Genomic DNA, 140010 nt, shown 5'->3' with positions numbered 1-140010 from the left:
ATCATACTAAGTAGCATTGGCTTTTTACCCGACTGCCAAGGAAGGGTTATGTTTTTCGCGCGTATCTTGTATGTATGTATGATTGTATGTAATATTCTTTACTACCTCATATTTCCAGAACCACTGAACGGATTTACATAATTGAGGTATCGTTAGGTTCGTCTTAGCTGCCCAAGTGTTCTTAGATAGGTGACATTAAAAAAAATCAAATATGGCGGCTGCGCGAAGCCATTTTAGTTAAGGAAAAAAAAAATTTTTTTTCTCGAATACTACAATATGGGTATCAAATTGAAGGGCACAATACAAGAATTTTTAAAAAGGTATATCATGATTATTATTACCGTAATACTAATAAAGAAATACAATATTAAAGTTTAAAAAATGTGGACTTTGCTCTTTCCCACGCCTATGCCATGCCAAACTCGCCTCCTAGGCGACGATCAACTTCGGGGTGTAGCCTTTCTAATAAAATACAGTGGTTAAAAAAAACATACAATTAAAATTACAAATAAAAATTAATAAATGTCACACCAATTTACAATTACATTAATAAAATCAATAACAAATACATAATACCAAATACAAACAAATAATTTTAATAATAATTTCATTATATTAAAACTAATAGTTGTTGACTTAAGCAGTCACCTATTTGCTAAAGGTCAGGCTTACGTTGCTTTGAGCAGAGTGAGATCTTTCTTCGGGCTTGCTATCAGTTCTCTTGACCCTAAAAAATTACTTAATCAACCACATGATGTAAACTGTTTTAATGAATTGAACCGATTACGTAATTTGTCTGACTAAAAAGACACAGAGAGTATGATTTGACTTATCCTTCAATTTCATGCCTCCGACTGCATATTATCTACGACGTTGCATAAAGTTTCTAAGGATTATCGTATTAATATAATTATTTTAAATGTACAGCACAAAATGTTTGATATTGTTTCTATTTATTTCGCTGACTTTGTGTGCATATTAAATTTTTATCTTGTTCCAGCTTTTTCAGTTGATTTTCTATTAGTTGTTCTTCACGGAGGCGAGTTTTTTTTTTTTTTTTAATTATTATTTTATTATAATAAAGTAATTAAGATTTTCGTAACAAGTAAAATATTATTTGTGCTGTGTGGCTACGGCACTAAAGAATTTAGCCACCCCCTCTCTTCCCGTGGGTGTCGTAAGAGGCGACTAAGGGATAACAAGGTTCCACAACCACCTTGGAACTTAAGAAGCCGACCGATGGCGGGATAACCATCCAACTGCTGGCTTTGAAATACACAGGCCGAAGACGGGCAGCAGCGTCTTCGGTGCGACAAAGCCAGTACTGCGGTCACCAACCCGCCTGCCCAGCGTGGTGACTATGGGCAAAACACATGAGTTCACGTTATTTTTGGCGTAAACTTGTGGAGGCCTATGTCCAGTAGTGGACTGTATAGGCTGTAATGATGAAAATATTATTTAATATTATATTCTATATCATTTTTATACCTTATTTTTTCTGTTACTTTTTTGTAATACACATGAGTCACATAACTTAACAAAGATAGTTGTATGTTTTAATTTTAAGTGTGTCTATTTACGCTTCAGTCTGTTATATCCTATTGCTGGGCATAGGCTTCTTTCCCCATGTAGAAGAAGGATCAGAGCTTGATCCACCACGCTGCTCCAATTCAATAATATTTTAATTGGACCTCAACGCTGTTACGACAAATAGAAATAAATGGTCTACAGTTACACCGTAGTTACAATGTTGTCATTAGTCGCCAACAACTCACAGTCGTACCATGAATTCCATTGAATCGTTCGTTTTATGAGATCATAAAGTACGGGACGGACTGTCGTGTCGTGTCCGCTCGGGGCGTGTGTAACGTTTCCCTTTAAAACCTATTCGACTAACTATAGGTCAACTTTTGATTCAATATAAATGAAAGCGAATTGTATTAGTTTCTTTTTACGTCTAAATTATTTTTTAATTTTAGTTCTTATGGCATAGTTTTATTTATTTTATATTATAACCCAAGTATATCCTTTTTCAAAAAAAAAGGCAAATTCAACCATGAAAGTTGAAGAAAAATGCTAGATTTTATTTAGCTTATTTACTGTTTGAGTTAGTAGGGATACTATGAGTAACGATCGCTATAAAGTGTACATGATAACAACAGGGACCGACGGCTTAATGTGTTCTCCAGTTCAGACCACGGAAATTTATGGCCAAAATTAATGTTTGTTATGTGCGGGGATAGAACCCGCAACCGCCAGCACAACAGTCACAAACCAGTGCTGTGACCGTTGCGCCAACGTGGCGCACTGTCGTAATCTATTTATTACTTTAAAGTTATTGTCACAGGTTCATAACATTTAATAAAGTGCTTAATAATACGTGAATACTAATGGCAGTGTGGTTACGGCAGTAAATAATATAGCCACCCCCCTCTCTTCCCGTGGGTGTCGTAAGAGGCGACTAAGGGATAACACAGTTCCACTACCACCTTTTTACTTAAAAAAAGCCGACCGATTGCGAGATAACTATCCAAATGCGGCTTTGAAACACACAGGCCGAAGACGGGCAGCAGCGTCTTCGGTGCGACAAAGACAGCCCTGCTGTCATCAACCCGCCTGCCCAGCTTGGTGACTATGGGCAAAACACACGAGCTCACGCCATTTTTGGCGGTGGGAGTAAAACACACAAACAAACAGAAAAAAAATCTTTAAACAAATGCTTTGTCAAAGTCAAAATCCAAATGATAAAATATTTTATTCTAGTAGACTTTAAAACCACTTTTAATCCTCGATTTACGAATTAAAATGATTTTCCAGCGAAAAATCGGAAAGCCGAAATTACCCTTATTACATTACAATTTTATTCAATGTATAGAATATTATATATTATACTTCTCCTTAATACAGATAGCTCAGCTACCTAGCTAGGAGAAGAAGAGATCATACTTAGTAATTACTTTCAAATTACACCTAGAAACTAATTGTTCCATTTTTGTTACTTCTTACTTGAATATGTTGTATAAATACGGAAATAAATAATTAAATGATTAAATAAATAAATTATAATTTATGCATGTTAAGTTTTTCCAAGAACATCTCGAGAAAAGAAGGATAATATCATGTATAAATGGCCGTACACCGCTCTTGACCATGGCGACCTTGCGGCCATGACCGGAATTGACAAGGTGGAACTAGGCGTTTACTTTCATGAATAATTTGCTTACTTTGTTGGTGACTTTTGTACATTCTTTGAAAAACATCATTAACCCTAAAATATCTAGAAAAATTAAATATATTATTTTTTATTTATTTACTCTTTATTGTACACCACAATATGCAAATACAAAATAATAATAATACAGACAACTTAAGAATGTATAGTACAAGAGGCGGTCTTGTGGCGAGTTAGCCATTTCTTCCAGACAACCCGAAATAGGATTGAGTATTATTTATTTGAGAGATCGGGTAGGGGGTGCAGTTATATTATAATAAACTTACATACAAATAGCCACACATTAATACTTACAAGCAATACATATATACATTTGAATAGTATCATATGATATAAGAAACTAATAAATAATAAATATATTAGCAAACGAAAAAAAAACATTACCAGCAATAACTTAAAAGGTACTTGTCAGATCTTAATTAAATTTAAATGGGACCCCATGTCACGCACCACCTACCAGTTAAAAATATCATCGAAATCAGTCCACTCAGTCAAAAGTTCTGAGGTAACATACCACCAGGTAACAACCACGTTTTTTCGAAGTCGCTTAAAAAAGGAAAAGGTTCTCAATTCGACTGTATTTTTTTTTAATGTGTACTTCATAATTTTTTACGACTAGCCCGTTGGCGCAGTTTGTAGTGACCCTGTTTTCTGTTCCGCGGTTAGCGTGTTCCATTCCCGCCTGAGTCTAGGTGTAATTATTGTATTTATATATGTATTTGTATATTTATCAAAAAAATATGGTTATAACAGTCGGCTGTTACCTGTAATAAAAGCATTAAGTTGCTTACCATAGGAACGGACGACTGTGTATGTTATATGATATGATATAATTACGACGATATTACTGAGTCCACTTATTTTGGACTTTTCTTTTTTAATTGAATGCTGGTACTTGTTGTTATGTAGTCCAATTTAGTTTAATCGATATCTGCCGAGTACCTTTTGAGTTATTTCTAATATTGCATTTTGAAGTGACTATTTTGTTGACTACCTTCATTGTATAAGTAATATACAATACAGGTCGATGTCAAGTTTTTTTTTTGTTTGCGAGTTAATGCAATTTTTCTATATATTTTAGGTTAAAGGCTTTAGGTAAGGGTCGAATTGAGAACTTTTCTTTATTTGGTTATTTATAGCCTATTTTTCCATGTCTTCTCGACATTTTTTTTTCAAAAATGGCGATTTTAAAATTACATATACTGAGCTGTGCTTATTACTCCTTTTTTTCCATATACTATTTTATGCCTCCATGTATTTTCTATATGGCCATAAACGGAGGACACAGTATAATAACTTCGATTAAATGTGTATATAACACGTTTTATGAATATATTATTCGTAATAAATTAATATATAATATAATAATAAATTTAGAGGTCATCCACTAATCACGTCTGACTCAAAGGTGGAAGGTGATCGAAAAAAATCACGTTATCATGACAAAAGGGGGAAAGGGGAGTATCACGTTTATTTATATTTATTTTTTCCTTGAACCCGCAACTTTGAAACTAAACGCACAACCACAAACAAACCTCGTTATCTGGGCGTTTTATCACGATGATTGATTTCAAAAATTTAATTAGATATAATAATAATAATAATAATAATAATAATAAGATTATACCTGTTTTAAAAATTAAATGAAAATGAAAAAAAAAAAAATGAAAAAAACATTTATTTCAGTACCATCGAGTTATTTTACACATTGTGATTGACTTCCTCAATTAGGTGCAGAAAGCACCTGAGCCAGATGGAATCGCTCTCCTATTATAAACTAAATACAAGAAAAAACAGTCATCATCATCATCATCATTTCAGTCTATCACAACCCACTGCTGGACACAGGCCTCCATAAGTTCACGCCAAAGATGGCGTAAACTCATATGTTTTGCCCATAGTCACCACGCTGGGCATGCGGGTTGATGACCGAAAAAACAGTACTTAGCGCTAATTCATACTAAAAAAATAATAATAAATAAATAAAAAGTAGTGTGTGTGTATGCGTGTGTGCATAATTGAACGTATGCATGGGCGTGTACATGGTTCAGCCTAATTTTTGGTCATAATCTAAGGTTTTAAGCCAAGTCGATAACTTTGATATCTAATATATAAAAGTGATGACATAAATCCGAACTGACACTGGGCGAATTGTGAGTGAGTACGTTTAGTGCCAAAACATTATCCTTTCTTCTCTTCTTAAAAAATTTACTATATTGAAATCTGAGGAGGTATGCTTTCTTAAAACTGTCTGCTGAATGTAAAGTTTTCTGACTGATAATACCTCCGATGTTGTGTAAAGGCTAGTGGTCGAATTATGGCGTTTTTTTTAAATAAATAACCATCAAAAGTGCTCGCTGTGCTCTCTCCAACACAATTAAATGAGTTTTCGAGGCAGCACCCCATACTAACGTAATACAATATGTAATTACTGTCTATGCAAAGGCGTAGTAGATCTGTTTCAACAGCCTTTGGCAAGCCACATGCCTGAGAGTTTTAAAAATCCACATAAGTTTTTTAAGTCTACCAGACACTAATTTTGCATGTGGTTAAGCCAAGACAATCTATGATCCACCATAATAACTAGGTATTTAGTGGCGAATACTCTTTTAATTGAGGGGCAAGTGCACGAAATAATAATAATAATATTCTTTATTGCACACCATTAAAAGATACAAACAAAAGTAGTACAATTAGAGGAAGATGTACAAAGGCGGTCTTATCGCTAAAAGAGCGATTTCTTCCAGACAACCTTTGGGTATAGGACAGCGCATAGAAAAGCGGTTAGGAAGTGTACAAATAATTGTTATAGAAATTAGAATACATCACAATAGATTATAAAATTATACATACATATACATATCTTTAAGACGATGGTTTTTAAAGCTTATATTTAAAAAAAAATCAGTATAATTTGTACTAAATAATATACACGCGATTTATATATTTAGGGCATGTAAAAATTGTGCTAAACTAAAACCCTATCCCTCTTTGGTGCCTAAACCCTAAGGTAGGTAAGGTAGATTATACACATATATTTTATACTAGCTGACCCGGCGAACTAAACGAAACTTTATCGTATGGTATTAAAGTTCAAATTGACTTTTAAGTATTATCACAAATCTTTTGTATGGGAGTATAGAAAAGTGTTGTTTAGAGACTTTTTCAGGAAATTTAAATTTTTTGTTTTTAGAATTTTTCTCTCCGTAAGAACCATCCTCGTACTTCAAGGAATATTTTAAAAAAAGAATTAGCGAAATCGGTCCAACCGTTCTCGAGTTTTGCGCTTAGCAACACATTCAGCGACTCATTTTTATATTATAGAAGAAGATTACACTTGAGTCGCCATATATATGAAACTGAATCTATCGCCGCTTTTAAATATGAATCGTGTTGTAAATGATAAGAATAAATTGAAATTATTTTCTTTATATTTAAAACTCTATAAATGTATAAATTATAAACTAGATTGGATAACCGGTACAACATTAAACGTATACTGAACCCACGTACCTTTATGATTTAAATGTCTTGTAGAATTTATAGTAACAATATTCTAAATATAGATAAAGAAACGCTGAACAACGCTAGCTGACGTTGTCTTGCTGCTAAACGCTATTTAAAAATAAGAGTTGATCGTAGAGGATTGAAAATTTAGGGTTGTATGTATTTTTTAATGTTGTATCATAAAAAAAATTCTCTAAAAATAAAAAAAAATTAGGGATGGACTACCCTTAAAATTTAGGGGGATGAAAAATAGATGTTGTTCGATTCTCAGAACACAAAATTTCATGAGAATCGATCAAGCCGTTTCGGAGGAGTTTAACTACAAACACAGCGACACGAGAATTTTATATATTAGATATATCCACTTCAAGCGAACTCGCGACTGTCGCTTTTTAGGCGCCGCCGACACGGCACAGACACCATTACACCAGAGTGGTCGTCACATATTTATTAATAACTAGCTGACCCGGCGAACTTCGTATCGCCTAACACAAACTTTATCGTATGGTATTAAAGTTCAAATTGACTTTTAAGTATTATCACAAATCTTTTGTATGGGAGTATAGAAAAGTGTTGTTTTTAGACTTTTTCAGGAAATTTAAATTTTTTTTTTTAGAATTTTTCTCTCCGTAAGAACCATCCTCGTACTTCAAGGAATATTTAAAAAAAGAATTAGCGAAATCGGTCCAACCGTTCTCGAGTTTTGCGCTTAGCAACAATTTCAGCGACTCATTTTTATTTTATAGATATAATTATATTTATTATTTTGCGTACAACCCGTTCATTAAAAAAATCATTTATGCATTATTTTTTTATTCTTTTCTATATTAATTTCATTGTCGTATTTGGCGTAACTTCTCAACAGAATCAACATTGTGTATCGGGTAGGTTAACAATGATTATAATTAATTAAAAAAAAAATGTTTTCTTCTTAAAATGCTAAATTAAAATTGCCTTGAATCGTCATTGAACACTGGATTCAAAGAGCGCAGGATCGAACAGAGTGGTGCATATTAGGGGAGGCCTATGTTCTGCAGAGGACTTGCAAAGGCTGATGGATATATATGCTAAAAACTGACACCTTTATAGAACATTGTATGAAAATATCATTTATTATAAAGTCAGCTTAAATGGACAAATCAGTATGCTGCTTGCATTTGAGCTCCAGGAGGGATTGGGGATTGGGTCGGTAACGCGCTTGCGATGCTTCTGGTGTTGCAGGCGTCTATAAGCTACGGTAATCGCTTACCATCAGGTGAGCCGTACGCTTGTTTGCCGACCTAGTGACATTAAAAAAAAAAGTATTGCTTTCCTTCTACCTAGTTTTACAAATTTCATTCTGTCTAACTAAAAACTTGTTATTCCGGAAAAAGCAAATATTTTTGACATTTAAGACCTATATATACCTCGGGAGCTCTGTGCCACTGGTAACGGTTACATCCAGCGAGAGTCGTGTCCAGAAGGCGATTACTTTTGTTTTAATTGATTTGGTTTGCTAATTGCTTTTTTATTGTTATTCACTAAAACTAGATATACATAATATTGCTTTATAATCATTACATACTAGAAAACAAAGACACTTCCCGCTGTCTGTATGCTTAGATCTTTAAAACTACGCAACGGATTTTGATGCGTTTTTCTTAAGTAAACAGAGTGATTCCAGAGGAAGATTTATATGTATAATACATTATATAATACATATTATTATTAGATTTCGATGAAAATGATCAAGATTGCGTGATTCAATAAGGCCTATTTGGTGTTGTAAGTCTATTACGTAACATTCTATCAACCCCATGGAACATTACTGTAATCAATGACTGCCTCGCTTCACCTTTCACTTTTGATTTCTATAAATCATATTTTATACCTATCTTTACCCATGACTCCGTTCGTACATTTTGACTGTCAGCCCTTTTCCTACCCTATTGTTCGGAACCCTATTGTTGACTGCCAACGTTTCTCTTAAAGGGATCCTACTAAGTTTTGGAATAATATAGTATATATTATTCGATAAATTATAGGTTCGGGCTAAGGAATCGGTGGAGAATCCTAGCCGTAAGCCGTGGTCAAGTAATACCGCCTTCTGCATCCCGGCTGCGAGCGAACGGTCACGCCTCAGATGGTAAGCGATGGTAACCGGGATCAAAACGTTGGCTTATTATTATTGTTATAAATGCTTCACCATAGGCTAAGACGACCTGTGGCTAAAACCGTAATCAAAGTGTGTTGGATGTGCAGCAACCACCGACCCGGAACAAATTCGTAAGCATTACCGCTATATCATTTTGTCCATTATTACGACGCTATTCTACCAACAAGTGATCTGCTCAGTAATTTCACATTTCCTTTCCGCCTGCGGTTTACTCCTTAAAAAAAGATATAAGGAAAAAAATGTGGGATTGAAATCGCGTGAAACTGACGCTGACGTTCAATGACGCTAACTTAGTAACTCTGACACTCAGTGACGCTAAGAGTAACGTTGTACGTTTTTATGTAATTTATACCAACTTTTACGGTTTTTTTTTTACATAACTAGGTCTGCAAACAAGCGTACGGCTCACCTGATAATAAGTGATTACCGTAGCTTACCGTAGGTTGTCTGGAAGACTACTCTAGCGATAAGACCGCCTTTGTACAGTTTTTTTTTTATTTGTAATATGTTATTGTGTTGATTGTTGTTGTGTACAATAAAGAGTATCTATCTATCTAGCTAGCTTATAGACGTCTGCGACACCAGAGGCATTGCCAGCGCGTTGCCAACCCTATTCTCGATTTCCCACACAACACTGCTTAAAAGCAGAATTATTTAGCTGTGATCTTCTGTAAATTCGATGTACTTCCCCGGTCGGCCTGCTCTATATTTGAGCAGGCTTCCTGTTGTGCCCTACCTCAGTTATAATTTACCTTAATTAATTTTAAGTTAATTACTGCACGGACTTGGAGACGCCTATGTCCAGCAGTGGACTGCGATAGACTGAAGGGTCGTTGTTATGTTTACGTTGACTGATGAACATAGGCCTCCACAAGTTCGCGCCAAAAATGGCGTGACCTCATGTGTGTTGCCCATAGTCACCACGCTGGGCAGGCGGTTTGGTGACCGCAGGGCTGGCTTTGTCGCACCGAAAACGCTGCTGCCCATCTTCGGCCTGTGTATTTCAAAGCCAGCAGTTGGATGGATATCCCGCCATCGGTCGGCTTTTTTAAGTTCCAAGGTGGTAGTGGAACTGTGTTATCTCTTAGTCGCCTCTTACGACATCCACGGGAAGAGAAGGGGTGGCTATATTATTTAATGCCGAAGCCACAGAGCAATTCTTTAACTATTGCATTATTTAATTATAGACTTTCATTATTTTAATTAATTATAATATAATTCGTTCAATAGAGTATATTTATATTACATGTACACTATCTGTACTATACACTTCTATACCATAATTATTTCAATAAATAAATACTCAGCAACCAATGACGGACACTTATTTTCCCCTCCCCAATTTTGAGCAATCTATTTTTAGCAAAACTAATAAATCGTGGAAATATAACTATAACATATAATCTTCTACTCGTATATAGATAAAAATGAATGTCGCTAAGCGCATAACTTGAGGATGGCTCGATCAATTCGCCTAATTTTTTTTTCCAATAGGCGCAATGTTCCAATAGGCGCACGGAGGTTTTAATAATAAAATATGAAATAATAATAATAATAATTTACTATTAACTTTTGACAGAACGAAGTCTGTCCGGGCACCTAGTGACAAATAAATAAACGAATAACCCTTTTTGTAACTTAAATGTTAAAGTCTGCTGTGTAATATTTACGCACAATACATATATTATTATTGAACACCTAACATACACGAGCGCTCACATACATATTAGGTACTACTCACAAATACATCGTAAACAAGTCACACATAATATTTACATTATGTGTTTATTGCCATACTTTATTGCAAGACCATTCAAAACAAATTAGTTTATAGGCAAAGATATATAAAACCTAAACCTTTTTAAATATATCACAATTTATTACTTTTCATTTTGTGAAAAAAAGCCTACGGATTATTTATTTTGCTATCGTTAAAATATTTTACACACTGCCACTGCTCTATGGGGCGTCTAACCACCGGCAGTTGCGGGTTCACACTTATAATGGTTATTTGTATTCTGTAGTGTAGTAAGCTGTCGATCCCGATTGTTATCATTATAAACATGATAGCGATCATTACTCATAATATCGGAGATATCTACCAATCCGCAGTGGAGCAGTGTGGTGGATTAAGCTCCTGATCCTTCTCCTATATGAAACCTTATGCCCAGCAGTGGGATATTACAGACTGATTCAATAATTTTCTGTAATACGTCTAAATCTAAATAGCAATCAATATCGTATAGTAGTTTTTTTTTTACATTCTCTGTTTATGAAAGCATTGTAACACAAATTAGATTAATCATCATTAAATTTTAATTGCAACAATGCATAAGTAGGTAAACAATAATTGTGTAAAAGTATTTTATATTTATATTTCGATAGTTCTCTTGATCTACATATGCGTAAATATGGTTTTTTATTTCGAAAACGATCATTATTTTGCACATTATTTAGGGATTAAAATATGTATCAAGAATATTCTGCAATTTTAAAATCCCTAAAAATTAAATTTAATCAAAGGCACAGATATCGTCAAACCAAAATCTTCTAAATGGGAAATGATGCCTATGTACTGCAGTGGATTGTTACTGGCTGAATCACAACACATACTTTTTATTTTCATTTTTGCTTCTTTGAGCTAGGACACAGCACTAAAGAATTTAGCCTCCCCTTCTCTTCCCGTGGTCGTAAGAGGCGACTAAAGGATAACAAGTTCCACAACCACCTTGGAACTTAAGAAGCCGACCGATGGCGGGATAACCATTCAACTGCTGGCTTTGAAATACACAGGCCGAAGACGGGTAGCAGCGTCTTCGGTGCGACAAAGCCAGTACTGCGGTCACCAACCCGCCTGCCCAGCGTGGTGACTATGGGCAAAACACATGAGTTCACGTTATTTTTGGCGTGGACTTGTGGAGGCCTGTGTCCAGCAGTAGACTGTATAGGCTGTAGTGGACTGTATTAGGCTGTAATGATACTGCTTCAAGGTAGTGTTATGTTCCTGTGATGAGTAAGGTTGGGTGCTAGAGAGGGTCAGGGCTAGGGTTGGCACTTGCTTGCATTACTTCTGGTGTTGAGGCGTTTATAGGCTACGGTAACCATTTACCATCAGATGGGCTGTATGCTTTTTAAACACCCTTGTATAAAAAAAATTATGCTCAGCATGTACATGAAACCGGCGAAACTCTAGTTATTACAAATTTTCATTACGACAGTCATTTCACAATAATATCTGTGTCATAAAGTTCGTATTACGTAATTTCTTTATTTTTATATATTTGATACAAAAAAATACGGTGAGTGAATTCGATACTGTAAACGTAATTTACGTATTGTACAAGGTATTTAATTTAATTGTTTATATTAATTTATTCTATAATTACTTACTTTTTTTATTTACTGGATGACTCGTGGGAACTTTGTACAGCCATTTTATTTCGCGGTTAAACCGTTTGCTTCTTAATTTTCTTTTATACAAATCATATGCTGATATTAACGACCACAAATGATCCTATTCCGTGCCGTCGGAATTTATGCGCATACGAGTACATATTACACACTTCTATGTTTGAAGGCGTATGTCCCGAAGCGAAATGCGATAGGCTACAAATAAGTTATTACCAGAATTACACATTGTTCGAGATTTCCGAATTTGGGCGTTAGGAATGTTTTGTATTTTCTTTATTTATAACGAATAAATCAAAAACTATTGGGCCGATTTTGAAAATTCCTTCAACAATAAAATGCTAAGTTACCGAGTGAATTGCGCTTTAATTTAAAGGAAAAAACGGGACAAAATCGTGTTTTGCACGCAAGTAAAGCGTCAGTCAGCTAGTACTAAAATAAAGTCTTACAATTGTTTGTGAATATACGATTTTCTTATTATTTTACACAAAATATTTATTTTAAATACTAGCTGCTGCCCGCGACGTCGTCTGCGTAAACGCTATACAGCACCAAAAATACCTACGATTATACCTTTTAAAATAACATTCATTTACCCGTTTCTTCTTTACATTTCATATCTACAGAAAAATCTCATAGATGGCGCTGCTTTAAAATTGTCTTGTCTACTTATATTCATTTAGTTATGTTTATCGGCTTAGTTACTTATATTGCGTGATTTTTAAAGTGTGAAGCTAGCTTATAAAGCATGGTTATTAACATAATAACAACAACATTCAAATATGCGTCGTTAGATTACACGTTTTTACAGAATGCGTTGAGGAAATAAAGGTTCACTGCTCGTTCCCCGTAGGCGTGATAATTTGTAGCCTATATGTTGACCCGACTTCTTAATAATATTCGTGCCAAATTTGAAGTAAATCCATGCAGTACTTTTTGAGTTTATCCCGGACATACATACAGACAAACAGACAAAAATTCTAAAAACTATATTTTTGGCTTCGGTATCGATTGTAGATCACACCGCAAGTATTCTTTTAAAAAAATATTCATTGTACAGTTTTGACTTTCTACCATTTTATTATATGTAAAATAGATTAACTTTTTACACTAAATATTTATTTCATATTATTTTTTCTTATTTAAACATAAAGTAAACAATTTTGTAGTCATTCACTTAATAATCATATGGACCGGGAAAACTACAACATAAAAAAATTCCCAGCAGTGTAATACAATTACTCTTCTTTTCAATATATTGCTTTATCATATAATTAGCTGACTCGGCAAACGTTGTCTTGCCGCGAAACGCTATTTAAAAATAGGGGTTGGTGGTAGAAGTGTGGAAATTTAGGGTTCTATATATTTTTTAAGGCCAAATCATAATAAATATAAATAAATAAATAATTTATCTAAAAATTAAAAAAATTAGGTGTGGACTACCCTTAACATTTAAGGGGATGAAAAATAGATGTTGTTCGATTCTCAGACCTACCCAATATGCACACAAAATTTCATGAGAATCGGTCAAGCCGTTTCGTAGGAGTTTAACTACAAACACCGTGACACGAGAATTTTATATATTAGAATTAACATAAATTAACGTTTTTTAATTGAAATTCGAATAAAAATAGATTGAACTAGCAATGTCTCACAATGACTTGCAACTTCGTACACGGTATCTGAACAAAACGACTTCAAAAAAAAGTCAAGACCAATGTCAGTTTTCATCGGGATAAATTTGGATTCAAGATTTCAATGGGATTCCCATTTATCATACTTGAATGGTAGACTCAGTTCCGCAGCATTCGCAGTTAGAAAATTCAACAACTGACCGACGTTTCTACTGCACGTTTGATATATTTTAGCTATTTCCATAGTGTTATATGTTGCGGTCTGTTACTGTGGGTAAGTAACCCACAGATATTGAGACTATATTTATTTTGCAAATAAGGCCTATCGCGGTATTTATCATATTGGAGATCGAGTATCGCCTGCGGTATGTTTTTCAAAAGGTAGAAATATTAACAATTGCATCGCAAACGCAATATATTTATAACGGTATTATGTATATTCACAAGAATATGCGTCACAAAGTCCATGATATAAAAATAAACGTGACATGTGAAACATATACAAAATTATATAATAATTTGCACAATTAATATTAAATGCTTTAAATTATTCCGTGATTTCTACAAAAAAAAAGAACCAATGATTGATTGTTTTAATATTAATAGAAATAAGCAGTTGACAGTGCTTGATATGTTAAATGTAACAATTACTCTACTTGCAACTATCTATGTGCGGAGAGTTATAAAAACATAGTAGAAAGCTATGAAAATATAGTAAAATGCACCCCACGCTTTTTACTCTGAATTGAATTATTCTCTTAATAACTTTAATTTTATTATAATTTTATTTTAAAGTAATTAATTATGATTGATTGTTCGATCTTCTACTACTGTAATATAAACTCTTTGTAATTAAAAATTATTTTCACTTTTTAGTTCGATAATCTATAAAAGCATGGATTTTTAGTTTTGTTTAAATTATAATTTTTAATTTTATCAAGATAAAATCTACACCAGATTTTAATCTCCAGGATTACAACAGTTAAAATTGTAACCAATATGTCGCAAAAATAAATCAAATTCATATAGTAGATTTGCGATGTAGTATAAAACTTAGCGATAAACAGACAGACAACAATTCTTAAGCCTTATTTATTTTCACTTCTACGAGTACAACTCTCATAAAGACCTATTTTATTTCGTAGTTATTGGCTTCTATTGCCACGGATCTTGAGCTCTGATTGTCAATTTTGCTTTCACATTTTACGGACATAGACATTGATTTTTATTAAACTAGCAACCCGCCCGGCTTCGCACGGGTGCAATGCTGATACTAAATACAAAATATAAAATAAATATTTGCAATGTAAGCGCAAAAAATCTTTTTATTTACGACATCACATTAGAAATTTGATGAAAAATAATGCGTACAGATTAATGCAACAGAAGTACACTCGCAGGCGTAGAGAAGATTATAAGGAGCTAAGAAGAAGAGAAAAACACCTACATAAGAAAAAGAAAAGATCGTACGAAGAACAAAAACTGCGGGAGATTGCATCTAGTTACACGCAAAAAGAAACTAGAAACTTCTACAACCAAGTGAATAGGGGACGGAAAGAATTCAAACCCAGAACCACAGCGTGTAGAAGTAAGACTGGACAGCTACTTAATGATAAAGATGAGATCGTTCAAAGATGGGCTGAATACTTTCGTGAACTCCTTAACAGCTCAGTGCAGACTGGTCCACTTTCTGTACCAGTACCTGAGGCTCTACTAAACGATCAACAGACAGATGAATCTTTGTACCCCACCATAGAAGATACTATACGAGCCATTCAATTCAGTAAAAATAACAAATCTCCGGGAATAGACGATATCCAAGGCGAGCTTATAAAGTATGCCGGAACTGGTTTCGAGAAGGAGTTTCACCACCTGGTTCTCCAGATTTGGAATGATGAAAAAATGCCTGATGATTGGAATACATCTGTTATCTGTCCCCTACATAAGAAAGGCGACATATTGGAGTGCAATAATTACCGAGGCATATCTCTCTTGAACACCAGTTATAAAGTTTTTGCCAATATGCTTTTCAATAAACTAAAGCCATATGTAGAATCCAGCTTGGGGGAGTATCAGTGTGGGTTCCGTCCAAACAGGTCCACAATAGACCAAATCTTCTCGCTTAGGCAGATCCTTGAGAAAACGTTTGAATACAACGTGAACACTCACCACCTTTTCGTAGACTTTAAGGCTGCCTATGACAATGTGCACAGAAGTTTCCTGTACCAGGCTATGATGGAGATCGGCATCCCAACAAAGCTCGTGCGCCTGACGGAGATGACTCTTAGAAACTCTCAGAGCGTTGTCAGAGTTCAAACAAGTGTATCAGAACCGTTCAGAACCAAGGACGGCTTAAGACAAGGGGATGTGCTCTCGTGCCTACTGTTCAACATCGCTCTCGACAAGTGTATTCCACTCAAAGATCGAGACCAAAGGCACTATCTACCACAAATCCGTTCAAATTCTAGGGTATGCGGATGACCTCGATGTGATAGGAAGTTCTCTACCTGCAATGGAGAGTGCATACCTTGCTCTTGAAAAATCAGCTGTGGAGGCCGGTCTTCAAATTAACATGGCTAAGACTAAGTACCTGAAAGCGTCAAAAGACCAGCAAACCCTACTACAAGGAGTTAATATTGGCAATAACACCTTCGCTAGCGTCAATCATTTCGTATACCTGGGATCTTTGGTAACCGATAACAACGATGTGTCTTCAGAAATAAGTAGAAGAATAATGGCGGCTAACAAGTGCTACTTCGGACTACTAAGATACTTACGTTCGAAACTCCTTTCAAGAAGCATAAAACTTCTCTTGTACAAAACCTTACTAAGGCCCATACTCACCTACGGTTCCGAATGTTGGGTGCTGAGCAAAAAAGACGAAAATTCCTTGTTGGTATTTGAGCGGAAATAACTAAGACGCATTTTCGGAGCTGTGATGGAAAATGAGAGATGGCGAACGCGTTATAACCACGAGCTATACCAAATGTACGATGAGCCAAATATAATTAAGACCATAAAGATTGGGCGCCTGCGTTGGGCAGGGCACGTATTGCGAATGGACGAGGCCAGAGTACCCAAGCGCCTTTTAGAAGGCCGACCGGAGGGCCGCAGAAGTCGAGGAAGGCCCAAGCTCAGATGGTTGGACGGCGTCGAACAGGACATCAAGACCTTGGGAATAACAAGTTGGAGAAGGAAAGCCTCTAACAGATCGGACTGGAGAGCTTTGCTGGACCAGGCTAAGGCCCACCCGCGGCTGTAATACCTCAGATGATGATGACATTAGAAATTTCTAAAACTATCAGTGTTCCTCTACTATATTATTCATTTATAAATACATATAAACCTTCCTTTCGAATCATTCTATTTAAGTACTATATAAAACTGCATCAAAATCCGTTGCGTAGTTTTAAAGATCTAAGTATACAGACAATGAGAAGCGACTTTGCTTTATACTATATAGTGATGAGTACTCAATATTAATAAGTTTAGGTTGTCTGGAAAACTTTATATTATTTTCAACCGACTTCAAAAAAAAGAGGAGGTTAGTCAATTCGACCGTATATAAATATAATTTTTATGTATGTTCGGGGATAACCGATTTCGATAATTCTTTTTTGTTGGAAAGGAGATATCCCTAGTTTGGTACCATGATAAGGAAATCAGCATAGTGTAGCAGCATCTGATGATGGAATCCCAAAGAAATCGAGGGAAACTCGAAAATCCGCATAATTTTTTACTCGGTGTACCGATTTTAATGATTTTTAATTTAATCGAAAGCCGATGTTTATGATGTGGTCACATTTAAATTTCATCGAGATCTGATTATAACTTTTAGAGTAATCTTTGATAATGCGTATTTACTTGACTATTTTTTCGTCTACCTACGTTATATTACTTGTCAATATAATTGAAGTCGGATGTTCTTCGTTTGCCTGCAAACACAATTATTTTATTTATATCCATAAAATGTTGATGTTAAGTTGAAGGTCAGCGCTTTAACCGGTGGCGATTATTATAAGTTCCAGTCAAGAAATTTGTCAGAAGTAACTAGTTTATTAAAACTTTACAAATCACTTTCAAGTAGCAAGGACGAAACCCGGAGATTGGAATATGCTTACAGAACCGTATCTAATGTATATTTCTTTCATTTATTATTTACTTTAGTGCTGTGTGGCTACGGCACTAAAGAATTTAGCCACCCCCTCTCTTCCCGTGGGTGTCGTAAGAGGCGACTAAGGGATAACAAGGTTCCACAACCACCTTGAGACTTAAGAAGCCGACCGATGGCGGGATAACCATCCAACTGCTGGCTTTGAAATACACAGGCCGAAGACGGGCAGCAGCGTCTTCGGTGCGACAAAGCCAGTACTGCGGTCACCAACCCGCCTGCCCAGCGTGGTGACTATGGGCAAAAACACATAAGTTCACGTTATTTTTGGCGTAGACTTGTGGAGGCCTATGTCCAGCAGTGGACTGTATAGGCTGTAATGTAATGATTATTTACTTTATACTTTATTGTACACCACAAATCTATTACGAACAAAGCATAAAGCTAGTTACAGACAGTGAAGTACAATGGGTGGACTTGTGGCTTATTAGCCATTTCTTCCACACAACCTATTTATCACAATGTGTTTGCTCTTAAATACTTAAAAAAAAGAAATGACTAAAATTTACATAGACAAGTATAATACAATTGATATTGTTAGGGATAAGGCAGCAACAGACAGCCCTCTTTGCAGGGGCTGTCTGGCCGCTGAAGAAACAGCCGCCCACGTAATCCTGGAATTCGAGGGAGTGGCCGCACACCGGGCTACCATCATTAAGGAAATAAGGACGCTCCGAGAAGCCTGTGAACGCCCCAGAAGGCTTTTGAGCTTCTGGAAGGAGCTGGGCTGGCTGAACTAGTCAGCCCTCTTTTCGCGCATAATGGACCACCTTTGCGTCTAAATGCGGAAAATCGAGCCCAATACAATACAATACAATAGGGCAAAAAGTACTCATCAGATGTAAGCTCAAATTGAAATGACCACATGGGAAGCGCCAGCTTTAAAATGAATGTTGTTAAGCGCATAACTAGAGAATGGCTCGACCAATTCGGCTAGATTATTTTTAGTATGTTCCTTTGAGTCCACAAAAGGTTTCGTCAGAAGTTCATTTATTTAACTACTAGCGACTCGCCCCGGCTTCGCACGGGTGCAAGTTTGATCATCACTTTAGCCCATCGCAGTCCACTGCTGGATATAGGCCTCAACAAGTTCGCACCAAAAATGGAAGGAACTAATTGTGTGTTACCCATAATCACCACGCTGGGCAGACGGGTCGGTGGCCGCAGGGTTGGCTTTGTCGCACCGAAGGTGCCGCTGCCCGTCTTCGGCCTGTGTATTTCAAAGCCAGCAGTTGGATGGTTAGCCCGCTATCGGACGGCTTCTTAAGTCTCAAGGTGGCAGTGGAACTGTGTTATACCTTAATCTCCTCTTACGACAACCACGGGAAGAGAGGGGTTAGCTATATTTTTTACTACCGTAACCACAGAACTAATGCAGCAATAGCAATCACTTCAGCCTATCGCAGTCCAGTGCTGGACATAGGCCTCTCCAAGTTCGCGCCAGACATCCCGGTCTTCCGCAATCCTCATCCAGCCGACACCGGCAATCTTACGTAGATCGTCGGTCCAACGGGCCGGAGGACGTCCCACACTGCGTTTGCCAAGACGCGGTCTCCACTCTAAGACCCGTCAACTCCAACGGCCATCGGTTCTGCGACACAGATGTCCCTGCCACTTCAACTTGCTAATTCTGTAGGCTATGTCGGTTACTTTCGTTCTCTCGCGGATAGTCTCATTTCTAATCCTATCTTTGAGAGAAACCCCAAGCATAGCCCGTTCCATTGCACGTTGAGCGACCCTAAACTTGTGGACCAGTCCCTTCGTCAATGTCCACGTCTCGGCTGCGTATGTTAACACAGACAGGACGCATTGTTCGAAGACTTTTGTCTTCAAGCATTGCGGAATCTTCGAAATGAAGACTCGACGAAGTCTGCCAATAGCAATGCTGATACTAAATCACTACATAGTATAAAACAAAGTCGCTTTCTCTGTCCCTGCACATGTATGTACGCTTAAATCTTTAAAACTACGCAACGGATTTTGATGCGGTTCTTTTTAATAGATAGATTGATTCAAGGGGAAGGTTTATATGTATAATAACATCCATTAAATAGTGGAGAAATACTGTTATTTTTGAGTTTTCTAATGTTATGTCGTAAATTATTATTATTTTTTTCGCTTAAATTGCAAACGGAGGCTGAACCCTACGAGATTTATCAAAATAATGTACTAAATATTATACACATTGAAAAGGTCTACAGAAAAGTCCGCAATAGTATATACCTATCTCTTATGGATATCCCACAATAACATTTTTTTGTCATTTACTTTTTACGACAAATAATGGCTAATTTTCGAAGCAATTTTAACCAATACACCATTAATCCTTATCCAATTAAATACCTTAAATATATTTTTTATTTAATATAGATCTATATGGCCCTTTACAGCATATGATTTAAATGAATATTTGCGAAGATATATCAGATTTAAAAATCGCGGTACGTAGCGTTTGCGGCGGTTCCGGCCGGCTTTTACTCTAAGTTAACGCGTGCCTGCCACGGGCAGTAATGAATAAACCAAAACTACTGGATCGATTTTAATCATTTTTTCAGTGAATGACATAGGCTATAATTATATTTTATATCCGTGCGAAGCCGGAGCGGGTCGCTAGTATAAAATAAATATTTTCAATTTAAGCGCAAAAAAAGTGTTTGTTTACGACATCACATTAGAAATCCCTAAAACTATCAGTGTTCATCTACTAGATTATGTATATCTATGTATGATAAATAAACCTTGCTCTGGAATCACTCTATTTACTTAAGAAAACCAGATCAAAATCCGTGGCGTCGTTTTAAAGATCTAAACATACAGACAGCAGGAAGCGACTTTGTTTTATACTATGTAGTGATTAACTATTGACAGAACGAAGTCTTTCCGGGCAGTTAATTACAAATATAAATTTAAAAAATAATTCTGTACACAACTGCAAAAAAATGAGAAACGTTAACAACTCAAATTTAATAATTTAATATGTATATGTATGTATATGCAGATTATACATGTAGAATGTATAGTGTATGATGTGTTTTTATGTATTTTATTGCTATCTGTTTTTTGTATGATCAATAAATAAAAGTAAAATATATATGAATATATTTTCCATAACAATCTGTATACTGCTAGCTAACGCTTCAGGCTGTAATATCCCACCACTGGGCATAGGCCTCTTTCCCCATGTAGGAGAAGGATCAGAGCTTAATCCACCACGCTGGGCGGATACTGCTAGCTAAACTGAGCAAATAAAAACGATCTCGCTTACACCCGTATGTTTTTTGTAATCGTCTTGTGAGCATACCGTCGATGATAGTATTATTTAATTATTAAAGGAGAAGTGATTTTTAATAAGTAGGGTAGACGCAAAACTTTGTTTAACAAAAAATTGTCTAAGCTGTAATATAGCAATGAATGTGTTTTCGTAGTATTGTACTTAGTTGTACCTAAATATAATAGCAATATGTATAAGTGTTATATATAATGTGTGAGACTGTTACTTGTGGACAAGCCTAAGGGCTTTTGCAAGTAAATGTAGTGTTATACATGTTTTTCGTAATGTTACAAATAAATAAAAAAAGCACCAGCTTTCGAATACAAACGGAATCATTAAAATCCTCCATTAGAATCTCATTTTTTTGAAGTCTGTTAAAAATGAAAGACAAATACGACAAAAACAATTATTTTAAAATAAATTCTTTCAAAATGTATTTATTTCACACAGAGTAGAAGGCCTTTTAAACCATATAAGCGTATCTATCATTAAATTGCATAAATTCAACCTTAAGCATTCTCTAACAGATGGCCTTTGGACGTACAAAAGCGGACTTTATAGGTGTGCAAATTTGGAAATTGGTCAAATTCCTTTTAAATGAAAAATCCAAAATAGATATTACTCATTATAGAAAGAAGTAAATCGTATGAAACAACTGACGCTGACGCTCAGTGACGCTGAGAGTGACCTTTTACAGCGCTTTGAACTGTTTATGTGAGATACAGGTATAATATTATACCAGCATTATCTGATAATAATTACTGTACATATGAATAACAAGCGTCATTTATTAGAATATTTTAATTTTTATAGATACAAAAAAAAGATTTGGTCCGGTATGGTGTGGGGGTATGAGAGGGTTTCGAGGGCGATAAATCGACCTAGCTAGGATTCATTTTTAGAAATGTCATTTTATCCATGTTTTTAGGCAATGAAAAACTAATACAATATCATTAGACTACGAAGTTAATTTCGCTACCCTATGAAGGTTATAATTGCTCAGATGGGAAATCAGGCGGTCCGGATTCCAGAAGAACCTGGATGGAATCCAGGTGTCTCCATTCAGATTTTTTCCTTTTCATTCAAGTTAATTCTTTTGTGAGAAAAACTTTTATTTAGAGCCCTTTATCAATGCATCTAATTTGTATAAATATTTTAAAAAAAGTTTGTTTTTTTTATTATTATGACGGTAAGGTAAAAATATTTACTTTTATAAATATTTTTTCAAATTTCATCAGTATGGAATTCGTATTTAAATATAATTTCCTAAAAACAAATTTTACATATAATTTGTATAAATATTTAAAAAAAAAGTTTGTTTTTTTTATTAATATGACGGTAAGGTAAAAATATTTACTTTTATAAATATTTTTTCATATTTAATCAGTATGTAATTCGTATTTAAATATAATTTCCTAAAAACAAATTTTACATATAATTTGTATAAATATTTAAAAAAAAGTTTGTTTTTTTTTTTATTATTATGACGGTAAGGTAAAAATATTTACTTTTATAAATATTTTTTCAAATTTCATCAGTATGTAATTCGTATTTAAATATAATTTCCTAAATACGTTTTACCAAAAAAAAAAAAAAAATAATTACGAGCGAAGCTCGGTCATCCAGGTACTTTATTTTTTATAAATAAATTATATGTTTAACTACTACGATAGACATATTTTTATTTATAAACATATAAAAAAAATTACCCTAAAGTTTGTCTTTGTAAAGTCTAAAAATTAAAAATAAGAAGTAAAAATTTGAAAAAAGAATAGAAAATAGAACAGGTAATATTTAAAGTTACACCTCGTCCAAAATACACCATTGATTTAAATATGATAATATTAATAAAAAAAAATAAGTATAACATTTCTTATTTACCACAAAATTTCAAATCAAAATTACATTTTACTAAAAAAAATTCACCTCACCCAAAAAATCACCAAAACCCCTTTTTAATTATATCACAACTCACCGACACAATATAACACACACAACGCGAGTTTTAAACTAAATTATATATTATTACTGATAATATATATTTAAAAAAAAACTGCGTATTATATATAAGGCACGTCTGCCTGTTACCGTCTACAGCCAGCGACTGAACGGAAGGGCTTGAATATGTCACTGTAGTTTTGAGCTGTCGTCTCTCCTTTCACAACAATACGTAGACAGTGTCTACTTGACACGGAGGTGGCGTCCAAGTAGAAAAATATACACTGATTTTTTAAATATTATTTATTTATGCAAGCTCTTTGACGCAGTTTACAGTGACCCTGCTTTCTGCGCTGGGCGTCAATGGGACGATTTTCAACCCGAGTCTAGGGTGTAATATTATTATTATTATGATTAAATTATATATTTATAACTGTATTGATAACTCAACCCCGATAAGAATTGCGGGTTGTTAACAATGAAAATTTTAAATGTATGTAACTCCGAAACTACTGAACCAATTTTTATCAAATTTTGTAAGCATGGTCTAACTTGGGAGATAGGGTAGTTTTTTAATTTCAATTGGACCCGGTAGGTGGCGCTGCTATCGGAATGTAAGCTATCAAATTTGGTACCGGTTTTCTGGGCTACGATGTGCTGTGTGGCAACGGCACCAAAGAATATAGCCACGCCCTCTCTTCCCGTGGGTGTCGTAAGAGGTGACTAAGGGATAACAAGGTTCCACTACCACCTTGGAACTTAAGAGGCCGACCGATGGCGGGATAGCCATGTAACCGCTGGCTTTGAAAGACACAGGCCGAAGAACAGAGAAGCAGAGTCTTCGGTGCGACAAAACCAGCCCTGCGGTAACCACACGCCTGCCCAGCATGGTCACTATGGGCAACACACATGTGTTCACGCATTTTTTGCGTGAACTTGAAGAGGCCTATGTCCAGCAGTGGACTGCAATAGGCTGAAATGATGATGATGATGAATGATTTCTGGGAAGGGTAACGTCTACCGGTTCGCTACTTTATTTATAAAATTATCAGTATGAGAGTATGTGTTGGGGATGCAGAGAAACAATACAAACGCCAAAGCCACGATAAAATTATCGAATATATAATTTAAAAAAAAAACAAGATCAGATGTTTCAGTGATAAAATACATCCTAAGGTCACTTGAAGGAAATGGTTTTAGCATAATGGATTTTCCCCACGTAAAAAAAATGGCTATTAAAGAATTCTTTAGGGTCGACCATTCGGGAAAACCAGCGAAGCCAAGAACTACTCATACCAGGGATGATTCATTTCATTACATTTGAAACTGTTACAGTTTTATTAAAAATCAAGATGTTCATTATTTTAGTAACAAAAAGTAATACAAAAACAGTTTTAATAGAGGAAAAATTATCCTTATCTTAAAACACATCTCCCATTGTAACAAGTATTAAATAAAGTGCCGCAAAAAAGTTATAATTGTAATAAATTTAATTTGACAAAAAAAAAAAAAAATAAGTAATATCTAATAGAAGAAATACTTAAATTTTTGTTGTTCGCTAAAAACAATTAAATTCTTTTACCAGTAGAATGCTACGCTGTCACTGAGAATTATATAGACTGTATTTAAATGTGAGAAAAGATAACAGTCAATCGACGTAATAGACGACAAGCCCAAGTTGGCACAATTTTTAGTGACCTTGCTTTCTGCTCCGGGAGTTGTGGGTTCGATTCTCACCCCAAGTCTAGGAGTAATATATATATATATATTTATACATGTATTATTTATATGTATGTTTATCGGAAAAAAATGTAGTTATAACAGTCGACTGTTACCTATAACACAAGCATTAAGTTGCTTACCATAGGAACATACGACCTATGTGATGATATGTGTGTATGTTGTAGATAAAAAAAAGAAAAGAAAAAAAGACGTCCACGCGGTCGAAGCCGCAGCCGAAAACTATTGCCAACCTGGTAATATATTAAGCAAAGCGGATCAAGTATCGCATAACACATAGTTTTAATAAATTGAAATATTACCGATTTAAATCCAACTGGTCAATAAATACAACTGGTCGGCTTTAAAAAATCTTCATTCTTTTTCGTCGGCTAAACACATTAGAAGTAATAAAACCGGATTTTATAAGTAAAAAACTTGTTAATTATTTTTTCGAGGTCATATGAATAGTTATTCTAATCTTTTTACTACGTAAGTAAGATTTAGCAATTCCTAATATTAATTTACTATCCATATAAATAATTATATACTGATGCCGCGTTGGCGCAACGGTCACAATACTGGTTTGTGGCTGTGGTTTGTGGATACAGATGTTTGCCGTGGTCTGGGTATTTGTGCAGTCCTTGTGGTTCACCCCACCGTGTCTCGGAGAGCACGTTAAGACGTCGGTCTTGGTTGTTATTATGGACACCTGATAGTGATCTCTACTCATAGTAAAGAATAATCCGCAATGGAGCATCGTGGTGGATTAAGCTCTGATTCTTCTCCTACATGGGAAAAGAGGCCTATGTTATATTATTACAGATAGATATATATTATATAACGCCAGCATTGGGATATTACAGGTTGAAGCGACACTAGTGGATCTGGTAGACGTTGCCGTGCTATCAGATTTGATTGCCGATATACACCTCCAGTTGTGTTTTCGAACCATCCATGAACCCATTACCTAACCTAACCCAGCTAAAAAAATATAAGATGACATACATTACCATGCAAACTTACACCGAAAATTAGTTTGAACGAGATCTAGTAAGTAGTTTTTTTTTAATCCGTTATAAATCGTAAACCGCAGTTTACCGTTCATTCAATCAACTCAAATAAAAAAAAAAAACATTTAATTTAATAAACATAAACCTCGTGAATATGTTATTTGCCGCTACGGAACCCTTCATAGGCCCGACTGGCACTTGGCCGATACTTAATAGTTTTTTAAATAAATTTAATTAATTAATTAATTTTATTTTAATAATATTGTATTAATTAATTAGAAATTTATACGTAAATTAACTCAGCTTATAATATAATATACTATATTAGTAAAGTCAAAAAATAAATAAAAACAAATTCTAACTTACATTAATATTTAAATAACTTTTGAGGAATCAAGCGCCCTTAGGAACAATTTTATATACAAACACGTAAATTGACCTATTCGTCGGTTCAGCCAATCAACTCATTCATTCATTTGGATTATGCGTTTCAATTTCATTCATTTGCCATTATCATAAACGCTAAAATGTAATCTCTAACGTATCATTTTCGTTCGTGTCTTTTACATTTTATACATCCATATCTACATTGGCAAAATCAACCAGTCATGTCACGTGACATTGGCACAATCATCCGCGTTATATTGGCACAATTGAATGCCATTATGCTTAATGAATGGAATAAAAATTCCAAAACTAGAATACACGTGCGTAATTCAAATGTTACTTTGATATGTATCAACGTAATTATACTATTAATACTTCGATAAAATGTGTATATAATACGTTTTGTGAATACATTATTCGTAATAAATTATTTAATTATTCGTAATAAATTATTTTAACTTTATAGCTACTATATCCTAGCCGTTACCCGCAGATTTGCTTCAAGGAAATTTCATTTACCTTATCAAAGTCAAAATTCAAAAATTATTTTATTCAAGTAGGCTTCAAAAGACCGACTTCACAAAAAAGGAGGAGGCTCTCAATTCGATTATATTTTTCATGTATAGTTACCTCAGAACATTTGATTGGGTTGACCAATTTCGATGATTTTATTTATTTGAAAGGTATTTCATGTCATGTAGTCAAATTTAATTTTAGTTGAGATCTAACAAGTACTTTTCGAGTTATAGCTAATAATGCGTATTTACTTGACTACTTTTTCGTCGACCTACGTTGTATTATACCGCATAACTTTTCACTGGATACAGAGATTTTGATAAGTTTTATTTTAATCAAAAGCTGATGCCTGTCCGGTGATCTGATCAAAATTTCATCGAAATCGTTTCGTACTTTTTGAGTAATCTTTGGTAACACGTATTTATTTGACTATTTTTTCGTCTATTGACGTTGATGTAATTGAAGTCGGTTTTTTTGACGTGACATGGTCATGTAATTGAAGTCGGTTTTTTTTGATGGTGGAATGGTTCTACCCTACAGCCTGGCGATGGTTCTATAGGCATCACACCAACAGTCCCGCTGTATCCCGCTGACTTTGCCCATCTTCAAGCATTGCCAAAATCTGGGTAAATTCTTCAAGGGTTAACGACATGATGACTCCAGATTAATAAAATTGATAAGGCAGAGACACCATATTTATAAATATTTCATTGCAAAAATAAAACAAAACGCGAAACAATTATATACGGCTATAATTTTACATTTCCGTTGATTCAACAATTATTATCAAAAGTAAATCAAAATGTTTTATATATTATTTTATGTGTAAATATATAATAATTAAGTCTTTATTTCATAAAGTTTAGTACTTTTAAAGATAATGAAAATTTTCTAACCGACACATTTTCTTTGCGGTCCAGTTAATTTGGCGTTTTTTGTTTTTTTTTTACCGACTTCCAAAAAAGGAGGAGGTTCTCAATTCGACTGTATTTTTTTTTAATGTATGTTACATCAGAACTTTTGACCGGGTAGACCGATTTCGACGAATTTTGTTTTAATCGAAAGGTGGTGTGTGCCAATTGGTCCCATTTAAATTTATTTGAGATCTAACAACTACTTTTTGAGTTATATCTAATAATGCGTTTTTACTTGACGCTTTTTTCGTCGACCTACGTTGTATTATACCGCATAACTTTCTACTGGATGTACCGATTTTGATAATTCTTTTTTTGTTGTAAAGGGGATATCCCTAGTTTAGTACCGTAATAAGGAAACCAGGATCTGATGATGGGATCCCAGAGAAATCGAGGGAAACTCTCGAAAATCCGTAATAACTTTTTACTGGGTGTACCGATTTTGATAATTTTTAATTTAATCGAAAGCTGATGTTTATCATGTGGTCACATATAAATTTTATCGAGATCTGATAACTACTTTTTGAGTAATTTTTGATAACGCGTAGTTGCTTGACTATTTTTTCGTCGATTACGTTGTATTACTTGTCGATGTAATTGAAGTCGGTTTTTTTTTCGTTTGCGAGCAAACACAATTTTTGTAAGTCTATAATCGTTATAACATTTTGACGTCATAATTGCCTGGGGTTTTACCTCCCAATGACGTAAGACGCATTTTTTATGAACCATAATTATACCTGAGTGAAATAACATATTAAGTCGGTCTTCATTCTTTGCTAGCAAAAACGTAATACAGTGTTTTATTGACCTAATACAATGTTATATTTACGCGACTACGCGTTGGCGCAACAGCGCACTGGTTTGTGGCTATTGCGCTGGCAGTTGCGGGTTCAATCCCCGCACATGACAAACATTTGTATAGGCCATACAGATGTTTGCTATCTGGGTGTTTATACAGTCCTCGTGGGTCTCCCCATCGTGCCTCGGAGAGCACGTTAAGCCGTCGGTCCCGGTTGATATCATGTAAAACCTGATAGCGATTGTTACTCATAGTGGGGAATATATCCGCTAACCCGCATTGGAGCAGCGTGGTAGATTAAGCTCTGGCCCTTCTCCTACATGAGGAAAGAGGACTATTCCCAGCAGTGGGATATTACAAGCTGAAGCGTAATATTTTATATTTTTAACTGACTTCAAAAAAGGAGCACGTTCTCAATCCGACTGTATTTCTTTTTTTTAATGTGTTTTACCTCACAACTTTCTACTGGACCGACTTTGATTCAAAAAAAAAATTAATTAAAGTTGGTGCTTACCGTGTGTCCCCGTTTAAATTTCATCAATATCTGACGAGTAATTTTTGGGTTATTCCTAATGAATGAATTTTTCGGCTTCATACATTGTGTTACATGTCAATGAAAATTGAAGTCGGTTGTTTTTCATTTTCAAATGAACACAATTATAAACATATAACCTCTTTTATTTCATTATACAATTTATACTTATTTTAAACCGACTTCAAAAAAGGAGGAGGTTTCTCAATTCGACCGTATATATTTTTATGTGTTTTCGCCGATAACTTCGTCGTTTGTGTACCGATTTTAATGATAATTTTTTTGTTGGAAAGGAGACATCTTAAGGGTGGTACCCATGATAAGGAGACTAGGATCTGATGAAGGTATCCCAGAGGAATAGATGTTAACATACGAAAATCGTAGTGACGACTAGTGCGGTTGGTAATTTTGTTCGTCTACTTACGTTTTATTACTTGTCGATGTAATTGAAGTCGGGTTTTTTTCGCTTGCAAACAAAGACACACTTATTATTCACAGTTTAAATCTTTTACAGTACATCTTTTACAACGTATAATAAATTAAAATTAAAAAAAAAAACAAATCTGTTAATCGCTTATGTATAGTGTGTATTATTTTTAGCTGACTTCCATAAAAGGAGGAGGTTCTCAATTCGACTGTATTTTTTTATGTATGTTAACTTCAGAGCTTTTGACTGGGTGGACCGATTTCGATAATTTTTTTTAATCAAAAGGTGGCCCGTTTCATTTGGTCCCATTTAAATTTATTTGAGATCTAACAACAACTTTTCGAGTTATATCTAATAATGCGTTTTTACTTAACTGTTTTTTTGTCGACCTACGTTGTATTATACCGCATAACTTTTTACTGCGTGTACCGATTTTGATGATTTTTAATTTAATCGAAAGTTGATGTTTATCGTGCGGTTATATTTAAATTTCATCGAGATCTGATAACAACATTTTGAGTGATCTTTGATAACGCGTATTTACTTCACTATATTTTCGTCTCCCTACGCTGTATTACTTGTCGATGTAATTGAAGTCGGGTTTTTTCATTTGCGAGCAAATACAATTATATCAATTATCAGTACGCGACTTCGTTTTGCAATGAAATTTTCATCATGTATCAACGAAAAATATTATAAATATTAAATGTTACATGTGTTTCATAGAACTGCATATTAATTCAAAATATTATGATCAAGGTAAATAGTGAAGGTAAGAAGTAATTAGAGCTAGCTTGATGTGGTCAAAATCGAGAATGTAAAAACGGCTTGCAAAACAGTAAAGGTTTTTAATGTATTGTGTAAACTATTTTAAAATATAATTATTTTTTGAATTAAATGTATCTAACTTTTTAGGGTATTCTGCTTAAAGTCTGGAGCAGCCCTTCTGGGAAAGTACCTCAACCTTATAAAAGATCACAGCTAAATAGCGCTGCTCTCAATCAGTGTTGTGTTCCTGTGGAGAGTCAGGTCACCAGAGCTCCTGGGGCAGGAGGGGAGGGGGTTGGGTCGGCAACACGCTTGCAATGCTTCTGGTGTTGCAGACGTCTATATGCTACAGTGACCGCCTACCATCAGGTGAGCAATACGCTTGTTTGCCGACCTAGTTGTAGTAAAATATACATATGTTACAACATATTATATCATATTACAATATAATAAGGTGTACTAAGTGTTATTCATACACTCAAGTTCTAATACATATAAATAATGGATTATTTTCCTATCGTAGTCCACTGCTGGACATAGGCCTCCACAAGTTCGCGCCAAAAATAGCGTGAACTTATGTGTCACCCATAGTCACCACGCTGGGCAGACGGGTTGGTGACCGCAGGGCTGGCTTTGTCGCACCAAAGATGCTGCTGCCCGCCTTTGGTCTCTGTATTTCAAAGCCAGCAGTTGGATGGTTATCCTGCCATCACTCGGCTTTTTAAATTCCAAGGTGGTAGTGGAACTGTGTTATCCCTTAGTCGCCTCTTACGACACCCACGGGAAGGAGGGGAACAGCATAAAAAAGGAGATTCAATATTAATAAAATTTTCTTCCGCAGTATGTAAGTATAACATGACTACACCACTAGCGGTAAGCAACGTAGCCTATAGACGCCTGCGAAACTAAGACCCTTCCCACCCTCACGCTACAGCGCAGCCCACGAGCTCCGGCTGCGTTACTCACCATAGGAACACATCACTATTTGAAAGCAATATTGTTTAGCCGTGATCTTCTCTAAAGTTAAGGTACATCCCCAGTCGGACTGTTCAAGATTTTGAGCAAGTCATTTCTTGCTGTGGCCTACCTCAATTAACGATAATATTTCATACTCTATTGAACTGACAGAAACAGCCTAAAAGTCTCTAAATACTGTTCTAAGTCCTCCCATATAAATGAATGGATGTCTCCTATCGTTAGAGGGATAATTTCTTACCATGAGTTAGAATCACTACCAGGCGTCTATGACAACAACCGAAGCCAATGCCTTTACGTGTTCTTAAGAAAAGATAGGGAGACACGACTAAACAGACCCCCAGCAAAAGTAAATGCTTATTTAAATGCAAAACAGTTATAATTTCCCTTGACATTTGATGCAAAATTTTTGCATTATCATCATTTTAAGATATTTTTTATCATTCATTTTAAATTGGAATAATATGTCTGTGACTTGTAAAATGATGATTCAAACAGGCTTGTAAACACTTTTCTAATATGTAAATTTTCGATCTAGATTTTTGAAGTTATACTTTTTTTGATGAGAGATGATGAGCGTAATTAGGATGCGCGCGCACACTGTCCCACAAAACCGACATCCTGAAGTTACCTTATCAACGAAGAAGTTAGCAACGCGAAGTTAGCTAACCAATGAAGTATAACTTCTTACGTGCGTACGTAAGTTCATACACACTTTTTTTTCATTTCATTATTAATCATTATGTTTAATAACTTATATTTAGTTGCAAAATCAGGTCAGAAAATCAATAACAATGATTGCTTGTTTTGTGCTAATGTAGGTAACATAATGCCTGCAATCCACATTTTAGGTAACATCCGTCTGATATAGATAGGCACATATCATATTTTCAGTAAAAAGTAAGTAAAGCGAGTCGGCCTTGCATTATTTGTGCTGCCTGCCTTTCTCGGCGACTTTGCTTTTGTATTCTGCGTGCTTCCAAACCCCTGAAACAGGAGGGACTCCTACTTAGGGCCGTTTTTGGGTAACGTTTATTTATATTTAGTTATTTATATTATTAAAATAAAATTATTTAATACATATATAAAATTCTCGTGTCGCGGTGTTTGTAGTTAAACTCCTCCGAAACGGCTTCACCGATTCTAATGAAATTTTGTGTGCATGAAAAATAGATCTTGTTCGATTCTCAGACCTTTTTTTATGTCACTAGGTCGGCAAACAAGCGTACGGCTCGCCTGATGGTAAGCGATTACCGTAGCTTATAGACGCCTGCAACACCAGAAGCATCGCAAGCGCGTTGCCGACCCAATCCCCAATCCCCCTAGGAGCTCTGGTCACCTTACTTACCAACAGGAACACAATACTGCTTGAAAACAGTATTATTTAGCTGTGATCTTCTGTAAGGTCGAGGTACTACCCCAGTCGGGCTGCTCCATATTTTGAGCAGGAAATTCCTACTGTGCCCTACCTCAGTTAAAGACCTACCCAATGGTAGGTCTGAGAATCGAACAAGATCTATTTTTCATCCCCCTAAATGTTAAGGGTAGTCCACCCCTCAATTTTTATTATATTATTTTTAGATAAATTGTTTATTCTTTATTTTATTATGATTCGGCGTTGAAAAATACATACAACCCTAAATTTTCACCCTTCTACCACCAACCCCTATTTTAAAATAGCGTTTAGCGGCAAGACAACGTTTGCTGAGTCAGCTAGTTACTATATATTTTTTATTTATAAACCGATTACCATGAAACAAACATAAAATGTTAAATGAAACTTATCACAATATATTAACGAAAACAACATCTAAATCGGATATGCCGTTTCTTAGATAAGCGTGCACAAAGGCACAGACAAAAATTCTAACAATCATTGTTTTTGGTGCTACTTGTGTTGATAAATGTCCCTGTAATGTTTTTTCTCACATATCTTCCATCTACAGACAGCGATCTGTTACATTTTTATTCTATGTATTGATGATTGTAAAATAATAATTAAAACTGTTCTCGTTAGTGTATTGTTTGCCTCCACTTTTTGTTTTTTTTTTTTTTTATTTAGTTTAATTTTTCTATTTTGCTGTAGTGATTTTTTTTTAATATTTATAATTTGTTAATGTAAAAATATTAGCTGACACGATAAACTTTTTCCCGTCTTAAGCACTGATAAACGCGTTATATTTAAATTGAACAATTGAATTTTTTGATTTTTGATTTTTACTTTATTTATTTTTATTTTTTTTTTTTTATTTTTTTTGTTGTACTTACCCAATATGGACTTTAAATTAGTCTGAAATAAAGTATTACGTACTGTGTGGCTACGGTACTAAAGAATATAGCCACCCCCTCTCTTCCCGTGGGTGTCGTAAGAGGCGACTAAGGGATTACACAGTTCCGCTACCACCTTGGAACTTAAAAAGCCGACCGGTGGCGGGATAACCATCCAACTGCTGGCTTTTAAATACACAGGCCGAAGACGGGCAGCAGCGTCTTCGGTGCGACAAAGCCAGTACTGCGGTCACCAACCCGCCTGCCCAGCGTGGTGACTATGGGCAAAACACATGAGTTCACGTTATTTTTGGCGTAAACTTGTGGAGGCCTATGTCCAGCAGTGGACTGTATAGACTATAATGATGAAAGTATTAGAAATAAAATGTCTGGATAGGGATACTCTACCTAGGAGTATTAAATAATATACTTTGAGTGCGGCCAAAAACACCGTGTAACAAATTTTTATATATTAGATATACATCAAATCACTTATGTCAAAACTACTAACTTTTCCTAGTCTCATAGACTCTACCGGTGACAATAAAGGTGGTGCATTTTTTGCCCAGAGTATCGGCATATTATCGGAAATGCTACCAGCATTCTTGGCACCATAATATTTTTACCGCAACTATCTGTAAATATTCCGTTCATAAATTATGAATTGTAAATATGAATAATATTGTGCAATATCGAAATAAGTTAATATTTTTACATCAAACGTCATGGTTATCAGTCAGTCAGTCAGTTCAGCCTCTTGCAGTCCACTACTGGACATAGGCCTCCCCAAGTTCACGCCAGACATCCCGGTTTTCCGCAATCCTCATCAACCCCCACCGGCAATCTTACGTAGATCGTCGGTCCAACGGGCCGAAGGACTATGGGCAAAAACCCCCATGAGTCATTGTTGTGTATAAAATAATTAATACGCAGAATTTGTTAAGAATAAATGCATGCATTGAACTTTTGACCACCACAGGCCGAGGATCATCGAATACAATAATATATAATCGAAACAGAATAATAATAAAAAACCTAATAATATTAAAAATCAGAGTTTCAATTTGTTTCAGCTTTTGTACATTACTTTGGTTGCAAACGAACGTACGTAATAACTATTAAAAAAAACAAGATGTAGAATAGTCTTGATCAGTGGACGCATGTCAATTTTTAGAGATTCAAAGGCTAGTTCTTAAGTTTTCTAAAGTTGCAGTGAAGTACCGATGCATGTCAGGCATTATAAGCCCGTGGATATATCACTTACATAAAAAAAAGAAAACGAACGTACAGTCCTTTTGTGGTAAGCGTAGTGATATTAAGGCGCCAGCAACACCAGGCACATTGCCAGCGCGTTGCTGACCCTACCCAGTGGCGTAGCGGGGGTGAGCGGGCATGAAAAGGGCGCCAAATGGTCCCCAAAACAAAAAACTTGCTGGATGTATTATATGGTTTTTGAATGGGAGGGGGAGGGCTAAAAAGTATTGTCCCACCCTCCCCACGAGCTCTCTACCAAACTCATCACAGGAACACAATGCTTGAGAGCAATATTATTTAGCTGTGATCATCTATGAGGTAGAGATACTCTTCCAGTTCGGCTGCTCCAAATTTAAGCAAGATATTTACTGCTGCGTCCTACCTTAATAGTTAATTTTTTTCATAATAGCTTCGAGATGTAGATTGTGTGGTACAGAGCGTGGTGTTACGGCTAATATATTCAAATATTATAAAGCTGAAGAGTTTGTTTGGTTGAACTTGCTAATCTCAGGATTTTTTTCTTTCGAATTGAATAATTATTATCGTGGTGGGAAGGTCTGTTGATCTATTAGCTATATAACATCACATTACAGTCAATAGAACAGAGTAAGTAGTGTCATAATAAAAAAGTATATTTAATTTCGTATACACACAACGTCGTCTATTCCTAAGAAAGACCACAGCAGACTGATATATCTTTGTATATTATTTGACACATATACATACAGATAATACATATTTAAATAAAGATCTCCTGAAAAAAATAAACAACTCCTGGAGCAGAAAACAGTGCGAACTGCGCGAACGGGCTTGTTAAAGTCAGTATTCTTATATAATAAACTTATATGTTAAATTGTGTAAATAATTCATTAAAAATATAATACATAATGAATGTATAACTTATGTGCATTGAAAAAATAATAAATATTTAAAATTAAAAATGTTTTATTTATTTTAAAAATTAATCGAAATGCAAATTAAAAAAGTAGCGTGCGTTGATTTACATTATGGGTATAAATAATTCAATGTTTTTAATGTACTTACTACTTACTTACGTAATCGTTGCTATTTAACCGGTTTCAAAAAATATGACCTCATAGCTTTCTACTGGGTGTAAAAAAATTATTAAAATTTATTTTTTCTCACTGAAAAATAGCTCAGACATAACGAAAGGATTTTAATTAATTGTTATGTTTTATTCGAAAGGCGGTACTTGTAATTCACGTGTGGCCAATGTAAATTTGAGCGATTTCTGACGAGATAATTTTGTGTTATAATAAATAAATAGACTAGCCCGTTGGTGCAGTTTCAATTGCCCTGCTTTCTGTTCCGTGAGTTGTGGATTCGATTCCCGCCTAAGCCTAAGTGTAATATTTTTATTTATATATGTATTATTTCTTTGCATATTTATCAAAAAACAAGGAAGGCCAACCATGGGTGTATGTTATCAGATATATATTTATTTAATAATGCGTATTAAATTGAATTTTTAACCGACTTCAAAATAATTGTGTTTACTTCCAAACGAAAAATGAATTCAGCTACGTCGAAAAAATTACGACGTAGGTAGTCGGTGAACAACTTTTTTTTTAATTAATTAAATTAGAATTCATTTTTATGCAAACATTTGAATACTTTTAAAAGAAAATAAATGTTTCAAATCAATTGAACATGTTGCTCGCGGGCGCCTTCCCGTTTAATTATTCAGTGCAGAACTTCTTATGCTATAAAAATATTAAAGACAATGCCTTTTATTGGGATACAAAGCAGGAAATGTCCTATTCAAAGACTGGAGCAGCTCGTCTGGGGAAGTACTCAACCGTGCAGAAAATCACAAATAAATAGCAAGCGTCCTGCTCACCTGATGGTAACCGATTACTGTATCTCCAATTCCCCCCAGATGCTCTAGTTACCTTACTCACCACAACACATGGAACACAAAACGACTTGAAATGAGTGTTATTTAGCTGTGATCTTCTGTAAGGTCGATTGTGAGCAGGTTTTTTATTGCTGTACCCTACCTCAGTTGATAGGTACATTGGCATCATATTTTTTTATGAGGAAAACGCCAGTTATTTCTTAACAACATTTCAGACATGTAAAATCTGCTCTAAATGTTATCCGCCATATTTAATTACCAGTTATTATATTACACTAATAAATTACATATCGCTTATGTAATACGCGGGTTTATTATATAGATAAGTCACGATCTTTGAAACATATAACACTAGCTTTGACTTGGTTTCTTCCGTGTATTTTCTTAGTTACGTCGAAATAAAAATTTAAATTGCTCGCAAATATAAAAAAAATTGATTTGAATTTAATTCGACCAGAAAAAAAATTCTCAACTTAATACGTATTATTAAGGATGATTCAAAAACTCTCTCGATGAAAAAATTAAGAATCAAATCAAAATCGATCAACCCAATAACAGGTTATAAGATAAAACATATAAAAATACAATCGAATTTAAATGCTCGTACTTTTTTTTTAAGTCAGTTGAAAAGTAGAAAATGTGTTATTCTGGAGGTGCAGTTTTCTAAGTACCTGATTTCATTACCAATTATCATCAAAATCAGTTCTATAATTTTAAATAAAAGAGTAACAAATATTCACGAGTCCTACCAAACTTTCTCATTTATAATATTAGGATTAAATGAACTAGATTTTAGAAAAGGATAAATGTTGCCTATTGCGCATAATCAGAGAGATGATTGCTGAGAAGTTAAATTAATACAGTATAATAAAAAACTTATAATATAAAATTATAATCATTATCATCAACTTCAGCCTATCGCAATCCACTGCTGGACATAGGTCTACACAAGTACGCGCCAAAAATAGCGTGAACTCATTGTGTGTTATTGTTATATTTCGTAATAACCCTAATAACAAGATGATATTAACACAGGCTTTTTTATACATTAGATTAAAATTGACAAAATAGTGATTCTAACGAAAGCATGCTAGCTTAGTCACACACACTTCAGCCTATCGCAGTCCACTGCTGGACATAGGCCTCCACAAGTTCACGCCAAAAATGGCGTGAACTCATGTGTGTTGCCCATAGTCACCACGCTGGGTAGGCGGGTTGGTGACCGCAGGGCTGGCTTTGTCGCACCGAAGACGCTGCTGCCCGTCTTCTGTCTGTGTATTTCAAAGCCAGCAGTTGGATGGTTATCCCGCCATCGGTCGGCTTTTTGAGTTCCAAGGTGGTAGTGGAACTGTGTTATCCCTCTTAAGTCGCCTCTTACGACACCCACGGGAAGAGAGGGGGTGGCTATATTCTTCATTACCGTAACCACACAGCAAAAAAATAATTATACTTGATTATGTTTATTGACGACGCGCTGACGCAGCGGTTACAACATTGGTTGTTGCACTGACAGTCATGGGTTCGATCACCGCTCGTGGCAAATAATTACATGAGTGTGTTTTTCGTGGTCTGTGGCCCGATACAGTAGTAAGTCCTGCTAGGGACCCGATATCTCCGCCCAAATTTTTTAGCCTTTATATTATTTTTTTAGCCTTTATATCCTTACTTACGGAGTAAACCTAAAAAAAAATACTAACATTAAAATTCCCGCCAACTCCCCAACTATAAATTAAATTCCGAATGTCACAATCGAAGTGCTACGGTGGCGTGACTGTACATAAATCAGTTAAATACATAATCATAGTCATCAATCTTGACTAGATGTGGGGCAATATTAAGTAACTTTAGCTTAGTCATTAATCCTAGTCATTCCACATGTAAGGAGAGGGGCTTGACGAAATCGATAAGGAATAAACAGCACGTAATAAAATTTAAGATAGACTAGACTTGGGGAGTAAGCCATTGAAAGCGTGACGATGGCGTTACGAAAAGTGTGATCGGGCGAGGCGAACGGAGCAAGAGAAAGAAGTGCGAGCACACATTTTCTTTCTCTCTTTCTCACATAGTCAGTTACGTTTCGTATATCTAAGACACAGTGCATGCCTATTGTGCAAAAGTTTTACTTAAGTCATGTGGTCTAAAGCATTCGTTTTTTTTTTTTTTTCATAGCACTAGCCTTACATTGTTTCTTAAGGATACACCATAAGAGGATGATAATAAACATACGTAATTGTAAAATATTCAATGTTATACAAACAAAACAACAAAAGAATACATTTAACAATGTAATAAGCAAATTATTATACCATAAGCGAGTGTTGGATTCTGTAGTTTTATTGAAATACCCGGAAAATTATACCGCGAATGGAATTCAATCATTACATAACATATATAGGTATCTATATTCCTCTGAGAACATATTTATATAAATTAAATAGTGAGGTCCGTCGTCGTTATTGTTGTACTAAATAAAATTATTTTTTGTTCGCGATCCTGCGCGATACGCAAAGCCTCACTCCGAGCTGAGCGCTCAATATTCGTGCCGGTACCTGTAGTAGTAGTAGTAGTAGTAGTAGTAGTAGTAGTAGTAGTAGTAGTAGTAGTAGTAGTAGTAGTAGTAGTAGTAGTAGTAGTCCTCCTCATCGATTTCGATGACAGCAACCCAGGGAGCCATGACTAATTTTTCTGATGGGCCCTAATATGGCTCGCTAATCCACATTTAGTTTTAAATGTCCTAGAGCAAGTGCGGCAGTAAAGCTGACCCGCAAAGTTGTATGTGTAAGTATAGGAGGGTTTAGGTCTCTGTTAATTAACATGGCGTGGCGGTCGGTACCTGTAACCGGTATGGAAAGATGATGCGAAACAAGCGAGCCGATATCAATGAATCTATGTAGTGGCATCTCTCGCCACATACGAACTAAAAATGACGTATCCCACATCGAGATATTAAAGTTAACCGAGCGATTGAACATATATACAAGAGCCCGATAATAACAGTAGGGGGCAGTAACCCACCAGGCACAACACCCCTTTGGTCGGAGGATCCATTCTTTTCGATGGTGGATGAGGATGAACGTTACAACCTGTTCCTAACACTTCCCCAAAATATCAACGAAAAATCAATCAAAACAGAAGAATACTAAGGGCCTGGTCTACCGGTTGTGGATAACGCTATTCGACGGTTGACGGTATTGAACAGGTAAAAGTTTTGTTTTAAGTATTTTTATTATTCTTTTTAACTATCGAACTCCACATTTATGAGATATTTCTGTTCGCAAACATAAAGTTAAAGTTCATATTTGATTCACTGTATTGAAACAGGTACTAATGGACTATTCTCCTTCTTGCTGTTAAGTATATCAATAATTAATAGTTTCATCAATAGCAGATCAGTCGAATCGAATGTGTGTAAGCTGGTTTATCGTGTACTGGAAGTTGTGGACGGATTCTCCTATTTGGGACAAAGGCATATAAAGACACTACACACACGGTCGTCTGTCCCTGAAGTAAGTAACTTAATGTTTGTGTTTTGTCTTCCAGGCCTGTGCCTACCAGGCCAGGCCAGGCCAGGTAGGCACAGGCCTACTGGTATAGCTACAATTTTTTTTCGATAAACATACTTATAAATAATACATATATAAATAAATAAATATATTACACCCAGACTCGGGTTGGGAATCGAACCTACAACCCCCGTAGCAGGATGCAGGGTCACTACCAACTGCGCCAACGGGCTAGTCGATAATATATAAATATATATATTTATTTCGATACCATTATCTTCACTCACAATGTTTTAGATATTATTAATTAAGCGCACATTAGACCTCCAAAGACCTTCCTTTCCAGTAGATATTACTCTATTCACTTCTAAATCCAATAGAACTAGATTTTTAAGGAGTAACACGACCTAAGGGTTTTTTACAATCTGTCCCTTAATCCTGTCAGTAAAATATATACATATATTTGATATAAATCTATAAGTAGCCTTTGAAATAGACTTCTAAGATAATAGAAATAACTAGCTTACAATGAGACCTTTAATATTTTTATTGGTAAATTTGGTAATTCATACGGGCTTGTTATCGGCGAGAAATATAAATAAATATTTTATCAATAAATACATAGGTTTCCGATCTCTGCCTCTTATATTTTTTTTTACATTATTTTATCTGATTGTTTATCTCCAGTTAAAATAACATATAATAAGAAAATGTAACTTTACCTTTAAGTGACATAGTAACGTCTATATTACACATGTCACTCAGAGATTGAAGTAGCACTCTCTTAATGAGATAATTCTTAAAATCGGCCGTTTAGTTTTCAGATTTATCCATTATACATCTATACAGATTAGCGGTTCCACAGTGGTCGAAATTCGACCATAATTAATTTAAATTATAACCTTAAACTATGCCAAGCATATTACAGGCTGAAACGTAAAAAGTATAACAATCAACTGCGATGTTTCAAATTCAATCTAAAGTTTAAATAATCGAAATTTATAATCACTAGCTGCCCGGACAGACTTCGTTCCGTCAAAAGTTAATAGTAAAAATAATTTTTTGTGTTATTTTTTTTAACTATTAAAACCTTCCGTGGGCCATATGGATCATACAAGAATAAATTAACCGAATTGGTCGAGCCATTCTCGAGTTATGCACTTAACAACCGTATATATATATATATATATATATCTATATATTATGTGTGTTCGGGGATAACTCCGTCATTTATTAACCGATTTTGATAATTCTTTTTTTGTTGGAAATGAGATATCCCTAGTTTGGTACCATGATAAGGAAACCAGGATCTGATGATCTGCATCGCTTTTTAATGGGCGTACCGATTTTGATGATTTTTAATTTAATCGAAAGTCGATGTTTATCATGTGGTCACAGTTAACTTTTGGAGTAATCTTTGATAATGCGTATTTACTTGACTACTTTTTCGTCTACCTACGTTGTATTACTTGTCGATATAATTGAAGTCGGTTTTTCTTCGTTTGCTTGCAAACACAATTATATTTATATAGATTACACGTTGACAAATAAATTTATTGTCATTTTTTCTATTTACAAAATCATATCTGTTTCTCGTGGTTCTCTTTCTCTCGCTTTAATTTGAACATTGTATAGCCAACCTTTTTCGGAAATCGGACAATACAAAATTAATTTTTCTATTCGAGTCAGTAGATTCTGAAATTATCACATTTACAAACAAACTATTCAGTTATATATTATTAGTAAGGAAATTGTAAGCAATGCCGAAGAAGTTACATCCGATAGCTTCTTACTATACTAAAATATTTTAATGCGCTAAGAATGAAAAGCACTCGGTATAAACAATGTTACTAACTTTTTTATGTAAAAAATTCACTCATTCACGTTGTGCGTTCACGTGATCTGACTCCAAGAATATATCGAAACGGACACATACACTTTATAAGTAGGTAATAATTTTCGTTTATAATTTTTTTACAAAAGTCTTCTCGATCATATCTTGGCGCAGCGGTCACAGCACTGGCTGTTGCGCTGGCGATCGCGGGTTCGATTCCCGCTCACGACAGACATTTGTATCGGCCATATAGATGTTTGTTGTGGTCTGGGTATTGTGTTTGCTTGTGTATTGCGTGTATTTCCGGACCCCCGACACTGGAGAAAATCCTACCGGGGCCGTTGAGTGTGAAGCGTTTATTTATTTATTTATTTATGCGGATGCTGCGCCAAGCATCTTTTTTCGACCGTTCCATGCGAGACCGCCAGAAAAGCGTCCTCTACCTCAAAAGCTCCTATAGTCTCCGCTGAGCCGGCCCAGCATGAACAGCGATGGGGACGATACGCACGGCGCGGAAGCAGACATACCGACGATGCCAACTTAAAAGAACGCTGAAGTAGATGGGGAACCCTTAATTATGATGTCCGACAACTTCAATAACCAACAAGATCATAGGAACCTGGCCCATTAGACTTAAAATAAAGTGAACACGAAAAAAAAATGTGCCCTGCAAAAAATCCGGCCAAGGTCTCGGGTCTGCCAGGAAGAACCTCACACACATTGATGACTGTCTTCGACGCATATACTAGGTGACCCGGCGTTCTTCGTAAGAATTATCCAATTATGTACAGTCGTTCCGAAGATATGTGTGAACATGTATTTCAGAGATTCAGTTTTTATTTGTATAGATTATAATAATATCAAAGTACTTGTGTGTTTTCACTTCGAAGATTCCGCAATGCTTGAAGACAAAAGTCTTCGAACAATGCGTCCTGCTTGTGTTAACATACGCAGCCGAGACGTGGACACTGACGAAGGGACTGATCCAAACGTTTAAGTCGCTTAGCGTCCAATGGAACGGGCTATGCTTGGGGTTTCTCTCAAATATAGAATTAGAAATGAGACTATCCGCGAGAGAACGAAAGTATCCGACGTAGCCCACAGAATTAGCAAGTTGAAGTGGCAGTGGGCTGGTCATCTGTGCCGCAGGACCGATGGTCGTTGAAGCAGACGGGTCCTGGAGTGGAGATCGCGTCTTGGAAAATGCAGTGTGGGACGTCTTCCGGCCCGTTGATCTACGTAAGGTTGCCGGTGGGGCTGGATGAGGATTGCGGAAAACCGGGGTGTCTGGCGCGAACTTGGGGAGGCATATGTTTAGCAGTGGACTGCAATAGGCTGAACTGTACTTGTGTAAATTCAAAATAGACTTCATAAAGTCGAATCAAACTACGAAATCGACATATATTTACTGAATGCGTTTATTTAAATAAAGCGTAGAATATCTAAATCTTCTAATTAAAATGTTATTAAAGCAATTAATTTAAATTTTAACAATGCCATTGTTGTCGATTGTCATCGTTGACTTCTGAATATATGCACTGAATTGTAAATTTTTATTGTTTTCATTATTCAGTACAAGTTTTGTATTAAGCGAATTATTATTTAAATTTAATCGAAAATTTACGTATGTTGTATTACTTTTTGCAAACACAATTTTGAAACTCCCGATGATTCGGCGACGTAGAAAGCTACTCAGTAGTTACAGGCGACTTGGACCTAAAACATGTGCCGTGTATGAATAAAAAATACATCATTAACAAGGAAAGTTTATGAAGATAAACATTATCATTTGAGACATAAAATTTAGGTGCATAATTTAGGAGATTATGTAAAATCAAACGACGCTACAGTACACCACGCGCCAATACAAGTCGCCCGGATTGCACAGTAAATGTTTAAAAAAAAATAATACGTTTATATACGTACATACTAGGGATATGAAATATTAAAAAAAAAACCGGAGCTAAAAAAGGGTGAAACTTAAATTTATTCCGGATACAAACACTGCTTTTTTATAACAGAAGATCGACAAACAAGCGTACGACTCACCTGGTGGTAAACGATTACTGTAGCCTACAGACGCCTGCAACAGAAGCATCGTAAGCGCGTTGCTGACCCTACCTTCAATCCCTGCAGGAGCCCTGGTCACCTTACTCACCACAGAAACACAACACTGCTTGAAAGCAGTATTGTTCATCTGTAATCTTCTGTAAAGTCGAGGTAGGTACTTACCCAATCGTTCTGCTCCAGATTTGAGCAGAATATTTTTTATTTATTTTTTTATATTATTATTTTTCTGTGCTCTACCTCAATTAAATTTTTCCTTTAATTTATGGGTCGGCGAATTCAAATTGCCTACGGCGCTCAATCTGAAATACGCTACTGCTTTGTCTGTTCGCGTGATTACTGATAAAGTTGCAGATAGTTCCGAAGTATAATGGTATCCAACGGATAATCTGATAATAAATCAGATGTCTATTTGTTTAAAGCATATCTATTTTAACATATCTATAAATATATTCAAATAAATAAAATTGGAGTGTCTATTTGTAACATTAAAATAACCACTTTTTACTAAATACATATGGCTGTATACACGGAACATATACCAAAATTACACTTTTGTCTGTCTGTCTGTTTGTTTCGGCTAATCTCCGAAACGGCTGGACCGAATTTGATGGGACTTTTGCCGACAGATAGCTGAGTAACTTAAGCTAATTTCATTTTAGAAATTTATTTATTTTATAACCCTGCGAACTGGAAAATAACTTTTTTTTAAATTCCACGCGGACGAAGCCTGGGCACAGCTAATCTATTTATAGAAGTATAAAGAAATACCCTTTATTGTATACGAAAAAATATATGATAAAAAAAAAATTAAGGTTTTATAAGTTATAAAAAACTTTACAGTCAGAGCAAAAAAAAAACAAAAAAAAACATGATGTTAATTGTAACACTAATCAGGTACATGCATATAATTTATTTTATACTGAATTAATATAGGTACAATCTCTTTAGTAAAAAAATTAATTATCAACATCAGACAACCGTGTAAAAAGTTTACGTACAATAATAAAACATACTAATTATATCGATTACTTCCTTGTCTTTTTTGTGTTGGTAAAAAAAAATAGTAAATCGTTTATTTAATCCAAATATTATTTTACGATGTTTCATCATATCACGTATATCTAGAGCAATGGTTCCTAAACAGTGGCCTGCGGGGCACTTGTGGTACGGGAAGCACCTGAAGTAGTTCGTGGGGTGCACAGTAAGTGAGTATCACGAGAACATAACTAATACTCGTTAACTAAGAATAATTTAGAGTAAGTACTGTGTGGCTATGGTACTAAAGAATATAGCCATCCCTTCTCTTCCCGTGGGTGTCGTAAGAGGTGACTAAGGGATAACACAGTTCCGCTACCACCTTGGAACTTAAAAAGCCGACCGGTGACGGGATAACCATCTAACTGCTGGCTTTGAAATACACAGGCCGAAGACGGGCAGCAGCGTCTTCGGTGCGACAAAGCCAGCCCTGCGGTCACCAACCCGCCTGCCCACCGTGATGACTATGGGCAAAACACATGAGTTCACGTTATTTTTGGCGTAAACTTGTGGAGGCCTATGTCCAGCAGTGGACTGCGATAGGCTGATGCGATGATGTGATGGCAGTTTTTGTTGATATTATCTATACAAATATTATAAAGAGGTAAAATTTCTAACTTTGTTTGTGCCCGTACAACAATGGTGCCCGTAGATCCTCGGTGTCCGTTAAAAAAATAAAAAAAGTGTACAACAGTCATTGATTTATTGAAGGGTTTTTTTGAAGAAAAAACAACAGATGACCTTTCCGTTAACAGAGCGATCTCTTCCAGAAAAACTAGCTTGACAAAGGACAATATTCTACTAATACTAGCTGACCCCGCGAACGTTGTTTTGCCATATATGTTATTAATCCCCCCCCCCCCCCATTATAACTTAGGGGTATGAAAAATAGATATTGGCCGATTCTCAGACCTACCCGAAGTGTACACAAAATTTCAAAAAAATCGGTCCAGCCGTTTCGGAGGAATATGGAAACTATCATTGTGAGACGAGAATTTTAAAAATATAAAAGAGAATAATATAAAAGAAGTACAAACTATCTGTGGTCCATTCTTTCAGCCGCGTATGATATTATATAGCCTATTGCCTTCCTTGGTAAAAGGCCTAAAGAATTTCTCAATAAAAACCCGTAGTTCCTGATATTAGCTCGTCCAAACCAACAAACTTATTACATTAATATAATATGATGGATGAATGGGTGGATGGATTAGTCTTGCGAAAACTACTAAAGTGCTTATAATGAAAATTATTACTTAGATAGCTGAAGATCCTGAGTACCATATAGGCTATTATTTATATGAACATTCTTATGGGATCCGCTAATAATAAATAGGGGTCTCCCCATCTTACTTCGGAGAGCACGTTAAGCTATCGTTCGCGATTGTTATCATATACACCTGATAACGATTGTTACTCATACTTGCCCTACCTTAGTAAAATTAGAAAAAAACATCTTATACCTTACGCATAGCATACATAAAACTTGCAAATAATTAGAAAAAAATAATACTTTCTTATTTATTATTTTTATGCTTTGTATTATGTATGTGTACTCGATAGTTGATATTGTTCTAGGTAACACTAATTGTCACTTCTCTGTGTACACTTCCCTACCGCTTTCACTACGCTGTGTCCTATATGCCCAAAGGTTGTCTGGAACCCGAGTAGAAATTTTTTCGTGTTCCTTTTAGGAAGGACCGGACCGGGCATGCCTGATCTGGACCGGATAAGGTACAAGACGCAGAAGATTTGTCTGGACCTGATCAGGATGAGATGCGATTTCCTGATCGGGTCCAGATCAGAAATCTCATCTCATCCTGATCAGCCGCTTCGGTCCGGTCCTTTTAAAAAACACGAATGAATATTCTTGAAAAAATTGTTAAATAAAAAAAAGCGAATTGATATTATAAACATGTTACTTAACATAATTATTATGATATTTATTTCTGTTTATTTTTTCCAATGTATTATTTATTTATGTTTTTACTTTAAATAGCAATTATTTTTATTTATTTTTATATTATTAATTAATTATTATTATTAATTAAATTTTATTAAAGGGGCCTACTCAAAGCACTGCCTGCAGGGCCCTGCTTGCAGTGCCACTGCCGATCGTATTGTATGTATGCATGCAGGGCCGATATTTTAATTGTTCACCCTGTCGCAGGGCCGCAGTGTCGTTCTGCCAGCCCGACACACGATCTCCCCACTCCGTAAACTGCAATCAGGGACATGTGTAGCTCGGTCGGGCCGATTTAGACCACCATTTTGTTTACGTCGGTACATTGCGACGTGGGTTTGTCTTGTCAGTGGTTGTCATTTAGCAATTAATCAGTTAGTTGGTGGTTAGTTGGTTTGGTTTTATTATATTACTAGCTGACCCGGCGAACTTCGTATCGCCTAACACAAACTTTATCGTCTGGTATTAAAGTTCAAATTGACTTTTAAGTATTATCACAAATCTTTTGTATGGGAGTATAGAAAAGTGTTGTTTTTAGACTTTTTCAGGAAATTTAAATTTTTTTGTTGAATTTTTCTCTCCGTAAGAACCATCCTCGTACTTCAAGGAATATTTTAAAAAAAGAATTAGCGAAATCGGTCCAACCGTTCTCGAGTTTTGCGCTTAGCAACACATTCAGCGATTCATTTTTATATTATAGATTTGTTTGGCTCTGTTTTCTTCAAGAAAAATGAGCCAGGGAGAAAAAGACGTGTGAAAGGACGTAATCTAATTGTATAGGGATTTGCCATGTCTTTGGAAAACTAACCGCGATCATTATCATAACAAAGATATGCGGTCGCAGGCTATGTCGCTTTTACATGAAAAATATAAAACTTTTTTACACCAGTGCTTCCTTTTTTTCTTTTGAACGCTACAAGTACTCAATACAGTCAAACCCAATGCTATTTTTTGGTGTTTGAATAATGTAGGAGCCATTTATAAAAACTGACGAATTTAGGCAAGGACAAAGAGAACACAAGTGAACACGACAACGTATGCCGCGTAAATGATTTGCAGTGCTTTGTGGAGCAACATCCTCTGCGGCAGTAACTGCAAGCAGGCCCTGCAGGCAGTGCTTTGAGTAGGCCCCTTAAAACGAAATTCCTTACGGCAGGCTTGACATTTGGCTGGGCGAACGACTTGAAAAAAATGTGATACTAAAACTGTAAAAAAAATATATAACAGAAGTGACGTAATATCAGTCACACGACTGTATAATATGACATTTGTAAAACTAAAATATTACTAGTAAACTTTTTTTTTTAAATTATTTATGTAATTTTATACTGTCGACAAAAATAAATAGACACGTGTTTTTTTATTTCAGATAAGTTTGAATTATTATTATTATTATTATTTTGTTTGATTTATTTTATTTTAAGGTATTTGTTATTTTCTCAAGTACTAAATTTCCTAAATACTTTTATGTAATTAATTAAAAACCAATCAACAAAATTAAAAAAAAATCAAGAACTAGAAAATATATATAAAGTTCAACATTTTTTTTCAAATTGTGTTGCTTCTATACTATCCGAATGAACTTCGTTCCTACCTGGTATCCCATGACACCACATAATTTTTATTAACTTCTTATAATTAACTACTAATTAACTACTTCGTACTACTTACGACTGCTCCACTGTCTAGAAATGGACTCCCTGCTAGACTGTACTGATAACTGCATATACAGACGCACTTCGTGAACTGTGAACGTGTTTCGTGTAGTATAAGGGAAACCCTTGTCCGTTTGGAGAGTTAACCTGCCTAATTTTTGTAATCGAGTAGTATTCGTTAAAGTTATTTAAACGTTAGCTTTATTTTATTTTTGTAACACATTTTGTTTAGACTTCCGATAAAAGCTTGTAAGTAATTGTTACTGTATTTTTTATTTTACTAAGTGCGCTTAAAAACATTGATAGCGCGATTCAGGCTCAGTTCGCGTAATTTCTTTCAGGCTATCCTGATCTGAACCGGACCGGGTCCTGATCCAGTATGTCTTACCATACTTGACTATATTTTACATTAGGCTATCCTGATCTGGACCGGCCGGGTCCTGATCCAGTGTGCCCTACCATACTTGATTATAATTTACATCAGGCTATCTTTGTCTGGACCAGACCTGGTCCTGATAGAGCTTGCCAGATCTGGCATGCCTCATTCTATCCTGAACCGGTCCAGATACATGATCTGGTTGAGCTTGACCATTTTTCTAGTCGGGGTGAGCGTAAAGCAATAAGTCATCCTTTTCCGTACATGCCGCCGGCGTTCATCGATTTATTATACGTTGCCACGTCAAAAGCGATTGTGGTTTAAACCGCATGACTGAATTAAATCTTCTTTAGTTGTCCCTACAGTAATATACGAAACGTAACTCTCTCTCTTTCTATTTTCACTAAATTATATCTCAGTTTAACTTCCGTTCGCCTTACCCGATCACACTTTTCATAACGCTCTCGTCACGCATTTGTCACTCCCCAAGTCAAGCATACGAAAAAAGGTTTACTTCAAAAATATTTTTTATTTGATAGACGTGTAATATGGCAACATCTCTCTCTTTCTATCTTGTAATAAAAATCGTTTATAATAATAATTTATTATTAGTATAGTCAAAATTGCGTTTATCTTTATAAGCGGAATTTAATATATAAAATAGTTTTCGTCGAAATCGTTTATGGAATAAAACGGATGACGTAAATGAATTGAGAATAGTGAGCTGTTATTAACTGCGTAATAGTAATATAAAAACGAAAAACAACCTTCGCTTCCTTTTATTTTTAGTTTTAATAACTAATGGCTGACAGACCCCTGTGAATGAGAGGGATCAGAGCTTAATCCACCACGCTGCTCCAATGCGGGTTGGCAGATATTCCCTAATAAGAGTAACGATCGCTATCAGGTGTACATGTTAACAACCGGGACCGACGGCTTAGCGTGCTCTCCGAGGCACGATGGGGAGACCCACAAAGACTGCAGGATCAATATCATCAATATCGTTTTATGAACAGCTTTGTTACAATAGGTATAAGAATCAACAAATTGTAATATTTCCACATTGAAATAAAGTTCGAAATAATAATAATAATAAGTTTATTTCAGACAAGGTCCATACAATGAAAACAACAGTATACAAAATAATCAGCATAGAAAAAAAAAACAGAAATAAACATAACATACATAACATAACGCACTATAGAAATAGAACATAACATAGTATACTATATACCTATTTACACTTAAAAACTTTTAAATTAATAATTAACACTTAAGTTGCTCGTTCATACACTTTTGTGGCATCCTGTTGGGTAAAGCGGTTACTTTTTTAACCGACTTCCAAAAAAGGAAGAGGTTCTGAATTCAACTGTGTTTTTTTTTTTGTGGAAACGAAATCTGACGAGTAGTATTTTGAACTATTTAATGATTGTTCCTAACTACGGTTTGTGTTTCGTATATTATGCCCAAAGGTTGTCTGGAAGTGATCACTCTTTCAGTGATAAAAACGCCTTTGTAAATGTTTATGTTATTATTTTGTTGTTGATTTTAATGGTGTACAATAAAGAGCATCATTATTATTATTATTATGATAACCAACTGACCTCGTGAACATCGTACCCATTTTTTTTTTAATTTTCAATTAAACAAACCTTGTCCTGACAAAAAAAAACACAAAAATAAAAACAGGAATCCAATTTGGTGCAGTCGCTCGGACGCTATGCACGTAGGTACATAAATTTCAGCGATTTCTATATCTATATATATATATATATATATATATATATAGATTATATTAAGTTTCTTGAAACTAATTACAAAATACTTCAGTCCTGTAAAATAGTATTTTGTGTTTGTGTCTGTAAAGTTCTGTAAAATACTATTTTTTATATGTCTAGAATTCGCAAAAAATAAAATGCTTTTTTATTTTATTTTTTTATTTCTAAATTTGTTATATGTTACATACAAGCACGTTTTTTTATTTATGATATAAACAACCTAATGCACGTTTTAGGTAAAAATCAATTTACAGACTGATATACATATTAATTTATTTCGCTTTAATTTATTACATATGTATATAAATATCAAATCCGCGACCCCGACATAGAAAACAGGGTCACTTAAAACTACGTCAACGTTTTAATTACAATTAAACTAATTAATTTAATTGTCGTTATAAATCCAACGTGAATAGCGGATCTTTAAAAGTTCTTTTCTTAAAAATGAAAAATTCTTTGTTACTTGACGTTATATTACGTCATGTTGTGATCCCTATATCTATCTTTCTATACTAATAAATGGAGCTATAATGAGAAAAGATATATGAGATAAGAAGAGATATAAGAATACTAATAATGGAGGAGCCGGTTTTTTTTCGGTTATACTGCTAAACCTACTGTTTGTTATCAAAACGTAGCTATATTTACGTTTTGATAACTTTACTACACATAAATATTTAACAAAATTTTATTTTTTATTTTACTGAGGTAGGGCGATAAATATTTTTTTCGAAATTTTGGAGCAAAATGACTGGGGAAGTAGCTCAACCTTAAAGAAGACTTAGTTTCATCCTTATGGTATCAAAAAAAAATTTATAACTTCAATACTATTAAAGTATAATATAGTAAGAATACATATATTTTTATTTATTTTATTTATGACTTCTTGCATACATATAATCAAACACTTTTACGTAGTAAAAAAGGAAAAAAAAACAACAGTACAGAAATAAAATTATACAAAACGTCTCACACTCAACGACCCCCACTAGGATTATCTCCTGTGTCGGGGGTCCGGAAACCTCACAATACACAAGCACAAACACCCAGATCACGGCAAACATCTGTATGGCCAATACAAATATTTGCTATGTGCGGGAATCCAACCCGCACCCGCTAGCGCAACAGTCACTAACCAGTGCTGTGACAGAAGATTCCAGTGATAGAACAGAACAAAACAGAATAGAATAGACTAGAATAGAATAGAACAGAACTCTATTCTATTCTATTCTATTCGCTTTTGTTCTGTTCTGTTCTGGTCTGTTCTATTCTGTTTTGTTCTGTTCTGGTCTATTCAGTCATAATATTTACTATTACTCTGTGAAATGATTCCAGACCACACCACCTTACAGAAGATCACAACTAAATAATACTGCTTTCAAGCAGTGTTGTGTTCCTGTTGGTGAGTAAGATGACCAGAGCTCCTGGATCATAAAAGATAGGGTCGGCAAAATGCTTGCGATACTTCTGGTGCTGCAGACGTCTATAAGCAACGGTAATCGCTTACCACCAGAAGAACCGTACGCTTGTTTGCCGATCTAGTTATATAAAAAAGCACTATCATTATACTAGTGAATGTTTGCGGGTTTGTTTTTATTTATTAACTCTTTAGTTAAGTGACTTCAAATAGTGTTATAATAGCATATATGATTTCGACAACGTCGCGTGCGATGGAGAAGCCACGGAGATTAATCGGTGTGGTCGAGGTTACTAATTTAAGTGAATTTTAAAGAATGTAGAAGTAGGAGTTGTTTTAAAGTTAATTACTAAACCTAGAACAAAATTTTTAATTAATTTATTTGATGTAAATATTCTTACTATTAGACGACGCGTAGGCGCAATGGTCACAGCACTGGTTAGTGACTGTTGCACTAGCGGTTGCGGGTTGGATTCCCGCACATAGCAAATATTTGTATTGGCCATACAGATGTTTGCCGTGGTCTGGGTGTTTGTGCTTGTGTATTGTGAGGTTTCCGGACCTCCGACACAGGAAATAATCCTAGTGGGGGTCGTTGAGTGTGAGGCTTTTAGTATAATTTTATTTCTGTACTGTTGTTTTTTTTCCTTTTTTTACTACGTAAAAGTGTTTGATTATATGTATGCAAGAAGTCGTAAATAAGATAAATAAAAATATATGTTTTCTTACTATATTATACTTTAATAGTATTGAAGTTATTATTTTTTTTATACCATAAAGATGAAACTAAGTCTTCTTTAAGGTTGAGTTGCTTCCCCAGTCATTTTGGTCCAAAATTTCGAAAAAAATATTTATCGCAGAACAGAATAGAACAGAACGGAACAGAATAGAATAGTATAGAACAGAACAGAACAGACCAGAACAGAACAGAACAGAATAGAATAGAACTGAACAGAATAAAATAGAACAGAACAGAATAGAATAGAATAACAGACCAGAACAGAACAGAATAGAATAGACTAGAATAGAACAGAACAGAATAGAATAGACTAGAATAGAATAGAACAGAACAGAATAGACCAGACCAGAAAAGAACAGAACGATTGACGGTTGATGAACATTATCTGTCTGTCTGTCTTTCTTACCTTATAGTTTTACGGAGCATACAAAAAAAAAGAAAAAGACAACCAAGCGTTTTCTTTATCGCTACACAAATTTTGTGTATGTTATGTATACCAGTGAAGAATTCATTTAGAACTGAATTGAATTATGTAATACGTCATTTGTTTTTATATTTATTAAGCAATTTAAGCAACAATTAGTTACTACTACTAGTTACCCGTTTACGTTACGTATTGGTAACTGAACTACAATTATTTAAGTTGTATGTAAAATGTTTTCTTCTTCTTCTATACGATTACTAAGAAATAATAACTCGTAATTTGTCATGAAGCGAAAATATTTTTTCGATTTTTTTTTATTCATATTATTTGATAGTTTTTTAAGAGTTGTGTTAGTCAGTACACACGGAAAACCAAGAGAAGTGAGAAATCAGATCATCGGAAATCAAAAGCTTGGTCAAACTTGTGTAGTGAAGACTAGGTACTACCCCAGTCGGGCTCTCGGCAATTTCCTTCTGCACCATACCTCGGTTGAAGTTTTACTAATATATAGTTCTCACGTGTTGAATATTAATTTATTACGAAGACTGTATAAATAAAACTAGAATTCATCAAAATTTCGTGATTGACGTCATAACTTGACGACCCGAGTATTGGTGAATGTTAACCTGTTAGTTGAGGAATCGTTTTTATAGGTCAAGCGTTCGCGATTTATTTCTCGAAAAGTATAGTAAAGTAGATTTTAAGATATAAAATCATTTGTATACATTAAATAGACGGATGAAGGTCATTTCTAGTTTGGACCTTAGTCTATAAAGTCTGTTTGGACTAAACTATAATATAATATCATTTATAATAAATAATTCATAACACAGCACTGCTCGGCTACCCAATTTCAAAACACAATAAGGACAAAAAATTTTTTAGTTTAATATGTTTACACGAATCCATTGGAACGAAAAATGCTAAAAAATCGATTTCGATAAATTTGTCCCTTACTGTGTTTTGAAATTGGGCAGCCGATTTACATACGTATAAAAAACAAACAGGTTAGTGTGTGTTGCGTTCTGGCGACTTGTGCTTGTGGTTAGACAGATAAAATTTACAATGTTAATAATTCTTCATTGCAGAATCGACCTTCCGAATCATTAGTAGCAACATTAACAATAAATCATTTATATCTAGACTTAGTTCATTATCATTTGTAAAATGATGTTTTGAAGGTGTTTTTGAAGTCTACTTGTATGAATTTAACTGAGGTAGGGCAGGAAATTTCCAGCCTAAAATATGTAGCAACCCGACTTACAGAAGATCACAGCTAAATGATACTGTTTTCGCAGTGTTGTGTTCCTGTTGGTGAGTAAGATGACCAAAGCTCCTGGGGGGAATCGGAGATAGGGTTGGCAACACGTTTGTTATTTTTATGGTGTTTCAGACGTCTACAAGCTACGGTAATCGCTTACCGTCAGGTGAGCCGTACGCTTGCTTGCCGAACTAATTACCTAAAAAAAAAATTTGACAGACTGATTTGATGATGTTGATGATGAGTATAATAATATATTTTAATATACACATAATTACAGCCTATACAGTCCACTGCTGGACATAGGCCTCCACGTGCTCACGCCAAAAATAACGTGAACTCGTGTTTTGCCCATAGTCACTACGCTGGGCAGGCGGGTTGGTAACCGTAGGGCGGAATGTGTCGCACCGCAGACGCTCAATATCAATATACACAATAATAATAATTTCGCTGGTTCCGGAAAAAGTTACGAATAGATTTTAACCGCAGCCGCAGTAGTATCAAGTACGTACCTAATAAACTAAAACTATTCGACTGACAATTACGAATAGATATATCCTACAATTAAATTGGAATTTCATAGCAAAAAAAGAAAAATTTATGATAAAATTTTATCTGATGGATACCTTTATACGTCAGATAGCTTTAACGGCAATAATGAAACAAGCCCTCAGTGTCATAGGATGTTGAAATAAATATAAATCGTATTTCATGGGTTAAAAGTTGGAAGTTTTAAATATTATTATTGTTTCTTAATGTTTACGAAAACTTTACTGGCTATAATGAAACAACTTTTTTGGATTTTATCGCGGTCTATTATCTGTTTCTGTGGGAGGTCCGCCTGTAACCATGGTTGCTGTAAAGTATCCGAAACGTCGGGCCTCTGAAAAACTTAATAAACCGCAATAAAATCCGAAAAACTTGTTTAGTTTTAAATATTATCAGGCTAGTATAACTTTTGCTATAATATGTATCAAGTTGTACGAAGCCTTTCACTTTAAAGGTTTTCCCCTTGAAGGGATTCCCAAACGCACACGATGATTGCAGACTGATTTATCTTTATCATAAATGTATTATTAATTGAAAAAATATTTATGACTACCTATATGTCGCGGTTTTACCCGATAAAGTATGTAAGGTTGAAAGTTATGAGTAAAAAATTAGCTTATATGTTATACTGGATTCGTACAGCCTTATTACATAAATTCGCCCGAGTAGAAATTTTTTCGTGTTTAGAAGGACCGGACCGGGTATGCCTGATCTGGTCCGGATAAGGTATGTAACGTAAAAGTTTTATCTGGACTTGATCAGAAAATCTCATCTCATCCTGATCAAGCGGTTCGGTCCGGTCCTTTTAAAAACACGAATGTATATTCTTAAAAAAATTATTTAATAAAAAAAGCGAATTGATATTATAAATTACATACTTATTATGATATTTATTACTTAACACTTAACATAATTATTATGATATTTATTTCCGTTTATTTTTTCCAATGTATTATTTATTTATGTTTTTACTTTAAATGTCAATTATTTTTATTTATTTTTATACTATTAATTAATTTTTATTATTAATTAGATTTTATTTATTAACTTTTAATAATTAACTACTTCCTACTACTTACGACTGCTCCACTGTGTAAAAATGGACTCTCTACTAGACTGTCCCGATAACTGCATATATTATACTAAGTGCGCTTAAAAACAGTGATAGTGCGATTCAGGCTCAGTTCGCGTAATATCTTTCAGGCTATCCTGATCTGGACCGGACCGGGTCCTGATCCAGTATTCCTTACCATACTTAAATATATTTTATATCAGGCTATCCTGATCTGGACCGGACCGGGTCCAGATCCAGTATGCCTTACCATACTTGATTATATTTTATATCAGGCTATCCTGATCTGGACCGGACCGGGTCCTGATCCAGTATGCCATACCATACTTGATTATATTTTACATCAGGCTATCCTTGTCTGGACCAGATCTGGTCCTGATAGAGCTTGCCGGATCTGGCATGCCTCATTCTATCCTGATCCGGTCCAGATACATGATCTGGTTGAGCCTAACCTTTTTTCTAGTCGGGGTGTTTTCACTCAAAGACTGAATGAAATATATATATTTTTTTTGCTCAAAGGTGAATTAAGCTGAAAGGCGCGTACACCCATGTCTATGAGTAAAAGATTTGAAAAGAAATCCCTGACCTTGCATAAAGATTCATAGAGGATTGCTTGATTACCTCAGCCTGTAACATCCTACTGCTGGGCATAGGCTTCCTTTTCCATATAGGAGATCGGAGATTTATCCACAACGATGCTCCACTGGGGGTTGGTGGATATATTCCCTACTATGAGTAACGACCGGTATCGGTTGTAGATGACAAGAACCGAGACCAGCTGCTCAACGTGCTCTCCGAGGCATGGTGGGAAGACGTACCAGGATGACATCTATAGCAGAATGAAAGTATTTCTTTTTAGCGAATAGCGTATTTTACGAATGAATGATGATAATATATTTGTTATCTCCACTGGTTTTATGTTACAGAATAATAAAATAAAAACAACGTACACAGCAAAAATATAACGAATACAATGTAAACTATAAATTACAAAGAAGAATTTAAAATATAAATTCTTAACATCTAGCAAAAAATATTCTTATAAATAATACTAGCCGTGTCTCGAGTTTCACACGCATGAATTTGAGGAAAAAGGCCTTATAACCTTTCTCGGTAGGCGGACTTACCACATTTGTTTCTTTTACTTGATCATTATTTTGCTGCGATGTTATTTTAAAACTGCGATATCTCCTAAGATATTGAAATCGAATTGTGTAAAGATCAATTTTGTTTGACATTAAATATTTGTGATGAATACATAAAGGGACATCCATTAATTATATGAGCTGAGAATGGGGGGAGAATGGAGGGATCCAATGACATTTCACCGAATCTCATTTAAGCCGAGGGTGGGGTGATAATAAAAAATATATATTATATTTTGAGTGTACATTTTGCCCCCTAAAATCTATCTCATGATTATTAAAATAATTTAGTTTCTGCTTTGAATTTTATTTAATTTAAATAAATTAACTATAGAATACTTGAACAGTTTATTATTTCTCGTCAATCTCTATTTTATTCAGCGTCAATCTCACGTAAGGAGAGGTGAGGTCTAGGCAAACCTCACTAAATCTCACCTAAGGAGGGGAGGGGTCTAAACTGATCGAAAAATAGCTCATGTAATTAATGGATGTCCCCTAATCAATAATATCATGTTAATAAAAACACTTTTGCAAATAATGTATTATTAAAAAAAAATGCTTAGCATAAAATAGGTTATAGTGAACTAACCTTATAAGATATGCTGTCGCGGACTTTTTTTAAAACATTTAAAGGGAAACAATACATGATTTTTGTGAATCTTTAACCGTTTACGCAGCGCACGCAGCGGAAGCTCTTGAAAAAGAAAAACCCGATTTTGAAACATTCTTCATTGGTGTTCTGCTTCTATTGGTCTTAACGTGATGATATATATACATATATATATAATAAGGCTATATATATATATATAGCCTTATAGTATAGCCTTTCTCGATAAATTGTCTAACACGGAAAGAATTTTTCAAAGCAGACCAAACAAACAAACAAACTCATCACATTTATAATATTAATTATTACAATATAGATTATGTACTGATTCTAGAAACATTGCTCTGCAAAACTATTCACTGTTTTTATTGCACATTCTCTGGTATTTTCATAACTTAAATAAATTAATGCAACAAAGAAGCGATTGAGTGATAAGCCTTACGAAAACCGGATAATACGTAAAGTTGTTGGTTATTTAAAGACATTATCTGATGCTTGAATTTTTTTTGCTTGAAATATGTTTATATGGATCTTAACACACTTTTTACTATTTTTTTTTCTTTTTTTTTTTGCATACAAGCAGACTTACTAGTTCTCACTCTTCCTATAAATATATTTATATCTTGATCAGATTTTCATAGTTGAAAAAAAAACAACAGGTTTTGACAAAATGCATGCATTCAGTCTGTATCATTCCACTGCTGGACACAGGCCTTTTTCTCCACGTAGGAGAAGGATTGGAGCTTAACCCACGACGCTGTTCGACTGCGGGTTGGCGGATATGGTCCCTACTATGAGTAACGATCGCTATCAGGTATTTATGATAACAACCGAGACCGACGGCTTAACGTGCTTCCTGAGGTACGGTGGGGTGACCCACAAGGACAAACATCCAAACCGGAAAAGAAAATTTATACAAATACAAATATCTATCCCGAGTGGGATTCGAACCCGCAGACTTTCAGTGTTTTAGACGAATACTCGCACCTCTACACCAGAGCGGTTGTTCACAATATAGCTTGTTTAAATATAAAATAAGTAATTGTATCTAATATAAAAATTATGTGGTGTCATGGGACACCAGGTAGGAACGAAGTTCCTTCGGATAGTATAGAAGCAACACAACTTGAAAAAAAAAATGTTGAATTTTATATATATTTTCTAGATCTTGATTTTATTTTTTAATTTTGTTGATTGGTTTTTAATTAAGTACATAAAAGTATTTAGGAAATTTAGTATTTTAGAAAATAACAAAACCGTAAAATAAAATAAATGAAAATATAATTCAAACTATTAAGTGAAATAAAAAACATGTGTCTTTATTTATTTTTGTCGACAGTATAAAATTACATAAATAATTAAAAAAAGTTTACTAGTAATATTTCAGTTTTACAAACGTCATATTATAGTCGTGTGACTGATATTACGTCACGCGTTATATACTTTTCTTACGGTTTTACTATCACATTTTTTTCAGTTCGTTCGCCCAGCCAAATGTCAAGCCTGCCGTAAGAAACTTCGTTCCAATAATTATTTTTTTATTGACCTAAGTAGGGGTAATGAATGTATATCAGGGACATATTTTATAGCTTACTGAATATATACGAGTATATCTATGCCAACAACCATACAACTCAAAGGATTCGCCAAAAAACCCATAAGTATCGAGCCTATAACCCGAGCATCTATTTCCCCACACTGACTGCTTGAAAGCTTATTGTATAACACGGTAACATTACTCCTCGTAACACCGGTTAATACCCAGTTTTTTGGTTAGTAAACTGCTTAAAAATATATGACGAGTGAAATAGATTGACGCTGAGAATGAGGATTTATAATGTTTTTAGTTGTAGTACGATATATAGGTGTGATTGTATACCAGCGTTTACTGTATGGATACGAATAATAGACGTCAATTTATAGTTTTTTTTTTTTTTTTTTTTTTTTTTTTTTTTTTAATTTATAATTTGATTCATTTAATAGATTTTTTTTAATACCTCGTTAACCGTTTGAGTAAACTTCAGTTAGTATTGATAATGAATTTGTTAACTTGCAATAAAATAATATACTTAGGGTAAACATAATTAAATTAATTTACAATTAATATCCCTTTGTATTAAAATATATTTCATGATCAAATAAATATTAATATCCTATTTTACTACAATCGATAATCTATGTGTATCAATTCATAAAATTAGTTAAATTAGTAATGAGTAAATAAGTGTTTTCTTGAATGTTGTTACATAAATTAACTAAGCGAATTCTAGGTCAAATTAATACTAGTCAGATTGTATCATTTCAAGTAAAATTGTGATCAGACGCAAGTTCGTTACGTAATTTTTTTTTTATTATAACCAAATAAAAGAAATAGGTACTTTTACGGAATATTAAATTTAAGGAAATATTAAGGCTTTATAGTAAAAAAAGAATAATTATTTCATGTAGGAAGTCGACAAGGATTTTTAATTTGAAAGTATTAAATTTGGTCCCTTTATACGTATATCGAGTACGTTTACCTACGCAAGTCGTTGACCTTACGGAATTTACTTACCAATGAAATTTAACCAAAAATAATAAAAAACAACATTCTTTCGTAACATTGTCAGGTATTTGACAGCACTGGCTGGATGCACTGAGGGTCGCGTTTTCGATGAAAGCTTAGGCAAATATTTGTATAGGTTATACAAGTGTCTTCCGTGGTCTGGGCATTTGAGTTTGTGTTTTGCCCGACATTCCATGGGGTAAGATATTTATGACAAAGATGTTTGTGGATTTAATGGGGCTCTATTTCATGCAAGATATTCCAATCCAATCCAATTTTATAATAAAACGTAGTTTTTTTTTCAAACGGTAATTGTAGATTTTTTTTTTGCCTATTTCTGAAAAATCTACATTCCGAATCGGTGGTGGCTAAAATTTTAATAATGATTAATCAATTAGGATTAAAAACTGCTTTTGATGACTACTTCAATAAAGTAATTTTTGATTTTGATTCCATCGACTTCCTTCTCTTCCATCGACTGGACAGTGCAAGCTAATTCTGTTCAATTCATTATAATACAAATACTTAGGTACATACATATTTATATACGTGTTATTTATATACGTTTATATGTAAATGTGTCTACTTATGTGAACTCTTCCATGCCGTCTTAGTGTTTGTCATGTCCTTTTCATGCTTGAGATTAACTGGAAGATCTAATACTACTTCCCTAGTCGGACTGCTCCCGATTTTGAGCAGGATGTTTCCTGCTGTGCCCTTCCTCAGTCTTTTAATGCTCTTTTAAGACTGTATTTTGTATATGTTTTGGTTTTTTCTTCTTTTATAATTTCCTCAGCGATCCTTCATTTTAGCAAAGTCAGAACCAACTTTATGCCTGCACTTAAAAACTCGTTACGAGTCATGTCACCGTATCAAATGATATTTAACAAATTATGAATATACAACAGGCATTTAAAATTTATTTAACATTAATGAAAAGTTTTTCCAAGGATTTTCCTATGAACAAATGCTAAGGCCATAAACCGAAAATACAGGTTATAAGTTGCCTATAGTTTAGCTGTGTGGTTACGGCAATAAAAAATATAGCCACCCCCTCTCTTCCTGTGGGTGTCGTAAGAGGCGGCTAAGGGGTCACACAGTTCCACTACCACCTTGGAACTTAAAAAGCCGACCGATGGCGGAATAACTATCCAACTGCTGGCTTTGAAATACACAGGCTAAAGACTGCGGTCACCAACCCGCCTGCCTAGCACGGTGACTATGGGCAACACACATGAGTTCACGCCATTTTTGGCGCGAACTTATAGAGGCCTATGTCCAACAGTTGACTGCGATAGGCTGAACTGATGAAGTAGACAGTAAGGCAGTCAATTATATACACACTATTAGGAATAATTCAAAAAGTACTCATCATATATCGATCAAATTTAAATGAGACAACACGGGAAGCACTAGCTTTCAATTTTAAAAACAATGATCTAAATGTAACAAAAGATAACAAACATAAAAAATATAGTCGTATTGAGAAACTTTTTTTTGATGCCGATTATTCTGATTATGATTGAAATATTGCGTGAAATTAGTACTTTAGTCTATACCTTCTAAAGTCGGTCAAAAACACACTTCTTTTACGGTCTTCAAAATTTCTATTGTGATTAGGTATAATCTCGATTGCATCAACCAATCTCCTTTGTATCTTCTCCATACTACGTAACATGGGTGAAATTATGTGCTCTTTTAACACCATTAAGGCCTGTTTCACCAGTGGATAACGCTACTTGACGGATGATGATATCCAACAGATAAAAATTTTTGACGTATTATCTATCTCCTCCTAAACTCCTCCGAAACGGCTTGACCGATTCTCATGAAATTTTGTGTGCATATTGGATAGGTCTGAGAATCGAACAACATCTATTTTTCATCTTACTAAATGTTAAGGGTAATCCACCCCTAAATATATTTTTTTAATTTTTAGATAAATTATTTATTTATTATTTTATGATTTGGCGTTGAATACATGCAACCCTGAATTTTCACCCTTCTACCACCAACTCCAATAATCTTTTTTTCCTAACGCTGTCAAAGTCTAATCGTAACTTATTTGCAGGATAAAATTTATTCACAACTTGATAAACAGGCCCTAGTAGTCTTTGAAATGAAATAAAAGGATTTCTTTCGCCATAAGTATAAACTTATGGTGTGTAACAAACATAAACATTCTAATTTTATTTAACCAAATGAATTAACAAATTTAAGTATTATTGACAGAAACAGTAAAACGAATTTACCCTGTAAGTCAGATCAGTTCAATCAGGTAACTGTTAGACGCTATCACCCATCAACCAATCATTCAATCAATTAGACGCTATCAGAAAAGTTAGAAAACCGTTTTATTCCAACGATTTCAGTAATAAAATTTATCCTAAAGTAAATCGTGCGTAATTTTTATTTATATAGATTTTAACAAAATAATAAAATTGTCACATCTTAAACGCTTTTTTTTAATAAGAAATATTTTTATTAATGTTGCTACTAAAAGGTTTAGAAAATAGTGACATGATGGCAAATGGTGACAGTTCATTGGAATGCCAGTGTGAAGGCTAGTCAATATAAACAGGTTATAACTTAATGGTCTATGATTAATTGGTCAAGGGACGTGACCAAGGTGAGCAACAACGATCAGTCACTATTCCCTTAACGCGAATCGAGCAAAATATTAAAATGTACTTTTTTCAAATATGCTGAAATAGGGCCCGTTGAGGTGGCGAATGCTAGCGCGACCCCACCCTCCCAGGACCCCACTCTCCAGGGGTAGGACTTAGGGGTAGGCTCACACTTGGTGATTTTTAGTCGGTAGGAGTCTAACATAACCCTCTGGCGCCCCCGCGCTGGAGGATATCCATGATGGATTTTCCCCCGTAAAAAAGGGGGGCACGGGCACAGTAGGAAATATCCTGCTCAAAATCTGGGGCATTACCTCGATCTTAAAGAAGATAACACTACTCTCAAATAGTTCACAGGAACACATCTGGTGAAGGTCAAGGGGTGGGGTTGGGTCGGCGACGCACTTGAGACGTCTACTAACTACAGCAACCGCTTACCATTATGTGAGCTGTAGCCTTATTTCTCAACCTAGTTATATAAAAAAAGGCTTTTTAAAGATTTTGAATCATCGCTGTACAGTAATATTATATTATTTTGTGTGAAGCTACCACTTTATTCAGAATGCAGATTTTGTATAAAACTGGCTACACCACGCGATTTCAATCGCGTAATTTCCGATCCCATGGGAATGTCAGGATAACAAGTATCTTATCTATTATTCTAGATTTCCAGCTCTCTACGTAGGGGCCTTTATAGACTTTTGTCCTACCTACGTGTTCGAAAGTAGCTGTCAATTTTTTTGAACTCTGTCATTCATATAAAACACACCATAATAAAATAAACCGAGTTACCAGTGTAAAGAATATAAACTGAATTTATATATATTTATATATCAGTTATAAAACTGGAGTCTTTGTTTTGTATAAAAGACCTTTTTAAAATTACACGTCAAGCTCTCACTAGATGACAGTGTCACTTCGGTACTGTGCGGTCATCGCCATATTATTGTAGAAAAACTTCGCTCTGCTATTTTTTATAAATATTATGTGGTTCTATTCATTCAATGACAATATAGCACCGAGCCATAAATCAAGGTAAAAGTGTTACTTTTGTACCCGGTCAGCCTTACCAAGTTTCATTAAAAACTAAGTAACAAACATACATACGTACACACATAAAATCGTAGAATAAAACAATATAAAAAAACATCAATAAACTTTATTTGTACATAATCTCTTATTATAATAAATTTTTCCACTTTTCATAAACAAGTAAAAAAAAATGCATTTTAATGTAACATTTCAATGTTATGTCGATTCAATTTACAGTCTTTTTATCTATGATAAGATCTTTCTTATATGTATATGTAATTATATTTAAAAATAAAAGCCAATAATGAACCAAAATAAAAAAGTGCGTGCATATAAGGGTGTACACATGTCAGAAGTGAAACTTCTTTGGTAAACTAATTTTCAAGTCTCGTTTATATTTATACAAATCTAAAGCTTTAGATTTCCGTTCCAGCGCCATCGACAAAAAAAACGTTGTCGTTTCATCAAAACGATGCTATTTCATCCGTAAAAATTTTACCCTCATGCGCCTAAAGTTTTACTTAAAATAAAATACCTGATCCATAACACATGCATGTCTGAACCAAAAAAAAGTTGCTATTTAATTGTATGATCCAATCTGAGCCAAAATATAATGAACCAAAATGTCTCAGAAAGAGAATCTCATCGAAATAATTACTTAATACTTCCTAGTTTTCAACTGTATTCAGTATATCACAAAATTCTTAAACATTATAAAAGAAAAAAATACATACAATGATACTAGATTTACATTTATTTGTATTACTAGTCTATTCGCGCCGTGGCTAGTTTAGCCACGCCCCTTGACCAATTAAATCGTAGTAAATTAGACCATAATTTAAAATTCTCTATTTGAAAACAGGTTTGGCCCTTTTGTCTCACACTCAACGGTCGTCGGACAGGCGCTCAAATTATCTACTAGTTAAGGTGATGACTTACTATTTCCTTAAAGCGAATACATTTCAGTGCTAAAAACATATAAAATGTGAAGGCTCTCAAAATATTACATAACAGGTAAAATACTACAAACGTAAAATGCCTTCAAATTTTAAATCTTTTTAGAATAATCGTATTTATATACTTTTTATCAGACTAACATAAATTTTAATATTTATATTGAAATAAAATAAAAGTAATTTTAACTCTGCCGATCCCAAGCCCAGAAGTGAAAAGAAGAGGGTTAGCGGGATGCCCATCTTTCTCGCCATAAAGCCCCTATTGTGCCCACAACACATTATTATTGTACCGATCTTACTAATAAACGGACGTGTCAACCAAAATTAATAGCGTTTCATTGCAATACTCCTCAATGAGACATAGACAGCTATACATATTGTCATAAGTACAGTCGGGCGGCGGTCAAATAATCCGACCACTTCTAAGCACCACTGGCCCTGAGGGACTAAATGCTCAAAAAAAGACTACATCGGAAGGAATTGGAACCCACTGCTAGTGTTTTCCCATGAAGATAAAATCCTTCACAGAGAACCAGACCAACAGGAGTTAGATAGGAGATAATTATGCAAGAAGGAGAAAAAGTGACATATGTAAAATAGGTGGCATTTCGTATGGGATATTTTCCAGGCAACCGTAGATAGATAGATATATAATATAAACACACAAATTATAACGAAACAACTTTTTCGAATTTTATCGCGGTTCATTAGGTTTTTTAGATGCCTGAAGTTCCCGATACTTTACAACAACCATGCTCCCGAAAGGTCCTCCAATATAGAATCCGAAAAAGTTGTTTCATTAGGATGAGTGAAAATCTGGTAACATTAGAAAACAATAAATACACAAAGTTTGCAAGAATATAATTATATAAGCTAGAGGCATTACATTAAACCAAACATACTACATCAGTCATCAGTCAGTCAGTTCAGCCTATCGCAGTCCACTGCTGGACATAGCCCTCCCCAAGTTCGCGCCAGACATCCCGGTTTTCCGCAATCCTCGTCCAGCCTACACCGTTAATCTTACGTATATCGTCGGTCCAGCGATACACTATATATTCTACATAAATAAAAATGAATGTTGCTAAGCGCATAACTCGAGAATGGCGCGACCAATTCGGCTAATTTATTGTTTTGTATGATCCTTAAGAGCCACGGAAGGTATTGATACTTAAAAAAAAAAAAAATCTTGCTATTAACTTTTGACAGAACAAAGTCTGTCCGGGCAGGTAGTTACACTTATAATTGTAAAAATAAAAAAACTTTGTCAACATTTTACACAATAATCACAGTTATTCTATTACTGATTTCGTACATATAACATAAAAATAGTATGTAGTATTTTTTTAATTAAAAGTAACACCTACAGGCCCCATATTACCCATTACTTTTGTTAAGCATCATTACGCTTATCCTACAGACGATTTATTACGTAAGACTGCACATCGACAGTACTGTGACTGCCCAGTAAACCTAGAACCTGGTCCGATGCTGACTTTTCATCTGTAAATACTTACATATGGTTGGATTTATAACGCCCCTCGCTTATAGTGACTTGTATTATGACATTTGTAAAATTAAAAAAAAAATTCATCAATATTAACATATACCTATTCTATATAAAATGCTTTTTTTACACCTATGTAATTCGTATAATTATATAGATTTTTACGGCTTGGCTAAAAGTATTATGCACCCATAATAAATATACTGCACTCTCATTTAGCGCGATACTCGTGTAACAAAACTTAGTTTAACATCTGATGTATAAATAAAAAAAAATCTTTTTTTGTCATTATTTTTTATCATGTCATCTAAAGTAGTTTTATTTTTCTGTAAACTTCAAATATTCAGAAAGTTGTAGAGTGCCGTATACTTTGGGCCAAAGCCTATATCTATTACATCATAGAACATAAAACTGATTATTTAGTATATAGCTAATTTTTTATTGTTCAGTTTAGGTATATGTATACAATTAATACTAACTTTTTGGACTTTCTACCTAATTCAGAGCTGTTGAACGTAACCTAACGTTATCTAATAGGTCTGTTGATGCTGTTTAATATGCCTTGTTATGGTAAACTTTTTTTTTACATCCATATAAATATTTACATATAATGTTATTTATAATTCTTATGTAATTATATCTATGTTATATTAATATTTTCTTCAGTCAATTTAGCGTCGTACACCTCTTTAACCAACTCCGCGAGCTCACCCGCCCCGTAACCCAATAACTGTCGTAAGTCGCATACAAATTTGTACACGAATCTGTAAATTAAAGATATTTTAATTTTATTTATTGCACACTTAAAATGAAAATATTCAAACTTAACAAAATTCAAAGGCAATCTTATCGTTGATAGCGATTTCTTGCCAACAATCCGTATCCATAAAAGAACTATTAATAATATGAAACAACTAGACGCACAATGTTTAGGCAGTTGGCTTTAGAATCTAAACTTATGAAAAATACAATGAAATATGAAAATTATTAATTACATATACTATAACCCTAATATTATAAATGCGAATTTTTGTAAGTACAGTTAGATTGGAATTATATTGGAGTTTTAGACTAAGCTTTATCTAAACGCCGTACACTTCATAGCATGACGATACGGATTGGAGGACTCGGTAACACACACAACATAAAAGGAAACATCCAGACAACGAGCGGGCGTAAGCGGGCATAAAGCCCACGACGCTTGTACAACTGCTAGTTGTGAGCACTACACAACTATTTTAAAGTAAGTAAACTTTCGTGAATTAAGTTGTACAAACGCTTCTATACGACTTAACGGCAAAGTTTTAAGTATGAGCCAAAATTATATAAAATGAGCCAAAATGACAATTTGTGATCCAAAATATCTCAATATTCGTAATTAAGCTATTATGATACGTTATACGTCTTACCTCTTGCCCGCGACTTTTGCTATCATATCTCCATCATAATAGTACCGTAAAGCTCTCGAAAGCTTCTCATAGTTCATGGCTGGTTTATGCTTACGCTTTCCCCAAAGACGAGCTACCCTCTCCGGTTCTAGGAGTTTGAATTCACCTTCCGTACCTGGGTTGGGATATTATTTCAATTGAAAAAAAAAATTCGTAATAACCCTGATAACATATTAATACATGCTTTTTTATACGTTAGATTAAAATTGACAAAACAGTGATTATAATTACAGCATTCTATAGCTTAGTATTAAAGCTTTATTATTATTTTAGTTTGTATATGGATGTGTAAAACAGTATATGTTATCCGATACGGTATGTTTAGTCCACAAAATTATCTGTCTAGCTTTTGTAACTACGTAATACTAATCAAATAACGCGTAGCGCTTATTATACAATAACTGTTTCGCCGTGTCACTTTAAAATTACTTCAACTATTACAGATATATCCCGAACTACACACAGCCATAAATTCAAACTTGCGCTATATGACTTCTTACAGGTACATCAAAACAAACACTCATAGGTATAGGTTATACGTATACAGTGTCCCGTTACTATTACGAGTTCCTAAGTTTGTAAGAATGGATGATGAAAACTACCGAAGTGATAACAATGATAGGATAGATAATAACATATAGGCTAATTTTTATCCCAGTAATCATATAGGATCTACAAGTACAATCGCAAGGCACAGCTAGTAAAACAATATATAAACAAATTACCATGCCATCGAATGACGTCAAAGTATTCCGCACTTGTCAGCAACTCCAGTAGAAATTGCCACAGCTGTATCTGACCATTGTTGCCGTTCCTTGACGTGACGTACGGGCAGGTATCTTCGTCGTTTGACGGTTGGATTATTAACTGCAATAAATGAGAGTTGTTATTGTAATGATTGATCTGTGGTGAGTAAGGCGACAAGAGCTTCTGGGGGAATTGGGGGTAGGGTCGGCAACGCGTTTGCGATGCTTTTGGTGTCAAAGACATATATAAGCTACGGTAATCGCTTTCCATCAGAAGAGCATTACGCTTGTTTGTCACCTTTCTAATAAAAATATGAAGGCCCTTTACATAAGAACGGCATAGTTGCTGCTTAAAATAATGAAATTAAATGGATAATTAAGCTCATAAAAAAAGAGTAACAAAGGAGAGAGAGGTCCAAAATGGTAAAATCCGTGACGCATTTTACGAACCGTCCCTTACAAGGCAAATTTGTCAACATTTACTGCTCAGTTTAGGACCAAGGATCAACCCTATATAGATTTGGAGAGTATTATTTAATACCTGTTTGGGTTTCTTCTTGATTGCGGACTGCGGCATGTCTAGAACGTCTTTGACTGTTGTTGGCTGTTCATCGTTCTGAACGACGGCTAAAAATCAAGAAAATATTTGTTTATTTTAATATATTTCTTATATTATTATACAAGAATTTGAATATTGAAAGAACTTATGATTTTAAAGTAATTTTCTTTATGTCATGAAAAGAAATCAATTTGAAACAAATTGAAACCAGAAAACCAGATTTAAAACTAAACATACATACGATTACAATAAACGTCTCACACTTAATAGGCCCCACTATAATTTACTCCTGCTTTTGGGGTCCGGAAACACAATACATGAGCACATGTGTGCTCAGACCACGGTAACCATCTATATGACCAATACAAATGTATGCTATGTGCGGGGATCGAACCACAACCATCAGTGCCACAGCCATAAACCAGTGTTTTGACCGTTACGCTAACGGGTCGTCAAAACGCTGAGAAGACAAAAACATATTCTACAACTTTATTTTATTAATTATAGAATAAATAACTTAGATCTGTCACAATATTACTACTATAGAATATAATCTTAATTTTTTTTAATACATTAATGAGTATCACAAAAAAGTTATAACTTACCTATAAATTTACATTTCCTAAGTAATTCGAAGTGTGTCCAAAATAGGTCCCCAGGATCGGATGGCACTTTTTCTCTGTAAAAGAAGTCATTCAGCAAATCAACCAAACCGTTAATAAATTATGAGCCAAAATGTCTCATATATTTTTAATTGTACATTACTCATTTTCGTATCAATAAGTTCTAATAGTATAACAAAACTTATAAATTTTTAAAACATATCAATTCTCTTTGCCTCTTCTCCATGTGAGGAGAAGGGTTGGAGCTTAATCCCCCATACTGTTCTACTGCAGATTGGTAGGTGAAAACGTAAAAATTATCTTTAATAAATTTCGTGAAGCTTATAACTAGATAAGGGCGACTAAAAATGTTAGTTAAAAATTGGTTGAGCTCTTGGTGAAGTCAGGGGGGGGAGGATCCTGGTTTATAGGCTACAGTGACCGCTTACCATCAGGTGGACCATACTTGTTTCCCACCATAGTAGTATAAAAGAAAGAAACTCCACTCACTTGAAATACAAGTTCGAAAGACAGCATAATTCCGATCCCGGTATCGCCCAGTCCGACAACTTTACCCCGCGGAGATTGAACTGACGTACCGCCCATTGAATCCACAGTTTCACATGTTGAACCGACCTGGTAGGTTTTATAAAGATTATGGCCAATTGTTACAAATATAATGGTATGTCATTTTGAAAATAAAACACCGCCTAGGGCCCATCCTTGTCCACAGATGGTCAATTTATATGACCCACCCAAATACCTAGAGTGTGACGCATATTTTGTAATTTTAACCTATAAATTCTTATCTATTAAATTAAAACATCAATTATATTATTTTATTTCCATTTACCTACCAATTAGATATATTTTGAAATATGATGTTTAGTAATTTTGACCCTCCCCACTCCTTGTCACACAATGTCACACTTCGTCGACCTACCTTAATTTGTGACGTAATTTATGAATGGCCTCCTCCTCATCACCAATTTCGCTAAAATTTCTATCACATATAGGGCTTGACTATAAATGAAAGTACTCGAAGTGAGAATTTCAGATGTTAAACGTTTAAATAAAATTTTTTGACATCGCTGTAGTAAAGTTAAAACAATTTAATTTAACTTATTCCTCGAGCAACTGTTAGCATTGTGGTAAGATTGTAACACAACGATCAGAGATTCGATTCATCGTGTGCAGACATTTGTTTTTTTTCTGTTAGTAGTTTTAGCCAAAAAAAAAAACAACAGCCCCTCGGCTATCATCACAAATTTCCGCGTTTAGAATATTTACAGGGATTCTGGCTCACCACTCAGCTGGATCATCTGGTATTCTTGCTCGGCTGTGGTCATTGCGGAAATTCGCATCAACGACCCATTTAACCGCCGCTGCGTGGGGTTGAATCACCTCAGCTTGAGGCTCTGATGCTTGAGGAAGTTCTTCGACATCTGATAAAATTAATTGTTGAATCATAGTAATTTTACCGTATTATAATATGTATTTGCTTGCCTATCATGTGTGAAATGTATGAGATGCTTTGCAACTTTATGTACCATCTGTAAAACTACATTACTTACACAACTTGTAAATAAATGATTTATTTATTATTTATATTTATTAAAGTAAAACTTCTTAAGGCACGCTTGATTTAGTGTTAGAAAAGTGTGAACGAGCGAGGCGAATGGAAGTTGAGAGGGAGGTATAAGTTAGTGAAGATAAAAAAGAGAAAGTTACGTTTTGTATATTACTGTAGAACTACTAAAGAAGTTTTCGTGTGGTCTAAAGTGCACTCGTTTTTTTTTTTTTTTATTTAAATAAGACAAACTTAGTCAAACATGAATTGGTCATTCGAAATAAAGCTTTTTGATTTGTTTATTACAAAGTAGATTTGGAAGACGCTTTTTATGCTGAATCAATTAATGTGATATTTTAAAGTCTATATCATGCTCCGTAACAAAAAGAAATTGCGACTAATTGGATCCAAATTGGATTATCCAACTGATGGATCACCCTTTCCTTCTCCATCTCTTTCTTTCACAGTCATCAATCAGTCACGTATTTTATTACACCATTGTGACTAATAAAATAATAACTTACATTCCTCTTCTTGCGGTAGTTGTAACAGCTCTTCATCGGGTTTGAGGACGTCCATTATATTTATTTTCTTCTGGAAGGCACGTATTTGTATATTTACCTGAACCACACCAGTGCCACGTATGCATTGTTCGACTAAAGTTTTGTGATTTTCCAACTGAAAAATATAAACACATAATACGATAAATACTCAAAAAAATTTTTTTACCTTTTGAATCCTGAATTATCAAATTTTATATTTGTGTATTTTGGAAATTTTTAAAGTAATCCAATAAATTTTGTCATTAAGAGTGCGCCAATAGAGGGCGCTATGGTAGAGTTAGTCCGACATGATAGTGTTTTTTTAAATAATGAATACTTATAATTTCGGCCAAATGACTTACGCAAAATACAGTACCTCTATTCCCATACATTTGTCATTTAATAATCTTGTACAGTTATTGGCACGGTTATTGAGCACTGATCTTTAATTTAAATTCCACATTTTTTAAATATAGATATAGATATTTTTATGAATAATTTCTCATTGTATTTATGGGTTTATTTAAAAAACTAAAACTAAACAAAAAAAATTTTCTGTTTGCGACCCCTAAAGCGATCCCCACTCTGTCACAGAGCGCTAAATATCCTTGCCGATACCAATACTAAATAATATGCTTTGACCTTAGTCTTTTAATTTAAAAAAAAAAATAACAAACTTTAAATTTATTTACTGGTAAAATCGCTGGTGGTATTTTGTCGTGTATGCAAATACTATGAGCTCGAAAGCAACATTTACTATCGCAGAAATGAATATCATACCATTTTAGCATCTTGCAACCAGAATGTATAGTCTGATAGATCAGTGTTCAATCTTCTTTCCAGCATCGATCTCAAATGTGAAAGCCTCGTACGTATATCCATGAGCTGTACCACTTCTATTATTTCCTCTGAAAATATTACAAATAATAAATTATAATTTGCTCTACACAGCTTTCGTATAAATATTATGAGGGATCGTTTGGGAGGATGGATTGAAGTTGCAACTGAGCCAAAATACCCACAATCCAGTATGATCCATCATGACCCAGAACCCCTGTTAAGTGTAATTGATGCGAACGTTTGTGAAGATGGATCAGATTGTGAATGAACTGACAATGAGCCAGAGTACCACATGATCAGGAGAAAGATTAAACCAGGAACTGTTCAATTTACGAACGTTTGTAAAAATTAATCAAAGATGGATTGAATTGAGTCAGAATATTCTTGAATCCGGCGAAAGGTTGAGACAGGAATCAGGACCCTAGGTGGCAAATGCTAGCGCGACCCCATCTTGCCCCACCCAGGCGGACGACTGTTCACACGTGATGGTTTTTTAGTCAGTAGGAGTCTGACATAACAATGATGGATTTTCCCAACATAAAAAAAAGGAATGTGGACCCTGTTTAAAATAACGATCGACCTTTAGTAAAAATCAAAGTTGCATGAAGCTGAGCCAGAATAAATTATGATCCAAAAAATTTGTGAGCCAGATACCCTAAAGTTATTATTATGAACAACATCGGGTCTTATCTACGTGCATAATTTATACAATTCCATCCACACAAAACCAGGACACATATATATTGTGTGATATTGAAAAGCCTATAGCTTTCCTCAATTAATGATCTATTAAAGAGTAAAATAGTTTTTCGATTTCAACCATTAACTTATATAAGTAAGAAATAACAAACAATTCAGTTTTACAAGCGACTTCAATTAAAGACGGTTTTCAATTGAACTGTATTATTTTAATGTGTATTACCTCATAACTTTTTACTCTGCGTACCAATTTTGATGATTCTTTTCATTTTAGGACCAGACCTTTTCATGTGGTCCTATTTAAATTTAAGTGAGATTTTACGAGTTGTAATGTTATTACTAAAAATGTGAATATTAAATTATTTTATTCTGCCCGCCTGCCCAGCGTGGTGACTATGGGCAAAACACATGAGTTCACGTTATTTTTGACGTAAGCTTGTGGAGGCCTATGTCCAGCAGTGGACTGTATAGGCTGTAATGATGAAAATATATTTATCCATTTAATGTTGGCAAAAATTACCTTATTAAAAGTTAAAAATTTTAAAATAAATAAAATCATACCGCTGGAATCATTGCTCTGTATTGTATCCTCTTCATCGGGAGTATCTGTGAATACTGTTAATGGTGCTTCAAGTATTTCTGTGCCGGTTTGCATGAGACCTGTAATTATTAATTAATTCATTATTAATAAACATCATTATGTGATATGATATATCCTGATAGCGATCGTTACTAATAGAAGGGAACATATCCGCCAACCTGCATTGAAGCAGCGTGGATTAAGCTCTGATCCTTCTCCTACATGGGGAAAGAGGCCACCACGCTGCTCTAATGCGGGTTGGCGGATATATTCCCTACTATGAGTAACGATCGCTATCAGGTGTACATGATAACAACCGGGACCGACGGCTTAACGGCAAAAATTAAAACCAGCAAAATTTGATGGTCTGCTCACATTCATACTCAGATTTTCTGTGGCATAATAAATGCTATTTAATTTATATCGTAAATATTAGATTCATTCGTAAACTCAAAAAAACTAAATCAATTTTAAAAAAAATTGTTTCCTTAAATTGTTTTTTTTTTTTTTTAATTTATTGACTGTTGTTATATAACATACTTGAACTTTTTAACAAATTAATTATGTTAAAAACATTTTATACCATAGTTATTAATTTTTATTATACATTAGAAAAAGATCAAGATGGTTTTTTGGTTGTCACACTATACTAAGTAGCACAAAGATCACGCGGCTCATATGACTCGCACCATACGACCAAATTTACCTAAACTTGCAGAGCGAAAATTATGAAATGGCTCTTAAGTGCAATAAAGAATATATTATTTATTTATGCATTATGTATTATACATTTATGTAATTATTTTATTACACATATTGTTATGTAAATGTGTAAATATGTATGTTTATGTGTATATAGTTTTTAGTCTATTGTATATGCTGTATATATGAATCTTATACTATGTATATAATAAATTGCACCATGTGCCTGTTTTATGTTACAAATATTTCTTCATAGACGGGTTGTCTGTAAGAAATCACTCTCGGTGATACTGCCTTTGGATTTTATTTAGTTTTTTTTTTGTATCTTATTAATGTACTTGTAAGTGTGCAAAAAAATATAAATAAATAAATAAAAAGAATACATAATAACTACAATGGCTTCGAGCAGCCGCCATGTTTGTTTTTTTTTAATGTCACCTATCTAAGAACACTTGGGCAGCTAAGACGAACCTAACAATACCTCAATTATGTAAATCCGTTCAGTGGTTCTGGAAATATGAGGTAGTAATATTACATACATACATACAAGATACGCGCGAAAAACATAACCCTTCCTTGGCAGTCGGGTAAATATAGAATAAATATGAATGCTTGCTAGACATGAGTATATGCATAGAGCACTATAATGGTAGCATTTACAAGCCCAATCAATAATTATAGATTTTGAATTTGAACAGGGAAGATTTGCTGATATTCTTATGTACAACAGTAATAAGCCAATTACAGGTGGCACAGGATTAAACATCAGCCTGTAATATCCCACTGTTGGGCATAGGCCTCTATCCCCGTGTAGATGAAAGATCAGCGCTTAATCCACCACGCTGCTCCAATGCGGGTTGGAGGATATATTCCCTACTATGAGTAACAATTGCTACCTATCAGATGTTCATGACAAATTGATTACAACTGGAACCAAAGACTTGATGTGCTCTCTTGAGGCACGGTGGGAAGACCCACAAGGGCTGCCACCAAACATCTGTATGGCCAATACAAATGTTTGTCATATATGGGGATCGAACCAGCAACCACCAGTGCAACAGCCACAAACCAGTGCTGTGACTGTTGCGCCAGTGTGTCGTCTAGGATTAAACAAAGTTAATGTATATAGATATTTAGAAATTGTACATGGTAACTGTTATCACATAACACACTGCCTATCACTTTTACATTACATTAATTAGTGAGCAGGATTTAAACGTGACCTTTGGAGCATCATATAAGACATAATAAGATAAACTACAACTTATGAATTCGTAGGTTGCAGATAGAAATATCTAACAGGTAAGGCAGGTAGAAATATTTCACAAAACTTTTATTCGTCGGACAACATTATACGTCAGATAGCTTTATCAGCAACTGACAGGCAATTAATACGTAAAAAATAATATCGTATGGTTATTGTTGTGTTCAAGGTTCTTGTTATTACAATCCTAATTCTTACCTAGATCTGATTCTGTGACGTATTGTGGTATAACCGACAGGGGGTCGGACGTTTCAACACACTCCGTGTCCTCTGTATAACTATTTTCACCATTTTCCATCTTTATAGCTCGAACATTTAACAAATCGTTTATATCAGTAACTTCCATATTTGTAATTAATCAAAATAACGTCACCGTCACACTATATGCTATGAAATTTACAACGAATATGCTGACAATATAAAAAACAAATTGTACACACGGAAAACTTGTTTCTAAAGTTTACATAAATATTATTTGAAAATTTTTAGGAAAAGGAAATTGATTAGAGCTACTTCCGCGTGCGCCAAAACGATATTTCATAGACAATTGACGTTGACGTTTCCTTCTACTAATGTTGCCATGTTACACGTCTATGAAATTAAAAATATTTTTGAAGTAAAACTTTTTTCGTACGCTTGACTTGGGGAGTGATAAATGCGTGACGAGAGCGTTGCGAAGAGTGTGATCGGGCAAGGCGAACGGAAGTGGAACTGAGGTATAATTTAGTGAAGATAGAAAGAGAGAGAGTTCTTTCGTATATTACTGTAAGGACAACTAAAAAAGTTTTAATCCTGTCATGTGATTTAAAGCACACTCATTTTTTTAAGTAAAGCTTCTTTACGCACGCTTGACTTGGAGAGTAAACTGGTGAATCTGTAACGAGAAACTTACAAAAAGTGTGATAGGGTGAAGCGAACGGAGCAAAAGAGATAGAGGTGCAAGCACACATTTTCTTTCTCTCTGTCTCAGACAGCCAGTTACTTTTCGTATATCTAAGACATAGTGTAGGAGTATTGTGCAAAAGTTTTACTTCAGTCTTGTGGTCTAAAGTACCCTTTTTTTATATATTTTAGTTTTTATTAATTTTTATAAATAAAACGATTCGTTTGTAAGGAATTAATTTATTTCTGTTTCAATATACCAATAACACGGGAATAAATTGTAGTATTAGTTGTTTTAGGTAGTTCAAACTTTTGACGGTCAAAATGAAGTTGCGGGTATATTATTTGATTTTGTGAAACCTGCAAAGAAATATATTTCATTATAAAATTAATGTTGTAAACTCGACCGTATCGATCGATATCCTTAGTGTCTTATCAATCCTACGTAACGTTGACAACGTTATCCGTACTTTTTAGGCACTTTTAAATGCTATTTTAATAACGCTAATTCTATCACACTGACTGAACGCACCTAAATCAAATTACAAGCATTGACGGGTAGTTTTTTAACCACATAAAGTTCAAAATTCGAATGAGTTTTTGTGTTATCTTAATTTTACTAAGGTTTGTAACATAATCCTATTTGTAATATGATGACAACGAAAACAAATTTCTTTACGAGCTTTCACGATGGAAACACGCACAGTTACATTCATTTCCATCAAAAACTTAAAGTAGTCAGTTGGTGTTATTGATTTTTTTCCTTAACTTCTCGCACCTCTTCACCAGAAATGTTAGAACGTACTAGTGTGATGTGTTATATTCAAATTAGAAAAGCCGGAGAGAACTACCTCAATCTTACAGGAGAGCACATCAAAATAGTACTGTTCTCAGGTTGTGTTGGGTTTCTATGGTCAATAAGATAGCCAGAGTTTTTGTAACATCGGTAGGTTCTACAATGCACTTGTGATACTACAGATGTTACATGCGCCTATAAGCTGTTGTCCGGTATTCGCTTACCAGAAATAGGTCTGTACTTTTGTTTGGCATCCTCGTATAATTAAAACTGATAATAACTAAGTAGAAACTAAACAAGCATGCTACTCAGTGCAAGGCTTAAAAACTGACTTGTTAGAATAGCAGTGCAATTTCTTATGTATTCAACATCTTTGACTAACCGTTATTTGATCACATATATACTTTATTGCACTCAAAAAATACATGTAAAAACAACATAATAATAAGGTTTATGGCAAAGGTGGACTTATCTCTGAAAGAGATTTCTTCCAGTCAACCCATGGTCATGAGTAAGTATTTTATATACTTTTATATACTCAACCTTTGTTACTAAAATAATGTAGTAAAATTTTCGTGAGTTGTATTTTTCAGAAAATTCATCATTTAGATGTCTACAATTTAGGTGGAAAACGTGTTACATCCTATATTACGACGGCAATATGGCGGGGTCCAATAAGCCATCGAAAAAGTTTTAAAACTCACATAAGTATAGACCTCTTCATTCATATTACTTCTCGATTTCTTGATGTACGTAATGCACACATATATAATTATAATTAAAATTATGAAACAAAGTGATCCGACCACACATAAAATCAACACATAATATTTTTCTGAAAATAAATATCATAGTTATTAAAATTTGTATAAATAAAATAAAAACGGTGCATAACAAATCCTGCTAATAATAAATGTGAAGTTTAGATGCATTCTCGGAACTCAATCATGCAAAAAATAAATAACCAATTTCAACAATACTTGGGACGTACATAGCTGGGTATCCAGTAAACTCCTAAAACAAAGCGTTTTTCATTTTTAGTTTAATTTATGTCATGTTGGGTATATTGGACACTATTTGCAATCTTTTAATTTTAACAACCTTTCTATCAATTTCCTTACCGCCTGTATCATTTCTGCCAAAAACTTTTTTGGCTATATCCTCACTGGCTGGGTCTTTCTTGTTGGTAGTGTTCTTTCTAATAGTGCCATTACAATATATGTCATCTTGATCCACATTAATTATTATTTCGCAAGAACTAAGGCAAGCATGTCTTGATTCATCTGCCAATAAATTAATAATTTTTAACACAAAATTTAAATGTTTATACTTAATAGTAAAAGCGTATTCAACTAAGATTATAATCTTAGTTGAATACGCTTTATATACCATTAAGGTGTTTTGTTGATTCACTGTCTTAAATATTTGTGTTTTTTAGTGTTTGTTTTCAATGAGTACCGAACAGTTACGAAACTTTTTTTGGCGATTTTTATCGACATAATCTTATATTCCAAATCGATGATAGCTGCCCATTAGCAAGAATTAATTAATTAAAGAAAGATGCCTACTTAAATAAAGAAATTTTCGCCGTTGTAGCGACATCTATCTCGCTACATACAAACTAAAAACTGACTTATTCTACATCGTGATATTAAAGTTACTGACCGATTGAACATATTGACAAGAACCCGATAAAAAATTTTAATTAGTTAATTATAGTGAAAAGTTAAGCTTTCTCCTTTCTTTTTCTTTTTTATTCAGAATTCTTCAAATCTATAGTTAAAAATCGGCAAATAACTCTGCAATACTCTCTAAACTACAGCGTAGTATTTTAAAAAAGAGCCACGGCTTCGCACAGTTCCAAAAGCTATCAGTATTCTTCAACTATATTGTGCATGTATTATGCGTATAAGCTTTCCTCTGGAATCACTCTATTTACTAAAGAAAGTAGCATCAAAATCCGTTGCGTAGTTTAAAAGATCTAAGCATACAGACAGCGGCAGCGACTTTTGTTGTATAGTATGTAATGATTTTTTTTTTTGTTCGCCAAAAGTCAGCAAAAAAAAAGGAGTGTGTAGGCATCATACCTACATGTAAATATTATATTAACTACTAGCAATACATACTCGTGCGAATAATTCGCACTAAATAAGTAGGGGAGACCCGTATAAAACCATATACCGGGGTAAAACCGTATCGTGCCTTTAAAACTGCTGGTTGTTTGAATTTCCTGCTCAAACTTTTGTCAGTATGATCTACCCACAAACATATAAGGGAATATATGTCTGTGGATCTACCAATAAGAGCCATTTGTCAACAAAAAGTTGTTAGTGCCGCCATTGTGCAGAATTAAATAATTTTATTGTTTTTCGGTTGCTGTGATCTAATTTTTATCAGAATAACCACTGCAAGTATATACTGATAATGGAATTAAATGTAAGTACGCATTTTAGCATATCATTATTATATCATTATTTTCGTATATGTTTCATCTATTAAATTCAATGTTTGTTTTAACCAAATTTATTTGTGTTTATTGTGGTGAGCAAAATGTTCGTTTGAAGTTAGATTTGGGGCAGAACCGTATGGGGTAAAATCGGTTAGTATACGGTTATACCCCGGTATGCTAACAATTTTTTATTTGTGTATAAGTAATAAAATTCTATGTATTTACGGCATCAAAGAATATAGTCACCCCTTCTCTTCCGTGGTGTGGCTCTTCCGTGGGTGTCGTAAGAGGCGACTAAGGGATAACACAGTTCCACTACTACCTTGGAACTTAAAAAGCCGACCGATGGCGGGATATCCATCCAACTGCTGACTTTGAAATAAACAGGCCGAAGACGGGCAGCAGCGTCTTCGGTGCGACAAAGCCAGCCCTGCGGTCACCAACCCGCCTGCTCCGCATGGTGACTATAGGCAAAACACATGAGTTCACGCTGTTTTTGGCGAGAACTTGTGGAGGCCTATGTCCAGTAGTGGACTTCGAAAGGCTGTTGTGATGATGATGATGATGAGGTGACGTGAGGTCCTATGTAAAAAAATTACCGACCGTCAATCTTGAAAACGTTGTTTCAAAATTAATGCAATTATATAGAGATATTTATAACAGAGCCAAACGTAACTTTAAGTCTATTAACACGGAGGCTAACAAAGAGAGGTATTGTAGAGTGCGGAATCGCTGCAATACATTATGTAGAAATCCACAACGACGCCATATTTACTCATCAGTCGAAAACGGCGACTCAGCTAAAATTTAGAAATATCTACAAAGACTTGGAGTTGGCAAACCTCCTAATAATACATCTTCTAGTAAAATTGGTCTCGAAATTTTGAATAAGAACTTTTCATCTTCTAGTCTAATGGAGGACAGCGACAAAAAACTCCCTCTAAGATATCTTTCGTCAATTCCAACTCCTGATTTTTAACCGTTTAATTTCTCCTCATTTGCGAAATATGATGTTGAAAGGTACGTTTATTCAATCTTATCGAATGGCGTTGGTACCGATGGCACTGGCCGTAATATGATCTTACCTATCCTTGATATCCTTCTGCCTATTTTAACTCATATCCTCAACGAATCCATTTCTTCTGGCCAGTTTCCTAACGCTTAGAAGAGTGCACAAGTTACTCCTATTCCTAAAAAAACTTATCCATCGAATTTCTCTGACTTTCGACCTATATCCATACTCCCATTTCTTTCAAAAGTCCTTGAAAAATTAGTCTATAATCAAATAAACTCCTACCTTATTAAACACTCCCTTTTAAATCCCTTTCAATCTGGTTTCCGTCCTGGTCACTGGTCTGGTACGGTCACTGCACGGGTCAAAGTCACTGATGAAATTCGTTGGGGTTACTGACAGTTCTTATTCTGCTCGACTTCAGCAATGCTTTTAATGCTGTCGATCATGAAATATTGCTAAACCTTTTACGTACATTTAACATATCTCCATCCGTAATGAGTTGGTTTCAGAGTTATCTCGGTGGCCGCCGGCAGAGAAAAAAATTGAAGATTCGTTATCTTCTTGGTGCGAAGTCCAATCTGGCGTTCCTCGGGGTGGTGTGTTATCTCCATTACTGTTCTTTATCTTCATAAACTCCATATCCCAAAAAAATACTTCTATCTACCACATGTATGTATTCTTAAAATTCCTCCCCACTCCACTAATTTCTATACTAAATCATTTACTGTCCAAGCTGCTCGGCTTTGGAACTCCCTTCCTTTGCCCATCAGACGCGTTGAATCCCTTCCAATTTTCAAGAAGTCGGTGAAACACTATTTCTCTCAATTTTAATCCTTCTATCTAGTCACATATTATCTCCTGTCCTCACTTTGAATTTTATCATAATAATTCATTAACTTTATATACGTCTATGTATGTCTATTACAACTTTCCATTTATATATGCCATGTACATACATATACTTTATTTTAATTTTTATTATTTTTTTTTACATTGTTTATTTGTCTAAATATATTGTATATGTTTAGGTAAAACTGTACACCTAAACTGTCTACATATATACCATTTCCTTTACCCAAAGGTTGCCTGGAAGAGATCGCTCATTAGCGATAAGGCCGCCTTTTGTACTTAACTCCTGTTTTTATTTTTGTATTTTTGCTCACTTTTGGTGTACAATAAAGAGTTTTTATTATTATTATACTGAATGTCACTCCGCCCGCCCAATACATAATAGATACATATATTATAATAACTACTTATATAAATAATATAGTAAATTTACTTATACTTACATATATAAATATAAGCGGGTGGAGGAATACGCCCCGGCAGGGAGATCAAACGGCCGGGGGTTAGGGCTGTAGGCTGAGAAACCGGCGGACAATCCTAGCCGAGTCAAGTAACACCGCCTTCTGCATCCTGGCTGCGAGCGAACCGTCCCGGATCCCCAGTTGCCTCAGATGGTGAGCTAGGCTAACCGGGATCAAACCGTTGGCAGATATTACGATAGGGATTATTTCAGCAGACCCCACACCCCACATGTCGACAATCTCGTGCGCCAGATCCAGATATTTACGTTTTTTCTCAGTCTCGGCTTTCACGAGGTTCTCGTCATGCGGGACGGTGATGTCCACTAAAAATACCCTCGACCGTGCCCTGTCCATCACCACGATATCAGGCTTGTTCGCCAGTATCGTCCTGTCTGTGGCGATAGGCAGGTCCCAGTAGAGCCGGACTCCGTCGCGTTCGAGTACTGGCACCGGTGAGTATTGGTAATACGGCATCCTCTGTTCCAGGAGACCGTACATAAGAGCAAGCTCTTGGTGGAGAATCTTGGCCACTTGGTTGTGTCTGTGCAAGTACTCAGTATTAGCAAGCACGGAACAACCCGAAAGCACATGCCTGAGTGACTCACCGGGATGACGACAGGCTCGACAGAAGTCGGGAGTGCCATCCTTCAGGACGTGCTTTCGGTAGTTGTTCGTCTTGACCACCTGATCTTGTATTGCACAGACAAAACCTTCGGTTTCCCCAAAGAGGTCGCCGAATCGCAGCCACTGCACGGATTATTATTATTATTATTATTATTATTATTATTATTATGCTGACGATTTGCAAATTTATACTCAGTCAAATCTCGATAACCTATCCTCTGCTGTGGTTGCCACTAACAATGACTTGGCAACTATATACCAATGGAGTAAAACATATGGACTCAAAGTTAATCCTAGCAAGTCACAAGTCATTGTCATTGGTAGTCCCAATATCATGTTGAGAGTTTATTGGGGGAGCCTTCCTTCTGTAACATATAATTCTTCTGTAATACCTTACTGCACTTCACACGTAAAGGATTTAGGCATTTACTTAGACCCAACCTTGTCATGAAGCAATCATATATAATAACTGAGTAAAAAGACATTCGCGGCCATAAGCTCGTTGAGACGTTTGCAGTCATTTCATCCCTTTCCACTAAAACTATGTTATCACAATCCCTACTACTGCCGGTTCTTGGCTATGCTGACGCAAGCTATACCAACCTAACTGAAAATCAAGTTAATAAACTTGAGCGGCTTCAAAATGTTGCAATCCGATTCATATTTGGATTGCGCAAATTCGATCACATTTCTGACTTTCGCTCTAAGCTTAAGTGACTTCCTATCCGTCTTCGCCGGAATCTACACATTCTCTCACTTCTGTATAGTGTACTATTTAAACCAACTAGTACTTTATACTTGAAGAACAAATTTAAATTCGTTGGAGATCACAGTAAAGTACTTCGTTCGTCTGGAAATCCTACGCTTAGAATGCCTATACATACGACCAAATATTATCGGGGTTTATTTGCTGTTCAGGCTATTATTTTGTGGAATACTTTACCCTTACACATTCGCAAATCTCAAAACATGGCTTCATTTAATAAAAATTAAATTAGAAATTTAAAAAAAAAACCCCGACACAATAACCTGAGTTGTCTTTAAAAAGTAAATATAATTAAAGAAACTCAATCTTAAAGTACCTACGTATGTACGAGTATTAATAATTCTAAAAAAAAAATACATCGCGTTGAGGTACCGCTCCTACTTATTTATTACCTACTATTTATTTTTTCATTAGTATCACATGCCTACCTAAGTCTTATACCCGAGCCTTATCATTTTTTTGTATTAAAGTAAACTGATGTTAAAGTACATAACTACAACTCAGAAAAAAGGAATATTACGGAGCGGATAAGTAAGTATAACAATTATTGTATTTAATTTATTTGTATCTTATTATTTTATTTTATTTTTTTATTGTACCTTTATTATACACCACCTACTTATTTCTTTTTTTTCCCTTACTCCTAACCCTAAGGTTGCCTGGAAGAAATCACTACCGAGCGATAAGGCCGCCTCATTGTGTATTATACTTTTTTCTTTACAATACTGTATTAAATTACTCTATGTGGTGTACAATGAACAATTAATAAATAAAAAATAAATAAATAAAGCCGTCACATATATAATTTTTATCTATTTAAGCAATTTACAAAAACAATATTTTTTTTTTCTTGTGGATACCGGTAGAGCAAGCAATTACCCATAAAATAATATATAATTTATGTGGAGTAATTGTGAGATTTTTTTCTAAAAAGGGAGGCAAGCATCTTAACCTTAGCGTATTAATATACATGATTTGTCATTTATACAGGCGCTTACAAAATAATCGAAAAAGACACTTACTGGGTATTATTTGACGATCTACATATTTATACGTTATTGCTGTTATTCTATAACAAGAATTGTTAAGCATGTTACTTGCTTCCACATAAAGATTCATGTTGTCCAATTCTGGGGTCAGAACTTTTTTGTAATGCATTGTTGAGTTGCCATTTTCCAGCACGTTTATTCCTAAAAACAATATCGTTGTAATAATTACAAATAAGTTTTTTTTTATGAAGAAAACCAACAACTTCTACATACAATTTTTATCATATAGCATACAGCAAATAATATAAATCGTTGAGAAAATAATTGTGTTTAATCACAAACGAAAACAACCGACTTCAATTACATCGATAAGTAATACAACGTAAGTAGACGAAAAAAATAAACAAACGCACTAGTCGTCACAACAATTTTCGAGGGTTTCCCTCGATTTCTCTGGGATTCCATCATCAGATCCTGGTTTCCTTATTATCGTACCACACTTGTGCTATCTCCTTTCCAACAAAAAAAGAATGATCAAAATCGGTTCACAAACGACGAAGGTATTCCCGAACGTACATATATATACGGTCGAATTGAGTAACCTTCTCCTTTTTGAAGTCGGTTAAAAAGAAAAGAACAGTCACAATCAATATATTCCGATACACAACATTATAACCTTAACGGTTTAAATACATGAAGAACAAACCCTAGGTTTTATATGCCTTCATTAGTGTAGTTTCTATGTGATCTGATAGTAGGATTTTTTTAATCGAAATGACCCCTCCAATCCCTCAAATCACTCAAAATTTGTTTTCTGTTAATTTAATCGCCATAATATATTAACTGTGTGGCTACGGCATTAAAGAATATATCCACCCCCTCTCTTCCCGTGGGTGTCGTAAGAGGCGACTAAGGGATAACACAGTTCCACTACCACTTTGGAACTTATAAAGCAAAGACGGGCAGCAGCATCTTCGGTGCGACAAAGCCAGCCCTGCGCTCACAGACCCGCCTGCCCAGCGTGGTGACTATGGGCAAAACACATGAGTTCACGCCATTTTTGGCGCAAACTTGTGGAGGCCTATGTCCAGCAGTGGACTGCGATAGGCTGAACTGATAATGATGTATATTATAATAATAAGATACCTGTTTGACGTAGAAATCTTTTCGAAACATCCCGCGGTTCTTTTTTCAATGTTATTGAAACGTTGACAGCGTCATTTGAATTATATTCTATAATCTGTTTTTCGTAATATTTATGTTTGCCTAAAATTAAAATATAGTTATCTTATTATATATGACTAGCCCGTTGGCGCAGTTTGTAGTGACCCTGCTTTCTGCTTCGAGGGTTGTGGGTTCGATTCCCACCCCGAGTCTGGGTGTAATATAAATATGTATTTATATATTCATATATGTATTATTTATAAGTATGTTTATCAAAAAAATATATATGTAGCTATACCAGTCGGCTGTTACCTATAACACAAGCATTAAGTTGCTTACTTTAGGAAAAGACGACCGTGTGTGTATTATATTACCGCCTCGGTGTCGCTCTGCCTACACGATTTTGATGGTTCAGTTAACACCCTCAGATATATATCTTACGTCACTCAGTGATAATATAGCATTCTACAGAAGAAAGCGTTTTTAAAATCGTTCCGGTGGCTTTCGAGGTCATCCATCACAAATAAAAACCTAAAGACAATCTAATAATTTCCTATTAAACTGTATTCGTTTATACATTACAGGCTGAGTTATTTTCCATTCCATATTTAAAATGGTGTATTTAGCGTTTTTGTTCGTCATTTTTTTTTTTGTAATAGGGTACAGCAGGAAATATCCTGTAAATTTGGCACAGCCCTGGGGAATTACCTCGACCGTACAGCAAACCACGGCAAAATTTCACTACTCTCGTGTAGTTTTGTGATCCAGTAATGAGTAAGGTAGCCAGATATACTGGCGAAGGTCGACAGTAGGGTAGGTAACATGCCTGCAATGCTCTTGATGCTGCAGGCGTCCGCAGATGATTGAATTCGCTTAACATCGGGTGGACAGTAAAAAAAAGCAATAATGACGTCATAGGCATTCATATTGACGTAATTCTAAACAAAGCAAACTGAGGTAGGGCACAGCAAGAAATATTCTGCGCAAAATATGGAGCAGCCCGACTGGGGTAGTACCTGGACCTTACAGAAGATCATAGCTAAATAATACTGTTTTCAAGCAGTGTTGTGTTCCTGTACGTGAGTGAGGTGAGCAGAGCTCTTAGGGTGGGATTTCAGGGTAGGGTTGGCAATGCGCTTGCAATGCTACTGGTGTTGCATGTTCTATAAGCTACGATAATCGATTACCTTCAGGTGAGCCGTACGCTTTTTTGCCGACTTAGTTATATAAGAAAAAAAAAACCAACGGTACTCCTGTTACGCTTTACACTCAACGTATCCTTGTAAATTGAGAATTTTGCGTCGTAGGTCTAGAACATGCAAAAAAACCGTAAAACATCAGTATTTCATGTACAAACATGAAATAAATTTTCCATCTCCATAGATTCTTGTTTAACACGTTTAACATTAAACAGCCTTTTTTATTGAAGAATATAGTTCAGACATTTTACTCACTTTTATGCCATTCAGATATGATTATTTCACATCCTGATTTTTCGAGGCAGGCATGTCGGTCGTCTGAAACAGCAATAACGTAAAAATATGTTTAACGTACATTACAGATATAAAAATCTGTTATGACTTTGTCCGTTCTGATTTCCAATATTTCCTAGATTTTGTTCTGATGTCTACGCGAATTTCACTCATCATAATGAAAGAACTTTTTCGGATTTTATCGCGGTAATTAGGTTTTTTCACATTCCCTGCGTTTCAGATACTTTACAGCAACCAAGGTCACGGGGAAACTGTGCTCTCGTGAAAAAAAAAAAAACAATAAACCACGATAAAATCCGAAAAAGTTGTTTCATTATTACTTCCTAGATTGTATACAAAATTCTATCACTGTCTGTACGTGAATCGCGTGTTGATATGAGTCATTATTGAACATGCCACTTAAAGCAAAAATAATATCATAAATTAGAACAGAAATCATTGAAATCTAACAACCATACTTCTCTAATTCTAGGGAATAAAGACTTTTGAATTGAAAGCAATATCGATTCTTGAAACTTTATTTCTTATTTAAATAAATAATAGATCATAAAATAGCAAATTAGACGATTGTCGAAGGAACTAATTTAACTGGACAATTTGAACACGACTGATGACTGATTTTTATTAAGCTAAATAACGTTAAAATAAACTTACCCTTTGAAGTTAGTGATTTATAAGGTATGAATTCCAAAACTTTCGCGCTATTATTTATATCACCATCGTCAAAAGCTGCATAAATGACTGTGCCATTCATGTTTCTATTGAGAGCGAGTTGAAATTCTAAATTTGGCAGCTCAACGTGATCTAAAAAACAATACAATAATAAATACTTCGTCTATTTGAATCACAAGTCACGCAGATAATGTAAAAGTTGAAATTACCATTAATTGACCACAAGTTGGATTCCCGCTTTAGTTTTATATTTAGTTTATATTTTATGATATTTACCCAAGGCTTCGCTCGCATTGAATTTTTTTTTCATAAAAAAATTCCTATGTTACGTCCAATATCTCCAAGAATACGTGTACAAAGTTTCATGATGATCGGTTAAGTAGTTTTCGCGTGAAAGTGTAACAAACAAACTTACATTCACGTTTATTATATTAGTAGGGATTTATATCTGTTTGCCTACAGTGAGTGTCTAACATGTCTCACATAACACGAAATGCCGTCGGTCTCAGTTGTTACCTAAAAAATAACACATACTTCCCGTTTAAAATATATTATTTGATTAATATCTAGATTTTGTCCTTGTTCATCTTCCCACCAGACCTCGTAGAACAAGAATGGGCCAAATCGGTGACTTTCTTTCCATAAACACCTAGCAATGATCGTTACTCTAATTCAAAAGCCTTCCTACCTCTCTCTTAAGCAGAGAGAAGGCATTTTTTGGACATTTACAAGATATTTCAGCTTACTTAAGTTTTTGTCACAAAGTATGAGAGGAAGTTGTTACAGAAGGTAATGGAATGGTATTTATCATCGTCATACTGTTTCGACGATAAATTACGATTAATAGCTGACGATTTGTCAGCTGTGGGGATAAGAAAATGATTATAAAATACATGATTAAAAACTTACTTGAGTAGAATAGTTTAGGTGTAACATTATTTGGTAGATTCGGGAAAGATACCTTTACATTAACTTTGTCATTTTTAATGTAATATATAGTTTGTGTTCCATGCACCTTATTGTATCCTTAAAAAGAGGAAGTTTGGTTAAATAGTTGAGTAGACAATAAAACTCCAACGACGACTTAAAAGGCTATCCTTCGCCAGAAGGTCAATTATTCCAGATTTTTTTTTAAATAACCAAGGGGTCGTCTTTTAATCACATGAGCCTCGAAAAATAATACGGATTTCATCACGGTGCATAAATTTCCAATAACTTTGGGCTAAACTGGTACTGTGTTGCTACGGTACTAAAGAATATAGCCACCCCCTCTCTTGGGGCTGGCTATATTCTGCTGGCTTTGAAATACACAGGCCGATGACGGGCAGCAGCGTCTTCGGTGCGACAAAGCCAGCCCTGTAGTCACCAACCCGCCTGCCCAGCGTAGTGACTATGGGCAAAGCACGTGAGTTCACGTTATTTTTGGCGTAAACTTGTGGAGGCCTATGTCCAGCAGTGGACTGTATAGGCTGTAATGATGATGATAAACTTTGGGCCAAAAAAAATCATGTTTTTTTTCTTACAGGGTGGGGGGTTGTATCAAACTATACCACATATCACCAAGTAGAATCGGTGGCAAAGAGTTTATTAAAAATATCACCCGATTGATACGACACTTAAAATTCAAGTTCTATAGAATATAACCTTTAAATTTTTTGTCTGTTTAGAGTTGAAAATTAACACTAGAACTCCTAACTATATAAAGTACTAAGTAATCAATTTCCAAACAGGTATTTCACTTAGTTAGAGCACACCAAAAAAACATCTTGCTCAAATGAGGGAAACTCAGAATGCAGGGCCGGATTTAGAAGGATGGAGGCCTTGGGGCAGCAAAGGAGTGTAAGCCCCTTGACCCCAAATATGTATTGACAATTTTTTAAAAAGTGAAACGCGAAAAAAATTTGAAATGAAAAGTTGTTTACTAGTGTTTGCGAGTCTGAATTTGATTTTTTTTCCGAAGTCTATTGTGGGGACCCCTCTTTTGTGGAGACGCCCAGGGCTACAGCCGTAGTCGCCCTCCCCTAAATGCGGCCTTTTCAGGGCGTATCTCAAACTTACAAAACTTCTGCGGAATCCATAGGCTTATGGTAGGTATTCGCTTTCCATCAGACGGACAGTATGGTTTACCTTTGCAGTATAAAAAAAACCTGGTTATAAAACAAAACTTATGACAGTCACTAACAAAACCGTAGTAATATTTTAGATTTATCTACACTAATTTTATAAAGCTAAAGGTTTTGTTTATTTATTTGAACACGCTGATCTCAGGAACTGCTGGTTCGAATTGAAAAAATATTTTTGTATTGGATCGTCCATTTATCGAGGAAGAATAGAAGGTTATATATAATATTTTAGTACGGTTTTTCCTCAAATTAACACGGATGAAACTACTGAGCACAGTTAATGTATAAAATAGACTGTTATAATGTCTTCATCACATTTTAATCAATATTTATCCTCCATTACTTCAACCTGCTTAATTTCTGTTAAAGGAATAAATTTTTCCAAAAATATCATCTCTTTTCTCACTTTTTTGTAATAAATTGGGCTAAGATCTAGATTAGGTAAAACCGAATTTCGGGACCGTGGGGGGATGGGGGAGGGGAGGGTGGGGAACACTACCCCTGGTACCACTATCACACCTCGGAACCCCATGGTTATGGAGATATCGATTGTTTAACGTTTTGAGGTTAGAAGAAGAATTGGTCATTTGTTAGTTAAGTGGCCTCCAATTTATGGGGTGAAATGGGGGTGGGAGGGTAAAGGGTGGTGGGGAGGGTGGGTTTTTTACCCCCCCGTAGTGTGCGTTTCGCGTAAACCCCGTGGTTTCGAAGATATCGTGTTTGAAGTTTTAGGGTTAACTTTACGTGATTCAGAGATATTACAATACCTTAGAGCTCCGTGTCTGACTCCACCTTAACTCCGGTGCAGCGGGAAGTGCACTCATATGCTCCATTCACCAACTTTCACATTTTATTTTCGAACAAATTTACGTAAAAACGATCTCGATTGCAAGATCAACAAACGATACGAACTGACGCTTAACGACTGACAAATCGACATTTTTAAACAAAATAACGCGTCAGACATAATATTCTAATAAAATTAGTAACATTGCGTGCTAGAATATAGGTTTAGAAATTCGAAAAATACCCAAAACCGAATCGGAGCACCCCACTGTCCACGTGGTCTTGGTCTGTCCTACCCCTAGAGTGTTTTTTTTTTGTGCCGCGGAGGCGCGGAGGGATATCTCCATAACCATGGGGTTCCGAGGTGTGACAGTGGTACCAGGGGTAGCGTTCCCCACCCTCTCCCCCCCCCCATCCCCCCACGGTCCCGAAATTCGGTTTTACCTAATCTAAAGCTTTACCATAAACTACTACTATTTTTTTTTTTTTGATTTATTAAACCAATCAATCAATCAAAAAAAAACAATCATTTAAATCGATCCACCCAGTCAAAAGGATGAGATACCACACGTTAAAAAAAAGAAACGCAGTCGAATTTGGAACCTCCTCATTATTTTTAAGTCGATTAAAAGTTACTTTAAACTAACTATTATTACTCACCGCAACTTAGAGGAAAAAAGAAGCACAACAAAACTCCAATGATATTTATAATGATATTATTGAATATTTTCATTTTTTATCATGTTTACGTATTAACTTGTCTGTACTAAAATTAATACTAAACGAACTCAAATAAACATCGCGTCATTAAAAGGAAAATGCATTATGTACCTATACGTGTTTTTCGAATGAAATATATTTTTGGACTAGACCGTTGGCGCAGTTTGTACTGTGCTTTCTGTTCTGCGGGTTGCGGGTTCGATTTCCGCCTGAGTCTGGGTGTAATATAATATTTGTATTTATTTATGTATTATATCTATGTATGTTTATCAAAAAAAAGTTATAACAGTCGGCTGTTACCTATAACACAAGCATTAAGTTGCTCATCATAGGAACAGACGACCGTGTGTGTATGTTATATGATATTTATATTTGTATAAGTTTTTAAACTTTCACCTTCACGATGAAAACTTTGGATTCTACAGGGCTTCCCGCGGTTGATATTTTGAAATTCCCGATATTTTCGCGTCGTTGCATATGCCATGGTTGCGGGTGAGTACCGGAAAATGTCGGGAGTTTCAAAATATTGCGAACCAATACTGTACCTGGCGACATAAAATGGACGCAGTCTACCGCTGGACTAGCATAGAAAGAAAGAAAGAAAGAATTTTTTTTATTGGCCTACTACCAGCTTACGAATTAATGTTGAAATAACACATACATTATAATACAACAATTAACAATGCAATAAAAAAAAAAAGAAAAAAAGGACGAGGAACACATAGATAGAAAAAAAAAAGAATAGACTAACTGGTTACTGCCTCAGCGTTGTTTTTGAGAGCAAAAATTTGGGGAGGCCCATGTCTAGCAATGGACTGCGATAGGCTAAAGTGACGACTATACCTACTCTTAAAAATATATATGTCTAACTGTACTATATATAAACCTATTAAAAGATTTATTAATATATTCTTATATTTTAATTATTTTAATTTAAATGGATCACATTACAAGCACAAGCTTTCGATTAAAAAAGAATCATAAATATCGATACCCCCAGTAAAAAAATATCATGTAACGCACATAAAAATACAGTCAAACTGAGAACTTCCTCCTTTTTTAAAGTCGTTAAAAATTAAAAGAGTGTATATTTTAATAGAATTGTCCAATTTTAGCACAGCGGAAAACCATTTTAATATTTTAATTAGTTGTCCAATGACTCATGTCAGATTGAGCATTTCCATTATTAATTATTTTTATATAAAAATAATTAATAATTAAATAAATTTAAACTTCAATCTTGATTAATATTTTGTGCTTTTCTGCGGAAATAGCAGAAAATTATCCATTTCAAGCACGACCTTCAAAAAAAAAATTTTGAAAAACTTGCCATGTTTTTATTTGCAGTCGCGATTTTATGTGCAAAATCTCAATAAACATGTAAATGATAATTATTAATTGTGTTTCACTGAATAAATGTTTCTGTAATAGCAACAATTTCTCTCCTTTATAACCAATCATATTTGTAGCTCCTTAATATAATTATCAATTAATCCGATTTTAAAATCAAATTTAGTTTAATTTGTCATATAAAATTTACCGACGTCTGATAATATTTTTCAAATGAGAATTAATATACTATTCAAATACTATTGTTGTCATTATTATACACGAACATGATTTCTATAAATAACTATTACACTTTGCATTGCAAAAAATTAAGGCCTCAATTATATTCCACTTCAAGAAAAGTATTTTTTTTACATTGCAACATTTTAACACTAAAAAAATTATAAAAAGTATGTTGTCAAGTTTTGGTCAAGTTGTCATCGACAGTGGGATGTGGCGTGTTGTCAAAATTTTAACAATTTTGTTGTAGACTTTTATTTTTAAATTAAAATATTTAAAAACGCTAACTACTTTTTGATAAAATCATGAACTCTACGTAGTACATTCGGGTGTTCATTCCTTTACTCGTACGAGGATATATTTTTGTGATTTTCTTTAAAATTTCTGTAAAGTTTTAAATTTATCATGGATGGAACCTGGGTGCTTATTTTGTTAGCTTTAGTTATGTTAGTCGGGTCGTATGTTGCTGGGAGTATACCCCTCAACGTCAGTATGTCCGAGGTGAGTATTTTTATATGTAAAACTAAGAAAATAAAAATGTATCTTATTAATAAATAACAGCTGTTCTCATTGCTTAATCGAGTGTTTTATGACAGTTTTTTGCCGTTATTTCTTAATAATCCAAAACGACTTTCAAGAATCTTCATTCTTAGAAATCTTTGAGTGAATTATAAAACACTTCAAAATGCGGACTTAAAAATAATTAAGTTTAAAAAAAAAACACAAGATAATAGTTAATTATACCAACACTAGTTTTTAAACTTGTCTTTATTTATGGTTTCTATTTTTCTCTAACTGAGGTAAGGCACAACAAGAAATTTCCTGCTCAAATATGGGGCAGCCCGATTGGGGTAGTACGTAGACCTTATAGAAGATCACAGCTAAATAATACTGTTTTCAAGCAGTGTTGTGTTTCTGTTGGGGAGTAAGGTGACCAGAGCTTCTAGGGGGGAGATGGGGGTAGGGTCAGCAACTTGCTTGCAATACTTCTGGTGTTGCAAACATCTGTAAGCTATGGTAATTGCTTACCATTAGGTATGCCGTACGCTTTTGCCGACCTAGTTATATAAAAAGAAAAACAATAAAAGAAAGAAAATGTCAAAAAGTTATTTCTATAAAGCGAAGCAATATTAAAAAGTAAATAAATAATTCCCTTTTTTATGTTTATACCTCCTTTGAAGATTTGATTCGCACACAGATAACAATATGTGTGTTCAACATAATTGTTTATTATTAATTTAAATTAAAAAAAATTGTGTTCTTGATCAAGACATTTAAAATCAATAGAAATTAAAAAAAATTAAATTTAGAAGTCTATATTTACTAGAATATCGAAAATGGTTGGCTTGGTACCCTTAGTCATCATCAGACAAAATCAAATATTCTGTATTCAAGAACCCTTCATCAGCACTTCATTACATAAATTATAATTACATTTGTGATTCATAAATTAATTAGTGTTAGTTACAAGTAAAACTATCATAGATTCAAAATGTAGAAACTGCTGAGAAGAATCATCAGGAAACTTAGCAGTTACTCTAATAAAAAACTGTCAAATCACTTATAGATTGCGTCATATAGATACTGCCACATTTCAAAAGCATTTCATTAGCTATTACACAAAAGAAAAGATTACGAAACATGTAAAGATAACACTTTTATTAAATTATAAAAAAATTATTAATACAAAATCAAGTATAACATAATACAGAAAGCTTAGCCAATAATTGCATGTTTGAAATATTGTTTATTGCTATCTCTTCACTTTTTCTGTTCTCCTAGTATTTTTACCAAAGAGCCTTGTGCAATATATATAACAAAAAAAAAAAAAAAATTAATTAATTTTATATTTTGGATACAAGGCAGCATTAAAATAAACTATATATATACTATGTATATATGTACTATTTATAAGCTATATACAAAAATCAGTCAAATACAAACAGTAATTTTAGAATTACAACTGTTGGCATTGTATTGACGTCGGACACAGCAGGAAATAACTTGCTGTAAGTCTGAAGCAGTCTAACTGAGAGAGAGAGAGTATCTCAACCGTACAGAAGATCACAGACTAATAATACTCTTCTCAAGTGGTGTTGTTTCCTTTGGTGAGTAAGGTAGCCGGAGCTCTAGGGAGGTCAGGGATAGGGTCAGTAATGCGCTGCGGTTGTTCTTGATGTTACAGATCTCCATCAACTGTGCTATGTGCTTATTATATTTGTTTCTGGTCTGGACGTATGTCCTTGCGAGTCTCCTTACTGTGCCTCGGAGAGCACACTCTTAGAGTTACCGTGAAATTTCTTTCCAATTCTTCTCTACGAATCTAACTTCCGAATCGGTGGATGGCTTCAATATAAAAATAATTAAATACTTTAACTGTGACTAATTTATTAAAATAATTTTAATATAATTTTAATTTGTAAAATGATATTTCGAAAGAGCTTTTGCAGCTTTTTGAATAAATGAATTTCTGATTTTTTAATTTTTTTTTTATAGTTTTAATAATAATAATAATAATAACAATAATAACTATATATAGTTTTAATAGTATACTAGCTGTGCCCGCGGCTTCGCCCGCGTTGAAATCAGTTTGTCACAAAGTTTTCCCGGCAAATAAGGAGGTCCTATAATGGGGGTCCTATATATAATCCCTTTAGGTGTTATAGTTTCGAAGATTTCGTGATGAGTGAGGAGATTTTGTGATGAGTGATTCAACCTACCATCCCCCGTTTTAACCCCAAAAGGAAGTTGGGTTCTAAAGAAACATAATTCGGACACTTTCTTACACCATCTATAGAGCATACATTTGAAATTTCAAGAAGAAGAAGTAAGAGATACTTCTAATATATAGGACTTTCATACAAACTTCCAACCCCTGTTTTACCGCCTTAGGTGTCGAGTTTCGTAAAATCCATTCTTAGCGGTAGTCTAAACCTTATAAGGAGCCTACCTGCTAAATTTCAAGTCTGTAGGTGTTATAGTTTTGGAGATTTCGTGATCAGTGAGTCAACCTACGATCCCCCGTTTTAACCCCAAAAAGGAGTTGATTTCTAAAGATACATTATTTGGACACCTTTTCACCATCTATAGAGCTTACATTTTAAATTTCAAGTATCTTACTTCAAAAACATAGGACTTTCATACAAACTTCCAACCCCCGTTTTACCCCCTTAGGGGTCGAGTTTCGTAAAATCCGTTCTTAGCGGATGCCTACGTCTTATAAGGAGCCTACCTGCCAAATTTCAAGTTTGTAGGTGTTATAGTTTCGGAGATTTCGTGATGAGTGAGTGACCTTTCGCTTTTATATATATTATTATTATAGATAATAATTTATCCCAAAATGTTATTTTCCAGGAAAAGTTGCTCAAAGTAACAGTATTTGGTGCCGGATTGCTGGTCGGTACTGCTCTGGCTGTGATCATCCCCGAAGGTGTACGAGCCCTATTCTCTGAACGTACAGTACTTGTAACTAAGGACTATACACCTGAGCCTAGCAAACAAGATGACCTGCACTCAGTCATTGGAATATCACTTGTATTGGGTATGTTGTATTGATTTTATAAACTTTTTTTTTTAAGAGTAACAACTCTCCAAATCGTTGGTAACTTCAAATACAAAAACCTTGTCTGAACAGTAAAAAAAAAAAAACCAATTTGGTGCAGTTTTTCGAAACTTCTTTATAGCACTTAAAATACATACAAAACATAACATAATTATGGTGTTAATGGAAAAGGTGGACTTATTACTGAAAGAGATCTCCTTCAGTTAACCCATGGTCATGGTCATTTACATCAATTTCAACAACGAACATTTTTATTTCTATAAACAGATTCATTTTATATAGCTGTTGACGATATTTATATTTATTTATGTACACTAGTTATAAATATAGCATATATTTGGTTCCAGGTTTCGTCTTCATGTTAATAGTTGACCAGATGTCCTCAAAGTACAATGATGCGAGTAATCCCACTGAGAGAAATATCACGGCCACTGTTGGGCTTGTTGTCCACGCTGCTGGTCAGTATTGATTTCGATTCAAACATTCGATTTCGAGACAAAGGTCATAGTGGACGTCCACTAATCACGTGAGAGTCGAAAGGGGTGAATGGGTTTAAGGAAATCAAAAAGAGCAGAAGGGGGTGTCTGTAATGAGATAATAAACGCCTCACACTCAACGGCCACCCCTATGAGCTACTTAAATTATAACTATTTGCGATGATGATTTTATTTGTATACTAGTTTCATATATGATTTTTACGAAACTGCAGTGCACGCAGCGGAAGCTCTCAAAATGAAGAAAACCCGATTTTGAAACATTCTTCATAGGTGCTCGGCTCCTATTGGTCTTAGCGAGATTATATATAGCCTATAGCCTTTCTCAATAAATAGGCTAATTAACACTGAACTAATTTTTCAAATCGGACTAGTATTTCCTGAGATTAGCGCGTTGAAACAAACAAACTCTTCAGTTTTATAGTATTAGTATAGATATGAATTGTTATTTACGAAAATTATGGGGTATTTTTGCGTATACTACCGTCGGTCATAGAATTGGGAGTTGATTATGGGTAAGGGGTGAGTAACGTACTATAGATACATTTCCTAATAGTTAATTCGAATTGAAAAGCACGAAAGGGACTTATGTTAATATAAAAGATACAATATTAATATCTTCTAACTCATGAATCAAAATTAATTTGAATGAAAAGTAATGTAAATATAATATATTTACACACAAGGTTTGCACTATATTAATTAGCGGACCCGGCAGCCGTACTGTTCGAAATATTAGCTATTCTGATCGCTAACATACCGACAGTAGCGCCACCTACCGGGTCCAGTTGTCTTTTCAAACCATCCACGAGTTCATTGAAATGTATGCACAAAATTTCTACCAAATCGGTCCAGACGCTTAGAAGGAGCTATGCGACAAAATCACGTACAAAAGAATTATTATCTTAGTAATTTCTTTTTCTATTTTAGCTGACGGTGTGGCTTTAGGAGCGGCGGCCACCACATCGCACGCTGACGTTGAACTAATCGTGTTTCTAGCCATAATGTTACATAAAGCACCGGCCGCCTTCGGTCTTGTGACATTCTTACTACACGCCGGCTTAGAAAGGTTTGTTAAACATATAAATAAATATCTGTAACATACACAGACGGTCGTCTGTTACTAAGTTAAGCAACATAATTATTGTCTTATAGACGACTGATATAGCTTTTTTTTTTCAATAAATAAATAAACGTAACTCTTTGTAATAAATTATTTTATTTCGTTAATGTAACATAACAAAAAAAAAGTTTATTAAGTTCATATAAAAAATATATTGTGGATCTGTTTAAAAAAACTTTGGGAACCACTGAACCGAAAAAAAGTTTATAACATGCTTCGAAAATCGGAAACCACGTTAAACTGTTAGCATATACACCTGATAGTGATCAACTGGCAGTGGAGAAGCATGGTGGCTTAAGCTCAAATCCTAAACGGAGAAAGAGGCCTATGCCCAGCTGTGGGATGTTACAGGCTGGCCTAATCAGATAACTTTCGGTGTTGATTTTTTATTGTTAATAGTTTCTTTTTTTTTTTTTTGATAATCAGGAACCGAATAAGGAAGCACCTCTTAGTATTCTCATGCGCCGCGCCACTACTCGCCCTGCTTACCTACTTCGGTATTGGAAACGAGAGTAAACAGACTCTGAGTGATTTTAACGCTACGGGTAAGCAATTTTTAGCTACTATTTTTTATATTTTCGATCCAAATAAAACATTTTTTATTTTTATTTGAATACCCAACTACTTACATTTCTTTTGCAAAATTCTAAAATTTAAAAAAAAAATTAAACTAACTATAGTTTCAAATGCCTTTTTTAAATTCTAAGATCGCACTCTCCAAAACTGACTTTTGGTCTCTTATCCGACCAGTTTTTTTTTTATTCCGAATACTGACCAATATTTTGAAATAAAAACAAACGTTACTATAACTTCTGAAATAGTTTATGTTGCAAATATTATTACTTTAAGGGTGTAGATTTTTTTTATTATTATTTTAGTTTATCTTTACAAATGTATTAAAGTTTTCTAATTTCTCTTTAAATTAAAAATTGCGTATTAAACGCGATGTTAGTTATAAATGACCATTCATAATTTTTGTTATGCCTATTCGCACAACCATCTACGGACAATTATTAAATCTATTAAAATACATAATATTTTTGTTACCAATATATATCATTATATTATTTTCCAGGTATTGCCATGTTATTCTCAGCGGGGACATTTTTGTATGTGGCAACAGTACACGTATTACCAGAACTCACACATCCACACTCACACACACATTCACTATTGCCCCTCCAAGACGGCGTCCCCACTAAAAAAGGTTTTGGCGGGTTGCAACTGTGCGAAGTTATTATATTAGCGATTGGTGCAATGTTGCCAGTTCTATTAACAATGGGACACGAACACTAGTAATAATTTAAACTAGAAATACTTATTTCGTTTTAAAATTAAATGAAAATTTGCGGAAAAGTATACTTAGTTATACATGATGTTTTTTTTTTGGTATATTTTTATATACCGGGATAAAAAGTACGATTAAATCAAATTTTCGAACTCCTATTTCTAAGCGATTGTACTTTATCTTATATAAATATATTTTTATGTTTCTTTTACAAATACTACCTCAAACATCGCGTGAGGTTATGAAGTTAGATCAACCAATACTCTTATGTAAGCGAGCCTTATTGAAGTTTATTGACCGTACACCATCTACTAATTGTAAACAATAGACAAAATTAGTCAAATAACAGTAGTTTACGCACACAAACAAATTCCTATCCTAAAATTGCTTGTTTTATATTCTTTCAACGTTTAGTTGTATTTGATTAAGTATGATTTGATTATGGTATCCATAACGAAAATTACTGTTTTAATTTACAAAATCCCATACACTATTTGTTTATTAAAGAAATAATTTCAAAATCAATTTGTTAAATGTAAATGTCACATTACAATAAACAAATGAAAGAATTTATAAAGCCATGTAAGCATTATCATTATTATCATCAGTTCAGCCTATCGCAGTCCACTGCTGGACATAGGCCTTCACAAGTTCGCGCCAAAAATGGCGTGAACTCATCAACATCATTCCCTCCCATGGGTAAACAACATGGGTCATCTAACATGGCTAGAGATCTCTTTTAGAGATAAGTTCGTCTTTGCCAACTGCCATTGTACTAATATTTTTGTATGTGTCTTTTAAATGCAATCTATACAAACAAATAAAATTGGTGTGTCTGTTTGTAATATTAAAATAACCGCTTTTTACTAAATGTATATGTACGTATACATGGTACATATACCGAAATTACATTTTTTAAAATTTTTGTCTATCTGTCTGTCTGTTAGTGTTGTCCGGCTAAGCTCTGAAACAGCTGGGCCGATTTTGACGGGACTTTCACTGGCTGATAGCTGATGTAATAAGGAGTAACTTGGGCTACTTTTATTTCAGCAATTTATTTATTTTATAACTCTGCGAACTGAAAAACTTTTTTCTTAAATTCCACGCGGACGAAGTCGCGAGCACAGCTAATAAAGAATATAACACAATTATGTTGACTTTTTACGGTAAAAATATCGTCTCTTTGTATGTTTGTTTGTATTGTGTGTGTGTGTGTGGATAAGGGCTGCCAACTTTTTAATATTGTGGTATTAATTTTTTTTTAATTTATGTTTAATATAATTAATGTGTTGTTTTGAAATTATTGATTTGTGATATGGTTCTATATTATATGATTATATTCTGTAGTGCTAAAGTAAAGCTATTGAAGCTTTGTTAAGTGATGGTTGAGGGATTTCGTTATAATACATTCTAATAATGCACAAATATAGTGAATTATGACATAAATCCATAAAATTGTGTAAAGTATGACACAGGTAAATAAACCAAGAAAGAGATAATAAATATGTATCGGCTCGGATGTTGAGCGCTCGGCTTGGAGTGGGCATCCGTTTATGAATAGTGCAGGTTTGGGAACAGAAAGTTTTGATCAGTTCAAAAATAAAAATAAATTAAATGTCAAAGTATTGAGTAGTCATTAAATATCTATACTAATAAAATTTTGAAGTAAACCTAAAGGTGAGCGCTCAATATCCGCGCCGATGACTATACAATTACATATAATAATATTAAAGAATGAATTTCTTCAATCTTTGGATTCAATTTCATCTGAATTTTTTATAAAATAATGATCTTAAACAATGGTAATTTTGACACCCCCAAGAATTACTACGCCAACTCGACAAGTATACAGAGCTTCTAAAAATATAGACAAAGCAAAATATCTACAAAAAAAAAAACGATCAAAATCAGTGATTTATAATTTGTGGTGGAACAAAATTCCAAATATTTTAATTGATATGTATATTTAATTAATATATTAGAGAATATAGTATGGATATAAAAACTCGGAGCAAATTAATCTATATAATAATAGGTGAGGACATTACCTACTACTTTGCCGCGAGAGAATCAAAAATTTCTATTACAAATTCTATCTGGAAGTTTTTAAGGGTCTCTTTCTCCAAATTGACCATTCGACACTATTGTTAGCGTAAAAATGTGGGATCTCTGTTATCCCTTAGTCGCCTCTTACGACACCCGCGGGAAACGAGGGGGTGGCTATATTCTGTACTGCCGTAACCACACAGCATTTTCGATTTATTGCTTTTTTTGAATGCGATTACTAATTTACTTACCAACTTAATGTCTTACGAACTTACCGAGTCAACATCTTACCTACTTACCAAGTCAACGTCTTACCTACTTATCAACTCAAATTTTACCCACTTACCAATTTGTACTGTGGAAATTGGTAATAAAGGTGGAGAATATAGTATGTTATTTCAATAACGCGCACTACTTTGAATATTGAATGTAAGATATAATGTATATTAGGTACATAATATTTGTATATAAAAATGAATCGCAAAATGTGTTGCTAAGCGCAAAACTCGAGAACGGTTGGACCGATTTCGCTAATTCTTTTTTTAAAATATTCCTTGAAGTACTAGGATGGTTCTTACGGAGAGAAAAATTCTAAAAAAAAAAAATAATTAAAGAATCCACTGTTAGGCGATACGAAGTTAGCCGGGTCAGCTAGTATTTGTATATAAATGGTTAGCAATAATTCGTTATGAGATGTAGAAAAAGTGTTTAAAAATAATATATTATAGATAATTGCTAGATAAGTAAAAAAAAAAGTAAACTAGTATCTTTTTTAAATAGATTTTTTAGTAATATTTTTAATAAATTCGAGGCAGATCATAGAATAACTAATGATTAAGAGTTTTAGGTGTTACTATTTTGTATTTTATTGTTTGAAATCTTGAAAGTGATAATAAGAAAGCTCCAGTTTGAACACAATAATAATCATAATAATTTTTTTTTATTATCATTCTCAAGTAATATTATTATAAATGTGATTTTTGTGTGATTTAGTCTATAACTTATTTTTTGTTTTTATTTTGTATCTGGATTTATTAAAACAAAAACAAGTGTCAAAAATTCAAATGTACATCCTTCCAAATATTTTAGGTATAATCTATTCGCGTTAAGAGAATATTGAGTCATAGCTGTCATTTAGAATAGCCACGCCCCTTGACCTTGACTTTGGCCAAGTTGATGGAAAGCGATGAGTCACTATTTTCTCAACACGAATATAAATTTTATAATAATGTATATTTTAAGAGTGGGTATATTTGTTGTTATATACGAAGACGTAAATAAATTGCTTCTAAAAAATTTTCTTTATTTTTCTTTATCCTTTTTTTCATTAATAGTTAATAAAAGTTAAAAATAAAAAAAATATCTGAAAAGCCTACGAGATTTTTTTTCATCGATATAATACTGTGAATGTATTCTATCTCATTCTCTAATATACATTTATGTGTTTGTTTTTTTATCGTCACGCATTTTCGTTTCAACGAGTTTCAAATCCAAATTTTTATTTTTGCCACATAGAAACATGCTCGATTTGTATAGGTATCGACATAGTTATTGAGCGCTCGGGTCAGAGTAGATCGCGAACAGGAAATAATTTTGTTTAGTACAGAAATAAAAATAAATAGAATGCAAATCATTTTGCAATTATTATTAAAAACTAATGGTAACCCAGGGGTCGAAAATCGGCCGTAATTAAAAATTTAAATTAAAGAAAACCAATGAATTATTAAAATAAAGAACCTTTTTTTAAATTTTTTAATTTGACTACAGACCGACAACAAAATATGCTTGTATGTGTGTCAAAATGTTTTTATTTTTTGTATTTATTTAATATATTTTTATGCATTATTAAAAAAAAATAGAATTGTGCACTCCTCTATATAAACTATAAATGTACAAAATTTCATACTCCGTCCGCGCAATTTTCCTAAAAAGGGGTACAAAGTTTTTGCTTCACGTATCAAGATAAAAGATATATCCATAAAATGTTGCAGTAAAGTAGAAGGTCAGCGCTCAACATCATGTCGATAACCATAGATATTTGTTGTTTCGTTGCTTGATGTTTGCGTTCTCTACTCCGTTAAGTCTTAAGCGATTTTTCGTAACAAGAAAAACTAATTTTGTCGAAAAACATTTATTTGACTAGAAAATATCACTCAAAATTATTGCTTACAATCGAAAATTGAGTTAAAAATTACACTAAAAACTATACTCAAGTTAAAATAAAAAAATAATATCAAATTCCCAACTCCTTTGCCACCTATGACGTCTACAACGTCACCATCGCGAGTTTTAAAATGATATAATTACGGTAAGCAGTGTCGTAGTGTGGTGGAGCCGGGGGCAATGGCCCCGGGCGACACACGAAAGGATGGCAAAATCACCAAATCGGCAAAACTATCAATTGACAAAAAAATCCAAATCGCGTCCTCAATATAACACACATAAAGAAATACAGTAAAATTGAGAAGTGAGAACCTTCTTTATTGAAGTCGATTGGTGAACATAATGATATGTATACATTTATGAATTTTTTAAATTTGATTATTTGATTTAGACTTAAAATTATTATTGCAGTCCAAAAACATTAAACAATTCAATAAAATCAATTAAAAATTATTATTTTTTTAATTTATTTTATTGAATTTTTTAAATTAATTGTTAAGTGTAATATTATTTGTATACAAAAATCTGTAGATAGATGTAGAATTTGTGATCAACTTAACTAATACATTGGGTTCACTGTAATGTTAGATTTAAGTTTTTTATGCAATAAATTAAAAAAATTGAGTAATAAAAATTAAATGAATTGGTAGGGGCGGTAAATTTTTAGTGGGACCCGCGCGGCAAAAAAGCACGCTACGTCACTGGCGGTAAGTCCCGTAGAATCAAAAGTGCTCATAGACCGTGAAGGTATAAACACTTATATAAAAATACTATTAACACTAGTAAGAATAACTATAAATAAGTTTTTCCCTATATTAACTCAGAGTATCTCAGAATTCCTAATGAATCAACAAGGTCGCTTACATGTTGCCGAACGTTTGGAGTAGAGGAAAGGTAAGAGTGGGAGGGAGTACAGAAAACGTTACAGGGTGTTATGTAGGGGCTTCCATACATTCCTCTAAATCAAAAATTCTAAAATCTTCAGCGTTACGTAATATTTGAGTAAATTTTATATGTGATCGAATTAGCGGATGATTGCTAGTTCTTAATAAACAAATTATCCCCTAGTAGGCACAGTGAAGATGTCGGTGGGTGTTCGGACGTAGCTTTTCTCTCTGTCTTCGTGTATCGTGCTAATGTCTCCTGAAATTGACTGGAGGCTGCGTAGAGATGGTCGTTTACCGTTTGATTGAACTGGTGGGCTCGCTGGAGTATCTAAAATGACAATTATTTATTTAAGGTACATACTTATTTTAAGAATAAATTATTTAATAAAAAAAATGCAGTGACTGTGAGTGTATGTTTAAGATATTTATTATATTATATGTAAAGGTAGCATAATTATGTAGGTACATAATGTCTACATTAAGTGATAATATTATTAATGAATAATATTATTTCCAATCACAAGTTGGTGCGATGATCACAACAATTGTTAAATGCATTTGTTGTTGCGGGTACGTAACGTACATTTCAAAATTTGTAAGTATATGTCATACACGTTTGTTTTGGCTTTTGTTATGTATTATGTAAAAGGATTGTGGGTAAGGTTGATTAAAATTGTTACTTAGATTCACAATAAATAATAACAAATCTTGTAGTTAAATTAATTTCACCTTCTGTCAAACTCGTCGACGCTTTCAAGTGCATAGCAACAACACTCGGCCCTTTAGCCAACGACCATACCGGAACATCCCTTTTTATAGGCTCCAAAATATTTCTCTTAGACCTTAAGACTAATGGCAGATCGACTTTATCATTTTCTCCCGATTTTGGTAGATTATCATTATCTGGCAACACTGATTGGTTTGACATTGACATTGACACTTCATTATCCCGCGTCTTTTGCTCGATTTTTGACATTTGACTATCAATTGTGAAAACTTTGTCGATTGCAGGGTTTATGTCGTCGGAGGAGTTTGTTTCCGTACTCGCTTGTGGTACAAGACCGTTATTATACTTATTTGATTCTATTTTCTTTATGCCATTTAGTTTTGGCGTATCGTTTCCCAAAGGTACTGGTGGTGCAGTTGCCATGTATTGGCTGTACATGTTACCTATCAATTCTTCTGTTCTTCTGGACAAAAAAAAATCGTCACATTTAACAATCTTAAGTATTTAAAATCATCGTTCAAAATGTGCTATATTATCAGTTCAGTATCAGTGTAAGAATAAATTAAATTAATAACTAATTAAATAATGTATAATACAGCAGTTAAATGGATCACCCTACCATGTCCCTGTGAGCAGAGCTTGATAACGTTACCTCACTGATACCTTTGACTGAGGTAGATCGCTGCAGGAAATATCCTGACCTAATGATCCTAACCTAACCTAACCGCTTTTCTATACGCTGTTCTATACCCAAAGGTTGTCCGGAAGAAATCGCTCTTTTAGCGATAAGACCGCCTTTGTACATCTTCCTCTAATTATACTACTTTTGTTTGTATCTTTTAATGGTGTGCAATAAAGATTATTATTATTATTATTATTATTATCCTGCTCAAAATTTGGAGCAGGCCGACTGTGGATGTACCTCGACCTTACAGAACATCACAGCTAAATAATATTACCCCCAAGCAATGATGTGTTCCTGTGGTGCGTATGGTGACTAGAGGCACTAGGGCGTGGCATTAAATTATATCAGTAAAACCATCTTTATTTTGTGACGTCAGAGGTAGCGTTATCGGTATCGTCACCAAGCTATGTCTGAGAGTACGTTAACTGTCACTCAAACTACCATAACCAATCTTGCAGCTTAGCAAACCAATCGTAATTATCATTTTAAAATGTTCAGAATGAGATTACATTTAAGATATTTAAGCCTACCTCGTTAGCGGTATAATAACAGTTTGAGCAGCCCCCTCAGTGGGATGATAGGCGGTTGGACCAAATCTGTCTAAACCTGAACTGTGAGTAACCTGTAACAAAAAATAGGCAACTGGGTATAGCGGTTCTAAGTACAAGCCGATTATGATACAAAGTACATGGGTGACCGAGATCTACTCAAGCATATATACAAAAGATTGTAAGAGGAAATAAAAATAATCGCTAGGAATGATCAAGTACATGCATATGGCGACAGAAAGGAATGGAATAAGTAGGAAGAGGTCTATTTCGAAATGGGCCTCAAGAATACAATTGTTGACTTTGTTACAATTAAGGCTTGTTCTCGTTCTTTAGACTTCCTTCTTTAGATCTCGACAGCACCGATCGATTTCCTTCATGTATTCTTTATTCTATTTACATAGGTGAAGTCTTCATTTTATTTACATGGTGAAGGTGAAGAAATACATACCTCCATAACTCCGATTTGAGTAGTCCGAACATGGTAGGGGAAGTTTTTGTTCGCGAATACTGGCAGTGTTAACAGCTGAAAAAAAGTATTTTGTTTATAGTAACTTCGATTTTTACACGTATACCTATTATTTAATGGCATTTACTTGGAACGCTAAAGTAAAATTAATAATTAAAATCATTAGTTAATATTTTTCAAGATTAAAGTTTTTGTTCGAACTCTCAACCATTGCTTATTTGCAACTAGGCGACCTGGTGGACTTGCTACCAACATAAAAAAGAAGAATCCAATTTGGTGCAGTCGTTCGCAAGTACGCGCGTACATACATTTTGGCGAATCATTTTTATTTCGTCGTATTTTCGTCGTTTCGGTCGAGAAAATATACATTGGCGTTGAGAGTTCCATTTACCATGTAATTATGGGATACAAATAGACGAACTCAACTTACCAAAAACATAACATGTCCACAGAAAGTGATGAACAGCAGAACAGCAGTGACGACGCTCTCACGTACCCATTTATCTAAAAAAAAAAACAAATACCATTCGTCTGTAATTGCTTTTCAACAATCCATGTATTATTTATTGCACTTGTTAGGAATTTTCTGTCGGTTGGCTCTAGATTTTGGTCAAAATATTTCCCGCCGTTAGAGATTGTTAGAAAGAACAGGAAATTTTCAACAAAGTGTGAGTTCATATACTAATCGACAAGGATTTTGACCGTTTATCTTCAACGTTACTTGAAAGTTTTATAGAGAGATATTTAATGAGCACTTTTATCTTTTACTTATTTTTTTTTTGTACTAAAAAAAACTATTTCCTGTTCTCGACCCTGCAAGATACACAAAGAAATCTCTACTCTATCACCGAGCGCTTAATATCCGTGCCCACTTTTTGGCAAGCGGTCACCGTAGCCTAAGCACGCGTGCAACACCAGAACCCTACCCCCGACCCTCCCCAGGAACTCTCCACCTTACTTTACCACAGGAACACAACACTACTACTTACTACTACTTACTAGTACTTAGTATTTTCATCTATAATCTTTTACTTACCTATATAGGAATTTGCTGTTAATATAAACAACGGTCCTGCGTAGAACCATAATGTGCCGCAAATAAAAAACGGACAGTAGAACATATTCTGAAAAAATATAAATATTACTATCAAATGTACAAAGAAAAAACAGTGCGTCCGTACAAAGGACACATGTCAGAAGTGAAACTTCTTTGGCAAACTATTTTTTAAGTCTCGTTTATACTTGTACAAATTTAAAGCTTTACATTTCCGTTCCAGCGCCATCTAGTTAGTTTGCAATGTAATACTATCGATATTAGTGGGTCTTCCTGAGACAGGCCCGAGGGTCTGTCAGGGGGTCTATCGATATTAATGTAACAACCTTTAACTCGCTAGGTGGCTCTGTTGTTCGACAAAAACGTTGCGCATCTTCGTGGCGCTAATATTATTATTAGTGCATTTCATCCGTAAAAAAATTTCCCTCATGCGCCTAAAGAATTTTCACTTAAAAAAAACGATGCATGCAAACAAAAACTTAATTATTTGAAAATATTTGTTTTCACTTCAAACTATGGCGTCTCACAGTCATTATGTTGGTTTCTTTTTTTAACATCGCCTCATTAAGAAAAGGTTATCAAGACGAATCAAACGATATCTTAATTACATAAATCCATCAGCGGTTTGAAAAATATGAGGTAAGAAAGAATATTACATGCATACATGTGCGTATTCACATTGGGGCAAGGTGGGTCATTTGCCCCACCCTGACTCGAAGCTAATAAATACTATTTATTAAGGAAATTTTAGGTAGATTTAGCCAAAACTTCCGCAAGCTATTATTGAAGTAGGTAATGTAGATAGTAAAGGTGATAAGTTGCAGTAAATAAAAAGCATTTTTACTTTCTGCTTTTTTTTTAATTTCTGGGTACGCCCATGCATACAAACAAAATACGCGCAAAAAAAACTTAAGCAATTTTTTTTTATTAAAATTTATGTAAATGTTCTTATCGAAAATTAAATATTCTGCCAGCTGCCCTAAATTCGGATAATTCCGAATACTTTTATCATTGCAAATAATCGTGTATCAAAACTCTAAATGTAATCAAATGGGCACAAACCTTTTCTGGATATTTTTTAACGGTGAAAAACGTAGCATATGCAAAGGCACACCAAGCGGCCACACGGAGGACTATAAGCCCGTACCCGGCCGGACTTTCGTACAGATACAAAACCTCTCCTGGATCGAATGCCTGAAGTAAAATAATAAATATGATTAATATACAAGTCGACAACTTAATGCCCGCGTTTAAGGTAGCATCCAGCTGATATAGATACATATTTTTTTTTAATCAATCTACCTACACCCAAATAATACATATATAAATAAACACATATATGTTAAATAAAAAAAAAATCCGCCCTGCTGAACTAGAACTTGGGGAGGCCTATGTCCAGCAGTGGACTTCAATTGGCTGAACTGACTGACGGACTGATGTTAAATACATTTCCTGGTGTGTCTCTGGAGAGCACATTAAGCTGTTAGTTCCGATGTTATCATTCACACCCAATCGTAACTCGTAGTAGGGATTATATCCACCAACTCGCAGAGGTGCAGCGTGGTGGATTAAGCTCAGAGTCTTCTCCTACACGGAGAATGAGGCCAATGTCCAAAAGTGTTGTGTGTTACAGGTGGAAACAAAACATATTTATTTATTTATTCGGAACATTCATATTTTCATTACGCAATTTATTGCTCCTTGTCAATTTAAACGACTAGGGAAGGACCTCAACCTTACAGAAGATCACAGATGATTACTGCTTTAAAGTAGTACATAATATAAAAGTACCTTCGCCTGGTAAATGAACAGCACAATATAAGTCAGCACATAACAGCACATGAAGATTGTCAGCTTCACAGTGAAAGCCACCTTCAATCGGCCACGTGTTATAGTGTATCCTTTCGCCATCAATATTAAGAGCAATAGGAATGTAGTTTCCGATATTCCACACAGTAACTGACCTGAAAATAATTATTTAGATATCCTTATCAGAAGAATTGTTAAATATAAGATTTGCAACATTATTTCCTCTATAAGAGGTCAAAATACCAAAAATAAAGTTCAATGAAACATTATTTAAGGCATGTCGGTCACTACGGCTGACAAACAAAATAATGCTTATTTTTAACCGAGTTCAAAACAGGAGGAGGTTCCCAATTCGACTGTTTTTTTTCATAACTGGGTGAACCAATATAGATGATTCTTTTTTTAATCAAAATCTGGTGTTTGTCACGCAGTTCCATTTAAATTTAATTGAGATCTGACGATTACTATGTGCTGTGTGGCTACGGCACTAAAGAATTTAGCCACCTCCTCTCTTCCCGTGGGTGTCGTAAGAGGCGACTAAGGGATAACAAGGTTCCACCAACCACCCTGGAACTTAAGAAGCCGACCGATGGCGGGATAACCATCCAACTGCTGGCTTTGAAATACACAGGCCGAAGACGGGCAGCAGCGTCTTCGGTGCGACAAAGCCAGTACTGCGGTCACCAACCCGCCTGCCCAGCGTGTTGACTATGGGCAAAACACATGAGTTCACGTTATTTTTGGCGTAAACTTGTGGAGGCCTATGTCCAGCAGTGGACTGTATAGGCTGTAATGATGATTACTATTTGAGTAATCTCTAATAATGCGTATTTAATTGATAAGTACCTGGGCGACCGAGCTTAGCTTGATATGCTTAGTAAATCGTGTTTTTTGGAAATCATATTTAAATACGAATTACATATTTATAAAATATGAATAATATTTTTCAATTTTACTGACAATAATAAAAAAAAAGAAACTGGTTATTTAAATAAAAATAACGAGTGCAATTAGAAAAAATAATAATAATAATCGTGCTGGATACATGGCGATTTGAACCGTGGTCTTCTCAATCGTTTCCGACCGGCCGATTTCCCACCTGAGCTATTACAACTTTATCGACAATTGCGATTTACCTTCGTTTTCTAACGATATTGTAGCCATTTATTCATTGCCCAAAACAGGGATAAAAGGACATTTTCTAAAAATAAATCTTAGCTAAATGGATTTATCGCCCTCGAAACCTCCTATATACTAAATTTCATGTAAATCGTAGGAGCCGTTTCCGAGATTCAAATTATATATATAAGAATTGCTCGTTTAATAGTATTAGATTATTTTTCGACTACCTAAGTTATACTACTTGTTGATGTAGTTGAAGTCGTATATATTTCGTTTGCGTCGTATATATTTCGTTTGCGAGCAAACACAATCATAAAGTGATAGGTGTGTAGTTTTCGCTCGTTGCCCAATGTTGACGACGATAAATAAATAAATAAACTTACCTGTGACCTTAGCAGTAGGGCTGCCTATACCATTATGCGCGTACCGGATATACGCAAGAGCTTGAAGTACAACCCCTGCGTGTTGCGCCGTCAGTGAAGCTAGGAATAGTTTATAAGTGGCGTGCAATAAGTGCCGACATCGTAATTCAACGCTGCACATCACTACTGCGATCATTACTATCACGTACGCAAATGTGTACGCGAGAAGGATTGGAAGAACGTCTGAAAAATGTAGACAGTAAAAATCAAAAATCTATAAAACTATGTAATTAAATACAAAAAACTCTACTTGAAAAACCTGTTCCTGTGATTAAGGTGACCAGAGCTACTGGGGAAATTGGGGTTAGGGTCGGAAAAGCGCTTGCGAAGCTTTTCTAGTGTTGCAGAAGTCTATAAGCTACCGTAATCGCTTGCAATCAGGTGAATCGTACGCTTGTTTGCCGACCTAGTTAAATTTAAAAAGAAAGTACTTAAACAGCTGTTGTGGTGCGAGCAGTCGTCTAAAATACCAACGGTTGTGGGTTCGATTCCCCTCGGGATGGATATTAGTACAAATATATGTTTGGCGCAAACTTGGGGAGGCCTATGTCCAGCTGTGGACTGCAATAGGCTGAGCTGACTGATATCTTTCCGGTTTGGATGTATGTCCTTGTGGGTCTCCTACATTTCCTCGGAGAGCACATTAAGCCGGCAGTCCCGGTTGTTATCATAAATATCTGATAGCGATCGTTACTTAAAGTATTAAATATATCCGCCTAACCATAGTGGAACAACATGTTGGATTAAGCTCCAGTCATTCTCCTACATGGCGAAAGAGGCTTATGTCCAACAGTGGGATGTTACAAACTGAATGCATATACGTAAAAGTACTTACAAAATTCATCAGCTGAGAAGTGTTCGTGCCAGAAATCACCGCTAGGTCCGTTGGTCATTAGGAATTTGTAACGGACGTCCAATCCCTGAGAACATAATCTATGTTACAATAAGTTTGAAAAAAAAAACGAAAAAAAAAATGAAACGAAAAGATACAGCAAGAGAATTACAACAGTAGGTACTAATTTTTTAAACGTTTTTTTTTTTTTTTACATATTGTCACTGCTTTGTTTGCGTCTGTAAGTAGTTTGTCATTTCAAATGCTCAATAGAGAAATAACCCAATGAACTATCCTGGTCGTACGTTCATATTCTGGCTAACACTACTGTGTTTTGAAACACTAACGTAAAACTTATTTGATATAACAGTAGCTTGGCGATGAAAAAATTTAACGTAGCATACAGCAGGAATTTCTTGCTCGAATTCTGGAGCAAACCGACTGGGGACCTCGACCTTACAGAAGATCACAACTAAATAATACTGCTTTCAAGTAGCGTTGTGCTCCTGCGTCAGTAAGGTAAGTAGGGGAGCTTCTGAGAGTTGGAGGTAGGGACGGCAACGAGCTTGCGAGGCTTCTGGTGTTGCAGGGGTCTATAGGTTCCTTTGCATTTATTTGCAAAACTATTTAGAAGAAAAAAATCTTAAAAATATATCATCTTCTTTGTCCTAAGGTTGCCTAGAAGAGATTGCTTTTAATCAATAAGGCCGCCGTTTGTACATTTTTTTTTCTACAAATTATTGTTAATGTTGCTTGTTTATTTTATTTGTTTGGTGTACAATAAAGTGTAAAATAAATAATAAATAAAAAAATATGCTAAATATCAAATAAACTATAGTCTTGCTAAGGGACTATAAAACACAAAAAAGTATAATGAAACAATCAAATTTTTCAGCTTTATAATATGAGTATAGTATACCTTTGGGCTGTCACAATTGCTGATACCAATGAACCACCATCGTTCCCTCGCCGATCGGAAGCGTCTGGAGTTGTGACAGGACACGATGAACTTAACGGTGTTGGTGTTCGGGTTACCAGACTCCTTTTGATATGATTCCGAGTGCAATCGACGTCGACGGAATCGTTCATACAGCTCGAACGTTGAACGTTTTATTTTACGCTATAAAGATGTCTGCTTTAAAGAACTATTATACTTTATTCGAGTAGGCTTCAAAGGGACTTTTGAGACTTTTGGACTTAAAAGAAACTAATAGTAACTTATAAATAAATCGCATGCCAACTCTGAACGTCCCTCAGTAATACGAATTCCTGTACTAGGAGTCAGAAAAAAGATATAACGTAAACGCTTAGATTACAACAAAAGTCTGTACAGTATACACAAACATATATCATACGAAGAGATCGAAACTTTAAAGGCTAGTGACAGTGGGTGTGATCGCCCATACTAATAATAAATATATATATAAAGACAAGGCGCAGAGTTGTAACGTTTTGTATTTTTGTTGTGTTTTAGACCCCCACCACAAAATATCAATACTGGAAATCGTAGGGTGTGTAGCATTTACTATTATACGTACTTTTTAATAACCAAATAAAACACTTACACCGGTGTTGCTATAGTTATCAAACAATAATTCCACGTCCTTCAAATTTTCCATTCTTTTTGTATTGTTCTCTGGTTCTATATTCTCCCATAATTCGTCATCTGGCAACCCCGTTGTGGTAGAATTTATGTTTTCAGTAGGCAATAATTCGTACCAAGTGGTAGAATTTGAGTCCACAATGGTAGATTTAGGTTTTGATGTGGTAGTTTTTAAAAATTGATTGTAATACGAGGGATCGGCTGGTAAGTCGATTTTAGTTGAGTTCTTCGATTTTGATGGACTATTTGTTTTAGCTTTTGGTGTTGCTGATGTTGTACTGTAATGTCCATAAGTTAATATTTTGTTTAAATACATTAATAACTTTAAGTAACCTTTTGAAAAACAAATGAAAAAAGAAAATTGCAAACCTTTTTACTGCTGGCAACTCCTTATTTGCCTGAGTTAGTATACAGCCTGAGAACTCCGTATCTGGATACCAGTGAGATAGTTTTACTATTTGGTTCTGTCCACCTTTGTTTAGTACAGCTTCGCGTTGCTTGCAAGTCTGGAAACATATATTTTTTCATCATTTATTTTTTATTATTAACTAGTTGTCTTCCACCTTCCCCGTTAAATTGATTATGCAAAACAAAAATATTTTTTCAATTCGAACTATTAGTCATTAAGATTTGCGCGTTTAAATAAACAAACTCATCAGCTTTATAGTAATAGTGTCTCATTCTTCAGCCTATCGCAGTCTGCTGCTGGACATAGGCCGCCCAGGTTTGCGCCAAACATCCCGGCTTTCTGCAATTCTCATCCAGCTTCCACCTAGATAAATATCCTGATTCCACCTAGATAAATATCCTGATTCCACCTAGATATATTCCTGGATAGCTAAGATTGCTAGCCAGGAATAGTGGGGCTCCCGAGAACTGAGGGCCGAAATTCTAGTTGCGAACTCATTAGTTTATTGTTCATGGGTTATGGGTTCATAGGTTCATGGGAATATTAGTATAGATTACTAAATCTAAATAAGCATAAATCACGCAAATGCCACATAGAATGGAAAGGACACGACAAGAGATCGACCGGTGCGATCGAGATTAAAATCTCAACAGAATTGTGAAAACTTTAGTTGTAATGGTTATATTTTTACCATATACACACGGTGGTCTGTTCCTAAGGTAACTTAATGTCTGTATTTTAAGTACCAGTCTGTTGATAGAGACACATGCTACACTTCAGCCTGTAATATCCCACTGCTGCACGGCATATGCCTCTTTCTCTATGTAGGAGAAAGATCAGAGCTTAATCCACCACGCTGCACCAATGTATAAAATATACAGGGTGTGGCGTAAATAGTGGTCCACCGTTAAGGATTCGATAAACCAGGTAATTTACTATAACATATTACAATTTTATCCATTTTTACCCAAAGGTTCCGGAAATATTTTTATTTTTTATTTTTTTACGATATTTGTACCCCTTGTTACAAATTTGGTTGTAGTTTTAACAAATACCATTATTTTTTCATTTTGATTACTGGTAATTACTGCTGAACACTAGAGCTATCGTTAAATAACATGTTTTTAATGTAAATTTAAGGCTTTTGAAGAAAAAAATTGGTTTTACTCTACTTTAAACCCAAATTTTTAACATATCATGCTAATTCAAGAGCGATTTTTGTAAAAAAAATGTACTAAGCTGTCAGTGCCCATTCATTTAAAAATATGCCTACTAAATACCAATTTCAAAATGGTATCACAATAGCAGATCCTTTTGTTTAACAGAAAGATATCCAATTTTAATTGAAGAAAGGAAGATTTTCATTAAAATACATTTTAAAATTTAGTTGCGTTAATACTTATGATTTTTGTAAAAAAAAGAAACTACACTGTCAGTGCCTATTAATTTTAAAATATTCCTACTAAACACAGATTTTAAAACGATTTGCCATCCCATTAATAAAAAAAATTATGGCAATTTTAATTGAAAAAGACTTAAAATAAAAATAAAAAATTAGTACTGTTACAGAGTGATCTTGGCCTAACTTGTAAATTAGAACAAGGCATTAAAAAATAATTGTGTTTGCTCGCAAACGAAAAAAAACCGACTTCAATTACATCGACGAGTAATACAACGTAGATCGACGAAAAAATAGTCAAGTAACTACATGTTATCAAAGATTACTCAAAAAGTAGTTATCACATCTCAATAAAATTTATGTCTGACCACATGATAAACATTAGCTTTCGATTAAATTAAAAATTATCAAAATCGGTACACCCAGTAAAAAGTTATTGCGGATTTTCGAGAGTTTCCCTCGATTTCTCTGGGATCCCATCATCAGATCCTGGTTTCCTTATCAAGGTACTAAACTAGGGATATCCCCTTTCCAACAAAAAAAGAATAATCAAAATGGGTACAGTCAGTAGAAAGTTATGCGGTATAATACAACGTAGGTCGACGAAAAAAGCGTCAAGTAAAAACGCATTATTAGATATAGCTCGAAAAGTAGTTGTTAGATATCAAATAAATTTAAATGGGCGCAATTGGCACACACCACCTTTCGATTTAAAAAAAATTCTCGAAATCGGTCCACACAGTCAAAAGTTCTGATGTAACATACATTAAAAAAAAATACAGTCGAATTGAGAACCTCCTCCTTTTTTGGAAGTCGGTTAAAAACAAGTCATACTGTCATCGTTTATTATTATTCTTTGACATGATTACAAACACTGTATATTCGACGTTGCAGAGCATGTATAGCTGCGAATTGGGGCCATTTCGAGCATTTGGTGTAATTTTTACAGTGTTTGTAATCATGTCAAAGAATAATAATAAACGATGACAGTATGACTTGTTTTTTTTTAAATACCTTGTTCTAATTTACAAGTTAGGCCAAGATCACTCTGTAACAGTACTAATTTTTTATTTTTATTTTAAGTCTTTTTCAATTAAAATTGCCATAAATTTTTTTATTAATGGGATGGCAAATCGTTTTAAAATCTGTGTTTAGTAGGAATATTTTAAAATTAATAGGCACTGACAGTGTAGTTTCTTTTTTTTACAAAAATCATAAGTATTAACGCAACTAAATTTTAAAATGTATTTTAATGAAAATCTTCCTTTCTTCAATTAAAATTGGATATCTTTCTGTTAAACAAAAGGATCTGCTATTGTGATACCATTTTGAAATTGGTATTTAGTAGGCATATTTTTAAATGAATGGGCACTGACAGCTTAGTACATTTTTTTTACAAAAATCGCTCTTGAATTAGCATGATATGTTAAAAATTTGGGTTTAAAGTAGAGTAAAACCAATTTTTTTCTTCAAAAGCCTTAAATTTACATTAAAAACATGTTATTTAACGATAGCTCTAGTGTTCAGCAGTAATTACCAGTAATCAAAATGAAAAAATAATGGTATTTGTTAAAACTACAACCAAATTTGTAACAAGGGGTACAAATATCGTAAAAAAATAAAAAATAAAAATATTTCCGGAACCTTTGGGTAAAAATGGATAAAATTGTAATATGTTATAGTAAATTACCTGGTTTATCGAATCCTTAACGGTGGACCACTATTTACGCCACACCCTGTATATAGACACGTATTTATTTTTGTGCTGATATTGATATATTTTTTTTTAACTTTTCATATAAATAATGCGTATATTAATAAATACATATATTACACCCAGACCCCAGGGTGAAAATCAAACTAACGCTTGGAGTAGAAACTCACACACTCGGTCACTGAACACTGCGCTGATTGCCTAGTCATTTATACCTTAATTTAGACAAGCTCACCTTCGTACTGTGGTATACAGCCGGCCACTGGCTATCGTCATCGTAATATAGCAGTAAGTTTGGAGTGCCCATGTCCCTCTCAAACTCTATCAAATACTCGAATTGTCCTTCAAGTGATAAGAAACAGAATCTCGCGAGAAATGCCCAGTTCTAAAATAATAATTAATAAAATAAAATAATGCCTGTAACTTAACGGTTCCCAGTAGGAATGCACCTGTGTCTGGGGTCCACAAATACGCAAAGCATCCACACTACGTGGAACATGAGTGTGTAAATACAAATAAATATCTTTAATGCTCGTGTTGTAGGTATTTTATATCATTAGGTAACTGTCAACTGATACAGCTATTTTTCGGAAGTTGTACTTCTTTTGGCACGATAGGGAAAAATTATGAAAGTAAATCTTTAGGATGCGCGCGCATGCTTTCACGAAAAAAAACCGACACCCTAAAGTTAGCTAGCCAATGAAGAATAATATAATAATGATATATAGTATACGTGCGTACATATTTTTTTCTTTAAAAATTCTTGCAAATAAATTCCTACATATACAAATAAGTACATATGTAGGTATATTACACCCAGACTCGGGGAGGGAATGACCCCGGAAATGCCTAAGCAGAAAGTAAGGTAAAAAACGTCATCGACCTATACGAATCTATGTAAATTAGTTACTGTGAAAACCTCGCAAATATGTCATTGGTACAACGTAATAAATAATAACAAATATGATTAACATTCTAAAAACAATGATTCATCAACCTCAAAACAATGAAAAGTTAAGACAGAAACAGTCGTTTGTTTCTAATGTAGGAAATAACGCCTTTCAGAGATAATTCGTAACACTGTTAATTTTTTTTTGTCTGGTTTAGTATAATATAATATAATATAATATATATATATATATATATATATATATATATATATATATATATATATATATATATATATATATATATATATATATATATATATATATATATAAATTGTTAATTCATTATTTTTTAATTTTTTTAAATAATTAATTCATTTACTTTTTATTGACGTTATAGTTGTTTTCGCGCGTTATGGGAAAATGATGAAAGTAAATTTTTACGATGCGCGTGCACATTGTCACAATAAATCGACACCCCGAAGTTAGCTAGTCAAAGAAGAAGAAGTTAGCAAAGTGAAGTTAGCTAGCCAATGAGGTATAACTTCTTACGTGCGCACAGATCTTGGGGGTGATCTGTGTACGTGCGTATATAAATACACACACACTTCTTCTCATTAAAATTATGTGTAATTAATATGTATGTATGACATCCAGACGCGGTTCAGGAACCGATTCCAAAGCTTCTGAAGCAGAAATCAGAACAAATTAATCAAATTAAAATACTAACCTCTTTCGTATCTACCCTCCCCTCCACCCATTTCCCGCGCACCCCCACTACACTTGCCAGTAAACAAAGGATCTTTACCGTTGCTGGGACCATATTGACGTAACATTATATCGTTGGGCACTTGTGAATTAATGATACTGTAAAATTACAAAGAGTTATATCACTAATTTTATTATTTTATGTTATTTATTTTTTAGTAATTGGTAAATCTTTAGATTAAGACCCGTCGAATTATCTAAGCTCAAAATTAGAACGTTTATCGACATAATTTCGTTACAAAAAAAAACTAACCTATCTAACTTTAAAATGACGGGTCTTAATCTAAAGAATAGCCAAATAATTTATAAAATTTGTCTTCAGTTTCATTTTTAATTAAACCCTGAATAAGGTTTTTTCAATACGTTTATTCAAACCATATTCGTAAATGCTTTAACTGGTATTTTTATATAATTTAAAAATAATTTTTAGGTATTTTCCAATAATTAAAAATAAATGAACATTAAATCATGGTCGAATTCATATCCAAGCCACATATATAATAATTTTATCAAAAAGTAGTACTAATCATAGAATAAAAATGCTTCATCATTTTCACCATTCAAAATACTATAATATTATAAAGCTTTCAAAATTATAAACAAAGATTTGAGATTTAAGAATCACTTACCGTTTATTTAATATTTGTTTTTCATATTTTTTTTAAGATGGAAATTGAGTTAATAATTTACGTTACTTGCGTCCGCTTGTTTAGTGTTTGTTGTGATTTTAGTTTCCATAGTAACGCGTCGTATTAGCCGCGTTCAAACATTATCTTGCTTTACGACATTTATCGTTAGAGAAAATCCGAACTAATTATAATTATTTTAGAAATATTGCTAAATAATGAGGAGAGGGGAAAAATATGAGTTTAGAAAGGTCAACAAAGCATAGATAATCATAGATTAAACACATACAAAAATAATAATAATAAGAATACAATAAAAGTTTTAATAAACACTTTTTGTTACAAGAAATTGAATGAATCGAATGACTCTGCTCCCAGATACACCCGTGAGGTTTTTGAGGTACTTAAATCTCAAAAATACTATGTATATGTTAGGAGTAGTCAATAAATTAAAAAAAACCGTCCCCAGATTTTCCGTAAGAAGTAATTTAATTGGTATTTAAGTATGTACGATTTTTTTTTGTGTTACCCTCACATTAGGAATTCTAAACATTTTTGAAAATCATATCAAAAATTGACCGCTCCAGCGGGGTTTGATATGATTTTCAAAAATGTTTAGAATTCCTAATGTGAGGGTAACACAAAAAAAATCGTACATATTGAAAATAGCATAATGTCGTCTCCTGTCAAAGATTTTCATTGTAATATGAAATGAAAAGAATGATATGAAACTTTGAATAGTTACGGGTCTCTGTAAACTCACTATAGACGGCGCCACGGTTCGCTTAAACCGAAAATAAAAATCATCATATCAAAAATTTCGCTCTAGCGGGTACATCGTTCCATAGCTTAATTGGCTAGAGCGCCGACACGGTCAGTCGGAGACGCGGGTTCGAACCCCGCTGGAGCGGTCAATTTTTGATATGATTTTCAAAAATGTTTGGTATTTAAGTCTCAACCTAAATATATGTATGTACCTTTGAATTACTGCCTAAAGTATCAAAAGTCCTGTTACAAAATAATCCGGAATCGCTGCAAAAAACTGTGTAGAGATACACATCGACGGCATATTTTCACATCTGTAACAGAAGACTGCAATACCTCTAGAAGTACACAATCAGAATGCATATTCAAATAATATTGACCTAAATTTACTAAATAATCACTTCTCCTCTTCAGATGCTATTGATAATGCTATCAAGTCCAATACCATTTCTCTTCTTACTGCCAATGTAACTTCCACATTTTCCCCATTTTCTTTTAGCCAATTAACCGAGGGTGATGTTAAGAGGAATATTTTAGCCATAAAGTCTGATGCCGTTGGTTCTGATAGCATTAGCCGGAAAATGATTATCCCTGTTATTGATTATGTCACTCCTGTCTTAACATCCATTTTCAATAACTTCAGTTGCGACTATGACTTTTCCTTCTCCATGAAAATATGCCCAAATAATCCCACTTCCAAAAAAAAATCCCTCTTCATACAGTGATTACCGTCCTATTTCCACTGTCCCGTTCTTCTCTAAAGTTTTAGAACGAATTGTATACCATCAACTTGAGTGTTTCTTTTGTTCAAACAACCTTCTAAATCGTTTTCAATCCGGCTTCAGAGCGGGTCATAGTACGACTACTGCTTTGGTCAAGATTACTGATGACATCAGACAGGCTATGGACGGCCGGAAACTCACGGTTTTGACGTTACTAGACTTTAGTAATGCTTTCAACACGGTAGACTTTGACATTCTGCTGGCGGTTCTTAATTCCCTTAACTTATCTTCACCGGTAATTGGCTGGTTTCATAGCTATTTATACGGTCGCCGTCAGCAGGTTCGAGTTCAGGACTCATATTCTGATTGGCTGACCGTCAATGCCGGTGTACCTCAAGGAGGCGTTCTATCTCCTCTGCTATTTTCAGCTTTTATTAATAACGTAACTTCCCATATTTCTTCTCTCTACCACTTGTATGCAGACGATCTACAGATTTATGCGCATTCTAAGTTAGATGATATTCACCATACAATTAACTCAATTAACTTCGACTTAAGTGAAATTGTTAATTGGAGTAACTCATTTGGTCTAAAAGTAAATCCTGTAAAAAGTCAAGCTATTATTATTGGCAGTCACCATTTGATTCGGCGTTTGGATTACTCTCTTTTGCCATCAGTTATATTTAACAACAATGTTATTCCTTATATTTCGGAAGTAAAAAATCTAGGTATTATTTTTGACCAAAATTTGATCTGGAATTCACAGATTATGGAAATTAGTCGTAAAATGTTTACTGCTATTAGTTCCATTCGTAGGTTACGAAATCTTTTGCAAATTCTCGCCAAGATTGCGTTGGCACAATCCATCCTTCTTCCTATTCTCGACTATGCCGACACCTGTTACCTCAACCTCAGGGAAGATCAATTAAATAAACTCGAGCGTATTCAAAACCTTTCTATTCGCTTCATATTTGGACTTAGGAAATATGACCACATTTCTGAGTTTTGCAAAAAGTTTGGGTGGCTCCCAATTCGACTTCGCCGGAATACTCACATTCTTTCACTTCTCTACTGCGTACTGTTTAATCCAAAGACGCCTTCCTATTTAAAAGAGCGCTTTGAGCTACTATCAAACTGTCACGACCGGTCTCGTCGATCGGATAATAATAATAATAATAATAATAATAATACTCTTTTATTTGCAACATCCACATAAATCAATATTACATATCCATTAAGCTAAACAATTAAATTATACAATGAGGATATCGCAAACCCGGTCTCAAGCTCGGCATATGCTGGCAGAGCTGTCAGCGCCGATCTTCCGCTTGAGCCGTCGGGTGACAACACGGTCGCACCAACACCACATACCATACAGAATCGGAATATACACATAAATAACGCTTGCTAGGTAAAATAAATAATACGTTATCCATAATCCATTTCACATAGGATGGGTACGGTGACATTTGATATGTTCCAATACACTCTCACTAATTTCAACAAATCGGATAAATATATGGTTTTAAAAATCACCAATTAGTTTACAAAGCAAACAATAATACTTGATTAGATTGAAATTGTATTTAAATATGCGTTTTTACGTTTTAAACAAAATGAAAAAGGTACAGAAAAAAAATAAAATAAAAAATAAATAAATAAAATAATAACCTATAATTACAGGCATGAAACGAGACGTTTGATGTGATCTCCTTGTTAAGCATGAAGGTTACATGTTATTTAATTACCTTCTTTATAATATTAGATAATACTATGACATTATCATTAGTATTATTCTGTCAAAATATCAATACCTAATTATTTACTATGTCTTATTTTATTGTTGAATAAAGCCAATATTCTATTTGGTTCTGTCTTTATCTGTATCAATTTATTCAACAATAATTTTGTGTTTTGCTGATATTGTGCTCGCTATGCCTGACGAAAAGGAAAAGTCTTCCTCAATATCGCGGTATCTACGTCCCGAACGTTTTGACGTGGAACCCGCAATGGCCGGCTCAGACCTGAAATGGATTCATTGGAAGTACTCATTTGAAAATTTTATCGCACAGGAAGCCGCTTCGGCTGACGATGCCCTTAAGTACAAACTCCTTGTAAACCATATTTCGCCATCAACATTTAATTTCATTCAAGCTTGCACCACGTACGTCGATGCCATGACCACTCTCAGTACCACCTACGAGAAACGAAAAAATATTACCTTGGCTCGGCATCGCCTTGCTACTAGAAAGCAACAGCCTGGCGAAACGTTAGCTGAATATTCGAGATCTCTTGCCATTCTTGCTCGTGAATGTCACTTCAAAGCTGTTACTGCTAATGAACATCAAAACGAAACCGTATGTGGTACGTTCATTGCCGGAATATTGTCACAGAAAATAAGAGAAAGGCTGCTAGAAAAATCGACTATGTCTCTGGAAGAAACATTGAATCTGGCAATATCTTTAGAAACTGCTGAAAATACTTCACGATTACTTACAGTATCATCTCCATCAACGTCTGCTGTCCCTGTTAATGCAATCTCTGAAACTCAAGCACCGCAACCAAAGCTCAATTTAGCAGCAACAAGAACTCAAAATTTTCAATACAGTCGCCCTACGCAAAGTGACCGCCGATGCTTTTTCTGCGGTGGCAATGTTCATCAAAGGATCAAGTGCCCCGCTAATAATGCTCAATGTCAACTTTGCTCCAAAAAAGGACATTTTGCAACCGTTTGCCGTAGTTCAAGACCAGGTCAACGTACAGTAAATGTTATTACCACAGACAATGACGACGTTACTCAACCCCAACTTACCGATTCTCATTTGTCAATTATATCCGCTGCTGCTCCATCAAGCCTACGCAAAGCTACCATTCCTATTACCTTGAACAACTATCAAGCAGATGCGCTACTCGACACCGGAAGTTCAATCAGCTTTATCGATAAGAATACTGCTCTAACCATGAACCTTAAACGAAAGCCCTGTCGACAAGCGATAACTTTAGCATCTCTTAACAATATATCATATGTCGAGGGACTATGCTACGCTACAATTCAGATTGGTGAACATATATACCAGCATCAACCTCTGCTCATTGTTGGCGATCTGTGTGCTGACGTTATCATTGGGCATGATATATTAGGAAAACACTCATCATTTGAACTTCAATTCGGGGGAGACAAAAGGCCCTTGAAAGTTTGCCATGTAATGGAGGCATCTGTCCCACCAGCTTCAGTTTTTACCAATCTTTCACCAAATATAAAACCTATAGCTATTCGCTCCAGACGGCATTCTCAAGAAGACCAAGAATTTATATCTAACGAAATAAGCAACTTACTTAAAGACAAGGTTATCGAACCCAGTATCTCGCCTTGGAGGGCACAAGTACTCGTTACGAGTGATGGCTATCATCGGAAGCGTCTTGTCATAGACTATTCTCAAACTATAAATAGATTTACGGAACTAGATGCATATCCTTTACCTAACATCGATTCTATCATAACTCAAGTCGCTAAATACAATATTTTTAGCCAAATCGACCTCAAAAGTGCTTATCACCAAGTTCCAATTCTTCAAAAGGAGAAGGTATACACCGCCTTCGAAGCGTGCGGGAATCTCTACCAATTCACACGAATACCATTTGGAGTCACAAATGGTGTAGCGGCTTTCCAGCGAACCTTACAGTATATCATTGATTCGGAAAAACTGAAAGGTACATATGCTTACTTAGACGATGTAACTGTATGCGGAAAAGATAAGCAAGATCATGATGATAACCTTCGCAAATTCATGAAAGCTACTGAAAAATACAAACTCACTCTAAATATGAGTAAATGCACTTTTGAATCAGAATCCATAAATCTTCTCGGCTATACCATCCATCATAACGTTATCAAACCTGACAAATCTCGATTGGAACCACTGACGAATCTTCCTATCCCATCTGATACAACTACTTTGAAAAGAGCACTGGGACTATTCGCTCATTATTCAAAGTGGGTCAACAACTTTTCTGCCAAAATCAGACCTCTGATCGAAGCTACATTTCCTTTATCTGAAGAGGCTATTAACTCTTTTAACAATCTAAAGATTGACATTTCTAAATCAGCCTTGGCTGGAATAGACGACAAAGAGATATTTTCTGTTGAAACTGACGCCTCTGACTTCGCGATCGCAGCAACGCTGTCACAGAAAGGGCGTCCCGTAGCGTTCTTCTCACGATCGCTTAACGATTCTGAGAAAAGACAACCTTCTATTGAGAAAGAGGCTTGCGCTATAGTTGAAGCTTTACGCAAATGGAGACACTTCTTGATTGGAAGACACTTTCTACTCATAACTGATCAACAGTCTGTTGCATTTATGTTCAACCAAACACACTCTAATAAGATCAAGAACGAAAAGATCGAGAGATGGCGCCTAGAATTGTCTTGTTTTAAATACGACATTGTTTATCGACCCGGAAAACAGAACTTTGCTGCCGATGCGCTCTCTCGAGTCTGCATGCACATAAATACTTTGTCTAATAGCTCCAAACTTGTTGAACTACACCGATCTCTTTGCCATCCTGGAATTACACGTATGGTTCATTGGGTCAGATCGAAGAACTTACCATATTCCATCGAAGAAGTGAAAAGAATGACGGCAGCATGCCCTATCTGTGCTGAAATCAAACCTCGTTATATGAAACACCAAGGGCATCTGATAAAGGCAACTGCACCTTTCGAAAGACTGAACTTAGATTTTAAAGGGCCGATTCCATCTAATACTCAAAACCGATACATTTTAACAATAATCGATGAATATAGTCGTTTTCCGTTTGCGTATGCCTGTAAGGATATGACATCCGGAACGATCATAAATTGCCTTAAAGATTTATTTTCCACGTTTGGTACTCCGGCTTATATCCATTCCGATAGAGGAAGTTCATTTATATCGGATGAAATAAGACATTTCTTAACCTCACTGGGAACATCTTGTAGTCGCACCACCCCTTACAATCCCCAAGGAAACGGTTTGGTTGAGAGACTAAATGGTACGCTGTGGCGAACAATTCAATTACATCTCAGATCGAATAACGAAGACGTTGCTAACTGGGAGAAAGCTTTGCTGCCAGCGCTACATTCCATAAGATCCCTCTTATGTACGGGAACGAATGCAACGCCACATGAGCGTATGTTCAACCATCCTCGTCGCTCGATAAACGGCCAATCTTTACCAACTTGGCTTCATTCACCCGGACCTGTTTATATGAAGAAGAACGTAAGGAGTTCCAAATATGATCCGGCTGTAGAAGAGGTACAGCTGTTACAAAGCAATCCTGAATATTCTTACGTTCGATTAGCGGATGGACGAGAGACGACAGTCTCTAATAGGTCCTTAGCGCCACTACCACAGGCCGTTGATGATGACTCGTCGGACGACGAAGAGCAATTAGAAATGGAGGAGGTCCCTTCTAACGAAGCTCCACCTGCTAGCCCAGAAGTGGAGAGTACACAAGTTCGTCGCTCTGTTCGAGAACGCAGACCTCCAGCCCACTTTCAAGATTACGTCTCTTCATAAAGGGGGGGGTGAATGATGTGATCTCCTTGTTAAGCATGAAGGTTACATGTTATTTAATTACCTTCTTTATAATATTAGATAATACTATGACATTATCATTAGTATTATTCTGTCAAAATATCAATACCTAATTATTTACTATGTCTTATTTTATTGTTGAATAAAGCCAATATTCTATTTGGTTCTGTCTTTATCTGTATCAACGTTCAATGACAGGGATTGACACGTAGTAATCGGCCAAAATAAACAATCGTAACGGCCATCTTGTAAATCGCGTCAACTCACTGACTCGAGATATCTCAATCAGTACAAAGCAATTTACATACGAGTCCGCCATGCAGTACCGATCGGATCAATCACAATTCAATAAGCCTTAATAATGTACTGTACAACAAAAATCAAATTACACTTACATCGTGCACAAAATTTTCCTGGCTTTGCTGGCAATGTAAAATATATTCTTTCAATTTTAATTTATATTTGAGAAAACTTTGTGTATTCCTAATTGGTGGGGGTATGTTGTTCCAGCACCTGGAGGCAGCATAGCGGAAGCTGCCCCTGAAAGAGGCTGTCTTGTGCTTTTGTACTACAAGTTGTATGGAACATTGTCGCGATTCACAAGTCCTATGGCTTGACATCCAAATGAGCTTTTCATACAAATATGACGGCTCCTTACGCCTTAAAAGATCGAAAAGAAGACAAGCTAAGTGAAATTTGCGACGGTGTTTCATTTTTAAAATTGAGTGTACATTTAAGTAAGGAGTAACGTGTTCTCTAAAGGGAATATCGAAGCAGAAGCGAGCACAGGCATTCTGGATTCTCTGTACAAGTCTCTGTGTTTTGGCGGTCAAACGAGGTCCATATACAATATCTGTGTAATTCAACTTGGACAATATCAGTGACTCAGTAAGGCGAATACGTAAATCTACTCCCAGGTGATCTCTCACATTGTAAAGAATTTTTAAGCGGTAAAAACAATCTCTCACTAGTCCAATGATGTGATTCTCAAATCTAAGATTACAGTCCATCTGTAAGCCAAGGTTACGTGCTTCCCACACCCTTTCAATAGGTTGATCCATTAATAGTATTTTATTTGTATGTTTTAGCCTTAATATTTGAGATTTTGTGCCACAAATCATATATTTGGATTTATTTGGATTTAAAACTAAGCTATTCCTCTTGGACCATAGCACAATCCGATTCAGATCTTCATTTAGTCTATCAATTGCAATGTCAATATCAGATGGTTTGCAAGAGATATATATTTGGGTGTCATCAGCATAAAAATGATATCTACAGTGCATTATATGATCTTTCATGTCTGCTGAGTACAATAAAAATAATATGGGTCCCAAAATAGAGCCCTGCGGCACACCTTTGGATATTGCCATTCTATCTGAGATGAGCGAGGAACCATCATGCTTAGTTATTTTCACATATTGATAGCGTTCACTGAGATAACTATGAAACCATTGTATGGCATTACTGTCAAAACCGTAATAGCTCAATTTGGACAGGAGGAGATTTATATTCAAGGAATCGAAAGCCCGTGAGAAGTCAAGCAATACGAGGAGAGTGCACATGCCCTGATCCTGTGATTGTAAAATATTGTCAGTCACATCAAGCAGTGCTGTGACAGTACTGCGACCCCTTCTAAAACCTGACTGGACCTCTGGTAACATATGGTTTTTTTCTAAGTAAACTGTTATTTGCTTCGATACTGACTTTTCAAGTATCTTCGATAGGCATGGCAAAATACTTATTGGCCTCAGATCCTTAAGATCTGTGGGGTTTGAAATTTTAGGGAGCGGTCGCACCACTGCCGTTTTCCAAACATCTGGATAGGTTGAAGTTAGAATAGACGCATTCACTATAGAAGTGATGGTTTCCAATGTATCCGGCATCGTTAGCAAAAGCATCTCCAGATTTATTGAGTCACATCCCTCTGCTTTAGATCTCAATGATTTTATAATATTAATAATTTCGCTTACTGTAACCGTCTTCAAATGAAATGTGGCTTCGCTAAATTTATGGAATTCAAAGTAAGTTATATAGGAAAATAGAGTGTAAGGTAAGCCTGGAACATTTATGAAGTGGTTGTTTATTACATTTGGATCGTTGAAGTGGGGGGGCAGATCTATATTTTTTTTAGGTAAAATGCTTGTTTTTATATTTTTCCATAATAATTTAGGGTTGTTAATTTTGTTATTAATATTATGTTTGTAATATGCTGATTTTTCATTAAATAGTGCCTTATTTACTGTAGATTTTAAACATTTATAATATTCTTTTTTACTATCAGATTTTGTTTTATGATATTCTGCAGAGGCTTTATCACGCAGTTTCATCATCAATTTTATGGTATCTGTGATCCACGGATAGGAGTGAGTCTTTATAACAGTGGAGAGTAATGGTGCATGTGTATCAAATAGAGTCAAGACACTGTGATTGAATATGTTAACCATCTCGTTAACATCATCAAGTGTCGAAATCTGACTCCATTGTATAGCTTCTAAGTCTAAGTTAAAGTTTTCTGTATTAATGTGTTTTATAGGTCTATAAGTCATAGAATATGGTTTTATTTTCTCAGATTTAATATTAAACTCACATGTCACAAAACAATGACCATACAGTGACCCCACATGCTCCACAATAATATTTTTAGCTGGTAGATTTGAACAAATAACATCAATCAGAGTCTGTGAAGTTTCAGTAAAATGAGTTGGTGCTGACACCAACTGGCTCAGTCCTAGACATGTTAAAAATGTTGACAGCTTATTTGTTTTTATTTCTTCAGGACTAAGCATATTAATGTTGAAATCACCAACCAAGACCAAATAGTCATGACCGGGGATTGCATTAATGGTGTCTGTGAGAGCGTCTAAAAAAACATCCACATCTAACCAAGGGGGACGATATGCTGTACCTAAGGCTATTTTTCTCCCACAAATTGTTAAGGTCAACCACATCTGTTCTACTGCTTTATGTAGTGGGTCTACAGGATGGTCCCAAGTACGCGCATTAATTCCACGTTTAATATAATAACCTACACCACCACCCCGCGAGCGTACCTCTTGTGCTCTGGGTCTATGGCGTAGATAATATCCCGCCACACTTGGGGCACGTCCTTCCTCGCCTACTCTTAGCCATGTTTCATTAATCGCTAAAACATCTACACAGTGCCGGCTTACTGTAGCTACAAAGTTATCGTGGTTTGTGCCAAGGGAGCCTGCATTAAACAGCCCAACCCTAAGAAGTTTGTTCGCCATTTTTCAATAATATTAATGTAATAATTTTGTATAATATTTGTCTATGTATATAAGTGATAATAGTGTGCATAACTGATGTAAATATGTAGATAAGAACACGGTTATTAAGAAATTGTAAATAAATATAATTAAAATTACTGAAATATAAATATGTAGTATATAAACCTGTAGTATTAATACCAAGAAACTTTAAATAAATATAGCTAAAATTATTGAAATGTAAATATGTTTTATATAATCCGATCAACCCTTCATGCTTTGTAGACAATATTGACAGACACGCAATGATATATTGATGTAGCGTATAATTAATTAATGGTTTTATACTATGGCTAATAGATGGCGTTAAACTGAATTGACTATGTGTATAAGTAATAATAGTGTGAATAAGTGATTTAAATATGCAGATAAAAACACGATTATTGTGACATTGTAAATAAATATAGCTAGAACCATTGAAATGCAAATATGTGTTATATAATCCGATCGGCACTCCATGCTTAATAGACAGAATTGACAGATACGCAATGAAATATTGATATAATGTATAATTAATTAATGATTTTATACTATGGCTAATAAACGGCGTTAAATTGATTAATACAACATACATGGGAGAAGCATACAATCTAGCAAACAGTAGCAGCCCCAAAAACCCGAAGCATGTCCGCCTCCGTTCGTATAGAGAAGGCCTGTTTCCCATCGCTTTGTCGCGCAAAAATACGCCCCTTTTTTGTCCACGAGTATCGCCAATGCAGTCTCCGACACTCTTCACGAACTCTGTAGTATAGTTGGCGATTAATGCGCGTCAGCCTCTCGTTGACGTATATACGACGTGGCGATCCGCCAGCGCCCAGGTCGACGCTAGTAAGAGTGCGACGCACCCGGGCCGCACGGAGAAACTCGTCGCGCAGATGTCGGCGCGTCAGGCGTACTACGATGCGACGCGCTCGTCCACTCTCCGCAATCTCTCCACCTTCTAAGGTGCGTTCGAGCACCCCCACGCGCTCGGCAAAAACAATATCAGCTGGCACTAGCGTCACCCCTAGCTTTGATGCTAAAACGGTGACGGTATGGATGACACTTTCACCTTTTACCTCCGGTATGTTGCTTATTTCCAAGTCCGTCAGCAGTGCTTCCTGATCTTTGTCATTTAGTTCACTTTTGAGCCGCTCCACTGTCTTTTCCAGTTCAGTAACTTTAGCCGGCGATTCTGACCTCTGTTCCACCGCTTCAAGTCTGCGTTCGATACGATCTACGCGCTCATTAAAATTTGTTAGGGCGTTTCGGAGCTCCGTCATCTCTTTGCGATATTCCCGAAGCTCGGCCATATACTCGGCGAGTTCCCGGCGCATCTCCTGAATGTCGGTAGTAAAGTCGGCGGGAGAAGAAGAATTTGGTTCGAGGGCACGCATGGTGACCTCGGTACCGCAAATAGCTCTGACGGGGGTTGTGCTGTTGTCGCCCTTTCTTGTTTTTTTCTTGCACTCTGGGCAGGACCAATCCTTAATAACATGTGTAGCGTCAGAGATTCCAATGCAAGCTTTATGGAATAAACTCGGACATGTACTACAGGTGGCGGCCCCTGTCGACGAGAGGAACTTGCCACACGCTGCACATTTACCCATTGTGTTGGCTTGCTGAATATTAGTAGACCTCGCAGTACACGAATAATCACACAGATGGCAGAAGCAGCAGATACGATGACTCGCCGCTAGATGTCGTAGTCTATTGTATTGATTAGTGTGATTTATTCTAATAACTTAACTTGTAGGTATGCTTTACCGGCACTCTTATACCTTCTTTTTATAACAACCAACAGTAACAATTTATTTGATTTTGATGAAAAAACTCACTAGATTGGAGATGTACAGGTTTGCAAACAATCACTGAACTCCCGCTGACTGCGAAACACTTTCTTATAATAAACTTATTACGAAATTAGCCCGTTCTTTATTTATTTTCAAAACTATTGAGCGAACGTATAGTCGTGTTAGAACGTCCGTGACGACACCTCTAATACGGATAATAATCTTATTCTTAAAATTCCATCTCATGCTTCTTCTTTTTATACCAACTCTGTTTCGGTACAAGCTATTCGGTTGTGGAATGCATTACCCGTAAATATAAGGCGGGCACAATCACTAGACACTTAAATGTTACTTAAAGAAACACTATTTAAACTTATGAGTCACATTATAAGTTTATAAATTAATTTACTACAAATATGACAATGACTTTAGCCGGTTCTTCCTCTCTTCTATCGTATGTATATTCGTATTTTTATATTATGTATGGATCGGAATGTTGGGCAACAAAAGTGACGGATGAAAGAAGAGTGCACGCAGCCGAGATGAGAATGCTAAGATGGATGTGTGGAGTAACGAGGAAAGATCGGATTAGAAATTAGTATATAAGGGGAAGTTTGAAAGTAGCACCCGTGACAGAGAAAATGAGGAGCAATAGGTTAGCGTGGTATGGGCATGTAATGAGAAGGGATGACCGCTATGTCGGTAAAAGAATGTTAGGGATGAATGTCGAAGGACGAAGAGCGATCGGCAGACCGAAAAAGCGATGGATGGATTGTGTGAGTGAGGATATGAGAAAGAAAGGAGTAAGCACTGAAGTGACGAATAATAGAGAGGAATGGAAGAGGAAAACATGTTGTGCCGACCCTACATAAGTGGGATAAGGGCAGGAAGATGATATTTAATATATATATATATATATATATATATATATATATATATATATATATATATATATATATATATATATATGTGTGTGTGTATGTGCGCGTGTGTATGTGTGTGTGTGTATGTGTGTATGTAATGTGTATATGTGTGTATATTTACGTATTATATGTATATATTATGTATGTACACCTCCAGCAAAATAACAGACAAAAGGCAAACTTGACTTGGAATTGATCCCTAAAATCTCATACTCTGGGGTCCCAATTCCTTACTGTGATAAAGTTAGGAATTTAGGGCTTATTATGAATTGCAATTTGTCATGGGCAGCTCATGTCAGCGAAGTCAGCACAAGAATACACTACACATTTCACTATCTCAAGCGTCTCCAATATTTTCTTCCTTTCCAAACCAAAATTATGTTTGCGCAAACCCTTCTGCTGCCTATCCTTGATTATGCTGATGTATGCTATCCGGATGTGACTGGGGAGCTTAGCTGGGGAGCTACCTAAAAAGTTAGAGCGACTCCAAAATCTTAGCATAAGGTTCATTTTTGGCCTGCGAAAATTTGATCACCTCACTTACTTTCGCACTCAGTTAAAATGGCTCCCCATTCGTCTTCGGCGTGATATGCACTTCCTTTCCACTCTCTTTAATATCCTCCATGATCCAAATGCTCCATCGTATCTTCGATCCCGATTTCACTTACTGCCCTCACCTACTCGTTCCAGGCGCCCTGGCATTACAGCTAAGCTAGACGCACCGAAACGCAATACAAAATTTAAGTTAAATTCATATTCTGTACGCGCCTCCATACTATGGAAAAAACTCCCAACAGTCATTCAAACTAGTTCCCTTGTTTCCTTTAAAAATAAATTAAAGAAACGCTTGCTTTCACTAGATGTGTAATCATCTTTGTAGAATATGTATGTATTTACTTATATATTATAATGAGTATGTATATGTTTATGTATAAGTATATTTGTATTTCGGTATGTATCTTTACATGTATTTGTTAGTATGTAGTATGTTACATTCTTTTAAATATATATAAATTTTATTATTTTATTTATTAATTATAAATTGTGTTTTTTTCTTTTAAATAAATACTTCTTGCACTGTTTGCCTCGCTATATGAAACACTTACTCATGACCATGGGTTGACTGAAAGAAATCTCTTTCAGAGATAAGTCCACTTTTGCCATAAACCTTACTATTATTTTATGTTTCTTTATGTATATGAGTGCAATAAAGTATATAAGGTTTAATAGAATATGCCCTGGGATAATATATGTATACTATACCGCCTTGGCGACATCTAGTGCAATTGCCTGTTACTAAGAAAGCAGAGTTAAATAACACGCGAGGTTCATCATTATCATCATCATTACAGCCTATACAGTCCACTGCTGGACATAGGCCTCCACAAATTCACGCCAAAAATAGCGCTAACTCATGTGTTTTGCTCATAGTCACCACGCGACGCGAGGTTAAACTACGTTTATGTTTACTACAAATACGTAGATTGTTATTAGTTATTTGCTTGTTCAATTCCTACGTTTATCAGCAAGTCATTCGTTAAAATGCATAATGTTAGAGACAAAAAAAGTCTTGTCAAAAATATACTATTATTTGTTTAATGATATTTTACTATTTATTAATTATTTTAAATGTGTTATTTAATGTAATACAAATATTAAATTATTTATTTTATAAATAATAAAAAAAAATATGCGGAATCCCTAGTCTTGTAGACATTTTAGGGGTTTTTGATTGGGGTTTTAGGCAGTTACATTTTTGAGAGTTGGCAAAACTGGCCCTCTCGTTCAGTCGCTAGTGGTCGCTGGCTCAGACGGTTTTAGAAAGACATATAGGTTTCATACTTAGTTTTCGTAAATATTGTGTCGGTGAGTTGTGATATAATATTTATAAAAGGGTTTTGGTTTTTTTTTTTTTTTGGTGAGGTGATAGTATTATTTTTTCGTTTTTTTTGTTGTTAAATGAAATTTTAATTCGAAATTTTGTGGTAAATAAGAAATGTTTTTTGGATGAAGTGTAACTTTATACATCCCTACTTTCTATTCTTTTGTTTTATATAATAATAACATTTAACATAATTAAATGAAAAATACAATAACATACAAAAAAAAACTTATTTAGTTTTAAATATAATATTTTAGTATTGCCAATAGACCTAGCCTACCCAACTAATTACTAGGCACAACATTATAAAAATGACTAGCTGACCCGCTGAAATTTGATAATTTTCTTTCATAGAAACTATAAAACAAATAAAATTCTTGGTGCAGTCATGCGTGTATATACATTTCAGCGACTCGTTTTTATTGACATAGACCAGCGGATTTTGATGTTGTTTGATTAATAGTTAACATACTGAAGCTAGAAGCAACTTAACTACTATTTCTTTGGAGTGAAGCTAGTTTTTCTGGTTTGGAGTGGTTCTCGTTAATTAATTAATTTATTTATTTATACACATTTTGACCAAAAATTTAAAATAAACAGTTGGAGTAAAAGGCAAACTTAATGCCTAGTGTCACTCTCTTGTTAACCTTCAAGCCTTTAGGCTTAGACTAAACAATAAAAATATGTTTAATATTCTAGTGACATTATATGTTTAAATAAACAAACAGACATGTGCAAAGTGTTGCCCTAAATATTTATATAAAGTAAAAACATTTTTTCTATTGCATGTAACATTTATTACTATTAGAGTGTGTTAGTTTCATCATCATCATTTCAGCCTATCACAGTCCACTGCTGGACACAGGCCTCCACAAGTTCACGCCAAAAATAGCGCGGACTCGTGTGTTTTGCCCATGTCACCACGCTGGGCCGGCGGGTTGGTGACCGCAGTACTGGCTTTGTCGCACCGAAGATGTCTTGTTCCCGTCTTCGGCCTGTGTATTTCAAAACCAGCAGTTGGATGGCTATCCCGCCATCAGTCGGCTTTATTTAAGTTCCAAGGTGGCAGTCGAACTGTGTTATCCCTTAGTCGCCTCTTACGACACCCACGGGAAGAGAGGGGCTGGCTATATTCTTTACTACCGTAGCAACACAGAGAGTTAGTTTAATACATTAATATAAAACCGTTAAAAATATATAAACGACGATACGAAAATAGAAATGTATGACGACGTGTTGGCGCAACGGTCACAGCACTGGTTTATGGCTGTTGCGCTGGCGGTTGCGTGTTCTATCCCCGCAGATGACACACATTTTTGTTAGCCATACAAATCTTTGCCGTGGTCTGGGTGTTTGTGCAGTCCTTGTGGGTCTCCCCACCGTGCCTTCAGAGAGCATGTTAAGCCGTCAATCTCGGTTGTTATCATGTACACCTAATTGCGATCGTTACTCATAGTCCGCCAACCCGCATTGGAGCAGCGTGGTGGATCAAGCTCTGATCCTTCTCCTACATGGAGAAAGAGGCCTTTGCCCAACAGTGGGATATTACAGGCTAAAGCGTAAAAATATATAAAGCTTATTTGAAATGGTCTCCACTGGCTGCTATACAGTCTTTTAAACGTTGAGGCCAGTTATCAATAGAAGCACGCACTCTTTCCATGGGAAATTTCTTCACTGCCAATCGTATGGATTGTTTTAGGGACTGCGAATTACTATGGCATTTAGAGCAAGCCATACTCTCTTAAACTGACCATAAATCATAATCCAGCGAACGAATCGGGACACAAAAATATGGTTCAGTAACTCCTTCATAGCTAAACCTAACTAAACCATCACTGAAGTCGGATAATGCCCACGTTGTACTCTATTGACTGATTCGGAAGCTTCCTTAGGGCTTCGAGCATAAATATGGTCATGTTTTTAGTTAAAATATTGCTCGATCGTAAAAAATTTCGACTAGGCTTTAGATTAAGAACCGTCATTATGAAGTTAGATTGTTTAGTGTTATTTTTTTGTAACGAAATTATACCGATAAACGGTCAAATTTTGAGCTTAGATAATTCGACGGTTCTTAATCTAAAGCCTCACCAAAATTTATCATCCGTAAACAAAAAATTTCTGTGGTCGCTTAAGTGGTTGTTTTGATTTTTCCGTCCATGTTTTTTTTTTAAATTATCAGTTTAGAAATGACCAGTACGTCTCTTATAGGCTACAAGTCCTAAGTCATCTTTTATATTACGTGACATGGTTCTAGGTGCTATCTTCATCTCCCGAGGTATCTTTAGTTTTCGGTCAGGATTTCGTCGAATTCTTTTCCTTACTTTTTTGATCGCCTTTTTCGTACGAACATTACGTGGGCGTCCAACTCTTTTTCTGTCACAAACAAAAGAGGTTTTATTGTACCTATTAATAGCCCGGTACACAAACATTTGACTAATACCAAATTTTTAATGCAATCACAGCGATTTGGTTCTCTTTATCACCCCATCCCATTTTAATATGAAAATGAGAATTAGTTCAGTTCTTTGCTTAGTGGCTTTTAGTTGTGTCAGTTTGACACATATCATTTCGTTAATGTCACGTGGGAAAAAAATGAGAAAACTCTGTGGAGAAAACGCAATGAACAATCATAAAAAAATGACAGATTCCAAAGTCAAATGTAATATTTTCTTTATTTTTAATGCAACAGTATTTTTGGCCAGACTGTATAATTGTGGTAACCTGTGACCTATTTAATCCATTTTTATCCGCAATTGTTATTTTATGTTAATTTTATGATAAAACTGTAAATTACAATAAAAAGTATATTGTAAGGAAAAGTAATTGTATTACACTGTCGGGATTTTTTTTTATTTTGTATTTTTCTCTGTCCATATGATTGTTTATTTAAAAGTGAATAACTATAAAATTATTTACTTTATGTTTAAATAAGAAAATCCTACATATTCACAAATAACTTTGTCTTTATTATTTCACTAGTTTACTGGCCGCGGTTTCCCCCGTGTGGATAACATGATTTTGTTCCGTTTTGTCCCATTAAAATATACCTAGCACGTCACTAGGTGACAACTTAGCGTTCTATTGTTGAAAGATTTTATTTAAAATCGGCCCAATCGTTTCTGAGTTTATTTATTACTAGCTTAGCCCGCGACTTCATCCGCGTGGAAATTAAAAAAATTGTTATTGTTCAGTTCCCAGAGATATAAAATAAAATAAAAAATAAAATAAAAGTAGCCTAGGCTACTCCTTGGGGCTATGCTTGGGGTCTCTATCAAAGATAGGATTAGAAATGAGACTATCCGCGAGAGAACGAAAGTAACCGACATAGCTCACATAATTAGCAAGTTGAAGTGGCAGTGGTCTGGCCGTCTGAGCCGCAGGACCGATGGTCGTTGGAGCAGACAGGTCCTTGAGTGGAGACCGCGTCTTGGAAAACGCAGTGTGGGACGCCCTCCAGTTATTTTGGTATATGTACCGTGTATACATCCATATGAATTTGGTAAAAAGCGGTTACTTTAATATTACAAACAGACACACCAATTTTATTTATTTGTATAGATGTATAGAAAAACAAAGGAAAACAAAACATTCCCCAAGCCCAGTTAAAACATCTCGAACACTGTTGATAACTTATTTGTAGCCTATCGTATAGGCTACATTAGCTACGGGACATAGGCCTCCCAAGATAGAAAAAACATAGTGTACCATCTATATAAATAAAAACGAATTACCGAAATGTATGTACGCGCATAACGCGCACAACGGCATCGAGTCAGATCATTTTTTTTTTGTAATCGTTAATATCAGCATAAGATTTGTAAACATCCCTACTGGAACGGTCGATTTTTGATATGATATTAAAAAATGTTTAGAATTTCCTAATGTGTGGGTAACACATAAATTAAATCGTACAAATTAACAATAGCATGGTGTCGTCTCCTGTCGAAGATTTTCATTGTAATATGAAACTTTGAATAGTTACGGGTTTCTGTAAAGAACTCACTATAGACGGCGCCACGGTCACTTAGACCGAATATAAAATCATCATATAAAAGTTTCGATCTAGCGAGTACATCGTTCCATAGCTTAATTGGCTAGAGCACCGACACGGTCAGTCGGAGATGCAGGTTCGATCCCTGCTGGAACGGTCGATTTTTGATATGACATTAAAAAAATGTTTAGAATTTCCTAATGTGTGGGTAGCACAAAAATTAAAACGTATAAAATAAGATTTGTATAAAAGAAAATTAGTAATAATTGTATTTGTTCGCAAAAAAAACCGACTTCAATTACATCGACACATACATACAACGTAGGAGACGAAAATATAGTGAAGTAAATACGCGTTATCAAAGATTACTCAAAAAGTTGTTTTCAAATCTCGATGAATTTAAATGTGACCACACGATAAACATTGGCTTTCGATTAAATTAAAAATCATCAAAATCGGTACACCCAGTAACAAGTTATGCGGTATAATACAACACAGGTTGACGAAAAAATAGTCAAGTAAAAATGCATTATTAGATATAACTCGAAAAGTTGTTGTTAGATCTCAAATAAATTTAAGTGGGACCAAATGACACATACCACCTTTCGATAAAAAAAAACTGTCAAAAACGGTCCATCCAGTAAAAATTTCTGAAGACAAGAAAAATATCTGATACATTA

The 140010-nt window shown here is 34.8% G+C and overlaps 5 protein-coding genes across 5 annotated transcripts; 2 read left to right on the top strand and 3 right to left on the bottom strand.

Annotated features, from left to right (window-relative positions):
- Nucleotides 1-67148: 67148 nt before the first annotated feature.
- On the bottom strand, nt 67149-76953 carry LOC123668254 (DNA-binding protein Ets97D). Its single transcript, XM_045602025.1, is given in 11 exon segments — nt 67149-67626; nt 68272-68425; nt 69036-69177; nt 69598-69683; nt 70221-70294; nt 70728-70853; nt 71524-71641; nt 72225-72465; nt 73110-73237; nt 74430-74528; nt 76613-76953. Coding segments are annotated over 11 exon segments (1440 nt in total). The 5' UTR covers nt 76761-76953; the 3' UTR covers nt 67149-67502.
- Nucleotides 76954-77520: 567 nt separating this feature from the next.
- Nucleotides 77521-89526, bottom strand: LOC123668255. Its single transcript, XM_045602026.1, has 8 exons — nt 89484-89526; nt 88557-88706; nt 87864-87926; nt 86392-86511; nt 85279-85446; nt 79214-79375; nt 79084-79106; nt 77521-77656 (listed from the first exon to the last, which is right to left on the bottom strand). The coding sequence occupies exons 2-8, from the start codon at nt 88654-88656 to the stop codon at nt 77537-77539; spliced, it is 756 nt and encodes a 251-aa protein (XP_045457982.1). The 5' UTR covers nt 88657-88706; nt 89484-89526; the 3' UTR covers nt 77521-77536.
- Nucleotides 89527-93969: 4443 nt separating this feature from the next.
- Nucleotides 93970-100322, top strand: LOC123668260 (zinc transporter ZIP9). The gene is made up of 6 exons (XM_045602030.1): nt 93970-94273; nt 97127-97313; nt 97682-97792; nt 98759-98897; nt 99378-99496; nt 100027-100322. The coding sequence occupies exons 1-6, from the start codon at nt 94178-94180 to the stop codon at nt 100245-100247; spliced, it is 873 nt and encodes a 290-aa protein (XP_045457986.1). The 5' UTR covers nt 93970-94177; the 3' UTR covers nt 100248-100322.
- Nucleotides 100323-105505: 5183 nt separating this feature from the next.
- On the bottom strand, nt 105506-119838 carry LOC123668119 (transmembrane protein 145-like). The gene is made up of 15 exons (XM_045601912.1): nt 119746-119838; nt 118364-118513; nt 114976-115112; nt 114569-114884; nt 113923-114123; nt 113007-113091; nt 112133-112354; nt 110610-110782; nt 109881-110012; nt 108801-108888; nt 108195-108268; nt 107747-107821; nt 107278-107369; nt 106065-106525; nt 105506-105663 (listed from the first exon to the last, which is right to left on the bottom strand). Exons 1-15 carry the CDS (start codon nt 119836-119838, stop codon nt 105506-105508), a joined length of 2457 nt encoding a protein of 818 aa, XP_045457868.1.
- Nucleotides 119839-123830: 3992 nt separating this feature from the next.
- On the top strand, nt 123831-127454 carry LOC123668118. Its single transcript, XM_045601911.1, has one exon. The coding sequence runs from the start codon at nt 123831-123833 to the stop codon at nt 127452-127454; it is 3624 nt and encodes a 1207-aa protein (XP_045457867.1).
- Nucleotides 127455-140010: the final 12556 nt, after the last annotated feature.

The sequence above is a fragment of the Melitaea cinxia genome, chromosome 30 (genome assembly GCF_905220565.1).
Source record: "Melitaea cinxia chromosome 30, ilMelCinx1.1, whole genome shotgun sequence".
NCBI lineage: Eukaryota > Metazoa > Arthropoda > Insecta > Lepidoptera > Nymphalidae > Melitaea > Melitaea cinxia.
Note: the sequence above shows the minus strand (reverse complement) of the source record. Positions and strands in the feature narration are given on the sequence as shown.

Excerpts from the sequence above, each read along its gene's own strand:
- LOC123668260 (XM_045602030.1), top strand. The coding sequence starts at position 94,178 with ATGGATGGAACCTGGGTGCTTATTTTGTTAGCTTTAGTTATGTTAGTC. Across the intron at positions 97,314-97,681 it reads TGGAATATCACTTGTATTGG|GTTTCGTCTTCATGTTAATA; the intron begins GTATGTTGTATT and ends ATTTGGTTCCAG. Across the intron at positions 99,497-100,026 it reads GAGTGATTTTAACGCTACGG|GTATTGCCATGTTATTCTCA; the intron begins GTAAGCAATTTT and ends ATTATTTTCCAG.
- LOC123668119 (XM_045601912.1), bottom strand. The coding sequence starts at position 119,838 with ATGGTCCCAGCAACGGTAAAGATCCTTTGTTTACTGGCAAGTGTAGTG. Across the intron at positions 115,113-118,363 it reads CTGTATACCACAGTACGAAG|ACTTGCAAGCAACGCGAAGC; the intron begins GTGAGCTTGTCT and ends ATATGTTTCCAG. Across the intron at positions 114,885-114,975 it reads GAGTTGCCAGCAGTAAAAAG|TACAACATCAGCAACACCAA; the intron begins GTTTGCAATTTT and ends TGGACATTACAG.
- LOC123668118 (XM_045601911.1), top strand. The coding sequence starts at position 123,831 with ATGCCTGACGAAAAGGAAAAGTCTTCCTCAATATCGCGGTATCTACGT.
- LOC123668255 (XM_045602026.1), bottom strand. The coding sequence starts at position 88,656 with ATGAATGGCACAGTCATTTATGCAGCTTTTGACGATGGTGATATAAAT. Across the intron at positions 86,512-87,863 it reads CATATCTGAATGGCATAAAA|GCAAACATAAATATTACGAA; the intron begins GTGAGTAAAATG and ends TTTTAATTTTAG. Across the intron at positions 85,447-86,391 it reads AAGATTTCTACGTCAAACAG|GAATAAACGTGCTGGAAAAT; the intron begins GTATCTTATTAT and ends TATTGTTTTTAG.